General features: G+C 49.4%; 1 protein-coding gene and 5 non-coding genes across 11 annotated transcripts; all 6 read left to right on the top strand.

Annotated features, from left to right (window-relative positions):
• The first annotated feature begins 21,771 nt into the window (after positions 1-21,771).
• Positions 21,772-21,987, top strand: LOC140430678 (small nucleolar RNA SNORA73 family). The gene has a single exon (XR_011949501.1). It is a non-coding gene; the product is annotated as a small nucleolar RNA SNORA73 family (small nucleolar RNA).
• Positions 21,988-22,233: 246 nt separating this feature from the next.
• On the top strand, positions 22,234-22,449 carry LOC140430652 (small nucleolar RNA SNORA73 family). Its single transcript, XR_011949489.1, has one exon. It is a non-coding gene; the product is annotated as a small nucleolar RNA SNORA73 family (small nucleolar RNA).
• Positions 22,450-22,692: 243 nt separating this feature from the next.
• On the top strand, positions 22,693-22,908 carry LOC140430666 (small nucleolar RNA SNORA73 family). Its single transcript, XR_011949496.1, has one exon. It is a non-coding gene; the product is annotated as a small nucleolar RNA SNORA73 family (small nucleolar RNA).
• A 251-nt stretch (positions 22,909-23,159) lies between these two features.
• Positions 23,160-23,375, top strand: LOC140430675 (small nucleolar RNA SNORA73 family). Its single transcript, XR_011949500.1, has one exon. It is a non-coding gene; the product is annotated as a small nucleolar RNA SNORA73 family (small nucleolar RNA).
• A 2,408-nt stretch (positions 23,376-25,783) lies between these two features.
• Positions 25,784-25,999, top strand: LOC140430644 (small nucleolar RNA SNORA73 family). Its single transcript, XR_011949485.1, has one exon. It is a non-coding gene; the product is annotated as a small nucleolar RNA SNORA73 family (small nucleolar RNA).
• Positions 26,000-45,887: 19,888 nt separating this feature from the next.
• On the top strand, positions 45,888-99,244 carry rcc1 (regulator of chromosome condensation 1). Of its 6 annotated transcripts, none has more exons than XM_072501067.1 (10): positions 45,888-46,027; positions 47,549-47,642; positions 61,943-62,133; positions 82,656-82,835; positions 86,354-86,450; positions 93,416-93,538; positions 93,849-94,001; positions 97,198-97,317; positions 98,330-98,482; positions 98,634-99,244. In XM_072501067.1, the coding sequence occupies exons 1-10, from the start codon at positions 46,025-46,027 to the stop codon at positions 98,807-98,809; spliced, it is 1,290 nt and encodes a 429-aa protein (XP_072357168.1). In that variant the 5' UTR covers positions 45,888-46,024; the 3' UTR covers positions 98,810-99,244. The 6 variants fall into 6 exon arrangements, with proteins under 6 accessions (XP_072357168.1, XP_072357170.1, XP_072357169.1 ...); XM_072501069.1 differs by lacking the exon at positions 45,888-46,027 and adding an exon at positions 46,119-46,192; XM_072501068.1 differs by lacking the exon at positions 45,888-46,027 and adding an exon at positions 46,331-46,452.
• Positions 99,245-143,748: the final 44,504 nt, after the last annotated feature.

Genomic DNA, 143,748 nt, shown 5'->3' with positions numbered 1-143,748 from the left:
CAGCTGCATCCTCAAGCAGACAACGCCCAAAAGGACTTCCAATATTGGCTAGCTTGCTTTGAAGCATACATCGGGTCTGCGCCAGACCCAGTCTCAGAAGCACAGAAGCTCCAGATTCTGTACACGCGGCTGAGCTCCAACGTTTTTCCCCTCGTCCAGGGCAGAGGCCATGGCACTACTGAAGGAGAATTACACTCAGCAGACCAACAAGATCTACACCAGGGACCTCCTGTCCATGCGGCACCAACTTCCTGGTGAGTTTGTGGAAGATTCCTGGCGTGCCCTGCTCGCCCTGGTGAGAGACTGTGATTGCCAGGCCATTTTGGCCACTGAACATTCAAACCTGCTAATGAGAGATGCGTTCGTTACGGGCATAGGGTCTGACTACATCCGCCAGCGCCTCTTAGAAGGGGCCACGCTTGACCTCGCAGCGACCAAGAAACTAGTGCTCTCGCTCACGGTTGCCTCACGCAACGTACAGGCATATGCCCCCGACCGCACGGCCCACCCCTCCCCCCGTGCATCGTGGACCCCGCCAGCGGCCATCCCATCGTGGACCCCATCAGCAACCGCCCTCAGCCAACCCCACGCCTGCGGCACATGGCAGCCAACCAACCCCGGGGGAACCAAGTGCTACTTATGCAGACAGACAAAACATCCCCGGCAGCGCTGCCCGGTGCGGAGCGCGCTCTGCAAGGCCTGTGGCAAGAAGGGACATTTCGCTGCAGTGTGCCAGGCACGCTCAATCGCCGCTATTGCCCCGGCACCCCCACTTGCGGCCAGTGGGCGCCGCCATCTTCCTCTCCTCAGACTACGTGCGGCCCGTGGGTGCCGCCATCTTGCTCCATTCACAACACGTGCTGCCCGTGGGCGCCGCCATCTTGCTTGCCTCTGAACGAATGGGCACCGCCATCTTGCCTGCCCCAGGACATGTGCGGCCCAAGGGCGCCGCCATCTTGCCTGCCCCAGGACACGTGTGGCCCGTTTGCACCACCATCTTACCTGCCTCAGGACCCCTGCCCATCGGGCACCTCATCCGGCCGCTCATCGCCTGCAACCGCCGCCAACCAGCCGCGTCTCGCCTCGGTCTTGATCGACCAGTCCCGACCGCACAACCTCGCGACCGCTTCGACAAAGGTGAAGGTCGACAGGCACGAGATATCCTGCCTTCTGGACTCCGGGAGCACTGAGAGCTTCATCCACCCCGATACGGTAAGGCGCTGCTCCCTCGCGGTACACCCCGCTAACCAAAGAATCTCCCTGGCCTCCGGATCCCACTCCGTGGTGATCCGGGGGTACTGCATTGCCACCCTCACCGTCCAGGGCGTAGAGTTCAGTGGCTTCCGGCTCTAAGTCCTCCCCAACCTCTGCGCTGCCTTGCTACTTGGCCTGGACTTCCAGTGCAACCTCCAGAGCCTATCCCTGAAATTTGGCAGGCCCCTACCACCCCTTACTGTTTGCGGCCTCGCAACCCTTAAGGTCGACCCCGCCTTCCCTGTTTGCAAACCTCACCCCGGATTGCAAACCTGTCGCCACCAGGAGCAGACTGTACTGTGGTGAACCATTGTATTATATTGTACATTTACAGAGATGAGGAGAAATTTCTTCAGCCAGAGAGTGGTGGGTCTGTGGAATTCAATGCCGCAGAGGGCGGTGGAGGCCGGGACGTTGAGTGTCTTTAAGACAGAAGTTGATAAATTCTTGATTTCTCGAGGAATTAAGGGCTATGGAGAGAGAGCGGTTAAATGGAGTTGAAATCAGCCATGATTGAATGGTGGAGTGGACTCGATGGGCCGAATGGCCTTACTTCCGCTCCTATGTCTTATGGTCTTATACTGTTCTTAATTATTGTACTTCCTGTTCTTACTGTTTGTTACATGTCTGGGTTTGTCCCCGCTGGCTCTGCCCCCCTGGCTCAAGTATAAAGGTAGCTAACCTCCAGCCCTGCCCTCATTCTGGGACCGGCTGCCAGCACGTACCTTTTAGCTGATTAAAGCCACAGTTTACTCTTCCGACTCTCGTCTGTCGTCATTGATGGTACATCAATTTAATCAGCTAAAATTTTAAGATAGATCCATTGCTCAAGCCTGATCGCCTGGAGCTGGACCCCCCAAGCAGCCGACGCCACTGCCACATTTGAACACTGGCTAAGCTGCTTCGAATCTTACATTGATTCCTCCACCGCCGCCGTCGCTGAGGCCCAAAAGCTGCGAGTCCTCAACTCCCGGGTGAGCCCGCAAGTTTTCCTACTTATCAGAGATGCTACCTCGTACGAGGATGCGATAAAGCTGTTGAAAGGACAGTATGTTAAGGAAGTCAACGAGGTGTACGCAAGGCATCTCCTTGCCACAAGGCGACAGCGCCCCGGAGAATCGCAAGCTGAATTTCTGCGCGCCTTGTGGGTACTCGGCCGGAACTGCAGTTGTAAGGTGGTATCGGCTGTCAAGCACATCGAATTGCTGATTCGGGACGCCTATGTCGCAGGCATAAAATATAATTACATCCGCCAACGCCTACTAGAAGGGGGTACACTCGACCTCCAAGACACTACAACTCTCGGACTCATTGGAGGTGGCCTTGCATAACATGGATGCCTACACCTCCGACCACGCGGCAGCCTCGTGGACGCCGCCTTCACCCGACCCAGGGGCGCTGCAAGTCTGTGCCGCGCAACAACCTGCCAACTCCGGAGGCCCGAAATGTTACTTCTGTGGCCAGGGTAAGCACCCCAGAGAACGCTGCCCAACGAGGAGCGCGATCTGCAACGGGTGCGGAAAGAAGGGCCACTTCTCTAAAGTCTGCCAGGCCCGACCTGTTTCTAAACCCAGCAGAGCTGCGTGTAGCCCGCGGGGATCGCCCCCATCTTCCACATCATCTGCCACGACCCATGGGGGCCCCCATCTTGGCCGCCATCTTTTTTTAAAAAAATATTTTGTTGAAAATTTTTGGTCAACCATCACAGTACATTGTGCATCCTTTACACAATATTATAACAACACAAATAACAATGACCTATTTTATAAACAGAAAATGAATAATTAATAAATAACAAAAATGAAAACTAACCCTAATTGGCAACTGCCTTATCACAAGTAACACTCTCCAAAAATATAATTTAACAGTCCAATATATAATTATCTGTAGCAACGACCTATACATATTATACAGTATATATTAACAACCCTGAGAGTCCTTCTGGTTCCTCCTCCCCCCCCCCGATCCTGGGCTGCTGCTGCCTTCTTTTTTCCATTCCATCTATCTTTCTGCGAGGTATTCGACGAACGGTTGCCACCGCCTGGTGAACCCTTGAGCCGACCCCCTTAGAACAAACTTAATCCGCTCCAGCTTTATAAACCCTGCCATGTCATTTATCCAGGTCTCCACCCCCGGGGGCTTGGCTTCTTTCCACATTAGCAATATCCTGCGCCGGGCTACTAGGGACGCAAAGGCCAAAACATCGGCCTCTCTCGCCTCTTGCACTCCCGGCTCTTGTGCAACCCCAAATATAGCCAACCCCCAGCTTGGTTCGACCCGGACCCCCACTACTTTTGAAAGCACCTTTGTCACCCCCATCCAAAACCCCTGTAGTGCCGGGCATGACCAAACATGTGGGTATGATTCGCTGGGCTTCTGGAGCACCTCGCACACCTATCCTCCACCCCAAAAAATTTACTGAGCCGTGCTCCAGTCATATGCGCCCTGTGTAATACCTTAAACTGAATCAGGCTTAGCCTGGCACACGAGGACGATGAGTTTACTCTGCTTAGGGCATCTGCCCACAGCCCCTCCTCGATCTCCTCCCCCAGCTCTTCTTCCCATTTCCCTTTTAGTTCATCTACCATAGTCTCCCCTTCGTCCCTCATTTCCCTATATATATCTGACACCTTACCATCCCCCACCCATGTCTTTGAGATCACTCTGTCCTGCACCTCTTGTGTCGGGAGCTGCGGGAATTCCCTCACCTGTTGCCTCGCAAAAGCCCTCAGTTGCATATACCTGAATGCATTCCCTTGGGGCAACCCATATTTCTCGGTCAGCGCTCCCAGACTCGCGAACTTCCCATCCACAAACAGATCTTTCAGTTGCGTTATTCCTGCTCTTTGCCACATTCCATATCCCCCATCCATTCCCCCCGGGGCAAACCTATGGTTGTTACTTATCGGGGATCCCCCCAAGGCTCCAGTCTTTCCCCTATGCCGTCTCCACTGTCCCCAAATCTTCAGTGTACCCACCACCACCGGGCTTGTGGTGTAGTTCCTCGGTGAGAACGGCAATGGGGCTGTCACCATAGCCTGTAGGCTAGTCCCCCTACAGGACGCCCTCTCTAACCTCTTCCACACCGCTCCCCCCTCCTCTCCCATCCACTTACTCACCATTGAAATATTAGCGGCCCAATAATACTCACTTAGGCTCGGTAGTGCCAGCCCCCCCCCCTATCCCTGCTACGCTGTAAGAATCCCTTCCTCACTCTCGGGGTCTTCCCGGCCCACACAAAACCCATGATGCTCTTTTCAATCCTTTTTAAAAAAGCCTTCGTGATCACCACCGGGAGGCACTGAAACACAAAGAGGAATCTCGGGAGGACCACCATCTTAACCACCTGCACCCTCCCTGCCAGTGACAGGGATACCATATCCCATCTCTTGAAATCCTCCTCCATTTGTTCCACCAACCGCGTTAAATTTAACCTATGCAATGTGCCCCAATTCTTGGCTATCTGAATCCCCAGGTAACGAAAGTCCCTTGTTACCTTCCTCAACGGTAGGTCCTCTATTTCTCTACTCTGCTCCCCTGGATGCACCACAAACAACTCACTTTTCCCCATATTCAATTTATACCCTGAAAAATCCCCAAACTCCCCAAGTATCCGCATTATTTCTGGCATCCCCTCCGCCGGGTCTGCCACATATAGTAACAAATCGTCCGCATACAAAGATACCCGGTGTTCTTCTCCTCCTCTAAGTACTCCCCTCCACTTCTTGGAACCCCTCAACTCTATCGCCAGGGGCTCAATCGCCAGTGCAAACAATAATGGGGACAGAGGGCATCCCTGCCTTGTCCCTCTATGGAGCCGAAAATATGCAGATCCCCGTCCATTCATGACCACGCTCGCCATCGGGGCCCTATACAACAGCTGCACCCATCTAACATACCCCTCTCCAAAACCAACTCTCCTCAACACCTCCCACAAATAATCCCACTCCACTCTATCAAATGCTTTCTCGGCATCCATCGCCACTACTATCTCCGTTTCCCCCTCTGGTGGGGGCATCATCATTACCCCTAACAGCCTCCGTATATTCGTGTTCAGCTGTCTCCCCTTCACAAACCCAGTTTGGTCCTCGTGGACCACCCCCGAGGCACATTCCTCTATTCTTATTGCCATTACCTTGGCCAGGATCTTGGCTTCTACATTTAGGAGGGAAATAGGTCTATAGGACCCGCATTGTAGCGGGTCCTTTTCCTTCTTTAAGAGAAGCGATATCGTTGCTTCAGACATAGTCGGGGGCAGTTGTCCCCTTTCCTTTGCCTCATTAAAGGTCCTTGTCAATACCGGGGCGAGCAAGTCCACATATTTTCTATAGAAAAGGATTCCCGGGGCCTTTCCCGCCTGCATGCTCCTAATTCCTTTCACCACTTCTTCTACCTCGATCTGTGCTCCCAGTCCCACCCTTTCCTGCTCTTCCACCTTGGGAAATTCCAGCCGATCCAAAAAGCCCATCATTCTCTCCCTCCCATCCGGGGGTTGAGCTTCATATAATTTTTTATAAAATGTCTTGAACACTCCATTCACTCTCTCCGCTCCCCGCTCCATCTCTCCTTCCTCATCCCTCACTCCCCCTATTTCCCTCGCTGCTCCCCTTTTCCTCAATTGGTGTGCCAGCAACCTGCTCGCCTTCTCCCCATATTCGTACTGTACACCCTGTGCCTTCCTCCATTGTGCCTCTGCAGTGCCCGTAGTCAGCAAGTCAAATTCTACATGTAGCCTTTGCCTTTCCCTGTACAGTCCCTCCTCCGGTGCTTCCGCATATTGTCTGTCCACCCTCAAAAGTTCTTGCAGCAACCGCTCCCGTTCCTTACTCTCCTGCTTCCCTTTATGTGCCCTTATTGATATCAGCTCCCCTCTAACCACCGCCTTCAGCGCCTCCCAGACCACTCCCACCTGGACCTCCCCATTATCATTGAGTTCCAAGTACTTTTCAATGCACCCCCTCACCCTTAGACACACCCCCTCATCTGCCATTAGTCCCATGTCCATTCTCCAGGGTGGGCGCCCTCCAGTTTCCTCCCCTATCTCCAAGTCTACCCAGTGTGGAGCGTGATCCGAAATGGCTATAGCCGTATACTCCGTTCCCCTCAGCTTCGGGATCAACGCCCTTCCCAGCACAAAAAAGTCTATTCGCGAGTAGACTTTATGGACATAGGAGAAAAACGAGAACTCCTTACTCCTAGGTCTGCTAAATCTCCACGGGCCTACACCTCCCATCTGCTCCATAAAATCTTTAAGTACCTTGGCTGCTGCCGGCCTCCTTCCAGTCCTGGACTTCGACCTATCCAGCCCTGGTTCCAACACCATATTAAAATCTCCCCCCATTATCAGCTTTCCCATCTCTAGGTCCGGAATGCGTCCTAGCATCCGCCTCATAAAATTGGCATCATCCCAGTTCGGGGCATATACGTTTACCAAAACCACCGTCTCCCCCTGTAGTTTGCCACTCACCATCACGTATCTGCCCTCGTTATCCGCCACTATAGTCTTTGCCTCGAACATTACCCGCTTCCCCACTAATATAGCCACCCCCCTGTTTTTCGCATCTAGCCCCGAATGGAACACCTGCCCCACCCATCCTTTGCGTAGCCTAACCTGGTCTATCAGTTTCAGGTGCGTTTCCTGTAACATAACCACATCTGCCTTAAGTTTCTTAAGGTGTGCGAGTACCCGTGCCCTCTTTATCGGCCCGTTCAGCCCTCTCATGTTCCACGTGATCAGCCGGGTTGGGGGGCTTCCTACCCCCCCCACCTTGTCGATTAGCCATCCCCTTTTTCCAGCTCCTCACCCGGTTCCCACGCAGCTGTATCTCCCCCAGGCGGTGCCCCCCCGCCCATCCCCTCCCATACCAGCTCCCCCCTCTCCCCAGCAGCAGCAACCCAGTAATTTCCCCCTCCACCCTCCCCCGCTAGATCCCCCGCTAGCGTAATTACTCCCCCCATGTTGCGCCCAGAAGTCAGCAAACTCTGGCCGACCTTGGCTTCCTCCCGTGACCTCGGCTCGCACCGTGCGACGCCCCCTCCTTCCTGCTTCTCTATTCCCGCCATGATTATCATAGCGCGGGAACCAAGCCCGCGCTTCTCCCTTGGCCCCGCCCCCAATGGCCAACGCCCCATCTCCTCCACCTCCCCTCCTCCCCCCATCACCACCTGTGGAAGAGAGAAAAGTTACCACATCGCAGGATTAGTGCATAAAACTCCTCTTTCCCCCCTTTTTAACCCCCCTCTTCGCCCCCCACATTCGCCCCACCACTTTGTTCAAACGTTCTTTTTAATAACCCGCTCATTCCAGTTTTTCTTCCACAATAAAAGTCCACGCTTCATCCGCCGTCTCAAAGTAGTGGTGCCTCCCTCGATATGTGACCCACAGTCTTGCCGGTTGCAGCATTCCAAATTTTATCTTCTTTTTATGAAGCACCGCCTTGGCCCGATTAAAGCTCGCCCTCCTTCTCGCCACCTCCGCACTCCAGTCTTGATAAACGCGGATCACCGCGTTCTCCCATTTACTGCTCCGAGTTTTCTTTGCCCATCTAAGGACCATTTCTCTATCCTTAAAACGGAGGAATCTCACCACTATGGCTCTGGGAATTTCTCCTGCTCTCGGTCCTCGCGCCATCACTCGGTATGCTCCCTCCGCCTCCAACGGACCCGCCGGGGCCTCCGCTCCCATTAACGAGTGCAGCATCGTGCTCACATATGCCCCGACGTCCGCTCCCTCCGTACCTTCAGGAAGACCAAGAATCCTCAGGTTGTTCCTCCTTGCGTTGTTCTCCAGTGCCTCCAACCTTTCCACACATCGTTTCTGATGTGCCTCATGCATCTCCATCTTCACCACCAGGCCCTGTATGTCGTCCTCATTCTCGGCTGCCTTTGCCTTCACGACCCGAAGCTCCCGCTCCTGGGTCTTTTGTTCCTCCTTTAGCCCTTCGATCGCCTGTAGTATCGGGGCCAACAGCTCTTTCTTCATTTCCTTTTTGAGCTCTTCCACACAGCATTTCAAGAACTCTTGTTGTTCAGGGCCCCATGTTAAACTGCCACCTTCCGACGCCATCTTGGTTTTTGCTTGCCTTCCTTGCCGCTGTTCTAAAGGATCCACTACAATCCGGCCACTTTCTCCTTTTTTCATCCGTATCCATGGGGGATTCCCTTCTGGTTTACTGCACAGTGTTTTTAGCCGTCAAAATTGCCGTTGGGGCTCCTATCAAGAGCCCAAAAGTCCGTTTCACCGGGAGCTGCCGAAACGTGCGACTCAGCTGGTCATCGCCACACCCGGAAGCCTTGGCCACCATCTTCAACACCACCCGCCACAGGCGATTCGTGGGGGCCGCCATCTTCGACGCCATCGGCCACGTGCGACCCGTGGGGGCCACCATCTTGGAATCACCGCTCCGCCTCCCGGAACCCCTGCTCACCAGATCGCACTCTGGCCTCCGCTACCCTCGATCAGCCCACCCACCTTCCGAAGCCCGCCTCCATCAACCTCGACCAATCTCAACGTCATCACTTCACTAAATCCATGATGGCCGTCCGGATCAATGGCCACGAGATGACCTGCCTCTTCGACTCTGGGAGCACGGAGAGTTTCATTCACCCAGATAAGGTAAGGCGCTGCTCCCTCCCAATTTTACCCGCGACCCAGAAAATCTCCCTGGCTTCCGAATCACATTCCGTGGGTACTGTGTTGCAACCCTTACAGTTCGGGGCGTCGAGTACAAACATTTCAAGCTCTATGTCCTCCCCCAACTCTGCGCTGCCCTACTACTAGGTCTAGATTTCCAATGCCACCTCAAAAGTCTTACCTTGGAGTTCGATGGACCCCTGCCCCCTCTCACCATCTGTAGCCTCTCGATCCTTAAGGTCACCCCACCCCCACTCTTTGCTAACCTCACCCCGGACTGTAAGCCCATTGCCACTAGGAGCAGATGATACAGTGCTCGGGACAAGCCTTTATCAGGTCAGAGGTCCAGCGACTCCTGGAAGGGATCATGGAAGTCAGTACTAGCCCGTGGAGAGCCCAAGTGGTGGTCGTCAAAACTTCGGGCCCTCCACAATGACCTCTGTCACCCGGGGGTCACCCGTTTTTTTCATTTTAACAAGGCTCGCAACCTGCCTTACTCCATCGAGGAGGTCAGGACCATGACCGGGGACTGCCAGGTCTGCGCGGAGTGCAAACTGCACTTCTATCGGCCGGATAGAGCACACCTGGTAAAGGCCTCCCGCCCGTTTGAGTGCCTCAGCATCAAAGGGCCCCTCCCCTCCACTGACCGTAATGTATACTTTCTCAACATCATTGATGAGTACTCAGGTTTCCCTTTCGCCATCCCGTGCCCTGACATGACCTCTGCCACAGTCATCAAGGCCTTGCACGGCCTCTTCACCTTGTTCGGTTTCCCCTCTTACATCCATAGCGATCGGGGTTCCTCCTTTAAGAGTGATGAGCTGCGTCAGTTCCTGCTTAGCAAGGGCATCGCCTCAAGCAGGACTACCAGCTATAACATCTGGGGAAACAGACAGGTGGAGAGGGAGAACGCAACGGTCTGGAAGGCTGTCCTTCTTGCCCTACGGTCTAGAAGTCTCCCAGTCTCCCGCTGGCAGGAGGTCCTTCCCGATTCCCTCCACTCCATCCGGTCGCTCCTGTGTACCGCCACCAATGCGATACCTCAAGAGAGAATGTTTGTCTTCCCCAGGAAGTCCACCTCAGGGGTCTCGCTCCCGTCCTGGCTGACGGTTCCAGGGCCCGTCCTCCTCCGGAAGCATGCGAGGAGTCACAAGTCGGATCCCTTGGTCGAACGTGTCCTTCTCCTCCATGTTAACCCCCAATATGCCTACGTGACACACCATGACGGGCGGGAGGACACAGTCTCCCTTCGGGACTTGGCACCCGCAGGTTCCACAGCGACCATAACCACTACCCCCGACTCTACACTGTCTCCCTCCGTTGCTTCTCACGACTCTACACCGTCTCCCTCCGTTGCTACTTATCCGGAAGACGACACGCTCCAGGATACGCAGGCCTCAACACTTCATTCCACACCAGTGTCCTCACCACAGCCGGGACTGAGGCGATCACAGCGGAAGGTCAAAGCCCCCGACAGACTCGATCTCTAATTCAACCCGTCCACTTCACCCCCGCCGGACTCTTTATTTTTAAACAGGGAGTGAATGTGGTGAACCACTGTATTAAATTGTACATACTGTTCTTACTTATTGTATTTACTGTTCTTACTGTTTGTTACGTGTCTGGGTTTGTCCCTGCTGGCTCCGCCCCTCGAGCTCAAGTATAAAGGTAGCTAACCTCCAGCCCTGCCCTCATTCTGGGACGGCTGCCAGCAGGTGTCTTTTACCTGATTAAAGCCACAGTTTACTCTTCCGACTCTCGTCTGTCGTCACTGATGGTACATCAATGGTACAGCGCCCAGGACAGGACCTTCATCAGGTCTGAGGTCCAGCGGCTGCTGCGGGAAGGTATCATCGAGGCCAGCAACAGCCCCTGGCGAGCCCACGTGGTAGTGGTGAAAACCGGGGAGAAAAACAGGATGGTCGTTGACAACAGCCAGACCATCAATTGGTACACGCAGCTCGATGCATATCGCCTCCCACGCATATCTGATATGGTCAATCAGATTGCACAGTACCGGGTCTTCTCGACAGTGGATCTGAAATCTGCCTACCACCAGCTCCTCATTCGTAAGGCGGACCGCCCATACACTGCGTTCGAGGCGGACGGCCGCCGTTACCATTTCCTTAGGGTTCCCTTCGGCGACACCAACGGGGTCTCGATCTTCCAATGGGAGATGGACCGAACGGTTGACCGGTACGGGCTGCAGGCCACTTTCCCGTACCTGGACAATGTCACCATCTGCAGCCACGACCAGCAGGACCACGATGCTAACCTTTCCAAATTTCTCCACACCGTCACACTCCTTAACCTAACTTACAACAAGGAGAAGTGTGTGTTCAGCATGAACCGATTAGCCATCCTCGGCTATGTGGTTGAGAACGGAGTTCTAGGGCCTGACCCCGACCGCATGCGCCCCCTCATGGAACTCCCCCTCCCCCACTGCCCCAAGGCCCTCAAATGATGCCTGGGGTTCTTTTTGTAATACGCCCAGTGGGTCCCAAACTATGGGACAAGGCCCGCCCACTCATTCAATCCACCGCTTTCCCACTAACGGCCGAGGCTCACCAGGCCTTCAACCGTATCAAGGCCGACATCGCCAAGGCCGCGATGCACGCGGTCGACGAGACGCTCCCCTTCCAAGTCGAGAGCGATGCATCAGACGTCGCTCTGGCCGCCACCCTCAACCAGGCAGACAGGCCTGTGGCATTCTTTTCCCGCACCCTCTATGCCTCCGAAATTCGGCACTCCTCTGTCGATAAGAAGGCCCAAGCGATCGTTGAAACTGCGACATTGGAGGCATTACCTGGCCGACAGGAGATTCACTCTCCTCACTGACCAACGGTCGGTTGCCTTCATGTTTAACAACACACAGCGAGGTAAGATCAAAAAGATACAATCTTGAGGTGGAGGATCGAGCTGTCCACCTACAATTACGAGATTTTGTACCGCCCCGGTAAGCTCAACAAGCCCCCCGATGCCCTGTCCCGAGGTACATGTGCCAGCGCACAAGTGGACCAACTCCGGATACTGCACGACGATCTCTGACACCCGGGAGTCACCCACTTTTACCACTTCATTAAGGCCCGCAATCTGCCCCACTCCATCGAGGAAGTGAGGGCGATCACCAGAGACTGCCAGGTCTGCGCGGAGTGTAAACCGCACTTCTACCGGCCAGACCGTGCGCACCTGGTGAAGGCCTCCTGCCCCTTTGAACGTATCAGCGTGGACTTCAAAGGGCCCCTCCCCTCCACCAACCGCAACACGTACTTTCTTAATGTGGTCAACAAGTATTCCCGATTCCCCTTCGCAGTCCCATGCCCCGATATGACATCTGCCACCGTCATCAAAGCCCTCAACACCATCTTCGCTCTGTTCAATTTCCCCGCCTATGTCCACAGCGACCGTGGATCCTCATTTATGAGCGAGGAGCTGCGCCAGTACCTGCCCAACAGGGGCATTGCCTCGAGCAGGACGACCAGCTACAACCACGGGGAAACGGGCAGGTGGAGTGGGAGAATGGGACCGTCTGGAGGGCCGTCCAGCTGGCCCTACGATCCAGAAATCTCCTGGCCTCCCGCTGGCAGGAGGTCCTCCCCGGCGCACTTCACTCCATTCGGTCGCTCCTGTGCCCCGCGACCAACAAAACCCCCCATGAACGTCTCTTTGCCTTCCCCAGGAAACCCATTGGTTTCGCTCCCAACGTGGCTGGCAGTTCCAGGACCCGCTCTCCTCCAGAAGCACGTGTGGCTCCACAAGGCGGACATGTTGGTTGAGAGAGTACAGCTACTCCATGCGAACCCGCAGTACACCTATGTAGCGTACCCCGACGACTGCCAAGACACAGTCTCCCTCAGGGATCTGGCACCAGCTGGGTCCCACACCCTCACCTCCCCCGGCGCACCCACCGCAGCCCCCGCCCCAGGACAATCCATTTTCCCCTTATTCCCACCTGGGGATGAAGAGGATTTTGACACGCTCCCGGAGTCACTGAAGACCAAGCCGATGCCTGAGTCGCCACCAGCACTGCGGCGCTCTCAGCAACAGATCAAGGCGCCCGATCGTCTAAATTTGTAACCTTCTCTGTAATTTTAAAACCAATCTGTATGTATATAGTTTTCCACCCCCCCCAGCTGGACTCATTTTTAACAGGGGGTGAATGTGGTAGTCACCACTGTTGTATTATATTGTATATATGGGTATTACGGTAAGGCCCCTGTACTACAGGTACAGGGGTAGATTCCTGTCTGCTGGCTCCGCCCAGGAGGCGGAGTATAAATGTGTGTGCTCTCCAAACAGCAGCCATTTCGTAACCTGCTGTCGGAGGCCATACATCTCTGTGTAATAAAGCCTCAATTACATTCTACTCTCGTCATCATAATTGATAGTGCATCACGCAGTATTAAACAAAGTATGACACTGAACCACAACGATCTTGGGTCAGATGACCAAAAACCTGGTTGGAGAGGTTGATTTAATGGAATATCTTAAAAGGAAGACAGCGAGGTAGAGGCAGAGGGGGAATTCCTAAACTTATACTCTTGGCAATTGAAGGCATTGCCGGCGGTAATGGAGCGATTAAAATCAGCGATGCTGAAGAGCCCAGAAATCTGGTTTCCCATTTCTTTCTCCACTCATCCTTTATTTGAAAAAATCTAACTGGGCCATGACCATTCTTGTTCAATCTTCCAATGATTTAGCATTGTAAAGTCCAGCTAGAAATCAGATGAAAGGCATTGATTGATTTTGCTGTATGGTGGTGGAGTCAGTTTCCAGAAGGGAGTAATAATAATAATCTTTATTAGTGTCACAATAGGCTTACATTAACACAATGAAATTACTGTGAAAATTCCCTAGTCGCCACACTCCACCGCTTGTTCGGGTACACGGAGGGAGAATTCAAAATGTCCAATTCGCCTGACAAGCACATTTTTGGGGACTTGTGGAGAGGAAACCGGAGACCTGGAGGAAACCCACACATACATGGGGAGAATGTGTAGACTCCACACAGGCAGTGACCCAACCTGGGAATTGAACCCGGGTCCCTTGCGCAGTGAAGCAACAGTGCTAACCACTGTGCTACCGTGCCGCCAATAATCTAGGCTCAGGTGATTCTAGAACAGGGTTTTTCAAACTCTGTCACGGAGTGATTGGTCAAGCTTTTCCTGATTGCGGGAAGAACGCCCTACAGCTGCGACCGGCTTTTAAAAATGCCGGCTGCGACTAACTTTCAAGACTGCTGCCCATCCTGTGCATGCGTGTCTCCTCAGCCGGAGCTGGCAGTTAACAGGCCCGGAGTCCAGTGGGATGGACCAGCTCCTCCTGCGTCAGCGCACTATCCCAGGACCAGTTTTTCTAAACAAACGAGGGAGCCCTCCCACCGGCAGTAGTAGAGAGCAGGTCACACGCCCTATGGGTAGAACAAACCATTACAAGGTGTTGCTGCTAACTTTTGCCTTCGTTTAATTGCTCTGGTCTATCACCTTTGCTCTTGAGTCACCAGGTATCTTTCTGATACCGCCACGTGGTTCAAGTCCGAGTAATGATCAATAATCCAACACACCGTTTTGTAAGAGTTAAATCAACGCACATTTATTATATACAGTAATCAATACTCATGCATAAATTCTATGTCTAAGCTACTTCCTACAACTAACAGGCCAATACTTAACTTGGAAATGGCCCACCAGGTCAAGGAAACGAATGGCCTTTCATTTGGGTTCTGAGCCTGCGGGATTCGAAGCTGGTACAGATCAATAGATAGGAGCGCCTATCTCATAGTGAGCGTTGAAGTAAGACTTACGATTTGAGCGGCTGTTGCAGTAGGCTAGCAGAAGGGTCGCAGGAGGGTGCAGAAGAGGTAGCAGAAGGATTGATTTGAACTTGGACTCTGTACTTATAGTCCCCAGGAGCTTCCCGCCTTTCGGGGTGGACCCTGTACCTGGTTCCAAGTGATTTGACTTTGTCCCAATCACTTGGTTCGATATTCTCCAATGCTGGAGCAATTCCTTGATCGATGGGCGGTCTTGGGGTGATCGTTCACCTCCATTTGTGTAGGCTCCTGTTGGCGCCGAAAAGTCTGGGTTGGCTTTGTGTCTAAATTGTTGCACATTGTTCCCGGGGATTGCTCATTAGTATTCAGATGGCTGGTGTTTTGTTGTGCTGTTGGCTGCAGGTATCGATCCTGTCTGGCCTTCCCAGAGGTGAATACACAGTTTACCTGCAGCTGCTTGCTTTAGTCCTGTTGGCTGATTTTCCCATCAGCCTTTTCCGTTCGCCATTTTAAATCGGGGTTAGCCATTCTAAATCGGGAGTTAACCATTTTAACTGGCTACATTCCCTCCTTGTGATCCTAACACGATGCGTGAAGGATCACATCATTATGTTGCTTTCCATTCCCTGACTGGGGGGGGGGCACTTCCTTCATGGCCTCTGCACTGACCATAGCTATGACAAAAAATTTTAACTAACAATTCTAAGGGCGCTATGTCAGACAGGGACATGCATTACAAAACAATAAACTGGGAACCTCTAACTTATTCTTAATATGCTACACTCACTTAAACATTCCATTATCCTACCTTCCTGAATCATACAACAAAATCATAGCATTTCATACAGTCTTTCCTGGCTTGGCAGTCAAGCTCAGGATCATACAATTTGCTCATGAAAAAGTTCTTTAGTTCTTTATTTACAATAACAATTAATGCAAGTGAATGTACTTTATTATAGATCGCGGGGGTGGGGGGTCTGGTCGTAACCGAACATAGGGGATCTGATCCTATATACCGGGGTTCGAGCGCGGTAGGCTCTCCTTCTCCATTTCCGTAGACGCATAGTCTGCACGATGCAGCAGAGTATTGCCAATGCTAGTAGTGTTTCAATCACATAGGACAGGGAGTACCAGGTTATGAACCTGGCACACCAAGATGATGTAGTGTCGCTGGTGACTGGGCTGTGGGTACTGCGGGAAAGTGAAACATTAACGGCTGGGGGTCTTGAAGTCATGGGGTTCGCGTTCACGTGCAACAAAAAGTCCATAAACATTATGTTGATCCATATGAAGGAAGTCCTCATGGCTGTTCTGTTCTCTTTCCTTTTCTTTCTTTGTTTTCTCCGGTTCTGGAGTTCTGTAGAAACAAGCATAGTGTCTGTAACTATCTTTGTTTAATATCTGGTATGCTAGTCTGTCCTTTTGTGCCAATTATTCCCTTTATAATTGGTCACTATGTATGACTCCCTCATTTTTTTTCAAAAAAACTAATTTTAGGAGAAGACACACTTCCCAATGATGAACCAGTGCTGATTTAGCATCCAAGGATGTAAATAGCAGGTGGCCGGCAACCTAAAGGTTACCTAAACAAACACAACTTTTTGAACTGAAAAATGCCAAAATGAGGTGCGTATGGGCCGCGACGGGTAAGAGTTGGATGGAGTCCCCGGGTAGGACGGCTACCAATGCCGCATCTCTCCTACCCGAGCGTAGTTGACCAGAGGGGGGGGGGGGGTTCCCAGGCAGGGCGGGTCTCAAGCCGTTTCTCCACTGCCTGAGCAACCGACAAGAAGGGGCAAAAATGTAGTCATCGTGGTGGGGCTGCCGTAGTGGTTCTATCCTTCAAACCAGAAGGGCAGTTACGAGCGGGTGTCTGGTACCCGAACAATTGTCTGCAGACAAGCTAGTTCCTCTGAACTAGTGTCTGGCCACAGTGAGTCTCTGTAGGCAAGCCCTCAGAGGTTTTGGCCGAATAGGCGTGGGGCAGTGAGAAAAAATTCTCCTGTCAGACATACAACATTTAACAAACGTTCACACAACATAAAACATTCTGCAGGTTCCATCAGAAAGGACAACACTTCTCCCAAGCGGTTCCTTTAAAACATCATCTGGACACCTCAGTTCTCGGTTGCGAACAGGGTCGCAAAGGGGTAGGCGGTTTGGGAGTCAGACCCAAGGTCTTCATCTTCTCCCGGGTGCCAAACTCTGGAGTGGATTAGGGCTGAAAGGGCTGCATGGTGTGAGTTGGGGTTGCTCTCTTCGTTGCGGACGAGTCGGTATGAGTTGTCACGGTGCCAATAATTGGTGTCTAGTTGTGTGGGGACAAATCGGGGTCGTCAGTGTGGTTCGGTGGTCGGTGGTGGGGTTTGTTCAGGAAGGGATCACTTGGATCGTAGTCGGAGTCGCTGGGTGTGGGTCTGGTTGCATGGGGATAGTAGGGAGGCGTGCTGTGGCTATCGTCAGAGTCACAGTCGCTGTCTCTGCTGCTGTAGTCTGTGGGCATTCCGGGTCGGAGTGTATATTTCGGGGGTGGAGTCGAGGTCGGGTCCGTGGCTGGACTGGACGTGTTGGGGATGGTAGGGTTACGTTGGCTGTGGGCGGGGTGTGGTGTGCTGCGTCGAGCCTGACGTGGTGTTCGACTGTGTTCCATATGCCTGCAGCTGGTTTATATGAAACCACGCAGTCTTACCATTGGGGTACTTTATTTTGTAAACGGAAGGGCTTACTTTATCCGCAATGGAATACGGACCCGAGTATTTTGGTGAGAGGAATGTGCTGGGGTTATATACAGAAAGCATCACTTGCTGTCCGATACTATACTCAGTCGCATGCACTGTCTTGTCGAAACAAGCCTCGCTCTGTTTCTTTCTGGTGCCCAATTTTACTGCGGCTGCTAGCTGAGCCATTTTAACATTTGCAACTAATTGCTCCACGGCTTTCTCGTGTGTGAGGGCTGTCACTTCGGGGCTGGTCAAGTCCAAACCTAACAAATATTCTGTGCCTTTCATGGGGCGTCCGGTCATGAGGGTGTGTGGGGTGTAACCTGTGGAGGTAGAAATAGTGTTACGCAAAAACATCAGTGCAAAAGGGAGGACTGAGTCCCAAGTGGTGGTGTTCTGCTGGACCATTTTTCTGAGGGTGGATTTTAGGGTCCGATTCATGCGCTCCACGATATCACTCGACTGTGGGTGGTATGCTATGTGGAATTTTTGGGTGATGCCAAATATCGTGAGGACGTTCTGCATGACACGTCCCGTAAAATGGGAACCTTGGTCTGATTCAATGCTGCGGGGGAGTCCCCATCTTGTAAAGATGTGGTGGGTCAGAATCTTGGCTGTGGTTTTTGCAGTGTTTGTGCGGGCTGGGAATGCTTCCACCCATTTGGTAAATGTGTCAATTACCACAAGTACATATTTATAGCCATTCCTGCAATGGGGCAATGGTCCTATAAATTCAATCTGGAGGTTAGTCCAGGGGCCATTAACGAGTCGGCTGTGGCTGAGTTGAGCCTTTTTGGCATATCTGTCCGGATTATTCTGCGCACAGATAAGACAATTCTCAACATGTGACTCCAGATCCACAGCAATGTGTTTAACTCTTAATTGTTCTCTGACGTGACCGAGTAAGCTATTCAGTTCAAGGGTTATTAGAAATGGGCAACAAATGCTAGCCTTGACAGCGCTACCCACATCCCCTGGAAGAATAACCAAAAGTACTTTGGCATGCATAGTCATGGAATTATAGAATTTGTAGTGCAGGAGGCCATACGGCCCATCGAGTCTGCACCGGCCCTTGGAAAGATCACCCCACTTAACTCCACACTGGCAGCGCAGTAACCCCACCTAACCTTTTGGGACACTAAGGGCAATTGAGCATGGCCCTTTGGACTGGGAGGAAACCGGAGTACCGGAGAAAACCCATGCAGACACCGGGAGAACGTGCAGACTCTGCACAGACAGTGCCAAGCCGGGAATCGAACCTGGGACCTTGGAGCTGTGAAGCAATTGTGCTAACCACTGTGCTACCATGATGCTCCTGCTCCATCTGGTCCCCTGCTGGGACCTTTGCGTTCTTATATATATCAAATAAAATTTGACATTCAGCCATGTATGGAAATATTAAGACAGATGAACAAAAAGCTTGGTCAAAATAAGTGTCTTAGGGCGCGACCCGGGGCGCGACCCGCGCGTGGGTCGGGAGGGTCGCGGAGCCATCTGTCGCGGTGCTCCGATTGCGCAAATCCACGCACAACAGCCGGCTTTTAATAATGCCGGCTGCAAGTGGCCTTCAAAATGGCCAGGAACAGATTTTAAAAAATTTTGCGGCACTGCGCATGCATGCCCGATCATCGTTGCGCATGCACCAAACTATGCGCGTGTGCACCGATAATCGGGCACACATGCGCAATGTGGCCGCATTTTTGTTTATATGGTTGCAGCCTTTTTTTTTCAAGTTCGGAGGCCAAAGGGGCCAAAGGGACCCAAAACCATTTCTGTCAGCAACAAACAAGGTAAGAGAAGATGGTGGGTCGGGCAGGTCGGCGGCGAGTCGCGAAGATCGGCCGAGTTGGGTCCGGAATGTTGGCCGGTTGGTAAAAATGGGTCCCCGGAAAAAAGTTTGAAAAACACTGTCTTAGGGTAAAAGACTTGAGTTGTTACTTGCCCTTTCAAACACTTTTTGTGGTTGTGCTACTCCCAGCCTGCGGGTGCCGCTGTGACAGACAGGAGCGGGGATTTGTGCGGGGGAGAGGGTCGCTCTCGCTGGTTGGAAAGCTCGTTGGGCGACCGCCCTCTATAAAAAGGCGAGCAAGGCGGAGCTCTGCCTTTTCGCCCAGTGGAGTTGCAGCGAGCAGGAGGTAAATGTGCTGCAGGGAGAGGTGAGGGTCAGACCTGGGCTGATTTTTTTCGGGATCTCGGTTACGGTTTGTGTGAGTTACCGGATGGAGCAGGAGGCTCGGATGGAGCGGGAGGCCCGGATGGTGGCAGGGGACCCGGTTGGAGCGGGAGGCTCGGATGGGGGGGGGGCAGGGGACCCGGATGGTGGCAGGGGACCCGGTTGGAGCGGGAGGCTCGGATGGGGGGGGGGGGGGGAGCAGGGGACCCGGATGGAGCGGGAGGCTCGGATGGGGGGGGGGGGACAGGGGACCCGGATGGAGCGGGAGGCCCGGATGGGGGGCAGGGGACTCGGATGGAGCGGGAGGCCCGGTTGAAGCGGGAGGCTCGGATGGGGGGGGGGGGGGGGCAGGGGACCCGGATGGAGCGGGAGGCCCGGATGGGGGGCAGGGGACTCGGATGGAGCGGGAGGCTCGGATGGGGGGCAGGGGACCCGGATGGAGCGGGAGGCCCGGATGGGGGGCAGGGGACCCGGATGGAGCGGGAGGTCCGGATGGGGGGCAGGGGACCCGGATGGAGCGGGAGGCCCGGATGGGGGGCAGGGGACCCGGATGGAGCGGGAGGTCCGGATGTGCCCCACGTGGAGAGCGAAGGGGGACCACGTGTTGGGAACGAATGGGATTTCGTTATTGTCGCCACAACCTCTCGGCCCCTTTTGTTTCTTGTTACTTTCACATCTGTCACTTTGTGAGTCAAATTTCTTTGTAAAGCGTCTTAAACCAGAGCTTGCCCCCCATAGTTATGTTTTAAGATTCATTTCTGGGATACTTGCCTGCCATGCTGATGGGTAGTAACCCTGGAGTTACCGTTTCTGTCTGGTCCTTCACAGGTTTTATCAAGCGTGTATTGCAGGTTGTAACAGTAACTTTACGTTCTCTGGCTCATTTATTACTTTCTTGCACTAATTTAGCTGGAATTTATTTAACATGGGAGTCACTTTGTTTTGTCTGTGTAATCCTATTCCATGATATTGTTGAATGTGTCTGTCCTTGCCCAGTGGGGTATTAGAGGTGCAGATGGCCCGTTTTCTGCAGACACCTCTGCAGATTTTATGCTCCGTGAACTGCTGCAGTAGTGGAGTGTTGACTTGTTGGAGGCTGCTGTGTTTTTTTTCCTTTCAACCTACTTAGTTGAGGTGTGTAATCTGGTTACAGGATAGGAAGCTGTGCATGTGGGCCAGATCTATCCAGTTGACCCATTGAGGCGTGTCACTCTTGTGCTGGTAGAAGGCTGAGCTTACTGTTAAGGGTAAGTGGGGTAGGGAGATCACAGTTGTTTGCTCACTCAGCTGAAACCTCCGTTCAGTCTTGCTGTTGACTGTATTGCTGGTCGTTGAGCCTAATTGTGCAAAAAATGATTTGTGGCCTCTGTTAGGACAGTATGGATGATAGCAGACAGTTTGTGCACAGCAGGGGCTAGTAACAAATGAGCTGAATGGCCTTTTTAGGGAAATAACTTTGCTCTGTTGGTGCTGTTCATCTGATGGTTTATTTTCATCTGATGTAGAGGCTCTTTGTTGAAGAATGGCAAGATTCAAATTCGTACTTTGAGACCTTCCCGACTGCTTTACAGCTGTGAAGAAACGTCTGTTGCCACATGTCAGTGAATTTGTGCACAGCGCGCTCGCAAATACTGCATTGCGATGACCAGAATTGAGGTGTAATTGCCCAGGGTACCACTGATACCATCCTTGCTCTAGCCATGATCTTCTGAATGGAGGTGCAAGCTTGAAGGGCCTGCTCCTCAGTCCTGTGTTCCTATGGGGATGGTCACAGGATTGTCATTCAAGGTGAGGTTTCTATTAGCTGAGCAAAATTAGTGCTGTTGGACCTGTGTTGGTTCCAATGTGGACTGATGCTGCTGCTTCCAGGCTGCAAGCACTCAATGCAATGAAGGACCCAATGTACTGATTGATGTATAATAGATCTCTTGGGAATAATTTGTTCATAGAATTTACTTGGGTACATCAACATTTGTACATGTTCTTCATGAATGACTAGTTTTAAAAGCATTCTCAGGTATATTTTCAGGTAGAATCATGTCAGTTTGCAAGACGTTCAGATGTAGATTACTGGGGCCCGGGAGTGACCATCGCATGGTGCTGAATATATTAAGATAGATTATGGTTTGAGAATGGTTGGATACATAAACAAGTTTTCTGATGAACGATTATGCTTTGCAACTATAATGTGGTGGGCTTGTCTTCCCCTGAGATGCTCCCAACGTGGGCATCTGGCAAGGTTGCTCTTGTCTGGCTCTGTCCTTGTGGCATATGGGAGCGTAGGCCTTTGTGTCTATGACGTACAGTTCCGTTCCATGACGTTGGAGAGAAAGTGTGTCCCCGGCTTTAGGCTGGTGAGGACGGCACCCTGTATATTCCTAGACCTTCTCAGTGTGTCTAGTGACTGAGGAGATAAACCATGCAGGGTACAGTTACTTGTGAAAAAGTACATGGTGGAAGATTGTGCGTTTGAGGGGGTGAGGATGGGTTTGGGAACAGGGTGATGTGGCTCTGGAGTAATTGGTGGTTACAGATTTATCTGATTTGTTTTTTCTGCAGTAAAACTGGATTCTACTCTGGAATGTTGGGAGAGGCTGCAAACCAGGAATGCTGGAACCAGATACACTTTGGGAGAGGTGATTTTTAAATTTAAAATAAATCTCATTCAGAAACCAAAAACCCAACGTGGGCATCCGGCAAGGTTGCTCTTGTCTGGCTCTGTCCTTGTGGCGTATGGGAGCGTAGGCCTTTGTGTCTATGACGTACAGTCCCATTCCATGACGTTGGAGAGAAAGTGTGTCCCCGGCTTTAGGCTGGTGAGGACGGCACCCTGTATATTCCTAGACCTTCTCAGTGTGTATCGTGACTGAGGAGATAAACCATGCAGGGTACAGTTACTTGTGAAAAAATACATGGTGGAAGATTGTGCATTTGAGGGGGTGAGGATGGGTTTGGGAACAGGGTGATGTGGCTCTGGAGTAATCGGTGGTTACAGATTTATCTGATTTGTTTTTTCTGCAGTAAAACTGGATTCTACTCTGGAATGTTGGGAGAGGCTGCAAACCAGGAATGCTGGAATCAGATACACTTTGGGAGAGGTGATTTATTTTAAAAAAAATCTCATTCTGAAACCGAAAACCCAACGTAGGCATCCGGCAAGGTTGCTCTTGTCTGGCTCTGTCCTTGTGGCGTATGGGAGCATAGGCCTTTGTGTCTATGACGTACAGTCCCGTTCCATGACGTTGGAGAGAAAGTGTGTCCCCGGCTTTAAGCTGGTGAGGACGGCACCCTGTATATTCCTAGACCTTCTCAGTGTGTATAGTGACTGAGGAGATAAACCATGCAGGGTACAGTTACTTGTGAAAAAGACCGTGATGGAACATTGTGGAGGTGGGTGGGTTTGGGAACAGGGTGATGTAGCTCTGGAGTGATCGGTGGTTATGGTTCAATCTAATTTGTTTTGAATTGTTTTTTCTGCAGTAAAACTGGATTCTACTCCGGAATGTTGGGAGAGGCTGCAAACCAGGAATGCTGGAACCAGATGCACTTTGGGAGAGGTGATTTAAAAAAAAATAATTTTAAAAATCTCATTCAGAAACCAAAAACTCAACGTGGGCATCCGGCAAGGTTGCTCTTGTCTGGCTCTGTCCTTGTGGCATATGGGAGCGTATGCCTTTGTGTCTATGACGTACAGTCCCGTTCCATGACGTTGGAGAGAAAGTGTGTCCCTGGCTTTAAGTTGGTGAGGACAGCACCCTGTATATTCCTAGACCTTCTCAGTGTGCATAGTGACTGAGGAGATAAACCATGCAGGGTACAAGCCTAACTGGAAGACTGTTCTGGAGGTTTGAAGGCTGGAAATGTAGCCAGATAGTAGAGCAGAGAACACGGTTAATGCCAAGCTCGCCACAATGTCACGGCCTTGAAAAGGTTGTGAAGAGTATTTAGTAGAATGGTGCACCGCATGAAGAACGCCTGATACGCGGAGAGAGAAAATAAGCTAGGTTGGTTAACCTTGCAGCAGGGAAGGGGAGATGTAATATTTACAAATTATAATGCAAAAGGAGGAATTGTGAAGTGTAATGGTTCAATATTTTGATGGAGGCAATTGTGGAATTCTGGAGAAAGGCAGAGAAGGTGAGATTAATTGGGTCACTGGTGTACAGAACCGGTATGCTGGGCCGATGCCGAAGGATTGGACTGTTTCCTTTCTCTTTGGCTCAATGTGCCTGATTGACTTGCTGCTTGCTTTCAGTCCTTGCTGGTCTGACTTTGGTGTCTAAATCTTTCAGATCCATCTGGTTTTAGAAGCAACATATTGCAAGTGTTATGTCTTTTCTGTTGAAAGCAATTCAGAATATTTTAAACGTGCAGTGTGATCCCTAAGGTGTTCGAGTCGGTCTGCTGGGTTTAGGAATTGAAAGATGAGTGAAGTTTGTGGATCTGCTTGTGATACAAGTTTTGAAATTGGGCTTTTGGGCTGTATGCTCAGTAAGTGGGCAAGGGGAGATTTTACAGTTGCATGCATAAATAGATGTCTTGGCTCTTTGTGCCTTGAGTCGGTCACTGCAAAATTTTAAGCATAAAGCCTAGTCTGCAGGAGATATCTTTCATGTCACTCCAGTGACGATCAGATGCATAAGTCACTAATTTCAAAGCAGTAATTCATTGATTGTGAGGCACTGAGATTGCTGCGATTCATGCTGTTAACTCCAGTGTGGCTTGGAACATGAACTAATGTGAAACTGGAAGAGAAGACTGGTTAGTTGGGTGATGATTGTAGAATGTAACGAATGTATGTTGTCACTGCCCAATTTTTGCATAGAAACAGGGGTAGGCTACTCTACTTCTGATTTTAAAATTAATTGAGCTGACATCTTTTTGTGGGAACTCCACACCCCTGCCCTCCTCTACCATAAGATTTTGTCCCTAACATCTCCGCATTTGACTTTTTAAAAAATATATATTTTATTGAATTTTTTTTCCAAACAACAATTTTTCCCTCTTACAAAGCAAACGAAACAATAACAAAACAGAAATGTTTAACAATACACAGGTAACAAAACCCCATTGTCTATTGACCTAAACTAAACTAACCCCCCCCCCCCCCCCTCCTGGGTTGCTGCTGCTGATCATCTGTCTTCCCTCTAACGTTCCCCTAGGTAGTCGAGAAATGGCTGCCACCGCCTGGTGAACCCTTGAGCCGATCCTCTCAGGGCAAACTTTAACTGCTCCAGTTTAATGAACCCCGCCATATCATTTACCCAGGCCTCCAGTCCGGGGGGTTTCGCCTCCTTCCACATGAGTCGGATCCTGCGCCGGGCTACTAGGGACGCAAAGGCCACGACATCGGCCTCTTTCGCCTCCTGCACTCCCGGCTCTTCCGCAACTCCAAATAGAGCTAACCCCCAGCCTGGTTTGACCCGGGCCTTCACCACCTGCGAAGTCACTCCCTTCCAATACCCTTCCAGTGCCGGGCACGCCCAAAACATATGTGCGTGGTTTGCCGGGCTCCCGCCACACCTCCCACATTTGTCCTCCACTCCAAAGAACCTGCTCAATCTTGCCCCCGTTATGTGTGCTCTATGTAGCACCTTAAATTGAATCAGGCTAAGCCTGGCGCATTTGACTTTTTTAAGGCTGTGATTTTGTCGACTGCCCCAAAACATCAGCAGCTGAAATTTCTCTCCCTACCTTGTATTCCTTCCAAAATCTTAAAAGCCTCAATCAAATGACCCCATACCTTCCATATTGCAGGGAATAGAAGTTGGTTTGTGATTCCACCTCAGAAAACCACTAATATTGCCCAAAGAGTTCCACAGGCAAATGCTTTCAAACTAATTGATGATGCCTGGGGTCATTTCGCTGGGGATTTTGGTCTTGCAATGCCCGAAGCAAAGGCTCCATCCTTGCAGAGGGCAGGATTGTTAGCGCTTCGGAGGAAATTTGCACATGCCGTGACAGTTGCGTGGACTTGAAGATCTCTCGTTTTAATACCGAGTATTCATCTTTTCTTGCAGGAAAGAAGATTGTTGGATTGTTGAATATGGCTGAGATGGAGAGTTGATTAACTTGGAAGTTTGATTTTGGTGAGAATAATTGGATGTGAACTGATCAAGGTGAGCACTTGGGAGAATGTTATAGTCCAATTGTAATACAAATGAGAGTTGGTTTTCTGACAAATCATTAGGGATTTTTCACAGTGGGCTTGTCTTCTCCTGAGTGATGCTCCAATGTGGGCATCCAGCAAGGTTGCTCTTGTCTGGCTCTGTCCTTGTGGCGTATGGGAGCGTAGGCCTTTGTGTCTATGACGTACAGTCCCGTTCCATGACGTTGGAGAGAAAGTGTGTCCCCGGCTTTAAGCTGGTGAGGACGGCACCCTGTATATTCCTAGACCTTCTCAGTGTGTATCGTGACTGAGGAGATAAACCATGCAGGGTACAAGTCTAACTGGAAGACAGTTTTGAAGGTTTGAGTTACTTGTGAAAAAAGTACATGATGGAAGGGTGTTTTTCCCAGGTTTGATCCCGGCTCTGGGTCACTGTCCGTGTGGAGTTTGCACATTCTCCCAGTGTTTGCGTTGGTCTCAACCCAAAAGATGTGCAGGGTAGGCTAATTGGCCATGCTAAATTGCCCCTTCAATGGAAAAAATGATTATTTTTATAAAAACGGGTTTGGGAACGGTGATGGTTGTGGGTTAGTCTGATTTGTTCTGAACTGTTTGTTTCTGCAGTAAAACTGGATTCTACCCATCCTGAATGTTAGGAGAGGCAGCTAACCAGGAGTGCTGGGACTTTGGAAGAGGTGATTTATTTTTTCTTATTTCGAAACAAAACATCCAATATGGGCATCCAACGAGGTTGCTTCCTGTATATTCCTAGACCTCAGTGGATAGTGACTTAAGGGGATGAACCATGCAGGGTACAATGAGTATAAAGTTCAGAATCTTTATCTAACTTCATCAGTGCAGCAAACTTTCCATATTCTCATTTAATCAACCTCTTGACTTTGAAGAAAAAATAAACCATTCCAGCCTTCACAATGGCCTACACCATAGGTTTTTGTCAATCTCGGCCCTAATAATCTGATCAGTAACCGGAGATCTGCAAAGTAATGGTGGAATGGTTTAACCTGTATGTGGCTCTTAAGAATCCACGATGCTGAAAGGATAGTTACCCGCACTATAAATCTCCTTGTTCCCCTATTCTATAGGAATATGTATATTCTTCAAGTTGTTACTGTTTAGATGGACTCAATTATTTTGACCTTGACTGGTTTGCCAATTTAATGTGATTTCTGATTTCTTTCAGGTGACAGCAGTGCAATTCTGACTGCAGTGCAACAAGACGACCTTAATACAATGAGCTCCCTTTGAATTCAGATGTGTTTGTTCAATGGTGCAGGCTATTGTACCTTTTGAAATGGTATTAAAGTCATATATGCGTCTTGAGTTGCAGTCAGCTTTGAAATTTGTTATTCATACTTGGTTATAAATGTGCCTGTTAATTGTTTTTACATCTTTAAATAAAGTTAAAATGCAAACATTCTACTGCAATGGTGTTTCGGTTTATCTTTTCTACTACCTTTTGCCACCTGCTTGTGTTCAATCTCAATCCTGCCCGTAACATAGAACATACAGCACAGAACAGGCCCTTCGGCCCACGATGTTGTGCCGAACCTTTGTCCTAGATTAATCATAGATTATCATAGAATTTACAGTGCAGGAGGCCATTCGGCCCATCGAGTCTTGGAAAGAGCACCCTACCCAAGGTCAACACCTCCACCCTATCCCAGTAACCCCACTCAACACTAAGGGCAATTTAGCATGGCCAATCCACCTAACCTGCACATCTTTGGACTGGGAGGAAACCGGAGCACCTGGAGGAAACCCACGCACACGTAACTTTCAATACTGACTATGCTTCTGTTTCCAGCTCATCCAATCAGATGCTAGCTTCGTGCATTGGCTGCTGCTAGATGCTATACTCGGCCTCGTCAGTTGCCAATGCAGTGTGGCCACCATCTTTGATTTGACAAGCTGGAAGGAGAACTTATTTTTGTATATGGGGCGGCATGTTGGCACATGGTTAACACTGCTGCCTCACAGCACTGGTTGACTGGAGTTTGTATGTTCTCTGTGTTTGAGTGGGTTTCCTCTCGCAGTCCAAAGATGTGCAGGTTAGGTGGATTGGATATGCTAAATTGCATGTACAAGGTGGGGGATTGGGCCTAGGTTGGGGTGCTCTTTCAGAGGGTCAGTGAATACTTGATGGACCTTCTGCACTGCAGGGATTCTATGATTCTAAAATGGCCAGACCTGCCTCTGAGTTTGGGTGACACTTGGAATAATCTCAAATTTTCAAGGTAATCAAAGCATCAAATGAGGGGCTTGATGGTTGATTAGCTGATGCAGGGACAATGTTGGTTGATTTTTGACGTGAATAAAGTGGCCATAATGAAGATGTGAATGAGGTTGGAAGCTCATCTCTGGGTCAAATATGGGACAAACACAGAAGGCAAAGAAAAATACAGCACAGGAACAGGCCCCCTCCAAGCCTGCGCCAATCATGATGCCCTAGCTTTTAAAAAAAACTTCTGCCCTTTCCTCTGAAGACATGCTGCCTAATTTCTCCTAAAAGACGTTCCTATTTTAGTTGTGCCCATTTGGCCAGTGCTCCTTTGGCCATGGAAAATATCCCATTTTTTTCTACCCTGTCAAGTCTTTTCAAAATCCTAAAAACCTCAATCAAATCACCCTTTTTGTATTCTGTGGAATACAGGCCACAGGCCCAGTAAATACTGTTAGTTTGCGTACTTTGCTGTTTCTTGTAAAGTGCAGTGTGTTTTTGAGAGCCACTTGTGAGCTTCACTGGCCAAATAGTATGCGTTGCCCATCCCTAGGCACAAATACCCAATAATGAATTACCTTGGAGATGTGAGTGTCGCTGGCTGGGCCAGCAATTGTTGTCCATCCTTCATTGAGTACTCAATTCATTTGTTCCAGTTAAGGGGCAATTTATCGTGGCCAATCCACCTACCCTACACATCTTTGGGTTGTGGGGACGAAACCCACGCAGACACAGGGAGAATGCAAACTCTACTCAGTGACCTAGAGCCGGGATCGAACCTGGGACCTCGGTGATGTGAAACTGCAGTGCTGCCCCAATTTGGGGGCAATTTAACGTGGCCAATCCACCTACTCTGCAAATCTTGGGGTTGAGGTGGTAAAACCTGTGCAAGCACGGGGAGAATGTACAAACCACACAGTGATGCAGAGCCGGAATTTAATCTGGGTCCTTGCCGGCTGTAAGGCAGCAATGCTAACCACTGTGCTGTCCCCTGTAAGGGGTTCTTTTTAACAATCTTTGTTTCATGGTCTTGGTGTTCTAATTCCAGATTTTTATCAAATTCTAATTGAAATTGGGTTATGAGGTCACAACAAAACAATGGTAAATCCGGACTGGAAAAATGGCATTTGTTGAATGTGTATCGAACATTATGATTGCAGCTGTTTTGGTTCAATTGGCAAGGCACCCAAATTTATTCTGCTACTCCTTCCTTTGCAGTTTTCATACTTGCCCTGAAGGTATTGAAATTGATTTTTTTTTTTAAATAGTGGTGGCCACTTAAAGTATACACAGTATTTTAATTGATTTGCTAATTTGACTCTGGATGAGCTTGCTTCTGCTTTCATTACTCTAACCAGCAGTTTTCTCACTTCTGAATTTTGATGAACTGGCCATCTGAGATAATTAATGTTGTCATCTCTGCTGGGGTTCATGTCCTGGGGAGTCCATTGACCAGAAACTGATCTGGATTGCCCATTAAATACTGTGGCTACAAGAGCAGGTCAAAGGTTAGGAATCCTGCGGCAAGTAACTGGTACTTCAAACAGGCTGAGAAGATACACACACAACAGAAACTCATGAAACCCTGGCTAGAATCGATACTGGCCCTCTGCAAAAGCACCCAAGTCAAGGCATTAACTTGTTTTTGCTGTATGGATTTTGTGATTACCCACTCCACGTCGATGAATATGTAACAAACTTCCAGACAGGTGATCAACTTTGCAGCGGTATGAATCTGGGTGGCTACTACTGGGCAGCTAACGTGGCGATGATCTCAAGTGGCTGATGGAGGGAGAGGGGGCGGTGTGGAAGAGGTTGGAGATGGCGTCCTGCAAAGGAACGAGCTTGGGGGTGCTGGTGACTGCACCGCTGCTGCTCTCGCCGACAAGGTACACCACGAGCCCGGTGGTGGCGGCAATGCTAAAGATCTGGGGGCACTGGAGATGACATAGGAGCGCGATGGGAGCCTCGGTGTGGTCCCCGATCAGGGATAACCATCGGTTTGTCCCAGGAAAGATGGACGGGAGGTTTCAGAGCTGGCATCGGGCAGGGATTCGAAGAATGGGGGACCTGTTCATCGATGGGACGTTTGTGAGCTTAGGGGCGCTGGAGGAGACATTTGGACTACCCCCGGGAAATGCCTTCAGGTACATGCAAGTGAGGGCGTTTGTGAGGCGGCAGGTGAGGGAATTCCCGCTGCTCCCGGCACAGGGGATTCAAGACAGGGTGATTTTGGGCGTATGGGTCGGAGAGGGCAAGGTGTCGGCGATATACCAGGAGATGAAAGAAGAGGGGGAGGCTTTGGTAGTGGAGCTGAAGGTTAAATGGGAAGAGGAGATTGAGGAGGGGCTATGGGCTGATGCCCTAAGTAGGGTTAATTCCTCTTCCTCGTGTGCCAGGCTTAGCCTGATACAATTTAAGGTGGTTCATAGAGTGCATATGACGGGGGCAAGGCTGAGTAGGTTCTTTGGGGTGGAGGACAGATGTGGGAGGTGCTCAGGAAGCCCGGCGAACCATGTCCATATGTTTTGGTCATGCCCGGCACTGGATGGGTTCTGGAGGGGAGTTGCGAGAGCTGTATCTAAGGTGGTGAAAGTCCAGGTCAAGCCAAGCTGGGGGCCAGCACTATTTGGAGTAGCAGACGAGCCGGGAGTGCAGGAGGCGAAAGAGGCCAGCATTCTGGCCTTTGTGTCCCTGGTAGCCCGGTGAAGGATCTTGTTAGTGTGGAAAGATGCGAAGCCCCCCAGTGTGGAAGCCTGGATAAATGAGATGGCAGGGTTTCTCAGGTTGGAAAGGATAAAGTTTGCCTTGAGAGGGTCTGTGCAGGGGTTCTCCAGGCGGTGGCAACCGTTCCTAGACTATCGCGGAGCGTTAGATAGATGGAGTTTGGTCGACAGCAGCAGCAACCCAGGGGCGGGGGGGGGGACATCTCTTTCTGGGGGGGGGGAGGGGAAGGGGGGGCATCTGAGCAAGAAAAACAAATGATCCGGAAAACTGATATGTACGGGATGAACCCAATATACAAAGTTCTGTATCATATTGATTTGTCGTTTATGTCTTGCTATGCGAGTTTTTTCTTCTTTTTTGTTACGGGGGGGGGGGGGGGGGGGTTTGTTTATATGGTTGAAAATTCTGTTAAAAATTCTTAATAAACATTTTTTTTTTAAAAAACTTTGCAGCGGGACGAAGAACAGACAAAAGAAGCCAATGGGACTCCTTAATGAGCAGATGGCTGGTCAGACAAGGAGTTTCAGAGGATAATGGGTTTTGATTGAACTACCATCGATAAACAGGAGTATCTTGTCTTTCCTATTAACCAATTGGGGTCTGGCTAGGACAATGGCCAGTGGTGGGAGTATACATATGACTCAATCCAAGTTTAGCCGATAAGAAAGCCCAACAGGTTTGTTTCGATGTCACTAGCTTTCGGAGCGCTGCCCCTTCCTCAGGTGAATGAAGAGGTATGTTCCTGAAATATATATATAGACAGATTCAAAGATGCCAGACAATACTTGGAATGCGACCATTAGCAGGTGATTAAACCTTTACAGATCCAGAGATGGGGTAACCCCAGGTTAAAGAGGTGTGAATTGTATCAAGCCAGGACAGTTGGTAGGAATTCGCAGGCCAGATGGTGGGGGATGAATGTAATGCGACATGAATCCCAGGTCCCGGTTGAGGCTGCACTCATGTGTGCTGAACTTGGCTATAAGTTTCTGCTCGGCGATTCTGCGTTGTCGCGCGTCCTGAAGGCCGCCTTGGAGAACGCTTACCCGGAGATCAGAGGCTGAATGCCCTTGACTGCTGAAGTGTTCCCCGACTGGAAGGGAACATTCCTGCCTGGTGATTGTCACGCGATGTCCGTTCATCCGTTGTCGCAGCGTCTGCATGGTCTCGCCAATGTACCACGCTTCGGGACATCCTTTCCTGCAGCGTATGAGGTAGACAACATTGGCCGAGTCGCACGTGTATGTACCGCGTACCTGGTGAGTGGTGTTCTCACGTGTAATAGTGGTATCCATGTCGATGATCTGGCACGTCTTGCAGAGATTGCCATGGCAGGGTTGTGTGGTGTCGTGGTCACTGTTCTGAAGACTGGGTAGTTTGCTGCAAACAATGGTTTGTTTGAGGTTGCGCGGATGTTTGAAGGCAAGTAGTGGGGATGACCTTGGCAAGATGTTCATCGTCATCAATGACGTGTTGAAGGCTGTGAAGAAGATGACGTAGTTTCTCCGCTCCGGGGAAGTACTGGACGACGAAGGGTATTCTGTCAGTTGTGTCCCATGTTTGTCTTCTGAGGAGGTCGGTGCGGTTTTTCGCTGTGGCGCGTTGGAACTGTCGATCGATGAGTGGAGTGCTATGTCCCGTTCGTACGAGGGCATCTTTCAACGTCTGTAGATGTCTGTTACGCTCCTCCTCGTCTGAGCAGATCCTGTGTATACGGGGAGCTTGTCCATAGGGGATGGCTTCTTTAATGTGTTTCGGGTGGAAGCTGGAGAAGTGGAGCATCGTGAGGTTATCCGTGGTTTTGCGGTAAAGCGAAGTGCTGAGGTGACCGTCCTTGATGGAGACGAGTGTGTCCAAGAATGCAACTGATTTTGGAGAGTAGTCCATGGTGAGTCTGATGGATGAATGGAACTTATTAATATCATTGTGTAGTCATTTCAGTGATTCTTCGCCGTGGGTCCAAAGGAAAAAAATGTCATCGATGTATCTGGTCGGTTGAAGGTCCTGTGCGGTGAGTAGGTCCTGTTCAAACTTGTGCATGAAGGTGTTGGCGTATTGGGGTGTGAATTTGGTCCCCGTCCTGAAGGCGGCCTTCAGGACGCGCGACAACGCAGAATCGCCGAGCAGAAGCTTATAGCCAAGTTCCGCACACGTGAGTGCGGCCTCAACCGGGACCTGGGATTCATGTCGCATTACATTCATCCCCCACCATCTGGCCTGCGAAATCCTACCAACTGTCCTGGCTTGGTACAATTCACACCTCTTTAACCTGGGGTTACCCCATCTCTGGATCTGTAAAGATTTAATCACCTGCTAATGCTCACATTCCGAGCATTGTTTGGTAACTTTGAATTTGTCTATATATGTGTTTCTGGAACATACCTCTTCATTCACCTGAGGAAGGAGCAGCGCTCCGAAAGCTAGTGACATCGAAACAAACCTGTTGGACTTTAACCTGGTGTTGTAAGACTTCGTACTGTGCTCACCCCAGTCCAACGCCGGCATCTCCACATCATGTTTAAGAAAGCAGCATCAAACAGATCTTGAGCGATAACCTGGGAGTTGCCCAGGCACCACCATCGCAAGAAGAAAGGGCCCTGGGTTTCAAATCCAGGAAATACATCAAGATCGAGTGATCGTAGCCTGCCAGCCTCCTTTCCTAAGTGTGGGTAAAACCCAAAGCTCAGCTGTGAATCTGAGTCATATTTTCTTGAGTAATACAATTGTGAATAAAATCGCATTAAACTGTGAACCTGTTTTGTCCTTTGTTCATCTCGCAAATGAGGGCACCTGAGTAAAACTGGTTGAAGGCATCAGAGGTTTTAAAGGTACAACATAACTCACCTGACTCCAGTGCCTGTCCACTGTCTACAAGGCATATCAGGAATGCAGTAAGAAGTCTTACAACACCAGGCTAAAGTCCAACAGGTTTGTTTTGAATCACGAGCTTTTGGAGCACTGCTCCTTCAGGTGAATGAAGAGGTGGGTTCCAGAAACATATAGACAAAGTCAAAGATACAATATGATACTTTGAATGTGAGTCTTTGCAGATAATTAAGTCTACAGGTCCAGACGGAACAACTGGAGAGAGGGATAATCACAGGTCTGCTGGACCTGTAGACTTAATTACCTGCAAAGACTCATTCAAAGTATCATAGAAGATACATTGCAGAAGGAGGCCATTAGGCCCATCGAGTCTGCACCGACCCACTTAGCCCTCACTTCCACCCTATACCTGTAACCCAATAACCCCTCCTGCCAATCCACCTAACCTGCACGTCTTTGGACTGTGGGAGGAAACCAGAACACCTGGAGAAAACCCACGCAGACACGGGGAGAACGTGCAGACTCCGCACAGACAGTGACCCAGCGGGCAATCAAACCTGGGATCCTGGCGCTGAGAAGCCACAGTGCTATCTACTGTGCTGCCCACATCATCTTGCATCTTTGACTTTGTCTATATATATGTTTCTGGAACCTACCACTTCATTCACCTGAGGAAGGAGCAGTGCTCCGAAAGCTAGTGATTCGAAACAAACCTGTTGGACTTCAGCCTGGTGTTGTAAGACTTCCTACTGAGCTCACTCCAGTCCAATGCCCACATCATAGGTCAGGAATGTGATGGGATACCCTCCATTTGCCTAGGTGAGTGCACCCCAACAACATTCAAGCTTGACATCGTCCAGGACAAAGCAGCCCGCTTGATTGCTATTCCTTCCACAAACATTCACTCCATCCACCACGAACACACAGTGTTAGCCGTGTGTACCATCTACAAAGTGCACTGCAGGATCTCACCAAGGCTCCTTAGGTAGCACCTTCCAAACCCATGACCACTACCATGTCGAAGGACAAGAGCACCAGATACCTGGGAACCCCACCACCTGGACATTTCAGTCCAAGCCACTCACCATCCTGACGTGGAAATACATTACCATTGCTTCATTGTCACTGAGTCAAAATCCTCAAACTCCCACCCTGATGGCACTCTGGGTGTACCTGCAGCTTAGGAACTGCAGCGGTTCAAGAATACAGCTCATCACCACCTTCTCAACGACAACTTTGAATGCTCAAAGATGCTTTGAGTGTACCCGGTGCAGGAGAGAAAAAAAAGGAAGGGGAGAGCCCGCAGGGCAGCATAGTTAAATTGAAGGCACATAAAAGGTGCAGGGTGAGGGGAGAAAGACAACCGCCTTTGAATCACTGCGACTGAAAATACTCAAGTTAACACTGCTGCCTCAGCGCCAGAGACCCGGGTACAATTCTGATCTTGGGTGGGTGACTGCTAATGGAGTTTGCATGCCTTCCCCATGTCTGCGGGTTTCCTGCGGGTTCTCTGCTTTGTCTCCCCCCCCCCCCCCCCCCCTCTCCAACAGCCCAAAGATGTGTAGGTTAGATGGATTGGACATGCTAAATTGCCCCTCAGTGTCCAAACGGAAAGGTGGGGTTATGGGATTAGGATGGGGGGATTGGCCACGGGAGGATGCTCTTTGGAGGGTCGGTACAGACTTGAGCCAAATGACCGCCTCCTGCACTGTAGTGATTCTATGAACTATGGATGGGCAATAAATGCTGGTCTCGCCAGTGAAACCCACATCCCTTAAATTAATTTTGTAAAATCTTGATCCTGCTCTTCTCCAGTGACCACAGAATATTCAGCAGGTGTCACAGGGATGGGGAATGCTGGTTAGGTTTATCTCCTGTATGTGCTCTTCAGCTACTTCTAGGAAAGGTGACAAAATGCTTCTTTAATGCGTTGGGTTTTAAGGAACATCTTCAAGTGCTGTGACTAGTGGCATTCCTCAGGGACCAGCGCTGGGACCTTTGCTGTTTGTAATATATATAAATGATTTGGAGCAAAATGTAACTGGTCTGATTAGTAAGTTTGTGGACGACACAAAGGGATGATGGAATTGCAGATAGCAATGAGGACCGTCAAAGGATACAGCAGGATTTAGATTGTTTGGAGACTTGGGCGGAGCAATGGCAGATGGAGTTTAATCCGGACAAATGTGAGGTAATGCATTTTGAGAAGTCTAATAGAGATGGGAAATATACAATAAATGGCAGAACACTTAAGATTATTGATAGGCAAGGGGAAATGACTTTAGGTACTTACAGATGCGGGACTTTGTACGCAGACAGGTCCCATCCTTCCCACGCCTCCCGCCAATAGGGATCCAGGTCAGAATAGTCTCTAGAGGAGAAGGAGGAGAGGGTAGAGTCTCAGATATCTCCAAGGTGCTCATGAAGGGGGAAGAGTCGGGACTTCCGGGTGCGGCGATGACCAGCTAGGTCGCACGTTTCGGCATCTCCCGGTGGAACGGACTTTTGGGCTCTTGATAGGAGCCCCAACGGCAATTCTAACGGCAAAAAACACTGTGCTGGAATCCAGAAGGGAATCCCCCCTGGACACGGATGGAAAAAAGAGAGGAAAGTGGCCGGATTGCGGTGGATCCTCTAGAGCAGCGGCCAGGAAGGCAGGCACAAAGCAAGATGGCGTCGGAAGGAGGCAGTTTAATATGGGGCCCTGACCAACAAGAGTTCCTGCGGCGTTGCGTGGAAGAACTCAAAAAGGAGATGAAGAAGGAGCTGTTGGCCCCGATATTACCAGCGATTGAGGGGCTAAAGGAGGAGCAAAAGACCCAGGAACAGGAGCTTCGGGTCGTGAAGGCAAAGGCTGCTGAGAATGAGGACGACATACAAGGCCTGGTGGTGAAAACGGAGATGCACGAGGCACAATACAAAAGGTGTGTGCAAAGGCTGGAGGTGCTGGAGAATAAAGCGAGGAGGAAGAATTTAAGGATTCTTGGTCTTCCCGAAGGTGTAGAAGGGGCGGACTTCGGGGCATATGTGAGCACGATGCTGCACTCGTTAATGGGATCGGAGGCCCCGACGGGTCCGCTGGAGGTGGAGGGAGCCTATCGAGTTATGGCGCGAAGACCGAGGGCTGGAGAAATTCCTCGAGCCATAGTGGTGAGATTTCTCCGATATAAGGACAGAGAGATGGTCCTCAGATGGGCAAAGAAAACTCGGAGCAGTAGGTGGGAGAACGCGGTGATCCGCGTATATCAAGATTGGAGTGCGGAGATGGCGAGAAGGAGGGCAAGTTTTAATCGGGCCAAGGCGGTGCTGCACAAACGGAAGATTAAATTTGGAATGCTGCAACCGGCAAGACTGTGGGTCACACATCAAGGGAAACACCACTACTTCGAAACGGCAGATGAGGCGTGGACATTTATTGTCGAGGAGAAACTGGAGTGAGCGGGCCATAAAAAGAACGTTTGGGACAAAGTGGGGGGGTGAATATGTGGGATGAAGGGGGGGAAAAGAGGGAAGAGATGACTTCCCAAGTTGTTAATCCTGCGACCCTGTAACTTTTCTCTCTTCCCCATGTCGTGGGGGAGGGGGGGAGGGAGGATGAGGAGCTGAGGGTGCCGGCCATTGGGGGCGGGGCCAAAAGGGAAGCGCGGGCTTTGTTCTCGCGCTATGGTAATCACGGCAGGAACGGGGAAGCAGGAAGGAGGGGGCCTCGCACAGTGTGAGCCGAGGTCATGGGGGGAAGCCGAGGTCGGCCAGAGTTTGCTGACTTCTGGGAGCAACATGGGGGGTGCAATTACGCTAGTTTGGGATCTAGCGGGGGGGGGGGGTTAACTGGGTTGCTGCTGCTGGGGAGAAGGGGGAGCTGGTATGGGGGGGGTGGGGGGGGGTCGGGGCGGGGGGGCGCCGCTTGGGGGAGATACGGCTACGTGGGAACCGGGTGAGGAGCTGGATTGAAAAAGGAGATGGCTAGTCGTCAAGGGGGGGGGGTAAAGAGCCCCCCAACCCGGCTGATCACGTGGAATGTGAGAGGGCTGAACGAGCCGATTAAGAGGGCACGGGTACTCGCACACCTAAAGAAACTTAAGGCAGATGTGGTTATGCTTCAGGAGACGCATCTGAAGCTGATAGACCAGGTCAGACTACGCAAAGGATGGGTGGGGCAGGTGTTTCATTCGGGGCTAGACGCAAAAAACAGGGGGGTGGCCATACTAGTGGGGAAGCGGGTAATGTTTGAGCCAAAGACTATAGTGGCGGATAGTGGCGGCAGATACGTGATGGTGAGTGGCAAATTGCAAGGGGAGGCGGTGGTATTAGTGAACGTGTATGCCCCGAACTGGGATGATGCCAACTTTATGAGGCGTATGCTAGGACGAATCCCGGACCTAGAAGTGGGGAAGTTGGTAATGGGTGGAGATTTTAATACGGTGCTGGACCCAGGGCTGGACAGATCGAGGTCCAGGACCGGAAGGAGGCCGGCTGCAGCTAGGGTGCTTAAGGACTTTATGGAGCAGATGGGAGGAGTAGACCCCTGGAGATTTAGTAGACCTAGGAGTAAGGAGTTTTCATTTTTCTCCTATGTCCACAAAGTTTATTCACGGATAGATTTTTTTGTTTTGGGAAGGGCACTGATCCCAAAGGTGACGGGGACGGAGTACACGGCTATAGCCATTTCGGATCATGCTCCACATTGGGTGGACCTGGAGATAGGGGAAGAAAAACAACAGCGTCCACCCTGGAGAATGGACATGGGATTATTGGCAGATGAGGGGGGTGTTTAAGGGTGAGGGGGTGTATTGAAAGGTACTTGGAACTCAATGATAATGGGGAGGTACAGGTGGGAGTGGTCTGGGAGGCGCTGAAGGCAGTGGTTAGATGGGAGCTGATATCTATTAGGGCACATAAAGGAAAGCAGGAGGGTAGGGAAAGGGAGCGGTTGTTGAAAGAACTTCTGAGGGTGGACAGACAATATGCGGAGGCACCGGAGGAGGGACTGTACAGGGAAAGGCAAAGGCTACATGTAGAATTTGACTTGTTGACTACGGGTAATGCAGAGGCACAATGGAGGAAGGCACAGGGTGTACAGTACGAATACGGGGAGAAGGCGAGCAGGTTGCTGGCCCACCAACTGAGGAAAAGGGGAGCAGCGAGGGAGATAGGGGGGGTGAGAGATGAGGAGGGAGAGATGGAGCGGGGAGCGGAGAGAGTGAATGGAGTGTTCAAGGCATTTTACGAAAGATTATATGAAGCTCAGCCCCCGGATGGGAAGGAGAGAATGATGTGCTTTCTGGATCAGCTGGAATTTCCTAAGGTGGAGGAGCAGGAGAGGGTGGGACTGGGAGCACAGATTGAGACGGAGGAAGTGGTGAAAGGGATTGGGAGCATGCAGGCGGGGAAAGCCCCGGGACCAGACGGATTCCCAGTTGAATTCTATAGGAAATATATGGACTTGCTGGCCCCGCTACTGATGAGAACCTTTAATGAGGCGAGGGAAAGGGGGTAGCTGCCCCCGACTATGTCAGAGGCAACGATATCGCTCCTTCTAAAGAAGGAAAAAGACCCGCTGCAATGCGGGTCCTACAGGCCCATTTCCCTCCTGAAAGTGGACGCTAAGATTCTGGCCAAGGTAATGGCAATGAGGATAGAGGATTGTGTCCCGGGGGTGGTTCATGAGGACCAAACTGGGTTTGTGAAGGGGAGACAGCTGAATACAAATATACGGAGGCTGCTAGGGGTAATGATGATGCCCCCACCAGAGGGGGAAGCGGAGATAGTGGTGGCAATGGATGCCGAGAAAGCATTTGATAGAGTGGAGTGGGATTATTTGTGTGCGGATGATTTGTTGCTATATGTGGCGGACCTGGCGGAGGGGATGCCAGAGATAATGCGGATACTTGGGGAGTTTGGGGATTTTTCAGGGTATAAACTGAACATGGGGAAAAGTGAGTTGTTTGTGGTGCATCCAGGGGAGCAGAGCAGAGAGATAGAGGATTTACCGTTGAGGAAGGTAACAAGGGACTTCTGGTACTTGGGGATCCAGATAGCCAAGAATTGGGGTACATTACACAGGCTTAATTTAACGCGGTTGGTGGAACAGATGGAGGAGGACTTTAAGAGATGGGACATGGTGTCCCTGTCATTGGCAGGTAGGGTGCAGGCGGTTAAAATGGTGGTCCTCCCGAGATTCCTTTTTGTGTTTCAGTGCCTCCCGGTGGTGATCACGAAGGCTTTTTTCAAAAGAATCGAGAAGAATATTATGAGTTTTGTGTGGGCTGGGAAGACCCCGAGAGTGAGGAGGGGATTCTTGCAGCGTAGTAGGGACAGGGGGGGGGCTGGCACTACCGAGCCTAAGTGAGTACTACTGGGCCGCCAATGTTTCAATGGTGTGTAAGTGGATGGGAGAAGGGGAGGGAGCGGCGTGGAAGAGATTGGAGAGGGCATCCTGCAGGGGGACTAGCCTACAAGCAATGGTAACGGCACCGTTGCCGTTCTCACCAAAGAAATACACCACAAGCCCGGTGGTGGTGGCTACATTGAAAATTTGGGGGCAGTGGAGACGGCATAGGGGAAGGACGGGAGCTTCGGTGCGGTCCCCGATAAGAAACAATCATAGGTTTGTTCCGGGGAGAATGGATGGGGGATTTGGAGCATGGCAAAGAGCTGGGGTATTACAACTGAGAGATCTGTTTGTAGATGGGACGTTTGCGAGTCTGGGAGCGCTGACGGAAAAATATGGGTTGCCCCAACGGAATGCATTTCGGTACATGCAATTGAGGGCTTTTGCGAGGCAACAGGTGAGGGAATTCCCGCAGCTCCCGACGCAGGAGGTGCAGGATAGAGTGATCTCAGAGACATGGGTGGGGGAGGGTAAGGTGTCGGACATATACAGGGAGATGAGGGACGAGGGGGAGATCATGGTAGATGAGCTGGAAGGGAAATGGGAAGAACTGGGGGAGGAGATTGAGGAGGGGCTGTGGGCTGATGCCCTACGTAGGGTAAACTCATCGTCCTCGTGTGCCAGGCTAAGCCTGATACAATTAAGGTGTTACACAGGGCGCATATGACTGGAGCACGGCTTAGTAAATTTTTGGGGGTAGAGGATAGGTGTGCGAGATGCTCGAGAGGCCCAGCGAATCACACCCACATGTTCTGGTCATGCCCGGCACTACAGGGGTTCTGGGTGGGGGTGGCAAAGGTGCTTTCGAAGGTGGTGGAGGTCCTGGTCGAACCAAGCTGGGGGTTGGCTATATCTGGGATTGCAGAAGAGCCGGGAGTGCAGGAGGCGAGAGAGGCTGATGTTTTGGCCTTTGCGTCCCTAGTAGCCCGGCGCAGGATATTGTTAATGTGGAAGGAAGCCAAACCCCCGGGTGTGGAGACCTGGATAAACGACATGGCAGGGTTTATAAAGTTAGAACGGATTAAGTTCGTGTTAAGGGGTTCGGCTCAGGGGTTCACCAGGCAGTGGCAACCATTCGTCGATTACCTCACAGAAAGATAGAGGGAATGGAAAAGAAGTAGACAACAGCAGCAACCCAGGGGGGAGGGGGGTGGGGGGTGGGGGGGGGGGGGGGCGGGGAAGGGGGAGGAATTCGAACGGACTCTCAGAGATGTTATTGTATATGTATAATATGTATCGGTAGTTGTTATAGGTAATTGTATATTGGATTGTTGGACAGTATTTTTGGAGAGTATTTATTTTGGACAAGGCAGTTGCCATTCAGTTTTGTTTTTGTTTTTGATTATATATTATTTATTTACTTGTTTAAAACTGGCCACTGTTATTTATATTGCTTTATTGTTGTGTAAAAGAAACACTACGTACTGTTATGTTTGGCCAAAAATCTTGAGTAAAATATATATATTTTTTTTAAAATGAAGGAGGAAGAGTCACAGACGGAGGAACTGAAACTCAAATGGGAGGAGGAGCTCGGCGGGGAGATGGAGGACAGGCTGTGGGCGGAAGCTCGGAGTAGGGTAAACTCAACCGCAACATGTGCCAGGCTCGGCCTGATTCAATTTAAGGTCGTTCACCGGGCCCATATGACGGTAGCTCGGATGAGCAAATTCTTTGGGGTAGAGGACAAGTGCGCTAGATGCGCGGGAGGACCAGCGAACCATGTTCACATGTTTTGGGCATGTCCTAAGCTTAGGGGGTACTGGGAGGGATTTGCGGGGGTCATGTCCCGGGTGCTGAAAATAAGGGTGCTGATGAGTCCAGGGGTGGCAGTTTTCGGGGTTTCGGAAGACCCGGGAGTCCAGGGGGAGAAAGAGGCAGATGTTCTGGCCTTTGCTTCCCTAATAGCCCAGCGGCGGATACTGCTGGCATGGAGGGACTCAAAAGCCCCGAAGACCGAACTATGGCTTTCGGACATGTCAAGTTTTCTGGATATGGAAAAAATTAAATTCGCCTTGAGGGGATCTGTACTGGGGTTCGCCCGAAGGTGGCAACCATTCATCGACTTCTTCGCGGGAGAGTGGACGTCAGCAGGGGGGCAGGGGAGAGGAGGAGGGGGGGGGGGGAGGGGGGAGATTAGGGTAGAGTAGGAGTGATAAATAGGCAGGTAGTGTCTAGGGGAGAGGAGCGGGCATGTGCAGTATGGTTTGATTGAAGTAGTGGTTTTATATTGATGGTTTTATATTGATGTTTGCAATTTCTGTTAGCTGTAACTGTTTACAATGCCAAAAAAATACCTCAATAAAATTGTTTGTTAAAAAAAAAAGAGTATTGATAGGCAGAGGGATCTGGGGTGAACAGGTTCACAGGTCACTGAAAGTGGCAACACAGGTGGAGAAGGTAGTCAAGAAGGCATACGTCGGGGCATTGAGTTTAAAAATTGGCAAGTCATGTTGCAGCTGTATAGAACCTTAGTTAGGCAACACTTGGAGTATAGTGTTCAATTCTGGTTGCCAGAGGATGTGGAGGCTTTGGAGAGGGTACAGAAAAGATTTACCAGTATGTTGCCTGATATGGAGGGCATTAGCCATGAGGAGAGGTTGGAGAAATTTGGTTTGTTCTCTCTGGAACGACGGAGGTTCAGGGGTGACCTGATAGAATTCTACAAGATTATGAGGGGCATGGACAGAGTGGATAGTCAGAAGCTTTTTCCCAGGGTGGAAGAGTCAATTACTAGGGGTGATAGGTTTAAGGTGAGGGGCAAGGTTTAAAGGGGATGTACAAGACACGTTTTTTTACACAGAGAGTGGTGGGAGCCTGGAACCTGCTGCCGGGGGAGATAGTGGAAGCAGGTATGATATTGACTTTTAAGGGGCATCTTGACAAATACATGAATAGGATAGGAATAGAGGGATATGGTCCCCGGAGGGGTCAGGGGTTTTAGCTCAGACAGGCAGCATAGTCGGTACAGGCTTGGAAGGCCGAAGGGCCTGTTTCTGTGCTGTACTTTTCTTTGTTCTAAGTGTTCCAAGTCCACAATGAGATTGCAGCCTCTCAGAATATAAATCTCTTTTGGGGAAGTGTTTGGGGAGGGATTTTCACGGTTTAGGACTTGAACCAGGGGCAGCTGGTTATTAGTGTCACAAGTAGGTTTACATTAACACTGCAATATTAAAGTTCATATCAAAGCTCCAAAACCTAGGTCATGACCCCAGATGGGGTTGCGGAAAAAGCAATGGTGATTAGAGAGGAGGGACAGACTGTCTGTGGGAGAGCAATGGGGACACAGGCTGATTACAGTGTATATGTGGGGTACGGGAGCAGAGGGGTTTCATTGAGTCTTCTGTCATGGGTATGTGGAGGGTTTGGCTGAAACCTCAGTGATCAGGAACTATCACACATTGTGTTCTGTAAATTCTGAATTGAAGCTTGTGAATGGAACCCATTTTATTTATTTATGTATTTTTAAAAGTTTTACGGGATGTGGGTGTCACTGGCTAGGCCAGGTTTTAGTCCCTTACCTAATTGCCCTTGAGAATATGGTGGTGAGCTGCCTTCTTGAACCGCTGAAGCCTCTTGGGTGTAGGTACATACACAGTGCAGTTATGGAGGTAGTTCTCTGATTTTTACCCATCGACAGTGAAGGAATAACGATATATTTCTAAGTCAGGATGTTGAGTGGCTTGGACAGGAACTTGTAGGTGGTGGTGTTCAAATGGGCTGCTGGTTCAAACTTCTAGACTGTTGGAGCTGCACTGATCCAGGCAACAGGAGAGTTTTCCATCACACTCCTGACTTGAGCCTTTTTAAATGATGGACAGGCTTCTGGGAGTCAGTAGGTGAGTTACTCACTGCATAATTCCCAACCTCTTGTAGCTACTGTATTTATATGGTTCCTCCAGTTCAGTTTCTGGTTCATTGTAACCCTCAGGATGTTTATAGTGGAGGATTCAAGATAGGGAATACCACTGAAAGTCAAGGGTAGATGGTCATTGCCCAGCACTTGTGTGACATGAATATTACTTGACTCTTCTCAGTCCAAGCCTGAATGTTGTCCAGGTCTTGCTGCATACTAGTGTAGCTGCTTCAGAATGAGGAGTCGCGGGTGAAGGGTGCTGAACATTGTAATGCTGCATTGTGTGTAGCAGAATCCAGTGAAATTGCAGCCTCTCAGACTATTAATCTATTTTGTGTCGTTTAATAATAATACTCTTTATTAGTGTCACAAGTAGGCTTACATTAACACTGCAATATCAAAGCTCATATCAAAGCTCCAAAACTTAGGACTTGGCTCCTCACTCTGCAACTGGATCCTCGACTTTCTGACCCATCGACCACAATCTGTAAGAATAAACAACAACATCTCCTCCACGATAGTCCTCAATACCAGGGCCCTGCAAGGCTGTGTGCTTAGCCCCCTACTACACTCCCTATACACCCAAGACTGTGGCAAAATTTGGCTACAACTCCATCTACAAGTTTGCTGATGACAGGGTTGGATCTCGAACAACGACGAGTCAGAGTACAGGAGGGAGATAGAGAACCGAGTGGAGTGGTGTAATGACAACAATCTATCCCTCAATGTCAGCAAAACTAAAAAGCTGACTTCAGGAAGCAAAGTACTGTACACACCCCTGTCTGCATCAATGGTGCTGAGGTGGAGATGGTTGACAGCTTCAAATTTCTAGGTGTGTACGTCACCAACAATCTGTCCTGGTCCACCCACGTCGACACTATGATCAAGGAAGCATAACAACACCTGTACTTGCTCAGGAAACTAAGGAAATTTGGCATGTCCACATTGACTCTTACCAACTTTTACAGGTGCACCATAGAAAGCATTCTATCTGGCTGCATCACAGCCTGGTATGGCAACTGTTCGGCCCAAGACTGCAAGAAATTTCAGAGTCGTGAACTCAGCCCAGTCCATCACACAAACCTGCCTCACATCCATTGATTCTATCTGCACCTCCCACTGGTTTGGGAATGCAGGCAGCATAATCAAAGACCCCTTCCACCCGGCTTACTCACTCTTCCAACTTCTTCCATCGGGGAGGACATAGATACAAAAGTCTGAGAACTCACACGAATAGATTCAAAAACAGCTTCTTCCCTGCTGTTACCAGACTCCTAAACAACCCTCATATGGACTGATCTGACTAATACTACACTTCTAGGGGCTGGTTTAGCACAATGGGCTAAACAGCTGGCTTGTAATGCAGAACAAGCAGCACGGGTTCAATTCCCGTACCGGCCTCCCCGTACAGGCGCCGGAATGTGGCGATAAGGGGCTTTTCACAGTAACTTCATTGAAGCCTACTTGTGACAATAAGCGATTATTATTATTATTCTGTATGTTTCTCCCGATGTCTGTGCCTATGTATTTACACTTTGTACCTTGTTGCCCTGCTACATTGTATGGATGGCACGGTAGCAGTGGTTAGCAGCTCCTCACAGCGCCAGGGTCCCAGGTTCAATTCCGGCCTCGGGCGACTGTGGAATTTGCACTTTCTACCCGTGTCTGGGTGGATTTCCTTCGCGTGCTCTGGTTTCCTCCCACTATCCAAAGAAGCGCAGGTTAGATGGATTGGCCATGATAAATTGCCCCTTAGTGTTACGGGGATAGGGTGGAGGCATGGGCTTGGGTAGGGTGCTCTTTTCAAGGGCCAATGCAGACTCGATGGCCCGAATGGCCTCTTGCATTGTAAAATTCTATGATTCTCAGATATGTTTGAGCTGCACGCAAAAAAATACTTTTCACTGTACCTCGTTGACAACAAACAAATCCAATCCAATTAATTAAAAGTTCATTTGACTGGCCTCACATTAAAATCAACGATGTCGAGATGACATTTGGGCAACCTTGGTGAATGCGACAACACTAAAACATGAACAAATGACTCGTGCAGCGTTGGGGAATGACAGGCGTGAGCACAAGGCGACGGCGGCAGCTGCTGTTTGACAACGCGGCCCCTTTGTCCAGGGGGCCAGCCAGTCAACCGGCTCCAGTCAATAATCCATTACTCCCCCTGCTTCCGCATCCATTCCAAACTGCGCGGGCTCTGATCTCAGCTGTGGGCATGCGCCTGCGCTTGTCAGTGGCGTTGCAGAGGGGTAGAGGAAAATAATAGTGAGAGTAAGAGAGGTGGCGGCGGCGGGAGGAGGCAGGCCAGTGAGAGGAAATGGTAAATATATTGCTCCGTGTGATGATAGGAAGAGCAAATCAGTTGATTTTTTTTTGGGGGGGGGGGGGGTGTTGTGACGGCACGGCGACCACCTCGCGCTCCGAATGCCTTGTGTCCCAACGTTCCAATTTAGAACGCCGTGTGTCACAACGTTCCAAATGCCTTGTATCGTAACGTTCCGATTTAGAACGCCGCGTGTCCCAACGTGCTGACCCGGTGTCTGTGTGTTCTCTTTCCGAATGTTCGGCAAGCGCGGCGTTCGGAGCGCGAAGCCCACATTCCGGCCCCACCATTTCGGGATCATTTCTTTTGGGTGCAATGGGCCAGACCCACGTTCCCAGTTTTAATTCTCTCCTCCGGGACTGACTGCATACGTTACCCACCCCCACCCACACACACACACCGTGCATTGAATTGCTTCACCCGTACGTTAACGGGTCGGGAGTTTAAAAGTTTAATTTCCTTGTGAATAAAGTTGCTTTTCTTCGGGGTCAGAAAAGTTTGCCCGGGGCGCGGGAGGTCCCGGGCCTGGGGAGTCTCGACTGGTTCCGACCGAAAGCCGGGCTCCCTGTTTTGCTGCCACCGGCTACGTTGGCTGGCTCCTTTGCTCATTGCCTAGGCCTGTGCTGGCGGAGTGTCCAGAATAGTCGCTTGGCTCTCTGAACTTGCTGCATATATTTTTTAATTTATTAATTCGGTCTCACTATACTTTCAGGAAGGAGGTTTTTTTTTCCTCTCCAAATTTTGGGCGTAGCTGGTTTGTTGGCCAGCGAGAGTTACTGAGAGATTGGGAATTAACATTTTAGGCCCAGAGATTTGTTTTTTGTGAGCGGGCAGTTTGAATGACATTGTTTCCTTTTTTGGTTTGTCTTCAGGGCCAACTTGCACAACGGCGTCACTGAGAATAATCAGGATTTCTCGGTTATTTAGTAAATAGAACAATGTTTGATGTTGTGACAAAAGCACTGGGGGGGGGGGGGGCAGATGATTTTTAATACTCTTCTACCCAGCCAGTTAAGATGGTCTGCAGCTTGGAAGGAGAGTGGAGGCAGATTCAGTAGTGGAAGGAACGGGATAGAAACTCAGGAGAAAGTTGCGGGGCTACAGGAAAATCGGCAGTGTTGAGGGACTGCTTCTGAAGTTACAGAGGCACTCGGGGCTCCATGGCCTCTTGCAAAGCTGTAAGTCGATGTCTGCTTTAAGATATCGACTGTTGTATCTGGATTGAGGCTGATATCTTGCGAGTCATAAGACGCTTGTATCCAAGTACTAAACTTGGATTCTGATCACAGATCAGTGAGTTATTAAAATACACCTTAATGGAACAGTCACAAAATAGGGAAGCAATTCTTTTTTGATATTGTTATGGTTATTTTAAAAAGGGAACTTTGAAGAGGGGTGCCTGTGTGTGGGTGTTCTGACAGATAGTTTTTTAACAGGAGATGATCAGGAATGCACCAGAAGCATGGTGTAGCTAAATCTGAATATGTATTTCACTTCAATTCTGTTGTTGCTTGACAGGATTTTCAGAATACAATGCCTGGGAAAAGGTCAGTGAAAAGGTCAAAAGATAATGAGGAAAAAACGCAAGGTGACGAAAGTAAAAAATTGAAGAGTGAGTATTTTCATTAACTTTGAATCACTGGTTTGCCATATGTCTGGATTCTTCTCTTACCACTGGCTAAGTTCTATATATAGCAGTTGAATACTTTTATTATTCATTTATTAACTATTTGGTGTATTTAAACTTTGGTGTAATGCTCTTGTTTTTTCTTTCACTTCAGTAAGATGATCAATGTTTGCTGTTTAGATGTATGTCTGTTGGGAACCCTCCAATGGTATGCTGTGCAGCTCCTGCTGTTGCACTCGCCCAGGGAGGCTTCAAACCCATTCTTCGAGTGGAGGGAAAGGGGTTAAGTTGCGGTTGTAATTGCTGTGGGTTAACGCTTGTCGGGTGCTGGAATTGCAGAGACCAACCCTCAATGCCAGATTCAGTAAGGTGATACTGGAACCGCGACGTCCCGCGATGTCAACAAGCACGCTGGAAAGTCGGGGTCAAGAGACCCGGAGAGATGCCGGATTAGTGGGGTGGTTAAAACCTTGTCTCAAGGGTCTGGGTTTGTTCCCACTTATCGGTGCCCCAGCAGACTGCTGGCTGGGCAAGTAAATTGGAGATTACTGCACTCTGTGCTGGTCAAGCTGGCAGTACACACATACAATCCTGGCACTCGCCTAGCCCTGGTTTGTTGCCCATACACACCGAAGCTCCCTGGGGTTTACAGCAAACAAGTCATCATTCTGAATTGTGTGAATGTGAATCACAAAGTGTGAATTGGAGATTCTTTCTCCCCAACCCCCACCCTGCCGCCAGTGTTCTGGCCAATATATATATATATATATATATATATATAATATAATATGTTGCCAGACTCCTGAATGACTCTTATAAATTCTAATCTGATCTCTTCACACACCTCTACGGAGTAGTCCTGCACTCCTGTATGCTTCACCCGATGCCTGGGTCTATGTATTTACATTGTGTATTTATGTATGCCCTGTTTGTTTTTCATGTATGGAACGATCTGTCTGGACTGTACGCAGAACAGTACTTTTCACTATACCTCGGTACACGTGACAATAAAACAAGTCCAATCCAAGATTTATCAGATTGTTAACACTTTGCAGAAAACGGGGGCTTCCTGTGTACACATTTGGTTGCTGAATTTCCGACTGACTACGTTTCAAAAGTGCTTCATTGACTGTAAATGTGTTGGGGTTTCCTACGGTTAGGAAAGGTGTGATATGAATGATAGTTCTTGTTTAAAAAGCAGTATGGAACTAAGCCTTCGAGAGCAGGGTAGCCTCGCATTGGGCAGTATGTGTGGAACAGCTCTGCTCTCTTGTGCTGGGGGAGATTTTGAGTCGTAGAGGGGCGTGAAATGCTGTGTCCTTGTGGTGGGTGTCCATTTCCAACTCGTGTAAGGTTCTTTATAAAAAGGGATTAGTCCAGGGGACGTGATTAGAAGCTGGAGGAACCTGCAGTGAAGTGGCCTTTTATTGAAGTGTGTTGCTTCAGCCGGCCTTCGAATAGTGGGAAAATTGGAAACCTCAAATCCAAACCCCAATTACACCCAATAATTGCATTGCCTTCATATTCAAAGAAACAAACAAAGAACAAAGAAATGTACAGCACAGGCCCTTCGGCCCTCCAAGCCCGTGCCGACCATGCTGCCCGACTAAACTACAATCTTCTACACTTCCTGGGTCCGTATCCTTCTCTTCCCATCCTATTCATATATTTGTCAAGATGCCCCTTAAATGTCCCTATCGTCCCTGCTTCCACTACCTCCTCCGGTAGCGAGTTCCAGGCACCCACTACCCTCTGCGTAAAAAAAATTCCATTGTATCATGTGTTAGAGACAGGCCTGTAGAGTAAATGATAACTTGCTGACACATTTATAGACTGTATAAATGCAACTTTTTACTGTTGATCTTGACACCCAATGAGAAATGTCACACATTCCAGGTTGTATTAGTTGTGTGTTCATGAACACTGCACAGGCACAGTTTTCAGTTTTTTCTGCCTGTTACATATGGGGCAATTTGGAACCAGTGACGTTTTGACAACAATTGCTGACTTGTGCATTCATGAAATGAAATGAAAATCGCTTATTGTCACAAGTAGGCTTCAATGAAGTTACTGTGAAAAGCCCCTAGTCGCCACATTCCGGCGCCTGTTCGGGGAGGCTGTTACGGGAATTGAACCGTGCTGCTGGCTGCCTTGGTCTGCTTTCAAAGCCAGCAATTTAGCTCAGTGTGCTAAACAGCCCCTTCACTTAGTAATAGAAACTGAGCATTGGGATAGACTATTCAGATGTATCAACAATTAATCATCAATTCAGAAATCTCTAAGTTACATTTGAATGACCAATCCATTGTGTATATGGACGGCCCTGGGTGTCGGTTCCTACAAAACAATGGTCTGAAAAGGCTGACTCTCCAGTAACCAGGCCTGTGCTAAGTGAACAGGAAAAGTTAACGCATTGGAGTCACTGTTTAAACTTCTGCAGTGTCATGGACCTGCTTTATGAAGTCTGTACGCTCTAGTGATGAGGTTTGCTGGTTTGTTTTGTAAATGTTACCGTGACGATCTGTGCATCACACTGCTCCTGCTCGCTTGCGTCACAAGAGTACGACATCTCTGGGGGGCTAGTCCCTTTTCCCTCAGGATGTATCTATGACATTGCAGCTCCCTGCCTCTGTGTGAATCTTGCTGTGTAGTGATACAGTCTCTCAGTTGCTCCCCAAATGCATGTGGAAAGCAACCTTGTGTCTTTGCCAGTGTGGCAGACTTTGTATGTACTTGGTTTGCAAGCTCCTGCTGAAAATTCAATTTTACTGGTACCAATGGCTAGAAAAGCTGAAACTACTGATACTTGCCCCTTGTTTGAAATGTTATCACCATGAGCTGGAAGTTAGTTGTACCTACACAGAAATCGACTCAGAACGGCAGAGTAAGTAACAAAGCAAATTTCGCTTCATAGTAGGGCAAGACCCATTCTAGACCACAAGGTTTGATTCAGTTGGTTGATCTTAGAGATGGTATTCAATCCAAGGAAGAATCGGCCAAGGAAAACAACAGGTCTGAGGATTGGGAGCAGTTCAGCAAATAAGGGCCAAGGGATTGATTAAGAAGAGGAAAATAGAGTACAAGAGTAAGCTTGCAGGGAACATAAGAACTGACTGGAAGTTTCTATAGGTACGTGAAGAGAAAAGGATTGGTGAAGACCCCCCAAAACAGGGGACTGTACAATAGAGGACAAATAAACGGCTGAGCAACTAAACACACACTTTGATTCTGTGTTCACAAATGAGGACACAAATCAGATAACAGAAATGTTGGGTTTGGTGAGAAGGAGGAACTGAAGGAGATTGATATTAGTAGAGAAATGGTGTTGGGGGAATTGATGGGTTTGAAGGCTGATAAATCTCCAGGGCCTGATAATCTATATCCCAGAGTACTTGAGGAAGTGGCTCTAGAAATAATGAATGCATTGGTGGTCAAGTTCTAGGATTCTGTAGATTCTGGAACAGTTCCTGCAGATTAAGGGTAGCTAATGTGACACCACTATTGAAAAAGGGATTTGGGGGAGGTATGTGGCACAGTGGTTAGCACTGCTGTCTACGGCGCTGAAGGTAAGCATGCAGGTACAGCAGGTGGTAAAGAAGGCAAATGGTATGATAGTAATTATTAGTGCAACAAGTAGGCTTACATTAACACTGCACTGAAGTTACTGTGAAAAGCCCCAAGTCGCCACCTTCATAGTGAGAGGATTCAAGTACAGGAGCAGGGATGTCTTGCTGCAATTATACAGGGCCTTGGTGAGACCACTCCTGGAATATTGTGTGCAGTATTGGTCTCCTTTTCTGAGGAAGGATGTTCTTGCTCTAGAGGGAGTGCAGCGAAGGTATACCAGACTGATTCCTGGGATGGTGGGACTGGTGTATGAGAAGAGATTGAATCGGTTAGGACCGTATTTGCTGGCGTTCTGAAGAATGAGGGGGGATTTCATAGAAACCTATAAAACAGGACTAGGGGGAAGCACGGCGGTGCATTGGTTAGCACTGCTGCATCAGGGTGCCGAGGTCCCAGGTCACTGGCCGTGTGGAGTTTGCACATTCTCCCCATGTTTGCATGGGTTTCGCCCCCACAGCCCAAAGATGTGCAGGCTAGGTTGATTGGCCACACTAAATTGCCCCTTAATTAGAAAAAATGAATTGGGTACTCTCAATTTATTTTAAAAATAAATAAAACCGGACTAGACAGGGTAGATACAGGAAGGATGTTCCTGATGGTGGGTGTGTTCTGAACCAGGGGTCGCAGTCTGAGGATACGGGGTAGACAAGTTGGGACAGAGGTGAGAAGAAATTCCTTCACCCTGAGAGTGATCGGCCCGTGGAATTCGTTACCAGCGGATGTACTTGAGGCCAAAACATTGTACGTCTTCAAGAAACAGTTAGCGATAGCACGTGGGGCGAAGAGGACCAATGGAAATGAGGGGAAAGCGGGATTAGGCCATTAAGTTGGATGATCAGCCACGATCATAATGAATGGCCTTCTCCCATTTTCTACGTTTCTATTATCATGTGAGAGTACCTTTAAGAAATGGGTGTTTGAGAAATGTACCTTTAAGAAATGGGTGTTTAAAATTGATGTTAGAGTGTGGGTGGAGCTGGGCTGTCTGTCAGCTTTTTACTTTCATTTTAGGCTGTTTGCAGCAGGGTGCGATTTAGTTTTGTTTTCAGAGCTGGATAGCTGCAGTCATAGCCAGAAGGGGTATTAGTCTCTCTCTCTGTAACCTAAAACTGTAAATCGAGCCTTTGGTGATTTAAAATTAATAACTGCTCTCAGTAGTGACTTTAACCTGATGTGCTTCTGTTAAAAGTTCTTTTTTAAGTTGTATGGATGTTAAAGGGACAGCTTAAGGATTACTTAGTGTTGTGTTCTTTGGGGGTTGTATTTGAATTGATGGTTGCTGAGATGTTCACTATGTTTTAAAAAGGTTAACTTGAGTTCATACAATAAACATGGTTTTGCTTCAAAAAATACGTTTTCCATTTCTGCTGTCCCACACCTGTAGAGTGGGCCGTGTGCTCCCCAGACCACAATCTATTAAAAGTTGTGGGTCAGGTGAACACCATGGTACACTTTGGGGTTCTCTAAACCCTGGCCCATAACATTATCTCTGTCCAATCAGCAGTCTGTGCACTCGCTGGGGTGGAAGCAGGTGGGAAAACAGTTAAACCAGCATACCTGGGCGGCAAGCGGCGCAGTGGTTAGCACTGGGATTATGGCGCTAAGGACCCGGGTTCGAATCCCAGCCTCAGGTCACTATCGGTGTGGAGTTTGCACATTCTCCCCGTGTCTGCGTGGGTTGCACCACCACAACCCAAAGATCATAGAGTTTACAGTGCAGAAAGAGCCCATTCAGCCCATCGAGTCTGCATCGGCCCATGGAAAGAGCATCTACCTAAGCCCATACTTGCTCCCTATCCCCACACCTCCACCCTATCCCCGTAGTCCCAGCTAACCATTTTTTGGACACTAAGGGCAATTTAGCATAGCCAGTTCACCTAACCTGCACATCTTTGGACTGTGGAAGAAAACCGGAGCACCCGGAGGAAATACACGCAGACACGGGGAGAACGTGCAGACTCCGCACGGACAGTGACCCAAGCCGGGAATCGAAGCTGCGACTCTGGAGCTGTGAAGCAACTGTGCTAACCACTGTGCTACCGTACTGCCCTAGACTGGTTAGGTATGCACATGTGCAGATTAGGTGGATTGGCCACGCTACATTAATTGGAAAATAAAATAATTGGGTACTCTAAATTTATATATATTTTAAAAACTGCACACCTGCCCCAGTACCATTGGAAATAACATAAGAACTAGGAGCAAGAGTAGGCCATCTGGCCCTTCGAGCTTGCTCTGCCATTCAATGAGATCATGGCTGATCTTTGGTAGACTCAGCTCCACTTTCCGGCCCGAACACCATAACCCTTTATTCTTCAAAAAACGCTCTATCTTGAAAACATTTAACGAAGGAGCCTCAACTGCTTCACTGGGCAGGAAATTCCATAGATTCACAACCCTTTGGGTGAAGAAGTTCCTCCTAAGCTCAGTCCTAAATCTACTTCCCCTTATTTTAAGGCTATGCCCCCTAGTTCTGCTTTCACCCACCAGTGGAAACAACCTCCCGCATATATCCTATCTATTCCCTTCATAATTTTATATGTTTCTATAAGATCCCCCCACATCCTTCTAAATTCCAACGAATACAGTCCCAGTCTACTCAACCTCGCCTCGTAATCCAACCCCCTCAACTCTGGGATTAACCTAGTGAATCTCCTCTGCACACCCTTCAGCGCCAGTACGTCCTTTCTTGGGTCAGGAGACCAAAATTGAACACAATACTTCAGGTGTGGCCTTACTAACACCTTATACAGTTGCAGCATAACCTCCCTCGTCTTAAACTCCATCCCTCTAGCATGAAGGCCAAAACTCTATTCACCTTTTTAATCACCTGTTGCACCTGTAAACCAACTTTCTGTGACTCATGCACTAGGACACCCAGGTCCCTCTGCATAGCAGCATGTTTTAATTTATCATTTAAATAATAATCCCTTTTGCTGTAATTCCTATCAAAATGGATAACCTCTCAATTGTCAACATTATATTCCATCTGCCAGACCTTAGCCCATTCACTTAGCCTATCCAAATCCCTCTGCAGACTTCCAGTATCCTCTGCACTTTTTGCTTTACCACTTATCTTAGTGTCGTCTGCAAACTTGGACACATTGCCCTTGGCCCCCAACTCCAAATCATCTGTGTAAATTGTGAACAATTGTGGGCCCAACACTGATCCCTGAGGGACACCACTAGCTACTGATTGCCAACCAGAGAAACACCCATTAATCCCCACTCTTTGCTTTCTATTAATTAACCAATCCCCTATCCATGCTACTACTTTACCCTTAACGCTATGCATCATTATCTTTTGTGTGGCACTTTGTCAAAAGCTTTCTGGAAATCCAGATATACCACATCCGTTGGCTCCCCATTGTCTACGCCCTGGTAACGTTCTCAAAAAATTCCACTAACTTAGTTGGGCATGACCTGCCCTTTATGAACCCATGCTGCATCTGTCCAGTGGGACAATTTCCATCCAGATGCCTCGCTATTTCTTCCTTGATGATGGATTCCAGCATCTTCCCTACTACCGAAGTTAAGCTAATTGGCCTATAATTACCCGCTTTCTGCCTACCTCCTTTTTTAAACACTGGTGTCACGTTTGCTAATTTCCAATCCACCGGGACCACTCCAGAGTCTAGTGAATTTTGGTAAATTTTCACGAGTGAATTTGCAATTTCCCTAGCCTTCTCCTTTAGCACTCTGGGATGCAGTCCATCAGGGCCAGGAGACTTGTCTACCTTTAGCCCCATTAGCTTGCCCATCATTACCTCTTTAATGATAATCATCTCAAGGTCCTCGCCTGTCGTAGCCTCATTTCCATCAGTCACTGGCATGTTATTTGTGTCTTCCACTGTGAAGGCCGACCCAAAAAACTTGTTCAGTTCCTCAGCCATTTCCTCATCTCCCATTATTAAATCTCCCTTCTCATCCTCTATAAGGACCAATAAAACAAAACAAATCCTGGAAATAACTGAGCAGGTGTAACAGCATCTCCAGCAAGAGAGACATCTAAGTCACTGAATTGAGAAACAAAACCAGGGCTTGCATTTGTGTAGCACATTTCATGGCCACAGCGTGTGCCTCAACACTGCAGCTGGTGTAGTACCTTTTGAAGAGCCGTCATTGTAATGTAGGAAACATGACAGCCACTTGTAACCCTTCCCCAAACAGCAAAGTGATCAGAGAATTTGTCTTTCTGATGTTGATTGAGGGAGATTCTCAAAAGAGAAGGTGGGCCGATTACTTGAGCACGTGGGTGGACTTGGGTCCTTGCCTCTACTACGATCAGTTTCTGTAAATTATATTTCCCACCTCGAGTACGGAAATCGCCTAGTGGATGGCGTGAAGGTTCTTGCCTTTCCAGATCTTTGTGGTATTTGGAGGGAGCACTTTCTGCTGGGGTTGGAACGTATCACTGTGAGCTCCAGCCCTCCGATCCTGCCAGATCTCTGCACTCCTGAAATCCCAGCATCTTGCATATCTCTGTTTTCATTGCTCCATTATTGGCGGCCGTCCCTGTGTCTTGACTCCAGAATTCACTCACTAATCCTCTGTCTCTCCACCTCTCGCTCCTTAAAATCATCTGCTCTCATATCTCCTTATGTAGCTCACTGTCAAAGTTCTGATTGATAATGTTGCTGTGAAGCTCTTTTTATTATGTTAAAGGTGCTATGTAAATGTAGCTTGCTGTAATTTAGGAGAGGAGTCTTTTTTAAACTTGCTATGTAATGGTACTCATGTATTAAATCATTCGGAAGGTAACGATTATAGTGGAGCACCCACTTTAGTTCATAGCCACACATTTACCTTGCTATAAGGTTTTTATTTAAAATTTAGAAGTACCCAATTATTTTTTTTCCAATTAAGGGGCAATTTAGCGTGGCCAATCCACCTACCCTGCACGTCTTTTGGGTTGTGGGGGTGAAACCCACGCTGTCACGGGGAAAATGTGCAAACTCCACACGGCCAGTGACCCATGGCCAGGATTCGAACCCGGGTCCGCAGCGCCGTAGTCCCAGTGCTAACCACTGTGCCACCGTGCTGCCCCATCTTGTTGTAAGATTCAATCAGCAGACACACGGTCAGGTCTCAGTCCAAGGGAAACAAACCCCTGGTTTTGAAATTTCATGGCCGCTCGCAGCAGAGGGATCTCAGAGGTGAAGATCGTAATTCCTTCAGTTGGCAGGAACCAACAGCTTTGAGGTGAAGTAAATGACACCATTGGTAATCTGAGGATGTGTGACTGAACCCCCTAAAGCTCTGGTATTGATATTAGAGTGGGGGTGACACTTGTCCATGAGGATTAATGCACTCCGAGGCAAACAGGCACTGGACTAGCCTTTCTTTGGCACGCGCCATGGACAGGCAATGCCCCAGCAAGATTGTATTCATTTGTGGAATCTGAGCATTGCTGGCAAATCTGCCATTGCCCATCTCTGCCTGTGAGAGGGTGGCGATGAACCGTTTAAAACGCTACAGTCCATGTGATGTTGCTATACCTATAGTGTCATTAAGAAGGGAGTTCCAGGTATGTTGCTCGGCGATAGTGAAGGAACGGCGATATACCAAGTCCGGATGTTATGGCCCCAGTTTCCATTGTGCTTGATATTCACAATCTCACTCTGCTGATATGCATGGTCACTGAAGACCAGTCATGTAAACTTACACACTGGCAAATCTTCTTTTACGCACATATGAATTAGGAGCAGGAGTAGCCCACTCGGCCCCCGGAGCCTGCTCTGTCATGGCTGATATAATTGTAAACTCCTGCCTGCCCCCGACAACCTTTCATCCCTTGTTTATCAAGAACCTACCTAGCTCTGCCTTAAAAATATTCCCAAACAGGGCAGCACGGTGGCGCAGTGGGTCGCACTGCTGCCTCATGGCATCGAGGTCCCAGGTTCGATCCTGGCTCTGGGTCACTGTCCGTGTGGAGTTTGCACATTCTCTCCATGTTTGCGTGGGTTTCGCACCCACAACCTAATAAAAAGAAATGTGCATGGTAGGTGGATTGGCCACGCTAAATTGCACCTTCATTGGAAAAAATTAATTGGGTACTCTAAATTTAAAAAAAAACGTTCAGAAACTCTGCTTCCACTGCCTTTTGAGGAAGAGAGTTCCAAAGACTGCAGCATGGTCGCATAGTGGTTAGCACAGTTGCTTCACAGCTCCAGGGTCCCAAGTTCGATTCCCGGCTTGGGTCACTGTTTGTGTGGAGTCTGCATGTTCTCTCCGTGTCTGCGTGGGTTTCCTCCGGGTGCTTCGGTTTCCTCCCACAGTCAAAAGATGTGCCGGTTAGGTGGATTGGCCATGATAAATTGCCCTTAGTGTCCAAAAAAGTTGGGTGGCGTTACGGGGATAGAGTGATGTTGTGAGCTTGGGTAGGGTGCTCTTTCCAAGGGCCGGTGCAGACTCAATGGGCTGAATGGCCTCCTTCTGCACTGTAAACTCTATGATTCTTTTCCTCAGCTCTGCCTTAAATTGTTAAACAGTGACTCCTGATTCTAGACTCTCCCACAAGAGGAAATATCCTCTCCACATTCATCTTGTCAATGCCCCATAGAACCTTAAAGGTGTCAGTCAAGTCGCCTCTTTCTCTTCTAAACTCCAGTGGATTCCAACCTAACCTCCAACCTTTCCTCAAATGACAACCTGCCTATTCCTGGTATTAGTCTGAACTGCTGATGTGTTTATACTCTTCTTTAAATAAGTAGATCGATATTATACACAGTACTCCAGATGTGGCTTCAATGGTGTCCTGTACAATGTGGGCAATTCACCTACTCTGCACATCTTTGGGTTGTGGGGGCGAAACCCACGCAAACACGGGGGAATGTGCAAACTCCGCACGGACAGTGACCCAAAGCCAGGATCGAACCTGGGACCTCGGCACTGTGAGGCAGCAGGGCTGCCCTAGCCTCCCTACTTTTATGTTCAATTTCCCTTTCAATAGACCCATAACAGTTTACTAGCTTTCCTAATTACTTGCTCTACCTGCTTCTTAATCTTTTGTGATTCATGCACTAGGAAACTCTGACTTCTCTGAATCTCAGAGCTCTGCGATCTTTCACCATTTCGATAATATGCTTATTTCTATTCTTCCCGCCAAAACGGACAATTTCACATTATTTCCACATTACACTACTTTTGCCAGATCTTGATCCACCCACTCTTAACTTATCTATATCCCATGTAGCCTCCATTTGTCCTCTTCACAACTTACTTTCCTGCCTATCGTTGTGTCCTTTCATCCGAGTCATTTACATAAATTAGAAACCGTTGAGATCTCAGCACTGATCCCTGTGGCACACCACTCATCTTGCCAACCAGAAAATTACTCATTCATACCTACTCTATGTTCCCTGTTAGCCGGTCAATCTTCTGTCCATGCCAATGCGTTAACCCTTACACCATGAGTGTTTATTTTTCGCAATGATGTTTCATGTTGCATCTTATTTTAAAAAAATTTAAATTTAGAGTACCCAATTATTTTTTTCCAAATAAGGCGAGTTTAATGTGGCCAATCCACCTAACCCGCACATCTTTGGGTTGTGGGGGCGAAACCCACGCAGACACGGGGAGAATGTGCAAACTCCACACAGACAGTGACCCAGGGCCGGGATCAAACCCGGGTCCTCAGCCCAATAGGCAGCATTGCTAACCACTGCGCCACCGTGCTGCTCAATGTTGCATTCTATCAAATGCCGCCTGGAAATCTGAGTGCCGTACATCCACGGGTTCCCCTTGACCCACAGCACTATGGCTTCTTCAAAGAACTCCAATAAATCGGGTAAAGGTGATTTCCCTTTCACAAAACCACGTTGTCTCTGCCTGATCACTTTGATTCTTTTTCCAGTGCCCTGATATAACATCTTTAATAACGGCTTCTAACAATTTCCCGATGACGGGTGTTAAAATAACTGGCCTGTAGTTTCCTGCTTTCTGTCTCCCTCCCTTCTTGAATAAAGGAATTACGTTCGCTATTTTCCAATCTAATTGAACCTTCCCCGAATTGAGATAATTTTGGAAATCACTAACCACTTCCTTCAAGACCCTAGGCTGAGGTCCATCAGCACCCGGTGGTTGGTCAGCCCTGGTGATTGTAATTTGCTTGAATCCTTCCCTTCTATTTCCTGATGTACAGCTATTTCTGGGATGTTACTTGTATTGTCTGGAGTGAAGACTGATGCAAAATATCTGTTCAATTCATCTGCCATCTCCTTATTTCCAATAATTAATACCCCAGATTCACTTTCTATTGGACCAACACTCACTTTGTTACCTCTCTCATTTAAATATCAAAATGAACTATCTGGTTTTTATATTCTTTGTGAACTTTCTCCAGTACTATTTCCCCCCCCCCTTATTAATCCTTTAGTCATTCTTTGCTGTCTTTTATATTCTGCCCAATCTTCTTACCTGCCACCTATCTTGTGCTTTTGTCTGGTTTATTTGCCTTTCCTGAAGGTGCTGATATTTTCCTGGGCACAGCTGTACAAATCCCAGATACCCTTTGTCGTTGTTTTCCATGGGCGAACCTCAGCAGTGAGTAATGCAGGGCTGTTTGACTGCAGGGGTCATCACATCCATCGTCCCAAGAGTCTACTTTTCGTCAGGGTTCTGGACAGTGTTTGGGAGTGGGATCCCAGGCTGTCTCTGCTCCTGAGTTCAACAGGTCTTTTCAGCTGCTAAGGTTCTCAAGTAGATCCTCAATGGGAGACAGTGTTGTGAAGATGTGGTGATCTTGATTACAGGGATTAAAAAGCAAGTCACTTTGGGGGCGGTACGGTGGCGCAGTGGTTAGCACTGCTGCCTTACAGTGCTGAGAACCCAGGATCAATCCCTGCCCCGGGTCACTATCCATGTGGAATTTTCACATTCCCCTTGCATTCATTTTGGTAGGAAAAATTTGAATGCGGATTACAGGGTCAACGGTAGGGTTCTGAGGAATGTGGAGGAACAGAGCGATCTTGGGGTTCATGTCCATAGATCTCTGAAGGTTGCCACTCAAGTGGACAGAGCCGTGAAGAAGGCTTATAGTGTGTTAGCGTTTATTAACAAGGGGATTGAGTTTAAGAGCCGTGGGGGTTATGCTGTAACTGTACATGACCCTGGTGGGACCACATTTGGAGTATTGTGTGCAATTCTAGTCACCTCACTATAGGAAGGATGTGGAAGCATTGGAAAGGGTGCAAAGGAGATTTACCAGGATGCTGCCTCGTTTGGCTGATAGGTCTTATGAGGAAAGGTTAAGGGAGCTTGGGCTTTTCTCTTTGGAATGGAGGAGAATGAGAGACGACTTAATAGAGGTTTGTTTATAAGATGATGAGGGAGATAGATAGAGTGGATGTTCAGAGACTATTTCCTCGGGTGGATGTAGCTGTTACAAGGGGGCATAACTATAAGATTCAGGGTGGGAGATATAGGAGGGATGTCCAAGGTAGGTTCTTTACTCAGAGAGTGGTTAGGGTGTGGAATCTATGATAGTGGAGTCGGACACTTCAGGAACTTTCAAGCGGTTACTGGATATGCACATGGAGCACACACCAGAATGATAGGGAGTGGGATAGCTTGATCTTGGTTTCGAACAAGGCTCGGCACGACATCGAGGGCCGAAGGTCCTGTTCTGTGCTGTTATGTTCTATGTATATGCGTGGGTCTCGCCTCCACAACCCAAAAAGATGTGCAGGGTAGGTGGATTGGCCACGCTACAGCATGGTAGCATTGTGGATATCACAATTGCTTCACAGCTCCAGGGTTCCAGGTTCGATTCCGGCTTGGGTCACTGTCTGTGCGGAGTCTGCACATCCTCCCCGTGTGTGCGTGGGTTTCCTCCGAGTGCTCCGGTTTCCTCCCACAGTCCAAAGATGTGCAGTTAGGTGGATTGGCCATGATAAATCGCCCTTCGTGTCCAAAATTGCCCTTAGTGTTGGGTGGGGTTACTGGGTTATGGGGATAGGGTGGAGGTGTTGACCTTGGGTAGGGTGCTCTTTCCAAGAGCCGGTGCAGACTCGATGGGCCGAATGGCCTCCTTCTGCACTGTAAATTCTATGATCTCTGATTACATTGTTCCTTAATTAGATTTTGTTTTTAAAAAAGCAACTCAATTTAGCTAAACTTCTATATACTGATTACCTGAGAAGAAGTGTTTGTAGGAACAGGAGTAGGCCATTCAGCCCTCTTCGTCGTGTTCCACCCAATTGAACTTGATTTTAGCTGATCTCTAGCAGCGCTACATTTGCCTGCCTTGATTTTATAATCTTTTAATATCCTTTTTTAACAAGATATATCCGTCTCTGCTTTGGAATTTTTAATTGATTTCCAGCCTCAACAGGTTGTTTTTTTGGGGGTGGGGGTGGGGGAGGGGAAGGGAAAGTGTTCCAGATTTTCACTGCTTTTTGTGAAGAAATGTGTCCTGCCACCGCCCTTGAAGGGTCGAGCTCTAATTTTTTAAGACCCCTGCCCTTGTCTTCGGAGTCCGCACAAGATAAAATCCTTTTGCACTATACACCCTCTTAATCGTCTTAATCACCTCCAATTGATCACCCCTGTCATCCGCTATGGGCGAGTGAACAGAAACCTAGTCTGTGTGGTTTTGCCTGTCGAGTCTGTGCTTTCTGATGATGTTGGAAACCTAACTCTGTTTTTCTTCCCCGCAGTCTCGCATTCCTCACATAGGACGATCCCTGGGATTGTCCTGACGCTGGGCCAGGGTGACGTTGGCCAACTAGGCCTCGGAGAAAATGTGATGGAGAGGAAGAAACCCGCCTTTGTCAAGCTATTGACGGAGAAAGTGATGCAGGTGGAGGCTGGGGGAATGCACACGATCTGTCTTGGGGTGTCAGGCAGCGTAAGTACCAAAGAACGACTGGCATTGATGTATAATAATCTTTGTCACAGGTAGGCTTACATTAACACTGCAATGATGTTACTGTGAAAAGGCCCAAGTTGCTACATTTCCGTGACTGTTCGGGTACACAGAGGGAGAATTCAGAATGTCCAATTCACCTAACAAGCACGTCTTTCAGGACCACGGTTGCATGGTGGTTAGCACAATTGCTTCACAGCTCCAGCGTCCCAGGTTCGATTCCCGGCTTGGGTCACTGTCTGTGCGGAGTCTGCACGTTCTCCACGTGTGTGCGTGGATTTCCTCTGGGTGCTCCAGTGTCCTCCCACAGTCCAAAAGATGTGCAGGTTAGGTGGATTGGCCATGCTAAATTGCCCTTAGTGTCTAAAATTGCCCTTAGTGTTGGGTGGGGTTACTGGGTTATGGGGATAGGGTGGAGGTGTGGGCTTGGGTAGGGTGCTCTTTCAAAGAGCCGGTGCAGACTCGATGGGCCGAATGGCCTCCTTCTGCACTGTAAATTCTATGATTCTATTACCTGTGGGAGGAAACCGGAGCACCCGGAGGGAACCCACGAAAGTCACGGGGAGAATGTGCGGAATCCACACTGTTGCTCGTTTTAGCCTTGGTTTAATTGCTCTTGTTCTATCACCTTTGCTCTTGAGTCGGCAGGTATCTTTCTGATACCGCCACGTGGTTCAAGTCCGAGTAATGATCAGTAATCCAACACACCGCTTAGTAAGAGTTAAATCAACGCACATTTATTATATACAGCAGTCAATACTTATACATTAATTCTACTTCTGAGCTACTTCCTACAACTAACAGGCCAATACTTAACTTTGGAAATGGCCCACCAGATCAGGGAAACGAATGGCCTTTTGTATGGGTTCTGAGCCTGCGGGATTCAAAGCTGGTACAGGTCGATAGTCAGGAGTGCCTATCTCATAGCGAGCCTTGGAGTAAGACTTACTGTTTCTTGCGGCTGTTGTAGAGGGTCAGCAGAAGGGACTCGAAGGGTGCGGAGAGGCGAAGAAGGGAAGAAGGGTCGATTTGAACTTGACCCCTATTCTTATAGTCCCCAGGGGCTTCCCGCCTCTTGGGGCGTACCTTGTACCTGGTTCCAAGTGATTGGATTTGGCCCCAACCACTTGGTTCGATATTCTCCAATGCTGGAGCGATTCCTTGATCGAGGGGTGGTCATTCACCTCTCTTTGTGTAAGCTCCTGCTGGTGCCGAAAAGTCTGGGTCGGCTTTGTGTTACTAATTTGTAGCATATTGTTCCCGGGATTGCTACTTACTATGCAGATGGCTGGTGTGTTGTTGTGTTGATGGCTGCAGGTATCAATTCTGTCTGGCTTCCCCAGAGGCGAATACACTGTTATACCTGCAACTGTCTGTCTGAGTCCTGTTGGCTGATTTTCCCATTAGCCTCTTCCGTTCGCCATTTTAAATCAGGGTTTGGCCATTCTAATCGGGAGTTAGCCATTTTACATGGCTACACCCCCTCCTTGTGATCCTAACGCGAAGCGTGAAGGATCACATCATGATTGTTACTTTCCATTCTCTGACCGGGGGGGACACCTCCTACATGGCCTCTGCACTGACCATAGCTATGCACAAAAAATTTTAACGTACAATTCCAAGTGCGCTATGTCAGACAGGGACATGCATTACAAAACAACAAACTTAGAACCTCTAACTTATCCTTAGTATACTACACTCGCATAAACATTCCATTATCCTACCTTCCTCAATCATACAACAAAAATCACAGCATTTCATACAGTCAAGCTCAGGATCATACAATTTTTTTTTTTTTTTTAAACATCTCTTTATTTACAACAACAATAAATGCAAGTGAGTGCACTTTATTATTTTATAATAGATCGCGGGGGTCAGGGGTCTGGTCGTATCCGAACATTGGGGATCTGATCCTATATACCGGGGTTCGAGCGCGGTAGGCTCTCCTTCTCCATTTCCGTAGACGCATAGTCTGCACGATGCAGCAGAGTATTGCCAATGCTAGTAGTGTTTCGATCACATAGGACAGGGAGTACCAGGTTATGAACCTGGCACACCAAGAAGATGTAGTGTCGCTGGTGACTAGGCTCTGGGTACTGCGGGGCAGTGAAACATTAACGGCCGGGGGGTTTGAAGTCATGGGGTTCGCGTTCACGCGCAACCAAATGTCCATGAACAGTATGTTGATCACGATGAAGGAAGTCCTCATGGCTGTCCTCTTTCCTTCTCTTTCTTCTCTTCTCTTTATTTTCTCCGGTCCTGGAGCTTCTGGAGTTCTGTAGAAACAAGCATAGTGTCTGTAACTATCTTTGTTTAATATCTGGTACGCTAGTGTGTCTGTCCTGTAGTGCCAATTACTCCCTTTATAATTGGTCACTATGTGTGACTCCCTCATTCTTTTTTCAAAAAACAAATTTTAGGACACGACACACTTCCCAATAATGAACCAGTGCTGATTTAGCATCCAAATGTTCCAGGATGTAAATAGCAGATGGCCGGCAACCTAAGGGTTACCTAAACAAACAAAACTTTTTGAAATGAAAAATGCCAAATGAGGTGCGTATGGGCCGTGACGGGTAAGAGGTGGATGGAGTCCCCGGGTAGGACGGCTACCAATGCTGTGTCTCTCCGACCCGAGCGTAGTTGACCAGCGAGGGGGTTCCCAGGCAGGGCGGGTCTCAAGCCGTTTCTCCACTGCCTGAGCAACCAACAAGAATGGGCAAAAATGTAGTCATCGTGGTGGGGCTACCGTAGTGGTTCTATCCTTCGAACCAGAAGGGCAGTTACGAGCGGGCGTCTGATACTTGAACAAGCATCAGCTGAAAAGCTAGTTCCTCTGAACAGCGTGTGGCAACGGTGGGTCTCTGAAGGCAAGTCCTCAGAGGTTTCGGCCGAATAGGCGTGTGGCAGTGAGAAAAATTCTCCTGTCAGACATACAACATTTAACAAACGTACAAACAACATAAAACATTCTGCAGGTTCCATCAGAAAGGACAACACTTTTCCCAAGCGGTTCCTTTTAAAACATCACCTGGACACCTCAGTTCTCGGCTGCGAACAGGGTCGCAAAGGGGTAGGCGGTTTGGGAGTCAGACCCAAGGTCGTCCTCTTCTCCCGGGTGCCAAACTCTGGAGTGGATTAGGGCTGAAAGGGCTGCATGGTGTGAGTTGGGGTTGCTCTCGTCGTTGCGGACGAGTCGGTATGTGTTGTCACGGTGCCAATAATTGGTGTCTAGTTGTGTGGGGACAAAATCGGGGTCGTCAGTGTGGTTCGGTGGTGGGGTTTGTTCAGGAAAGTGATCAGGAAGGGATCACTTGGATCGTAGTCGGAGTCGCTAGGTGTGGGTCCTGGTGCATGGGGATAGTAGGGAGGCGTGCTGTGGCTATCGTCCGAGTCACAGTCGCTGTCTCTGTTGCTGCAGTCTGTGGGCGTTTTGGGGCGGAGTGTATATTTCGGGGGTGGAGTCGAGGTCGAGTCCGTGGCTGGGCTGGATGTGGTGGGGGTTGGTAGGGTTACGTTGGCTGTGGGCGGGGTGTGGTGTACTGCGCCAAGCATGATGTGGTGTGCGTGGTTCGACTGTGTTCCATAAACCTTCAGCTGGTTTATATGAAACCAGGCAGTCTTACCATTGGGGTACTTTATTTTATAAACGGAAGGGCTTACTTTATCCGCAATGGAATACGGATCTGAGTATTTTGGTGAGAGGAATGTGCTGGGGTTATATACAGAAAGCATCACTTGCTGTCCGATATCGTACTCAGTCGCATGCACTGTCTTGTCGAAACAAGCCTTGCTCTGTTTCTTTCTGGTGCCCAATTTTACTGCGGCTGCTAACTGAGCCGTTTTAATGTTCTCCACTAACTGCTCTACTGCTTTCTCGTGTGTGAGGGCCGTTACTTCGGGGCTGGTCAGGTCTAAACCTAACACGTATTCTGTGCCTTTCATGGGGCGTCCGGTCATGAGAGTGTGTGGGGTGTAACCTGTGGATGTAGAAATAGTGTTACGCAAAAACATCAGCGCAAAGGGGAGGACTGAATCCCAAGTGGTGTTGTTCTGCTGGACCATTTTTTCTGAGGGTGGATTTTAGGGTCCGATACATGCGCTCCACGATACCATTCGACTGTGTGTGGTATGCAATGTGGAATTTTTGGGTGATGCCAAATATCGTGAGGACGTTCTGCATGACACGTCCCATAAAATGGGAACCGTGGTCGGATTCAATGCTGCGGGGAAGTCCCCATCTTGTAAAGATGTGGTGAGTTAGAATCTTGGCTGTGGTTTTTGCAGTGTTTGTGCGGGCTGGGAATGCTTCCACCCATTTTGTAAATGTGTCTATGACCAGAAGTACATATTTATAGCCATTCCTGCAAGGGGGCAATGGACCTATAAAATCAATCTGGAGGTTAGTCCAGGGGCCATTAACGGGTCGGGTGTGGCTGAGTTGGGCCTTTTTGGCATATCTGTCGGGGTTATTCTGCGCACCAATAAGACAATTTTCTATTCTATTCAGAAGGCTTACATCTTCCTTTAAATTTGGCCACCAACAAAGCTGTTTGAGATGGGCTGTAGTGGGATCGATTCCCTGATGTCCATGACCGTCATGGAACAAACAAATCAATTGGTTCCTGTCCTGTTCAGGAACCACATAAAGGGTGTCCTTTAAAACCACACCATCATGTGTGGTCAGTGTATTTCGAAACCTCTCTTAGGAGGCGGAATACTTTCCCTTGACAATCTCCTTGAGATTGGTGTCCTGCTTCTGGGCCTCTACTAGATCCTCGATTCTAGTCTGTGTGACCTGAACTGCACTCACTGGTGCGCTTTCGGGGGTTTTCCAAAAATACCCATGTCTGGAACCTGCCTTAGCCAGTGTGTCGGCTTTTACATTTCCAGGGGGGGAGGAACGATGGTGGCTGCGGACTTTGATGATCCCAAAAGTCCTGTTCTGGGCTTTCTCTAAAATATGGCGGAGCAATGGGGCTGAGGGGAGGGGTTTTCCATCTGCGGAAACAAATCCTCTTGCTTCCCACAGGGGCAGAAATTCCGTGAGGCTGTTGCAGACATAGAGGCTGTCCGAGTATATGTCTGCTGGGCTGGGGAAGGAATCTGGGTGCTCAACTATATATGCAATGGCCGCAAGCTCTGCTGCCTGCGCGCCTACGTGTCCGGGTAGTTTCAACACTATTTCCTCGAGGGCACGTCCCTGCGCGTCCTCGACATAGATCCCGCAACCTGTTATGCGCTTCCCATCCAAGACTGTGGAAGATCCATTCACATAAATCTTAATGGGCTCACAGGTGTCCGTGTGCGGGGGGCTCTGAGTTGAACTATCTATCTTTCTGGGGGGTGTTTTAGCGATAAAGGGGCCTGTGTTGTGGTGTGGAGAGATAATCTCACATTCATGGGGGGTTCCGGGGTACTGTAAATTGTCGGCTAAGTAGGTTTGTGTCTTTGTCCTTTTCACGGTGATGTCCCATCCCTGCAAGAGAAGGGTCCATCTCGCTGCTCTTATTTGGCTTACTGTACCGTCCTCGAGTCGTCCGTCCAGTAAAAGTTGGGTGGGGGCGTGCTCGGTCAGAATTGTGATGGGGTTCTGTCCGGTAATATATGAAAAGTACTGGACTGCCAGAAAACTGCGAGCAGGTGCCTCTCACAGGCTGAAAATCCCTGCTCCACCGCATCTAAAAGTCGGGAGGCGTAAGCTACAGGTCTTAACTGGTCGTGCCGTTCCTGGAGGAGCACGGCTGAAAGGGTGCGGTCTGTGGTCGCTACCTCTATGGTGTAAGGGGAAAGCGGGTCTGGAATGTGTAGTGCGGGGGCTGCTATGAGTGCCTGTTTTAAACAGTCCACAGCATCCGTATGCTGCGGAAGCCATTCCCAGGGGGCTCCTTTCTTTAGGAGGTCTGAGAGGGGCGCTGCCTTGCTGGCGAAACAGTCAATGTGGTTTCGGCAGTAGCCAACCACTCCTAAAAACGACCGGAGGGCCGAAACGTTCTGGGGAAGGGGCAATTTAGCAATCGAGTCAATCCTTTTATGCTCGATCTCGCGTTTACCGTGCGTGATAATTGTTCCCAAATATACCACTTTTTCTTCCAAAATCTGGGCCTTTTTGGGGTTGACTTTACAACCAATTGAATGTAATAGTTCCAGGAGTTCGGACAGAAGCTCAATGTGCTCTTCCTTGGTGTCTGTCTGCAGTAGTAGGTCGTCTACGTACTGTACCAGACATTCGGGGCAAAAATATTTTGCTAATCCATTTGCCAGCTGTCGGTGGAAAATGGAGGGGGAGTTGTGGAATCCTTGTGGTAGGCATGTCCACGTGTACTGCTGTGCTTTAAAAGTGAAGGCAAATTTGTACTGGCATGCCTTTGCCAATGGAATGGACCAGAATCCATTACTGATGTCCAAAACCGTGAAGTAGCGGGAATTGAGTCCCTGCTTGAGCATGGTCTCGGGACTTGTTGCTACGGTGGGGGCTGCTGCGGGGGTGACTTTGTTGAGTTCCCGATAATCAATGGTTAGTCGCCATGATCCATCGGGCTTTCTCACTGGCCAAATCGGGGCATTATTAGTGGAGGCTACTGATCTAAGTACACCCTGCTCTAATAAGCTCTCGATTACTTTTAAGATTTCTCCCTCTGCCTCTTGGGGAAATCCGTAGTGTTTTTGGTGTCTAGGGTCAGGTCCTGTTACTTGTACGGAGCCAGTCATCCGTCCACAGTCGTGCTTGTGGGTCGCAAATGCTGCCCTGTTCTTTTGCAGAACTGCCCTAACCTGCTTGTCTGTGCTAAGTGTGGTCGGGTTGAACCAAAATTCGCCTACGGCGCTAATTTTGTTCATATATTCGCCTATGTTGAGCGTTGCGGGGGCTCTTGTGGATTTCGCCATCTTCCAGACACACTGGTTGACTGGATCGAATGATAGGTTGTGGGAATTCATGAAATCAATTCCCAGAATGTGTTCTGCTGTGTGGGGCAGGTCTACTAAAACCACGGGGTGTTTGGTGGTAATGTTACCAATTTGAATGGGTACAGGGGCTGTGATGTGTCCCTGCTGTGAGTGGCCTGTAAAGCCGCTGAGGGTGATGGTGGCTGTAGTGGGCCACGTGTCTTTTTGAAATAGGGTGGAGGAATTTATGGTGGTGTGGGACCCTCCTGTGTCCCAAAGAAATTCGATAGGCTGTCCCCGAATTTTCGCTGCAACTACGGGTCGTCCTGACCTATCCCAAAGGGTGTCGCAGACCCAACTGGGGGAGCCCGTACACCGTCAGTCCGTTCCGGTCAAGTCCGTCTGATCCGAACGGGCGCTAACGCTATGGATGGGCTCTGTCTTTTTCTTACTGAGTGCCGTCTGCTGGGCTCTCTGTGGCTTTTTAGGGGCATTGCACTCTTTGGCGAAGTGTCCCAACTGTCCGCAGTTGTAACACTCTAGTGACTTGGGTTGGGGGCTGTTCTTTCCCTCATTTACCCATGCGGGGTTGTGGTGTGTTTTTACTGCCTGCATATCTGCGGCGGCCTGCTTTTCCTCGCTATTTTTAACGGTGGGTTTGCTCTGAACAGATTGCTCCCAAACGCGGGACAATCTTTTAACTACCCACTTCTCGCTATGGGCCTCCTCTGAGGGATCATAACTCGGACAGGCTTTCTGTCCTGCATCTGTGGCGTGGGAGATAAGGGTGCGGGTCCATTTGGCCATGTTGTCTGGGGATAAATGGGCACGGTCTACGTCTCCGAAGACTGCTGCGAAGTGAATCCACAGGCGTCCAGCGAACGCTGTGGGGTGCTCAGATTTCTTCTGCCTACATTTATTGAGGCCATCTACAGGGTCACCCTGGTTATACCCGATCGCATCCAGGATCGCGGTATGCATTTCTGCAAGGGTGCCTCCTCCTACATTCTGTGGGTCGGGAAGGGCTGCTGCTACTGACGGATCTAAACTTAAAACAATGAGCTTTACATGCTCTCTCTCGTCCAGGCCGTACATGTTCGCCTGATGTCTAACTGTGGCAAATAAATGGTGGGGGTCTGAGGCGGGGAGGAACGGTGTGATCTTATCGCCCGTGTCCCGTAATTGGGTCACTGTTAAGGGGGTGGAATATAGATATTCCGCTTCGTCTGATGTGGCTGTGCGGTGGGTGGTTACAGGGTTCATTGGAGCCTGAACTATCTGCTGTGTGGGGGGTTGGGGTGCTTTTCTCTTTTGGGGCTTTCCCTGCGCACATGTTCCCTGAACATATCTCTGCGCTGTTTCGTGTAACTCTTCCCAATCAGGGCCGTCTTCCTGGTTCAACTTTTCCCCAAAGGTTTCCTGAAAACCTTTCTGAACAGAAAGCAGCGATTGCAGCTCTGCAATCTGCTTCCGGCACTTTGCGTGATCTAAGGTGCTTTGTCTTTGTTCTGTGGTGGCAGCATGGAGTGCTCTTAATGCTGCCTTGAGGTCACTACACTGTTTCAGTAATGTCTCTTCCTGTTTTCCTGTCTCTTCTCTTACCAGGACTGCACGTTGCGTGTCCTGATAGGCCTTTTCATACTGCGACTGGAAACTGCTTAAATGCGCCACACAAGACTGGTGATCCCGTTTGACGTCAGCCACCTCTCCATCCTTTGCTGCCAATTTCCTCCTTAATTCTAAATTCTCTTTTTCAACTTTGCTTACATCGACTTTACTCATCTGATGTATGCCCTCAACTTCTTTCCAGAGCATCTTGACGACCTCCTCTGTGCCTCGCAATTGTGCCAAACAGGACACGATTGCCATCGGCTTGCGAGCTTTTCCCAAGCTCTTTTTGTGTATCTCGCTCAGGTTCTCCCACCAAGTATGCCCTATACTTCCGGGACCTGATTCCTCATCGCAGAAATCATTCCACAGGGGTCATCCTTTGCCCTTGAGATATTTCCGGATTTCCTCCCAAATGGGACACTGTCCCACTCTACTGCTGCTGGTCGCTGCGACCGCAAATTCCTCGGGGTTCATGAGGCGCTGCATTGCCTGCATGGCGATCTTTCCTATCCGACTGCTTCTAAATTTGGAACAGGGGGCTAAGGCGGTGTTGTAAATGCGGGTACGGCTTTCGCTACTTTCCGAAAATACAGACTTCCGACAGTTTTGACGCAACAAAAATCTATCAGTTTTACCTTATAGCCCTGTTAGTTACGCATGCATACACACACTTCCGAATTATGACTATTCCTCACATAGGACGATCCCTGGGATTGTCCTGACGCTGGGCCAGGGTGACGTTGGCCAACTAGGCCTCGGAAAAAATGTGATGGAGAGGAAGAAACCCGCATTTGTCAAGCTATTGACGGAGAAAGTGATGCAGGTGGAGGCTGGGGGAATGCACAAGATCTGTCTTGGGGTGTCAGGCAGCGTAAGTACCAAAGAACGACTGGCATTGATGTATAATAATCTTTGTCACAGGTAGGCTTACATTAACACTGCAATGATGTTACTGTGAAAAGGCCCTAGTTGCTACATTTCCGTGTGTGTTCGGGTACACCGAGGGAGAATTCAGAATGTCCAATTCACCTAACAAGCACGTCTTTCAGGACCACGGTAGCATGGTGGTTAGCACAATTGCTTCACAGCTCCAGGGTCCCAGGTTCGATTCCCGGCTTGGGGTCACTGTCTGTGCGGAGTCTGCACGTTCTCCACGTGTGTGCGTGGGTTTCCTCTGGGTGCTCCAGTTTCCTCCCACAGTCCAAAAGATGTGCAGGTTAGGTGGATTGGCCATGCTAAATTGCCCTTCGTGTCTAAAATTGCCCTTAGTGTTGGGTGGGGTTACTGGGTTATGGGGATAGGGTGGAGGTGTGGGCTTGGGTAGGGTGCTCTTTCAAAGAGCCGGTGCGGACTCGATGGGCCGAATGGCCTCCTTCAGCACTGTAAATTCTATGATTCCATTACCTGTGGGAGGAAACCGGAGCACCCGGAGGGAACCCACGAAAGTCACGGGGAGAATGTGCGGAATCCACACTGTTGCTCGTTTTAGCCTTGGCTTAATTGCTCTTGTTCTATCACCTTTGCTCTTGAGTCGGCAGGTATCTTTCTGATACCGCCACGTGGTTCAAGTCCGAGTAATGATCAGTAATCCAACACACCGCTTAGTAAGAGTTAAATCAACTCACATTTATTATATACAGCAGTCAATACTTATATTGACTTCTGAGCTACTTCCTACAACTAACAGGCCAATACTTAACTTTGGAAATGGCCCACCAGGTCAGGGAAACAAATGGCCTTTTGTATGGGTTCTGAGCCTGCGGGATTCAAAGCTGGTACAGGTCGATAGTCAGGAGTGCCTATCTCATAGCGAGCGTTGGAGTAAGACTTACTGTTTCTTGCGGCTGTTGTAGAGGGTCAGCAGAAGGGTCTCGAAGGGTGTGGAGAGGAGAAGAAGGGAAGAAGGGTCGATTTGAACTTGACCCCTATTCTTATAGTCCCCAGGGGCTTCCCGCCTCTTGGGGCGGACCTTGTACCTGGTTCCAAGTGATTGGACTTGGCCCCAATCACTTGGTTCGATATTCTCCAATGCTGGAGCGATTCCTTGATCGAGGGGTGGTCATTCACCTCTCTTTGTGTAAGCTCCTGCTGGCGCCGAAAAGTCTGGGTCGGCTTTGTGTTACTAATTTGTAGCATGTTGTTCCCGGGATTTCTACTTGCTATGCAGATGGCTGGTGTGTTGATGGCTGCAGGTATCAATTCTGTCTGGCTTCCCCAGAGGCGAATACACTGTTATACCTGCAACTGTCTGTCTGAGTCCTGTTGGCTGATTTTCCCATCAGCCTCTTCCGTTCGCCATTTTAAATCGGAGTTTGGCCATTCTAATCGGGAGTTAGCCATTTACATGGCTACAACACAGACAGTGACCGAAGCTGGGAATCGAACCGGGGACCCTGGTGCTGTCAAGCAACTGTGCTAACCATCTGTGGAGAGAGGAACAAAGCTTGCACCTGCTAGCCACTGTGCTAACGTGTCGCCCACCAATGCCAAGTCTTTCCCGACCTCTGTGTGCCCAAAAGTGCTTTACAGCCAATGAAGTACTTTCTGATGTGTGGTAATGTAGGAAACGTGGCAGCTGATCGGCACACAGCAAGCCGCACCCAAGCAGCAGTGTAATGAAGCACCCAGAGAAATGTTTTTTTTAAATGATGGTCGAGCAATAAAATGGTGTTCGGGAAGGGGAGAAAATTCCTTCTCTTCTTCGGATTGATGCCATGAACTCTTTCCTAACCAGCTGCTAGAGCAGATGGGAACTCGGTTTAACATCTCATCCACAGGATGGCTCCTCTGACAGCGCAACACTCCTTGGGCTTGCATTGGAGCGTCAGTCGCAAATATCAATTGGCCTAGCATTCGAACATGGGTCCTCAGCGCCGTCGTCCCAGTGCTATCCACTGCACCACCGTGCTGCCCGATCTGAGAGTTAATTAACAAGTCACTCCTGTAGATTTGGATTAATTAAGCAAAGCCAGCATGGGTTTGTAAAAGATTAATTGTGTTTATGTAATTTGGTTGCATCTTTTGCTGAGACAGCAAACAGTTGATGAGGATAAAGCCAGAGAATGCTGGATAAACTCAGCAGAACTGGCAGCAGCATCTGTGGGGAAAGAAACACGGTTAACGTTTCAAGTCCATATTACCAGAGGGTAACGTGGTGCACATGCACTTCCAAAAGACGTCTGCTAAAGTGCTACTTACAAGCTTGTCCACACAGTTGAAGTCTGTGGACTGAAAGGGGCAGTGGCAGCATGAATAGGTAATTGGCTGAGTGACAGGAAGCAGAGTACGGGTGAATGGTTGTTTTATTTTTGGACTGGGGTTAAAGGTGGACAGTGAGGGTCCCCAGGAATCCAAACCAGAACCACTGCTTTTCTTCTTGATATATGTTAACTAGACTTGGGTTGACAGGGGCATAATTTCAAAATTTGCAGATGACACAAAACTTGCAATTATTGTGAAATCTGAGGAGCTATAGTGATAGATTTCAGGAGGATGAATGAGGGTACAATTCTATTGGGGATTCCGGAGCAGAGAGGCCTGGGGGGGTGGAATCCTCGGTGCTGTGAGGCAGTAGTGCTAACCACTCTGCCATCGTGCTGCGCTCTCAAAGTCCATTCTTAACAGTAGATAGAAACAGTTGCCAGAGGTGAAGTGGGGAGATCCACAGGGTGCTGAAATAAGGTACATGCCAAATTATCCATGGCTGCAAGAGAAAAAGCCTTTATGCACTGAGTGGTTAGGATCTGGAATGCCTGCAAGAGTGGACACATTCAATCGTGGCTGAGAACGGAAAAAACTTGCAGAGCACCAGGGAAAGGGCAGGAGATTGGGACGAGCAGCGTTGCTGGTGCAGAGAGCCAGCATGATCGCACCAGGTTCAATGGCTGCCTCCTGTCAATCTATAACTGGGCGTCACGGTGGCGCATTGGTTCACAGCTTTGCAGTTCCAGGGTCCCAGGTTCGATTCCCGGCTTGGGTCACTGTCTTGTGTGGAGTCTGCACGTCACCCCGAGTCTGCACGTGTTTCCTCCGGGTGCTCCGGTTTCTTCCCACTAGTCCCGAAAGATGTACTTGTTAGGTTAATCCTGAATTCTCCCTCCGTGTACCGAACAGGTGCCGGAATGTGGCGACTAGGGGATTTTCACCGATTTTCATTAATGTTAGCCTACTTGTGACAAAGATTATTATTACATAGTTTCTCTCTACCTGACCCTTCCAAAATCAATCTCTTTCCTGATCTGTGGTGCCCAATCTGAGATCAGGATGCTAGATGGCTACAAAGCAGCCACGGCTTGACTTCAAAGTTAACTCATTGGCTGTGAAGTGCTTTTGACCATCTTAAGGACCTGAAAGGTTCTATACAAATCCAAATGTTTCCTGAATGGCTAATGGTTTCTCATTGTTGATGAGTAATTGTATTTTGTGGGAGCTGCTGATAACTCAGAATTGCAAATGGTAACATTTCAATCTGTTTACTCAGTTGCAACATACTGGATGTTGGATTTACCATTGACTGTGATTAGGTGAGACATTTCAGTCAGGGAGTGATCATTAGTGCTGTCGTTCAAATCTGATTCACTGCCCTTTATCAGGTGAAAGGAGCACCATTGTGAACCTATGTGAAGATATTAAAACTTAATGCATTAGTGACAATGCAATACCATTTGAAACTCCCAGTACCCAGAATCTAGAGATTACTTGCATTCTTCCACCGTCAACCCATGACAGACTGTCCATTGCCAAAAGGCAAATTGCTGATTACTAATCGTGTTGGGTCCTTTTTAATTTAGAACCTTTCTGCTGCTAATAATGGGCCATTGCTGCTCTGATCGTTCTTCATGTATGCTTTTAGAGTACAGTGACAGAAGGGGTGTTGTAACTGCACAGCATAGCTACAAGCACCAGATAAATGCTGTGGCTACAAGAGTAGGACAGAGGCTGAGAATTCTGCAGCAAGAAACTCAACCATCTGACTCTCCAAAGCATGTCCACTATCTACAAGGCACAAGTGTGATGGAATACTGACCACTTGCCTGGATGAGTGCAGCTCCAACAACGCTCGGGAAGCTCAACACCTTCCAGAACAAAGTAGCTCACTTGATTTGCATCCCATACACCATTTTAAACATGCAGTCCCTCCATTGTTGGCTCACAGTGGCAGCAGTGTGTGCCATCTACAGGATGCACTGCCGCTCTCGCCAAGGCTCCTTTGATAGCGTCTCCCAAGCTTGCAATCATTGCCATCTAGAAGGACAAGTGCTGCAGGCACATGGGAACACCACCACGTCAGAGTTCCCGACCAAGCCACCCACCATCCTGACTTGGAACGAGATCACCATTTATTTACTGTCGGCGGTTCAAAATCCTGGAACTTCCTCTCTAGAACAGCACTGTGGGTGTATCTACATCACATGGACTGCAGTGGTTCAAGAAGTCGGCTCACTGCCACTTTCTCGAGGGCAGTTCGGGGTAAACAATGAATGTTGGCCTAGCAGCAAACCTGCATCTCAATTAGTACAAAAACATTGTACGTGCCCCTGACATCAACTTGCATGATAAAAGTTCATCCAGTGCCCTCCCATCATACTCTGTTTTTGTGTCAACAATCTGAACAAAGAGTAGCTTCATCTCTATGGGTTATGGGGAAAGGGTGGGGGAGTGGAGCTAACTGGATAGCTCTACCTGAAAACTAGCACAAGCATCATGGGCCAAATGGCCGTCTGTAGTGTTGTATGATTCTGCGATTCTAAAAGCACCAAATAACAGGAAAACCTGAGGTGAATCAATGAAGGAAAAGAGGAGCTAACGTTTAATCAGAACTGATGAAGTGCGAACACCTGCCGCGTTAATCTTCCTTGGGTCCAAGTGTTCCAGCATTTTCTGTTTTTTTTTCAAATGTCTGGGCAAGAATGAAGCGCTATGTTTATATAACGCATTTCACAAAACTTGATGACCCAGAGAGCTTTACAGGCAGTGCAGTACTTTTTGAAGTGTAGTCATGTAGGAAAGGTGGTGACCATTTTGCGCACAGCAAGCTCCCGCAAAACAGCAATGAGCTAAATGACCAGAACACTATTTTTAGTGATGATCACAGTAAGAAGTCTTTTTTTTTTAATAAATATTTTATTGAAAATTTTTGGTCAACCAACACAGTACATTGTGCATCCTTTACACAATATTATAACAACACAAATAACAATGACCTATTTTATAAACAAAAAAATGAATAAATAATAAATAACAAAAATGAAAACTAACCCTAATTGGCAACTGCCTTATCACAAGTAACACTCTCCAAAAATATAATTTAACAGTCCAATATATAATTATCTGTCGCAACGACCTATGCATATTATACAGTATATATTAACAACCCTGAGAGTCCTTCTGGTTCTCCCCCCTTCCCCCCCCCCCCCCCGTCCCCGTCCCCCCCCGATCATGGGCTGCTGCTGCTGCCTTCTTTTTTCCATTCCATCTATCTTTCTGCGAGGCATTCGACGAACGGTTGCCACCGCCTGGTGAACCCTTGAGCCGACCCCCTTAGAACGAACTTAATCCGCTCTAGCTTTATAAACCCCGCCATGTCATTTATCCAGGTCTCCACCCCCGGGGGCTTGGCTTCTTTCCACATTAACAATATCCTGCGCCGGGCTACTAGGGACGCAAAGGCCAAAACATCGGCCTCTCTCGCCTCCTGCACTCCCGGCTCTTGTGCAACCCCAAATATAGCCAACCCCCAGCTTGGTTCGACCCGGACCCCCACTACTTTTGAAAGCACCTTTGTCACCCCCATCCAAAACCCCTGCAGTGCCGGGCATGACCAAAACATATGGGTATTGATTCGCTGGGCTTCTCGAGCACCTCACACACCTATCCTCCACCCCAAAAAATTTACTGAGAAGTGCTCCAGTCATATGCGCCCTGTGTAATACCTTAAACTGAATCAGGCTTAGCCTGGCACACGAGGACGACGAGATTACCCTGCTTAGGGCATCTGCCCACAGCCCCTCCTCGATCTCCTCCCCCAGCTCCTCTTCCCATTTCCCTTTTAGTTCATCTACCATAGTCTCCCCTTCGTCCCTCATTTCCCTATATATATCTGACACCTTACCATCCCCCACCCATGTCTTTGAGATCACTCTGTCCTGCACCTCTTGTGTCGGGAGCTGCGGGAATTCCCTCACCTGTTGCCTCGCAAAAGCCCTCAGTTGCATATACCTGAATGCATTCCCTTGGGGCAACCCATATTTCTCGGTCAGCGCTCCCAGACTCGCGAACTTCCCATCCACAAACAGATCTTTCAGTTGCGTTATTCCTGCTCTTTGCCACATTCCATATCCCCCATCCATTCCCCCCGGGGCAAACCTATGGTTGTTTCTTATCGGGGACCCCCCCAAGGCTCCAGTCTTTCCCCTATGCCGTCTCCACTGTCCCCAAATCTTCAGTGTAGCCACCACCACCGGGCTTGTGGTGTAGTTCCTCGGTGAGAACGGCAATGGGGCTGTCACCATAGCCTGTAGGCTAGTCCCCCTACAGGACGCCCTCTCTAATCTCTTCCACGCCGCTCCCTCCTCCTCTCCCATCCACTTACTCACCATTGTAATATTAGCGGCCCAATAATACTCACTTAGGCTCGGTAGTGCCAGCCCCCCCCCCTATCCCTGCTACGCTGTAAGAATCCCTTCCTCACTCTCGGGGTCTTCCTGGCCCACACAAAACCCATGATGCTCTTTTCGATCCTTTTTAAAAAGCCTTCGTGATCACCACCAGGAGGCACTGAAACACAAAGAGGAATCTCGGGAGGACCACCATCTTAACCGCCTGCACCCTCCCTGCCAGTGACAGAGATACCATATCCCATCTCTTTAAATCCTCCTCCATTTGTTCCACCAACCGCGTTAAATTTAACCTATGCAATGTGCCCCAATTCTTGGCTATCTGGATCCCCAGGTAACGAAAGTCCCTTGTCACCTTCCTCAACGGTAGGTCCTCTATTTCTCTACTCTGCTCCCCTGGATGCACCACAACCAACTCACTTTTCCCCATGTTCAATTTATACCCTGAAAAATCCCCAAACTCCCCAAGTATCCGCATTATTTCTGGCATCCCCTCCGCCGGGTCTGCCACGTATAGTAGCAAATCGTCCGCATACAAAGATACCCGGTGCTCTTCTCCTCCTCTAAGTACTCCCCTCCACTTCTTGGAACCCCTCAACTCTATCGCCAGGGGCTCAATCGCCAGTGCAAACAATAATGGGGACAGAGGGCATCCCTGCCTTGTCCCTCTATGGAGCCGAAAATATGCAGATCCCCGTCCATTCGTGACCACGCTCGCCATCGGGGCCCTATACAACAGCTGCACCCATCTAACATACCCCTCTCCAAAACCAAATCTGCTCAACACCTCCCACAAATAATCCCACTCCACTCTATCAAATGCTTTCTCGGCATCCATCGCCACTACTATCTCCGTTTCCCCCTCTGGTGGGGCCATCATCATTACCCCTAACAGCCTCCGTATATTCGTGTTCAGCTGTCTCCCCTTCACAAACCCAGTTTGGTCTTCGTGGACCACCCCCGGGACACATTCCTCTATTCTCATTGCCATTACCTTGGCCGGGATCTTGGCATCTACATTTAGGAGGGAAATAGGTCTATAGGACCCGCATTGTAGTGGGTCCTTTTCCTTCTTTAAGAGAAGCGATATCGTTGCTTCAGACATAGTCGGGGGCAGTTGTCCCCTTTCCTTTGCCTCATTAAAGGCCCTCGTCAATACCGGGGCGAGCAAGTCCACATATTTTCTATAGAATTCGACTGGGAATCCATCCGGTCCCGGGGCCTTTCCCGCCTGCATGCTCCTAATTCCTTTCACCACTTCTTCTACCTCGATCTGTGCTCCCAGTCCCACCCTTTCCTGCTCTTCCACCTTGGGAAATACCAGCCGATCCAAGAAGCCCATCATTCTCTCCCTCCCATCCGGGGATTGAGCTTCATATAATTTTTTATAAAATGTCTTGAACACTCCATTCACGCTCTCCGCTCCCCGCTCCATCTCTCCTTCCTCATCCCTCACTCCCCCTATTTCCCTCGCTGCTCCCCTTTTCCTCAATTGGTGTGCCAGCAACCTGCTCGCCTTCTCCCCATATTCGTACTGTACACCCTGTGCCTTCCTCCATTGTGCCTCTGCAGTGCCCGTAGTCAGCAAGTCAAATTCTACATGTAGCCTTTGCCTTTCCCTGTACAGTCCCTCCTCCGGTGCTTCCGCATATTGTCTGTCCACCCTCAAAAGTTCTTGCAGCAACCGCTCCCGTTCCTTACTCTCCTGCTTCCCTTTATGTGCCCTTATTGATATCAGCTCCCCTCTAACCACCGCCTTCAACGCCTCCCAGACCACTCCCACCTGGACCTCCCCATTATCATTGAGTTCCAAGTACTTTCAATGCACCCCCTCACCCTTAGACACACCCCCTCATCTGCCATTAGTCCCATGTCCATTCTCCAGCGTGGGCGCCCTCCTGTTTCCTCCCCTATCTCCAAGTCTACCCAGTGTGGAGCGTGATCCGAAATGGCTATAGCCGTATACTCCGTTCCCCTCACCTTCGGGATCAACGCCCTTCCCAGCACAAAAAAGTCTATTCGCGAGTAGACTTTATGGACATAGGAGAAAAACGAGAACTCCTTACTCCTAGGTCTGCTAAATCTCCACGGGTCTACACCTCCCATCTGCTCCATAAAATCTTTAAGTACCTTGGCTGCTGCCGGCCTCCTTCCAGTCCTGGACTTCGACCTATCCAGCCCTGGTTCCAACACCGTATTAAAATCTCCCCTCATTATCATCTTTCCCATCTCTAGGTCCGGAATGCGTCCTAGCATCCGCCTCATAAAATTGGCATCATCCCAGTTCGGGGCATATACGTTTACCAAAACCACCGTCTCCCCCTGTAGTTTGCCACTCACCATCACGTATCTGCCCCCGTTATCCGCCACTATAGTCTTTGCCTCGAACATTACCCGCTTCCCCACTAATATAGCCACCCCCCTGTTTTTCGCATCTAGCCCCGAATGGAACACCTGCCCCACCCATCCTTTGCGTAGCCTAACCTGGTCTATCAGTTTCAGGTGCGTTTCCTGTAACATAACCACATCTGCCTTAAGTTTCTTAAGGTGTGCGAGTACCCGTGCCCTCTTTATCGGCCCGTTCAGCCCTCTCACGTTCCACGTGATCAGCCGGGTTGGGGGGCTTCCTACCCCCCCCCCTTGTCGATTAGCCATCCCCTTTTTCCAGCTCCTCACCCGGTTCCCACGCAGCTGTATCTCCCCCAGGCGGTGCCCCCCCGCCCATCCCCTCCCATACCAGCTCCTCCCTCTCCCCAGCAGCAGCAACCCAGTAATTCCCCCCTCCCACCCACCCCCCCCTGCTAGATCCCCCGCTAGCGTAATTACTCCCCCCATGTTGCTCCCAGAAGTCAGCAAACTCTGGCCGACCTCGGCTTCCCCCCGTGACCCCGGCTCGCACCGTGCGATGCCCCCTCCTTCCTGCTTCTCTATTCCCGCCATGGTTATCATAGCGCGGGACCCAAGCCCGCGCTTCTCCCTTGGCCCCGCCCCCAATGGCCAACGCCCCATCTCCTCCACCTCCCCTCCTCCCCCCATCACCACCTGTGGAAGAGAGAAAAGTTACCACATCGCAGGATTAGTACATAAAACTCCTCTTTCCCCCCTTTTTAACCCCCCTCTTCGCCCCCCACATTCGCCCCACCACTTTGTTCAAACGTTCTTTTTAATAACCCGCTCAGTCCAGTTTTTCTTCCACAATAAAAGTCCACGCTTCATCCGCCGTCTCAAAGTAGTGGTGCCTCCCTCGATATGTGACCCACAGTCTTGCCGGTTGCAGCATTCCAAATTTTATCTTTTTATGAAGCACCGCCTTGGCCCGATTAAAGCTCGTCCTCCTTCTCGCCACCTCCGCACTCCAGTCTTGATAAACGCGGATCACCGCGTTCTCCCATTTACTGCTCCGAGTTTTCTTTGCCCATCTAAGGACCATTTCTCTATCCTTAAAACGGAGGAATCTCACCACTATGGCTCTGGGAATTTCTCCTGCTCTCGGTCCTCGCGCCATCACTCTGTTTGCTCCCTCCACCTCCAACGGACCCGCCGGGGCCTCCGCTCCCATTAACGAGTGCAGCATCGTGCTCACATATGCCCCGACGTCCGCTCCCTCCGCACCTTCAGGAAGACCAAGAATCCTCAGGTTGTTCCTCCTTGCGTTGTTCTCCAGTGCCTCCAACCTTTCCACACATCGTTTCTGATGTGCCTCATGCGTCTCCGTCTTCACCACCAGGCCCTGTATGTCGTCCTCATTCTCGGCTGCCTTTGCCTTCACGACCCGAAGCTCCCGCTCCTGGGTCTTTTGTTCCTCCTTTAGCCCTTCGATCGCCTGTAGCATCGGGGCCAACAGCTCTTTCTTCATTTCCTTTTTGATCTCTTCTACACAGCATTTCAAGAACTCTTGTTGTTCAGGGCCCCATGTTAAACTGCCACCTTCTGATGCCATCTTGGTTTTTGCTTGCCTTCCTTGCCGCTGTTCTAAAGGATCCACTGCAATCCGGCCACTTTCTCCTCCTTTTTTCATCCGTATCCAGGGGGGATTCCCTCCTGGTTTACCGCACAGTGTTTTTAGCTGTCAAAATTGCCGTTGGGGCTCCTATCAAGAGCCCAAAAGTCCGTTTCACCGGGAGCTGCCGAAACGTGCGACTCAGCTGGTCATCGCCGCACCCGGAACCACAGTAAGAAGTCTTGACAACACCAGGTTAAAGTCCCAAAAGTTTTGTCTTGAGTCACTAGCTTTCGGAGCGCAGCTCCTTCCTCGGGTGAATGATGTGATTCAGGTGATGATGGTTGAGGGACTCTGGGAGAACTCCAATGGTCAGGAATGATCCATGTGTTGATTGTTGCACCTAGTGTTGATAGATAATCCTGATTTTGTTTCTCTTGTGCCCTCAGGTTTACACGTTTGGCTGCAACGATGAAGGTGCTCTCGGTCGCGATACATCGCAGGATGGGTCAGATATGACCCCTGGTCGGGTTGTACTCAACGAGCACGTGGTCCAGGTTTCTGCCGGTGACAGTCACAGTGCGGCGCTGACTGACGTCGGTCAGGTCTACATCTGGGGCTCCTTCAGGGTAAGCTACGAGAGGGGATGTTTAACAGAGGTGTTCAAAAGTGAGCAGTGTTGGTGGATCAGATGGGGAGGAATTATTCCCACTGGCAAGAGGGTCGGTAATGTAGGGACTTGAATTTAAGGTAATTTGGCAAAGGAACCAGATGGAGTGAGATGAGAAATTAAAAGCCAGAAAATGCTGGAAAATCTCGGATCTGCTGGCATCTGTGGAGAGAGGATCAGAGTTAGCGTTCTGGGTCCAATATGAGTCCTCTTTCGAACTGGTTCTGAAATGGGACTTTTTTTTCTTAAATGCGGCGAGTTATTGTGATTTGGAGTACCCTGCACGACACGGTGGAGGAAACTGCTCCAACGGTACGATTCAAAAGAGAATTGGATAAATGCTTGAAAAGAACTGGGGAAAGGTAGTGGAGTGGAATGAATTGGATAGTGCCTTCCGAGAATAGGAATGATGGACTGAAGGGCCTCCTCCTGTGCTGCAAATTGGTGCAAAATTCAATGGGAGAGAGGACCAAGACATTCCCTTTTCCTTGCAGGTTGTTCTGATCTGCGATGTACTGTCTGAACGGGAGGCAGAAGCAGGTTCAATAGTAACTTTTGAAAAGGCATTAGATATAACCTTGAAAAGGCGAAATTTGCAGGACTGGGAAAAGTGCAAGGGAATGGAACTAAGTGGGTAGCTATCTCAAAGAGCCAGCATAAACATGATGGGCTGAGTGGTTTCCTGTGCTGTATGATTCCAGTTGGTTTTCTCACTGCCGATCCTTGGGGGAACCGAGCAGTAGAATGGACATTCTTCACGTCAACCTAAGGAGAGTACAATGGAGACATTGGAGCTAACTATTTCATTACTCAGTCTCAAGGGAAGGCAGTGACCATTTAGTTCACACACGGTTGTGAAAATTTCCATCTCCTCCTGAAAAAAATGGATGTTACTGGGGAATGGATTCAAATTTTCAGGATTTTGATCGATTTGGTGAGAAGATCTCTCTTGACAAAATCTGCTCGCCAAAGAATTTTGACCAAAGTAGAGGTTAATAAAGTGAGAAACGGCTCCTTATAGAAGGTTCATAGAATTTACAGTGCAGAAGGTATTGCTCAGTATTCCTGCTGATTGCGTTTGGGGAGAAGATTACAATCCTCGCATGCAGGCCAAATCGATTCCTGAACGAAGTTGTGCCCTTCACTGTCAGAAGCTTTAACATGAGATTTGTGTAGGGATGAGAATGTGCCCTTAGGGTGGCACTCTCTGACTATATTAATGCCTAGGGTAGTGGTATAGTGGTATTGTCACTGGACTAGGTGAATTGGACATTCTGAATTCTCCTTCAGTGCACCCGAACAGGCGCTGTGGTGCGGCGACTAGGGGATTATCACAGTAACTTCACTGCGGTGTTTAAAAGAAATAAAAAAATTTAGAGTACCCAATTCATTTTTTTACAAATTAGGGGCAATTTTAGCATGGCCAATCCACCTACCCTGCACATCTTTGGGTTGTGGGGGCAAAACCCACGCCTGCACGGGGAGAATGTGCAAACTCCACACGGACAGTGACCCAGAGCCAGAATCGAACCTGGGACCTCGGCTGTGTGAGTTAGCAGTGCTAACCACTGTGCCACCATGCTGCCCACCTTCATTGCAGTGTTAATGTAAGCCTACTTGTGACAATAAAGATTATTTAAGAATCCATGGTCCAGGGTTTCAATCCACCATGGTGGAATTTGGATTAAATAAAAATCTGGAGGGGCAGCACGGTGGCGCAGTGGTAGCACTGCAGTGTCACAGCGCCGAGGTCCCAGGTTCGATCCCGGCTCTGGGTCACTGTGCATGTGGAGTTTGCACATTCTCCCCGTGCTTGCGGGGTTTCGCCCCCACAACCCAAAGATGTGCAGGGTAGGTGGATTGAACATGCTAAATTGCCCCTTAATTGGAAAAATGAATTGGGTACTCTTTAAAAAAAATAAAAAAATAAAAAATGAATAAATAAAATAAAAAAAATAAAAATCTGGAATAGATTTTAAGACTTATTAATTAAAATTACATCTTTGTGATAGAGTAGTTGTCTTTCTTTATTATTCAGGGGTGGCATGTGGTGCAGTGGTTAACTGCTGCCTCACGGTGCCGAGGACCGGGTTCGATCCTGGCTTGGATCACTGTCCGTGTGGAGTTTCCACATTTTCCCCGTGACTGCGTGGGTCTCACCCCTACAACTCATCTTTGCAGGTTGGTTGGATTGGCCATCCTAAATTGCCCTTTAATTGGAAATAAAAAATAATAAAATCATCTCATTTTTTTAAGGAATGAGCAATGCACCTGAAATAGATTTGTGTTCGGATAATAAAGTTGAAGTGAATCGATAAAGCATTGTTGGGTAGGGGTAGGGACATAGAATTTGGGTCGGCACGGTAGCACAGTGGTTGTCAATGTTGCTTCACAGCGCCACGGACCCAGGTTCGATTCCCGGCTTGGATCACTGTCTCTGCGGAGTCTGCACGTTCTCCCTGTGTCTGTGTGAGTTTCCTCCGGGTGCTCCGGTTTTCTCCCACAAGTCCAGAAAGACTTGTTAGGTGAATTGGACATTCTGAATTCTCCCTCTGTATACTTGAACAGGCGGAGTGTGGCGACATGGGGATTTTCACAGTAACATCATTGCAGCATTAGTGTAAGTTTACTTGTGACACTAATAAAGATTATTATCAAGATTCAGATCAGCTCTCATTGAATGGCTCCGAGCCTTACTGACCTTTTCCTGTTCTGAAAAACCTGAAGTGATATCCACACTTCCCAGTGAGCAGGGGTGGGAACCCTGTCTGCGTTGTCCCTTACTAGCCAAGGGAAAATGTCACTAGTCCGAACTGCCCAGAGATATCCAGGTGTTTATTATAGAGGAATAAGAAAGACCTGGATTTATGAAGCATCTTTCGTGATCTCTGGGAGTCCCAAAATGTTCGCCAGCCACTGAACTTTCTAAACTCTGGTCAATGTTTAAATGGAGGAAATGCAGCTGCAAATGTCACGCAACAAGCTCTCATAAACATCAATGCTCATTTATCAGAGGGATAAATATTGGCCAGGGTGCTGTGTAATGCTTCCCTGCTTCTCTTTAAAATAGTGCCACGGGATCATTTTACGTCTGCTTTCCAGGCCAGCATTGATCTCGATAAAAAGGTGGCATTTCTAACAGTGCAGCACTCCCTCAGCACTGGCAGTACCAGCCTAGATACTGCACTCAAGCTTGTGAAGTGGGACTTTTCCCCATCACCTTTCAGTCTCGGATGGAGTGTCTTGGCTACTCTGCCACATCTGGCACCTGACTTCTGTATTTTCTCCTTCCGATGCTATCCAGTAATGCATTTCTGTAATTCTTTTAAAATTTAGTTTTCCAGGGCTATCAGCTTGTATTACTACAAAATAATTGTAGAGTTTTTTTTTCCTCACGGGGCGCTGTACATTTTCAAAAGCTGTTGCATAAATCTAATGTCCGTGGTTAACTTGTGTTTAAACGTGGATTTCCCACAGGATAACAATGGAGTTATAGGACTGCTGGAGCCCATGAAGACCTGCTTTTTCCCACAGAAAGTCCCTCTCGATGTCCCCATTGTTAAAATCACCTCAGGTGAGAAGGCTTTGCTCTCAGTGTAGTTTTATCCAGACTTACATGGGGCTTTTGTGTCAGACACAATGGGGTGAATGTTCCTCAGGATGGTGGGACAAAGATGAGGAACGTTGTGAACTAGGATGAATACGGTAAAGAGATCATTTTTAAAAATTTGTTCATGGGACGTGGGCTTCGCTGGCTTTGGCAGCATTTATTGCCCATCCCTAATTGCCCTTGAGGGGGCAGTTAAGAGTCAACCACATTGCTGTCACATGTGGAGCCAGACCAGGTAAGGATGACAGATTTCCTTCCCCAATGGCCATTAGTGAACCAGATGGGTTTTTATGACAATCGACAATGGTTTCATACTCATGGTTGGACATTTAATTCCAGATTTAAAAAAAATTGAATTGAAATTCCATAACCTGCAGTGGTGGGATTTGAACCTGGATCCCCAGAGCATTACTCTGGGTCTCTGGTTTACTAGTCCAGTGACAATACCGCCATGCCACTGCCTCCCCATATAAACATGCAGGTGTTTCATTTTCATTTGGCACATCTTGATATTTGCGGATTCCTACCTTTTTTTAATGTACATTTAGAGTGCCCAATTCATTTTTTCCAATTAAGGGGCAATTTAGCGTGGCCAATCCACCTACCCTGCACATCTTTGGGTTGTGCAGGCGAAACCTATGCAAACATGGGGAAAATGTGCAAACTCCACACGGACAGTGACCCAGAGCCGGGATCGAACCTGGGACCTCGGCACTGTGAGGCCGCAGTGCTAACCCACTGCGTCACCGTGCTGCCCTTGCAGATTTCTACTTGATTTGAACAGTTACTATTGCCATGTGGACAATGATGGCACTGCTGGTTGCCCTGAATACTTTGAAGGTGGGTCTGCTCCGTTGGCTGCTTGAGTCTTTGTATTGCCAGCAGTGGCTTAGTGAGTAGCACACGCACCTCGGAACTTGCAAGGTTGTGAGTTGAGCTCCCACTCCAGAGCCTTGGACAAAATCATGGCTGACACTCGTGTCGTGTTGAGAGGGTGCTGCCCTGTCAGAGTTTTTGTTTTTGTTTTTTGTTAACAAACAATTTTATTGAGGTATTTTTTGGGCATTGGAAACAGTTGCAGAAATGTGCAAACATCAATATAAAACCAATACTTCAATCAAACCATACTGCACATGCCCGCTCCTCTCCCCTAGACACTACCCACCTATTTATCCCTCCTACTCTACTCTAATCTTCCCCCCACCACACACTGCTGACGTCCACTCTCCCGCGAAGAAGTTGATGAATGGTTGCCACCTTCTTGCGAACCCCAGTACAGATCCCCTCAAGGCAAACTTAATTTTTTCCATACCCAGAAAACTTGACATGTCCGAAAGCCATAGTTCGGTCTTCGGGGCTTTTGAGTCCCTCCATGCCAGCAGTATCCGCCGCTGGGCTATTAGGGAAGCAAAGGCCAGAACATCTGCCTCTTTCTCCCCCTGGACTCCTGGGTCTTCCGAAACCCCGAAAATTGCCACCCCTGGACTCATCACCACCCTTGATTTCAGCACCCGGGACATGACCCCCGCAAATCACTCCCAGTACCCCCTAAGCTTAGGACATGCCCAAAACATGTGAACATGGTTCGCTGGTCCTCCCGCGCATCTAGCGCACTTGTCCTCTACCCCAAAGAATTTGCTCATCCGAGCTACCGTCATGTGGGTCCGGTGAACGACCTTAAATTGAATCAGGCCGAGCCTGGCACATGTTGCGGTTGAGTTTACCCTACTCAGAGCTTCCGCCCACAGCCTGTCCTCCATCTCCCCGCCGAGCTCCTCCTCCCATTTGAGTTTCAGTTCCTCCGTCTCTTCCCCCTTCATGAGCACCTTGGAGATATACGAGACTCTACCCTCTCCTCCTTCTCCTCTAGAGACTATTCTGTCCTGGATCCCTATTGGCGGGAGGCGTGGGAAGGATCGGACATGTCCACGTACAAAGTCCCTCCCCACCCCCGCCCGCCGCCATGTTCAAAACCCTCCATCCATGTTCCTGGGGGCGAATCGATGGTTGTCACATATTGGAGCCCAGACAGATCCCCCCCCCCCCCCACATGCCTCCTCCACTGGCCCAATATCCGCAGGGCCGCCCCCACTACCGGGCTGGTGGAGTACCTGGCCGGCGACAGCGGTAAGGGAGCTGTGACCACGGCTGCCAAACTGGTGCCCCTGCACGAAGCCGCCTCCACTCGCTCCCAGATAGACCCCGTACCCACCATCCACTTCCTTATCATGGCTATGTTAGCCGCCCAGTAGTAGTTGATCAGGCTCGGCAATGCCAGTCCCCCCTCGCTGCAGCTCCTTTCAAGCATCGCCTTTTTCACCCGCGGGGATTTTCCCGCCCAGACAAAGCTCATGATGATTTTGCCAGTCCTTTTGAAGAAGGACCGTGGGATAAAGATCGGCAGGCACTGGAAGATGAACAGAAATCTAGGGAGGATTGTCATCTTTACAGTCTGCACCCTCCCCGCCAGTGACAGCGGGAGTGCATCCCATCTCCGAAACTCCCTCTTCATTTGTTCCACCACTCTAGTCAAATTTAACTTATGCAACCTGCCCCAGTCTCGTGCCACCTGTAACCCCAAGTACCGGAAACCTTCCTGCACCAGCCTAAATGGCAGCTCCTTCAGCCTATTCTCCTGGCCCCTTGCCTGCATCACAAACATCTCACTCTAGGCCATATTTAATTTGTACCCTGAAAAGCGGCCGAACTTCCTCAATGTTTCCAGTATATTTTCCATCCCGGCCAGTGGGTCCGACACGTACAGGAGCAGGTCGTCCGCATAGAGAGAGACCCTATGTTCCAACCCCCCCCCCCCTAGTCATTCCCTTCCACCCCTTTGCAGCTCTCAACGCCATCGCCAACGGCTCTATGGCCAGCGCGAACAGCAACGGGGAGAGTGGGCACCCCTGTCTGGTCCCGCGGTGTAGTCTGAAATAATCTGACATCCTGTTCGTCCTAACGCTAGCTTTTGGGGCCTGGTACAATAGTCTGACCCAATTAACCAGTCCCTCCCCGAACCCAAACCGTCCAAGCACCTCCCACAAATAGCCCCACTCCACCCGGTCAAAGGCCTTCTCAGCGTCCATTGCCACCACTACCTCCACCTCCTTGCCCGTCGGGGGCATCATGATCACATTAAGCAATGTTCTCAAGTTAGCTGTCAGCTGCCTGCCTTTCACAAACCATGTCTGATCGTCCCCAATCACCTCTGGTACGCAGTCCTCAATTCTAATCGCCAGGATCATGGCCAGGAGCTTGGCATCCACATTGATCAGGGAGATTAGCCTGTATGACCCGCAGGATTCCGGGTCCTTGTCCCGCTTCAGTATCAGCGAGATGGTGGCTTGCGACATTGTCGGTGGCAGGGTCCCTCTGTCTCTTGCCTCATTAAAAACCCTTGTCAGGACCGGTCCCATTATCTCCGAGAACTTCTTGTAAAACTCTACTGGGTATCTATCTGGTCCCGGGGCTTTCCCCGACTGCATGGCCTTTAGGCCCCCCAATACCACCTCCGCTCTAATCGGGGCCCCCAGCCCGTCCACTAGTCCCCTGCCTACTTTTGGGAAGGTTAGTCCACCCAGGAACCTTTTCATCTCCTCCGGCTCTTCCGGGGGTTCTGAATTGTACAGATTACTATAGAAGTCCCGAAATAACTTATTCAGTCCTGCCGGGTCCTCCACTCTGCTCCCCTCCACATCAACCACTCTACTTATTTCCCTGGCCGCCTCCCTCTTCCTGAGTTGCTGAGCTAGCAATCTACTGGCTTTCTCCCCATGCTCATACACCACTCCCCTCGCCTTCCTAAGTTGTTTCACGGCCCTACTCGTGGATAGCACCCCCAGTTCCGCCTGCAATCTCCGTCTCTCCCTGAGAAGGTCCTCCCCCGGGGAGCCCGCATGCTCCTCGCCTATCCGGTGAATTTTCCTAACCAATCTGTCCATTTCTGCTCTGTCCGCCCTGACCCTGTGAGCCCGAATTGAGATCAGCTCCCCCCTCACTACTGCCTTCAGCGCCTCCCACAGGGTCGCTGCTGAAACCTCCCCCGTATCGTTCACCTGCAAGTAATTTTGCATACACTTCCGAAGTCTCTCACATATCCCCTCCTCCGACAACATTCCATCGTCTAACCTCCATTGCGGGCGTTGGTAATTCCCCCCCCCCCCCCCCGACCTGCAGGTCCACCCAGTGCGGGGCATGGTCCGAGATAGTGATTGCCGAGTATTCCGTATTCTTTACCTAGGTCCGGGATCTTCCCCAGCACTCTTTTGATAAAGTCAACGTCGTCCCAGTTCGGCGCATATGTGTTCACCAGCACCACTCTTCTCCCCTCCAGCTTGCCCCTTACCATAAGGAATCTGCCCCCGCCGTCTGCGACTACGCCCTCCGCCTCAAATTGAACCCGCTTATTGATCATAATTGTTACCCCCCTGGACTTAGAATCCAAGTCCAAGTGGAAGACCTGGCTGATCCAGCCCTTCCTTAACCCAGTCTGGTCAGACACTTTCAGATGTGTCTCCTGCAACATAATTACGTCCGCCTTTAGAGCCCGCAAATGCGCGAACACACGTGCCCTTTTAACTGGCCCATTTAGTCCCCTGACATTCCAGGTGACCAGCCTGGTTGGGGGGCACCCCCCCCCCCCCCCCCCCCCCCCCTTGTCGGTCAGCCATAACCTTTCTTGGGCCCGCCCCCGGCCCATGCGCCATGCCATTCCTGGCTCGCCTCTTGGCTGCCTCCACCCCCTACCTCCTTTCCATTACCTACTTCAGACCCCTCCCACGTCAGCAAAATTACCCCCCCCCCCCCCCCAGCAACATCCCCCGATAACCCCACCCCAGCCATTCACTGGCTGTATTCTCCCCCCCCCCCCCCCCCCCCCACCTGATTCCCTTGACTAGCCAATCTGCTAGCCCGGTGACTCATGGCTCCGGCACCCCCTTGTCTCACTTCCATTGTTTCCCCGACCTCATCTCCCCACTCTCCAGCACACCATCCCCCACTCCGACCCACTGGAACAGTCTCACTAAGATGGGAAAGATCAAACGAGATGGACACATCAAACAGCACCGCGAGGCTGCTCCAGGTACAATACAGTGCCAGCTGTGTACACAGAAAAGTGTTAACACACGTCCCTTTCTGAGCACCCAAAAAAAAATATATATAACATCGCAATAACCCAGTACCCGTACATCCCCCATCCGAAACAAACATAAAAACCATAGACATAAATGAAATAAAAGCCCCCAACCAACATCTTTAATCCCCATTGCTGACCGGCCACCCATTTGTTACAATACAGGCTCCAGCGCACTCCAACAAAAGGTACCCACCACAACAGAAGAAAAAAAAGGAGAGAAAAAAAAAAACAACCGAAAAAAGGAAAAAGACCATTCGAGGGGGGGGGGGGGGGGGGGGGGGGAGAGATCTCCCCCCCCCCCCCCCCCCCCCCCCCCCAAATACACCACAAGGCACCTTTAAAGCAGTAAACCTTCGACCTACAGTCCAGGCACAGTAGGCGTCCCTTCAACCAGTAATACTCGGACCCTAGCTTGCATCCGTGGGTCCTATTTTCGAGACCAGCCCCATATCCATCGCTTCTTCGGGCTTGGAGAAGTAGTGGTGTTGGCCCTGATGCATAACCCAAAGACGGGCCGGGAAGAGCAGACCAAACTTCACGTGCTTTTTGAACAACACCTCCTTAACTTGTTTAAAGGCTGCTCGCCACCTGGCCACCTCCTGGCTTAGGTCCTGGTAAATGCGAAGGACACTGTTATCCCACGTGCTGCTCTTAGCGCTCTTTGCCCACTGCAGCACCCGCTCCTTCTCCACAAACCTGTGGAGCCTAATCACCATCGGACGGGGGGGGCCCCCGGACGCACCTGTCTTGCCTGTACTCTGTGTGCCCCCTGCAGCTCCAGCGGTCGCGGACAGGCTTCAGCCCCCATCAGCTGCATCAACAGGTCAGCCATGAACGCTGTGGCATCAGCTCCCTCCGCACCCTCCGGGAGGCCGATGATCCTCAGATTTTGTCTACGGGTTCTATTTTCCAGCTCCTCTACTCTATCCAGCAGTCTTCTCTGTCTCTCCTTCAACCCGTCGACTTCTAGCGCAGCAATCGTCTGTGCGTCCGCTGCTCCTCCACCGCCTCCCCCAGCTCCTTAACTTTTTCGTCCTGGGCATCCAGTCTCTGGTTCAGCTGATCCACTGCCTTCTGAAGTGGGTCCACGTTATCCCGCTTCAACAACTCAAAACTGCTCTTTATCACCTGCAGCATGTTTTCCAGCGCCTGCTGGATCGCCGGGTCCGAGGTCTGCCATCTTTGCTCCCGGGTCAGCTTCCCCTGCACCTTGCCGTTGTCCCTTCCTCTCCCATTTGCACTGCTTTCTGCTCTCACGCAGTTCCATGCAGCTCTGCTCGCTCCTTAGCCCCCCGTGGCCGTCATTTCAGCGTTCCACAGCCCCGCAAAACCAGGGAACCAGGTCTTCAAATCCCGCCGGAGTGAGAGCCCCCGAATGTGCGGTTCACTCACTCATTGCCGCCACCGAAGTGCCCTGTCAGAGGTGCCCATCTTTCGGATGAGGTATGGACTATCCACCGCAAGAGCGTTTTTGTTTGAAAAGAAGTTGCTTGGTCATTAGTACACTGCCATTTGTGGGAGCTTGCTATGCACAAAACGCTGTCACACTCCCTGCATCATTATACTCCATTGTCTTAAAATGTGCTTTGGGATGTCCTGAGGTTGTGGAAAGGGCTACATGAAGGGCGTGTCTTTTCCATTTCTCGTTACTGATGCGACCACACAGACTTTGGGAATTCCAGATATTTGGCCTGGGCTGATCTCCGTGACTTGGCAAACTGTTTGAACATTAATGTACTCCTATTTTGAATACAGTTGACCAAAATGTTTCCTTTCTGTTCTTTATTTCTAGGCAATGACCACTTGGTGTTGCTGTCTCTCGATGGTGACATTTACACCTCTGGCTGTGGCGAACAGGGGCAGCTCGGCCGAATTGCGGAATGCTTTACAAACAGGGGAGGAAGGCGAGGTCTAGGTAAATGTGGCATGAATTCCCACACCACCTGACTATCAGGAGCAGGCTATTCAGCCCCTCTGGCCTGTTTCGCCTTTCAGTTAGAGTGCAGCTGAACTGCACCAGGCCTCTTCACTGTGTATCCCGTGCTGTGGATCCCACTTTACCCAGTAAAATGACCACGTTTATGTCGCAATCACAGATCTCTTAACTTGAGTCATTAATTGGTCAGGAGCAGCGGCCATTTACTGTGGGGCGTCCCTTACTGTCGAGATTATTGATAATATTTTATTGTGTTTAATCACCAGTGACTTCTGTTCAATTTGTTCAGAGCGACTCCTGATTCCCAAGAGCCTCCACCTCAAAGCCAAGGGGAGCGGGAAAGTGAGATTTTGTGATGTTTTCTGCGGGGCATATTGTACGTTTGCGATTTCGAAGGAGGGTCATGTCTACGGTTTTGGACTGTCCAACTATCATCAGCTGGGTAAGCACAATTAGAAATGTTGCCTATAACTTGAAGTGTGCACGCAGAGTTCTACCCCAAATAACAACAACAACAACACCCATTTATGTGACACCTTTTAATGCAGTGAACCAACCCAAGGCGCTTCACAGGAACATTATCAAGCAAGGTTTGAAATCCGGCTGCATGTGACATTAGGACAGGTGACCAAAAAGGGTTTGGTCTAAGAGGTGGATTTAAGGAAGTTTTTCAAAGGAGGAAATAGTGTTGGAAAGTTTTAGGGAGGAAATTCCAGAGCTCATGCCTCAGGCTGCTGAAGGCAAGGCTGTCAGCGTTGTGGTAATGAAAATCAGGTGTGGCCAAGCGGCCACAGTAGAGGAACCAAAGTGATCTTGGAGGAGGCCATTGAGGAAGTGGAAAACAAGGTTTTGAGAAATTTAAAATCGAGCTATTGCTGGAGCAGGAGCCAGCTCAGGTCAGCGAGCAGAGGGGTTGATGGGTTGGATTGGATTTGTTTATTGTCACGTGTACCAAGGTTCAGTGCAAAATATTTTTCTGCGAGCAGCGCAACCAGATCATTAAGTACATGAAAATAAAATAGCATAAAAAGAAAATACATAATAGGGCAACACAAGGTGCACAATGTAAATTCATAGACATCGGCATTGAGTGAAGCATACAGGAGTGTAATATTAATCAGGTCAGTTGGGCAGCATGTGACGCAATGGTTAGCACTAGGACTGCAACGCTGAGGACCCGGGTTCGAATCCCGGCCCTGGGTCACGGTCTGTGTGGAGTTTGCACATTCTCCCCATGTCTGCGTGGGTTTCACCCCCACAACCCAAAGATGTGCTGGTTAGGTGGATTGGCCACACTAAATTGCCCCTTAATTGGGAAAAGAAAAATAATTGGCTACTCTAAATTTATTAAAAAAACAATTAATCAGGTCAGTCCATAGAGCTCGCTTAGGAGTCTGGTAACTGCTGGGAAGAAGCTGTTTTTGAATCTGCTTGTGCGTGTTTTCAGACTTTTGTATCTCCTGCCCAATGGCAGAAGTTGGAAGAGTGAATAAGCCGGGTGGGAGGAGTCTTTGATTATGCTGCCCGCTTTCCCCAGGCAGCAGGAGGTGTAGATGGAGTCAGTGGATGTGAGCCACATATGTGTGATGGACTGGGCTGTGTTCACGACTCTCTGAAGTTTCTTGCGGTCCTGGGCCAAGCAGTTGCCATACCAGGCTGTGATGCAGCCTGATAGGACGCTTTCTGTGGTGCATCTGTAAAAGTTGGTAAGAGTTAATGTGGACATCCCGAATTTCCTTAGTTTCCTGAGGAAGTATAAGCGCTGTTGTGCTTTCTTGGTGGTAGCGTCGACGTGGGTGGACCAGGACAGATTTTCGGAGATGTGCACCCCTAGGAATTTGAAACTGCTAACCATCTCCACCTCGGCCCCGTTGATGCTGACAGGGGTGTGTACAGTACTTTGCTTCCTGAAGAAGTCAATGACCAGCTCTTTAGTTTTGCTAGCATTGAAGGAGAGATTGTTGTTGCTGCACCACTCCACTAGGTTCTCTGTCTCTCTCCTGTACTCTGATTCGTCGGCAAACTTGGAGATGGAGTCGGAACCAAATTTTGCCACGCAGTCGTGTGTGTACAGGGAACGGTGAATGTTGTCCTGGTGCTAGTTCAGCTACATGTGTTCATGCTTCATTTCATGCATTCTTTTTAAGTGGACGGCGACTGGCGAGCGGACGAGGATTTTTTGTCAACTTGGACATTAGTTGGAGGAGGCGCCGTCGAAGTGGGGGGCAGTACAGCCATGATTTTTTTTTTTAAATTTAGAGTACCCAATTATTTTTTTCTTCCAATTAAGAGGCAATTTAGCGTGGCCAATCCACCTACCCAGCACATCTTTTGGGTTTTGGGGGTGAAACCCACGCAGACATGGGGAGAATGTGCAAACTCCACACGGACAGTGAACCAGGGCTGGGATTCGAACCCGGGTCCTCAGCGCCGCAGTCCCAGTGCTAACCACTGCGGCACATGCTGCCCTTGTACAGCCATGATTGACGTGGGAGGCTGGGTCGATTTGTCGCGTGGGGAATGGAAAGTGGGCGGCGACTGGAGGTGGATGGGGCATATTTGTAAACTAGGGCGATGATTGAAGCAAAGGTTGAGTGGGTGCAGCCACGGCGATAATTGATGTGCGAGCAGGGTCGATGCGAGTGGATGGAGCAGGAGATTGAAAAAGTGGCCGGGCTGATTGGAGGAGGGTTCCTGTCACTCACCATCAATAGTGAGGTTCCTCAACTGTAAAGGGGTGAGCGCGCAGCACATGCGCTTCACAACCCGAGCAGCTAACGGTTCTCCTTCCTCCGTGGGTGCCATCTCGGGAGGAGGAAAAAGAAGCTTCGGTGATGGAACAAACGGTCTTGGCCATGAACTCGACTTCGAGCAGCGCCATACTGCTGCTCCACAGCCAGTTCTACTGCTCGCAGGGCAGCCGGGGCCCCTGTGGCGGCAGCGGAATTCCTCTGCCTCCTTCCTGCGACTGGCAACGGCTTGTTGCCCCAGGTGCCCAAGGGTAGCGGCAGCCTGGCTGTGGCCGACGGGCCGGAACCCCTCTTTCATTCCTCTCCCTTCTCCTCCGAACCGGGCGACCTTTTGTACCGCAGGACGTAGCGCAGATTGGTTCGACTGTTCTGCCGTTGGGTGGCGGGGACGCTGCATATTGGCGACCGCCTTATTGAGAATCAGGCCATGGACTTCACTGGTGAGTGAGGGAGGGAGGGGGCACCACAGGTGATTGGAGAATTAGATGCCATATTCCAGCTGAGACCTAACCAGTGATTATAACGGTTTAGTGAGAAAGGAAAGCATGCTGTTACGTCCCCAGTTCCACACTGGGCTCACCAGGCGTAAGGAGGTGAGGAATAGCAGCTTAACTTTATTTTTATTGTGCTGTAGAATGCACATCTGTGGATACCAGGCCGAGGGCTTGAACAGACGTACCTCTGCTGCCTCACCAGTTGAATAGTCTGTCGATGATTGTGGGTTAGACTTGCGTATCAAGGGAAGAAGTTCCAGGGATAGGGGCTGGCATTGTTTTCCAATAGGACCCCCCGCTACTTTCAGGAGCGATGTGGCAGTGAGAAGTAATAGAAAAGCCACAAAGAGATGAGGATGCGAGTGTGAGATGTGGTGTATTGTTTCTGCTGCAGGAACATCAGGCACGGCTCCCTGTTACTCGGCGCACAAATTAACTGCATTCAAGAACTCAACAAAGTCTTGGGTCAAGTTCGCCGGTGGACAACACCACACGCTGTGCTTGGACTCTGAAGGTGGGTGTCACTGTGTAGGGCGCTTTATACGGTAGGAAGTTGCATCTGTTACTTGCTCTGATTTTTCCAAAAGGCGGTGAAGGATCATCTTTTCTTGGGTAATAATCCTGAGATTATAATGCTTCGAGTTCTGTTTGTTGATGCTGGGTCTTGATGCTGTGCGACAAAGCTTCTTGGCTACTCTTCCTTATGCTGTTGGTCCCAAGGTAGACCACCAGTGATTAGATCCTCTCCCTTTCCCTCTCCAATATCTTTTTTTAGTTGATTTGAGATGTACCGTGTCCTGATAGTAGACAGGATGTAGAGATCTTGATTGTGCATACAAAAGTTGCTATCTATCCCTCTTAATTATTGAATCCCTACTTTCCACAGTGCACTCCTCACCGTGCCCAGAACCCCCCTCGATTTGGGCAACTTCCTGCTCCCCAAGTTCCATGGTCTGGTCTGCATTCTGGATGTTCTTCTCATGGTTTTGGTCCATAGCCTCACAACTAGCCAGTAGGTCTAAGCCTACCCTGTGCCTCCAGTGTCAGACCAAAATGATTTGACTCTCCACTCCATTGTGTCAAATCAGCTACTACAGGTACAAGAAGGCGGCTCACCTCCGCTTTCCTGAGGGTAACCTGGGCTGGAGAATGGGTGGCGGCGTGGTCAGTGCCACCCCGTACCCATAATGGATAGCCCATTGTTGACCCATTGCTGGGGGCACTGAAGTACCCATCATAATGGCCAGGGATGAAGCTAGGCAAACTGTATACAAAGGCAGTGATGCTCACCAAGCTATCACTGCCACCTTCCTATCACTTGGTACCTGTTTTGCAGAGCACTGTGCACTGACTTTCATCTAGACGTGTACTATGGGAGACAATCCTGAGCAAACAATTAAATTTGTTCTGAAATGGTGAGTTTTCATGGCAAAATAGCCCTTTCCCAGGCAAGCTTACTCTTTTTTTTTTTTTTTTTTGTCGTCCTCATAACTTCTGATCTTGTGTTTGTTTTTTTAAAAAAAAAGGTAAAGTGTACAGCTTGGGTCGAGCAGAGTATGGCCGCTTGGGGCTGGGAGAGGAAGGGACGGAGAAGAACGCACCCACCATCATTCAGGGACTCCCAGTTATCACTGGGGTGGCTTGTGGGGCTTCTGTGAGTTATGCCGTCAGCAAGGATGGTAAGATTTTGATTACCCACCACCCCTTCATCAATCTCCATATTCTCCCCTCAAAGTTATTGATTTCTTGCTGAGTGAGCTGCCTGGGCTCTGACGTGTGTTTTGTTCTGTCTCGTCTCCCCACCCATGCCCGCCACGATTGTTCTGCTAGGCCGAGCCTTCGCCTGGGGAATGGGAACGAATTTCCAGCTGAGCACGGGCAGTGAGGAAGACGTGTGGAACCCAGTCCAGATGTCAGGCCAGCAGCTGGAAAATAGAGAAGTGCTGTCCATCTCCAGCGGGGGGCAGCACACCGCGTTACTCGTTACAGAGCGTGGGCAGAGTTGATGAAAGCGGCTCCCCCTGCAAAAATAAAAACTACTGCCGATAAAACCTCGATTGTAAAGACTGAGTGAGCCCTGCAGTTTCCCCACAATCCTGGAATGCAATGCTTGGATACTACAGGAATAAATCCTTTTTTTATTTTTTTTTGTTTGTTTGTATGTTTTCTGATAACCCGTTGGAATTCACATCCGATCGTGTACACTTGTGTACTCTACAGTGCCATTTATCATTGTGTTAACGATGTATGAACCTGGTCTACCCTCACTTTGACGTGTCGACCGTGTGGTAGATTTTACAGTGAAAGCCTTTTTAAAATTTAGATTTTGGTTCTGTTTCGGGGAGAATGTCTGGGCAGGCAAGTAGATTGTAGAGGGGGGAGGGGAAAGGAATTATTCTTTTAAAATCAAATAAATCTTTTTGTGATAGTTTTCTATAAGATATTTGCGTTGCTCATCCTTGTGTTACTTAAGTGATTTTGGCACATTTTCTCGGTTTGAGTGTTAAAATATGTTTCATTTCTTTTGTGTGCCACAGTTAGTTACCCCCATTATTGTGTTGTCCTATATGCTTTGGAAATGTAATGGAGGTTTTCAAAGTCGCGAGAGAAACTGTTTCCAACGGCAAGAGACTGGGTAACCAGTGGATGCAGATTGAAGACGATTGGCGAAGAACTGGAGGCAACGTGGAGATAAAATTACGCAGCAAGCTGTCATTTGTCACGTGCGGCCTGAAGGGACGGTTGAAGCGGATTCAGTCGTAACTTTCAAAAGAGACTCTGGAAGGGGAAGATTATTTGCAGGGCTGTAGGGAAAGAGCAGGGGACTGCCATTACCAAGTTGCTTCAGAGAGCTGGCACTGTGGCAGTGCTGTATCATTCTATGATTTTTTGTTTTTGCCCCCACCACCTGACTTAAGAAAAATGATGTAGAAAACAGCAGACAGAAATTTGTTCAAATACAGACATTTCCATGCCAAAGACTGAATCCCTCTATTACGATCCCGGACTAGACCCCAACAGTGATGAGGATACTGGGCAGAAACCCTAATACTTTATTCTAATTTTGTAAGGTGAAAGAATACCTCGCTCCAGGAGTGATTTCACACAGTAAGGATATGGTATATTCAACCAAACTTTTTTACAAACACAGTATTAAAATATATTTAACATCACACAAGAAATTAGCTTACAATTACTCCTTAAGCAATGCTAATCAATACAGTAACACAATAACACTTAACTGCTATCCTTACTCAAATAACAGAACCAACACTGATCCTAATCCACTTTTAAATACAGTTAGCATTCAGGAATACTTGCTCTGCAGAGGTGTCTTGAAACTTTACTTTGAAACAGAGAGATCTTTTGAGACTGCTTTAAAGGAAGAGACCTGACCCTGTCAGAACCACGCAGGTTATCTAGCTGAAGTCTTCAGAAACTGCCTTCATAACTTGACTTCCAGCTCCCAACTAACTAAACTGTTGGTCTGTCTACCGACAGATCTTCAAGTGAACTGTATTGAGAGCAGATACTTGAGTTCTGTCGACGTCCCAATCTAAAACAACTGCCTTTCTGCAAAATACCTGGTACTCTAATTCCTCCCATTAGTCACATCATCTTACCAAGTTGAAACACAATGTCTCCAGCTGTCTACTCCCCAGAGAACCCTTGTGATCCAAACAAAAATCCATTGGCCCAAGCTTTTGCAATGCTTTAATTGCACCTTTGGCTCTCAAAAAACCTATCTGTTTTAGAAAGCAGGATTTTAAAAAACATTACTGCAGCAGTCAAACATACGTCAACCTAGGTTAGAATCCTTACTGCACCAAACATAACACATCGGAAATCCGTACGTTCGTCACACTCTCTTAAGGGTTCAAACTATGTGGTATCATCTGGCTTGCTCTGTTTCGCCTACTACTTCAGAAAAACTGCTTTGGGTACCTGATCCCGCCCACCCTGCTTCCTCCTCTTACCCGACACTGATCAAGTGGATTAACTGTGAGTTCAATTGTCAGTAACCCTGAGTTAATGCATGGAGTTGGCCTGGGCTTCTGTTTTGGGGCATTAGCCAGTGATCCCACACTGGAACTAATAATAATCTTTATTAGTGTCACAAGTAGGCTTACATCAACATTGCAATGAGGTTACTGTGAAAATCCACTAGTCGCCACATTCCAGCGCCTGTTCAGGTACACTGAGGGAGAATCCAGAATGTCCAATTCACCTAACAAGCACGTCTTTCGGGATTGTGGGAGGAAATCAGAGCACCCGGACGAAACCCACAAAGACACAGGGAAAATGTGCAGACTCAGCACAGACAGTGACCTGAGTTGGGAATTGAACCTGGGTCCCTGGCGCTGTGAAGCAACAGCCTGGCTGAGTTTTTCAAGCACTTGCTGTTTTTATTTTAGATCACATCAGTGTTCCCTATATCAATCCAAACTTCTCCCAAAATGTTCTCTTGAACTTGTTAGACATGTCTTGCCACTGACCAGTTTCAGCAGGCAGTTCTCAATTCAGCCATTGCCTCTCTAAATGCTCGCTTAATTTATTTTTCGGATAATGCACAGGTAGGTTGGAAAGTTGACTCTTGAGGTTTCATGCACCTCTCCCATAATGTCACGGGTTTGACCTTTATGTTAGCATCCACTTTGCAGCCGAAACAAAAGCAGACGGCGGGGGGGGGGGAGAGAAAGAGGGTCAAATTTCCTGTAATGTTGAAAATTCAGTAAAGGGATTGGTTGGACAGCCCACAATCTCAACAGCACAGATGGAAGCAGCGCCCATAATTACATTGAAAAGACAAGTGACTAAATATTAGCAAATGGAAAATTTTCAATACGCTCAGATTTAAGGTTTTGGAAAATAGATATTTGGGGGAGGGAGGTGAGTATGGCCTTTTTTTACACTGCGTGCTACTGATTTGGAACTCTGCTTATGGGGGTTATGGAAACGGAGATGAATGATTTCAAAAGGAAATTGGATAGGCACTTGAAGGAAATAAGATTGTTAGAGTAGAGGAAATGAGACTGGTTGTATTGCTCTACAGAGCGCCAGCATGTTCTGGATGGGCTGAATGGCTGCATCTGTCTAAATGACTCCATGAACCACCCAAGAACTTGGTATTTTCTGATGAGGGAAGGGCCGCAGTTTCATATTCCAAACAGTGATGGCGTGAGAGACCAGCGCTCTGCAGAATATGAACGAGGACCTAAGCAACAAGGTGAACTGCATTGCTTTTTTCATGTTCTGTTTTGGAATTTTGCATCCCAGTTCCTCCAAGTTTCTCCCTCTTCTGAAGATGCAGATAGTTGCTGGGATGTCAGCTGCTTTCTCCATTGTTCATGCTGTCATCTAGGCCAAGGTCAGGAGCCTCCATGGCCACAGGCTGTAGCCACATGCTGGAGCCTGGACTAAGGTCAGGAGCTTTCGCGACCACAGAGTAGAGCCACACGCTGGAGCCTAGACCAGGGTCAGCAGGATCTGGAGTCTAGACCAAGGTCAGGAGCCTCCATGGCCACAGGCTGTAGCCACATGCTGGATCCAGGCCCAAGGTCAGGAGCTTCCGCGGCCACAGGCTAGAGCCACATACTGGAGCCTAGACCAGGGTCAGCAGGATCTGGAGTCTAGACCAAGGTCAGGAGCCTCCATGGCCACAGGCTGTAGCCACATGCTGGATCCAGGCCCAAGGTCAGGAGCTTCCGCGGCCACAGGCTAGAGCCACATACTGGAGCCTAGACCAAGGTCAGCAGCATCTGGAGCCACAGTTGGCCCTTTAACATCCCAGTTGTGGTTTCCAACTTTTCCTAGTTGGGGTGCTATTATCGTGAAAAAAGCATAAAACAAATAAGCTCTGGAAAATTGCAAATCAACTGGATGGCAACACAATTTTCCTTATTTGAGGTAGTTATTTGCTTAACCAAAGTTTAATTTCTCTGCCATTTGAATTCAAAACATCATTTTGGGGATTATTTTGGAATATGACACGATGAGAAGAAAACCGGCAAGTTCAAGGGGAGCAAAGCAACAGAAGCATTAGTGGAGTACAGAAAGTACAGGATGAAGTTTAAGAAAGCAATTAGGAGATCAAAGAGTGGATATGAGAAAGTTTTGGCTGGTAAAAGTATGGAAAGTTCCAAGATATTCTATAAATATATCACTGGGAAGAGGGTAACCAAGGTAGGGGTAGGGCCCATTAGGAACCAATAGGGAAATCTGTGGGTGGAGCCAGAGGACATTGGTAGGGTATTGAACGAATACTTCATATATGCCTTCACCAAGAGAATGAGAAGGTAGATATGGAACTCGGAGAAAGCGACTGTGAGGTTCTTGAGCAAATTGTCATAGGGAGTGACAAGGTGTTGCAGGCTTAAAAGAGGACAAATATCCAGGTCTGGATGAATTGTGTCCCAGGATGCTGTAAGGTGAGGGGGGGAGATAGCAGGTGCTCTGCCCCAAATTTTTAATTCCTCTGTCCTCGGGGGAGGTGCCAGAGGACTGGCGAACAGCGAAGGTGGTCCCACTATTTAAGAAAGGTAGAGATAAGCAAGGACCTACGGACCAGTGAGTCTCATGTCAGTAGTAGGGGAACTACTGGAGAAAAATTCTCTCCTTCAGAATTATCTCCATTGGGAGAGGCAAGGTTTGATCAGGAATAGCCAGCATAGTTTTGTCAGAGGGAGGTTATGCCTAATAATTTGAAATTTTTGAGCATATGACCAGGTGTGCAGATGAAGGTAGCGCAGTTGGTGGGTGGCACAATAGCACAGTGGTTAGCACTGCTGCTTCACAGTGCTAGGGACCCGGGTTCGATTCCCGCCTTGGGTCACTGTGCGGAGTCTGCACGTTCTCCCCGTGTCTGCATGGATTTCGTCCGGGTGCTCTGGTTTCCTCCCGAAAGACGTGCTTGTTAGGTGAATTGGATATTCTGAATTCTCCCTCGGTGTACCCGAACTGGCACTGGAATGTGGCTTTTCACAGTAACTTCATTGCAGTGTTAATGTAAGCCTACTTGTGACAATAATAAAGATTATTATTACTATGCATTTCAGCAAAGCCTTTGACAAGGTCCCACATGGGAGACTTATAAAGAAGGCAATTGCACATGGGATACAGGGTAACTTAATAAGGTAGATTCAAAATTGACTTAGCTGGAGGAGACAGGGTGATGACAAATGCCTGCTTTAGTGAGGTTGAGTTCCTTGGGTTACAAGAAGATCTATACGGGATGGTCAAATGGGCAGAAAAGTGGCAGATGGAATTTACCTCTGAAAAGTGTGAGGTGATACACTTTGGAAGGAGTAATGTGACAAGGAAGTATTCAATAAATGGCTTACATTAACACTGCAATGGGCAGCGGGCGGAACAGGGTGGGACTGCGCCACATCTCGCTGCGACTGCCACCACCTCTGGGTCTGCCACATCAGCCAGTGATTGAGCCATCTCCCTCTGAGACTGAGCCACCTCCCTCTGTGTCTGTGCCATGTTGGCCAGTGCCCGGGCAATGCTGCCAACGCTTTCAGTCATGCCTTGCTATGACTGGGCCATGTTCAGGAGTGCCGCTTGGCTCTGGCACATGATTGGCAATGAGAGGGCAGCCCTGTACTGAGCCTCGGCCACCGCCCGCACAGAGTGTCCCACGCCTTACACACGTTGATCCATGGCCAAAGCCTTCGGACCCAAGGCCTCCACTGCCGACGCCACCCTTGCAGTGTTGGCCTGGGTGGCAGGCATGGTCGGCACCACTTCCTGCTCCTGCACGCGATTGGACTCCTCATGTAGTCCCTGGCTCTGCGAGCTGGATGCTCGCCACCTGTGACACCCGAGCAGTAGCCGGGCCCGGTCAGTCCAGAAGACGGCTGCCACAGAGGATCCAGGTCGCAGGGCGGGAATCACAGCAGGCTGCCTGCACTGCCAATGTATCATCTGGGGATCCACCTAGATATAGCATTAGGGCCCATAAGGCCAAAATATTAGACGCCAGTTAAGTTAACACGGGTGCAGGGCACGGTTTAGCGAGAGGGTCTTGGGCACAAATCTGTATATATGTTTTCACTCACAGCGCCGAGGTCCCAGGTTTGATCCCGGCTTGACAGGCACTGCCAGTATACATGAGGCCTCATGTGCCGCCTCGTTTGCACCTCCTCCTCCTCGGCCTGTTGGGCGGCCGGCTCCTCATCCTCACCGGCTGCTGCTTCTTCTGGGCAGGCTCCGCTGCTGCAGCTTCCTCTTTTAAAAAAATATATTTATTAAAGTTTTTTAACACAATTTTTCTCCCTTACAAACAATAACCCTCCCCCCCCCCCCCCCCCGTAACAAAAAAAAACGAGAAATCGCACAGAGCAAGATATATACATGGCAAAATGATATATTTACACAGCTTTGTACACTGGCCCTCACCCGTACGTGCCAGTTTCCCCAACCCTTCATGTTATCTCTTGCTCATCCACCCTCCCAGGCAGTCCCCCCCCCACCAAGGACGTCCCCTCCACCCCCCCGCCCCCTCCGCCCCAAGGTTGCTGCTGACCGACCTTCCCCTAACGCTCCGCGAGATAGTCTAGGAACGGTTGCCACCGCTTGTAGAACCCCTGCGCAGACCCTCTCAAGGCAAACTTAATCCTCTCCAACTTTATGAACCCAGCCATATCATTTATCCAGGCCTCCACGCTGGAGGGCTTCGCCTCCTTCCACATTAGCAAGATCCTTCGCCGGGCTTCTAGGGACGCAAAGGCCAGAATGCCGGCCTCTTTCGCCTCCTGCACTCCTGGTTCGTCTACTACTCCAAATATTGCTAGCCCCCAGCTTGGCTTGAAGCTTCCTCCTCCTCAAGCAGCTCCAGCTCGTACAGCCACAGGAAATCCCCCAGGGCTGCAGCGGCTGGCAGGAAGGCCATCATTGCTGGTTAAATTCAAATACCTATTGTCTGCAGGGGGTGAAAGGCTGACATGTTAACATGGTGCGTACTCCCGTACCCAACAAGGTCCACCAGACTACAGGCTGGCTCCGGATGGCACTGCGGGCCACGTGATGCCCCGCTGGCTGGAGGCGGCTGGTTGTGGAGGTGGTATGGCGGAGGGAGGTGGTGGGGTGGGAGCACCCATACGGCCGGTGTCACTCTGCAGGGGCCAAAGTGGGTGGTCAGTGGAGTGCGCAGCAAGATGGATGTCTTGCTGGCCACGGCAATGGCGTCCGTGGCTGGACACAGCCCCAGTCCTGAGGGGGGTCACCCATGACCTGTCCTCCCGTCAACCAGCCCCGCCCCCCCCCCCCCCAACCCCACCCTCCGGTGGCCCTGGCAGGCCCCCCCATTCCAGTCAGCCTGGCCAGTGTGTGGCCTGGCAGCTCACGGTCGCACGCCTCTCCGTGTCCTACCTCCTCTCCTTCATCAGTCAGCGCCTGTTTCACAATTTTAAAAAGCACAAGTGAACTTCGCCGCCGGGAATTCTCCCCAGTTGAGGCAGAGCATCGCGGAAGCCCCTAACGACATGCAAATAGTGTATCCTGTACGTGCAGAGTGGAACGCATTGACGCCTCTGTCGAGACACTGGAGAATTACGATTCGGCCACAATTTTGGCGGCAAAACTGATTCTCCACCCAATCATCTTTCCCAATTTGGGCCAATGAGAATCCCGCCTATGACTAGCATTTTTTATCTATCTAAAATTTCCTGGTTAACTACCCAGGTAAATATTGCGAACTGTCCAAAGTTTCCGACTTTAATTCGGAGTCGGAGATATTTGTGGGGGCGTGCTGAGGAGCACAGGAATTACCCAGTGGAAAGACAAACGTTCCCAGGCAATTCCCATGTCGGTCAGCCCCTAGAACTTCCACAGGGCCTGATGCGCATCTTAGTCATGCATCCGGTCTCCAATGATCTGGACAGGAAGATTTGGCCTAATATATCTTCTCACCTAATTGTTGATTCTGTACGACCACTCTTTAAAAAAAATTAATTTAGAGTATCCAATTCATTTTTTCCAATTAAGGGGCAATTTAGCGTGGCCAATCCACCTACCCTGCACATCTTTGGACTGTGGGGGTGAAACCCACGCAAACACAGGGAGAATGTGCAAACTGCACACGGACAGTGATCCAGACCCGGGAACACGGCAATGCTAACAACTGTGCCACCGTGCTGCCCCACTACCACTTTCCACCAGCAGATGGTGGTACTGCATCAGTTAAAAATTAAAAAATTTATTAACAGAGCAGTGGCAGAAAAATGTAGGCCAGGAGCACTTTAAAAGTAAAGTGTCTAATGTGAACCTGTATTAATTAGTGATAAAAACAAAATGCTACAACCACTGGAGAAAGAAACTGAGTTAATGCTTCAGGCTGAGGATCTATCGTCAGAATTGGAAGCAGTTGGAGATGTAAAAGTAATCAGGGAAAGGGTTGGGGGCAGGCATGAGGGCTGAAGGCAGAAAACATTAAATGACCAAAAGACTTATAATAATCTTTATTGTCACAAGCAGACTTACATTAACACTGCAATGAAGTTACTGTGAAAAGCTCCTAGTCGCCACATTCCGGTGCCTGTTCGGGTACACAGAGGGAGAATTCAGAATGTCCAATTCAGCTCGCAGCACGTCTTTCGGAACTTGCGGGAGGAAACCGGAGCACCCGGAGGAAACGCACGCAGACAGGGGGAGAACATGCAGACTCCACACAGTGTCCCAAGCCGGGAATCGAACCTGGGACTTACGACGCAAGGCAAGAGGGAAGGTAATGGGACAAATGAAGATTCAAAAGGTAGGCCTGGAGTAGGTAAAAAGGGCAACAGCAGAACACATACTGTCTGAAGAAAATGGGTGCAGTGATGGTTATGATCTGAAATTGTTGAGCTCACTACTGAAGCTGGAAATTCCTATTTGGGGAAAAAACGAACTGTCCCTGGAGCTTCTGTTGAGCTTCATTGGAGCAGCGTAGGAGGCTGAGGTTAGACTGGCATGTAGACTCAAATGAGCAACAGCTTATTGTCACCCTTGCCGACTGAAAGCAGTAATTCAGCACAGCAATCACCCGTGGTATTTTAAAAGAGAAGCTTGCAGACCACGAAGGTACAAATCAAAACAAAATTGAGGAGCTATTTCACACAGGCTGCTAGAATAGACTGACTGTTGGCCTGCCCAAACTGCTGATGAGGTCATCAGTATGTCACGTGATCGGACTCTTGAAGTGACCTTGTTGCAACTCGGAACAAAAATGAAGACACGGGGGGCAGCACGGTGGCACAGTGGTTAACACTGCTGTCTCACTGCGCCGAGATCCCAGGTTCGGAGCCCGGCCCTGGGTCACTGTCCTTGTGGAGTTTGCACATTCTCCCCGTGTTTGTGTGGGTTTCGCCCACACACCCAAAGATGTGCAGGGTTGGTGGATTGGCCATACTAATTGCCCCTTAATTGGAAAAAATGAATTGGGTACTTTAAATTTATTTTTAAAAATATGAATACACAACAGTTTCTTCCCCCTTTACATTGAGGTTCCTTCAATGAAACAGAATATATTGTTAACAATCCAACTTTGCAACATGTACCATTAACAAACACAGCAGTCAAGAAGTTGGAGGTTTTGGAGGACATTGATTAATGTGTGGTTGTCGGCAAACCTTGGGTGTCTGCTTTTTTTGTGTTGATGTAACCTCTGGTGTTTTGGGTTGTGTTTGTCCATCACCCATTGTTTGCCTCACCCTCAGTCAACGTGTTTGCAGGCTGACTCAGTGTTGAAGTGTCCTGAACTGGGGCACTGTCTTCCACAGCTGTTTCTGGTGCTGTCAGCTTCTCAGCAATATCTAGGTTTTCACCAGCACAGTTTGTTGCGGACACTTGGCTGACTGTCTTTGGAAAACTAGAACACACAGTGCAGAAGGAGGCCATTCGGCCCATCGAGTCTGCACTGACCCACTTAAGCCCTCACTTCCACCCATAACCCAATAACCCCTCCTAACCTTTTTGGACACTAAGGGCAATTTATCATGGCCAATCCACCTAACCTGCTCGTCTTTGGACTGTGGGAGGAAACCGGAGCACCCGGAGGAAACCCACGCAGACACGGTGAGAACATGCAGACTCCGCACAGACAGTGACCCAGCGGGGAATCGAACCTGGGACCTGTGGTGTTGGGTGTTCTGACACACAGATGAGCCAACACGGTTGCATATGGTACAACGCTACTTTATTTAAACTTACTATTTACAGTTTGGTCTTTGCACTCTGCACGTGGGGGTTCCCTGCTTGTGATGTTTTAACAGCTCTTTCTTGTTCCCTTCTCCCCAGACCTACTGACCACCAGGTGTCGTGCTCGTGCTTTTTATGTGGTTGGTGTTCTTGTCTGTGATTGGTTGTGGTGTTGTGTACTCTGATTTGCCTGTTAGTGTGTCCATCATGATGTGTGTGTTTGAATATCATGACATCCCCCCTTTTTACAAAGATATGTGCCTACGTGGTAATAAATATGATCGTGTCGTGAGTGCATCTAAGAGTGTGTGTGTGTCGTGTGCAGCATGTGCATATGACGGAACTATGTACATGGGGCGATGTCGGGTGCGTCACATGAACCAAGTTGTACCATGACATAACATAAATGCGAACGAGAGAAGAAGAAAAAAAAACTTGAACAGTTGTCCAGTCAGACGACATCTGGAACGATAAACAACAACAGGTTATCATGTAAAATTGTGCAACTTGTTAAACATATGAACGGTATTATAAGTCCAGTCTGATTGGCTTGCGACGAGTTCGGGTTGACCGCCTTAAGGGTGGATCAAGAACCACCGGCTGCTGTGCAGGCATGGCCATGGGTGGCGATGGAAAGGGCGTGATGTGCGGCAGCTCCACAAAGTCATCCTCGGAAGCCTGTTGAGGATCTGGCGTGTGCGTGCTGTGTGGCTGTGAGCGTGGAAGTCGGCGAAGGGCGCGCCGATTGCGGCGACGCACGGAACCATCCGGCATGCGAACCAGGAACGAGCGGGGAGCCACTTGTCGGAGGACTTCGGCCGGTGCTGACCAGCCACCATACGGTTGATGGACGCGTACTTTGTCTCCGGAGGACAGGGGGGGCAGGTCCGTCGCTCGTATGTCGTACCGACTTTTCTGGCGATCACGCTGCAGTTGCATGTTCCGAAGAACCGCCTCATGGTCTGTTGTTGGTGCCAGGATGGAAGGTACCGTCGTCCTGAGGGAGCGACCCATTAGTAGCTGCGCTGGCGAGAGACCCGTGAATAGCGGGGCCGATCGATAGGCCAGCAAGGCAAGGTTAAAGTCCGATCCGGCAGCAGCCGCCTTGCACAGGAGCCGCTTGGCGATGTGGACACCCTTTTCAGCCTTCCCGTTCGATTGTGGATGCAGAGGGCTGGATGTCACATGAGTGAAACCATATGCTGCGGCAAAGGACGACCATTCACGGCTGGCGAAACAAGGTCCATTGTCTGACATGACAGTCCTTGGAATGCCATAGCGAGCAAATGTTTCCTTGCAGGCCCCAATGACTGCGGACGACGTCAGATCATGGAGAGGCATGACTTCCGGGTAGTTTGAGAAGTAGTCTATAATAACAATGTAATCTCTGCCGAGCGCGTGAAATAGGTCAACACCCACCTTCGCCCAGGGGGACGTCACCATCTCGTGTGGTAGAAGTGTTTCCAGAGGTTGCGCCGGCTGAAACCTCTGACAGGTTGTGCAGTTGAGCACCATGTTGGCTATGTCTTCATTAATACCCGGCCAATATACCGCCTCCCGGGCCCTTCGTCTGCATTTTTCGACGCCCAAGTGGCCTTCGTGTAGTTGATGAAGAATCATCTGGCGCACGCTGTGCGGAATAACGATCCTGTGTGATTTCATAAGGACCCCGTCTATGTTGGTGAGATCATCTCGCACATTATAAAACTGGGGGCACTGCCCTTTTAGCCACCCTTCCGTCATGTGGCGCATCACTCGCTGCAGAAGGGGGTCAGTCGCCGTCTCTGCGCGTATGTGGGCCAGACTAGGATCATCAGCTGGCAGATTTGCTGCTGTCAGAGTTACGTGTGCCTCAATTTGACGCACGAACCCCTCCGCATCTGGTGGTGTGCTCACTGCTCGGGAAAGAGTGTCCGCCACGATGAGCTCCTTCCCCGGAGTGTAGATCAGTTCAAAATCGTACCTCCTGAGTTTAAGTAAGATGCGCTGGAGGCGAGGAGTCATGTCGTTCAGGTCTTTGTTAATGATGTTGACCAGGGGGCGGTGGTCAGTTTCGACCGTAAATCGTGGCAGGCCATACACATAGTCGTGGAACTTGTCCAGTCCAGTTAACAAGCCCAGGCATTCTTTTTCGATTTGCGCGTAGCGCTGTTCGGTAGGGGTCATGGCTCGTGAGGCATATGCAACCGGGGCCCATGACGACGTGCTGTCTTTTTGCAGGAGTACCGCTCCAATACCAGATTGGCTGGCGTCTGTTGAGATCTTTGTAGGGCGAGTCGTGTCAAAGAAGGCCAGCACTGGTGCCGTGACCAGTTTGTGCTTGAGCTCCTCCCATTCCCGCTGATGCGATTGGTGCCAGTTGAATTCTGTCGATTTTTTTACGAGATGGCGCATATTTGTTGTATGAGAAGCCAGGTTGGGAATGAACTTCCCAAGGAAGTTGACCATGCCCAGGAATCTTAAGACAGCCTTCTTGTCAGCCGGTCGTGGCATGGCTGTGATGGCGCTAACCTTGTCTGCATCGGGACGGACCCCTGACCTTGAGATGTGGTCCCCGAGGAATTTCAGCTCCGTCTGCCGAAGGCACACTTCGCACGGTTGAGACGCAGGCCATTTTGTCGTATGCGGGTAAAGACACGTCGTAGACGATGCATGTGTTCCTGCGGAGTGGTGGACCAAATGATGATATCGTCCACATATACACGTACCCCTTCGATGCCTTCCATCATCTGCTCCATAATGCGGTGGAAAACTTCAGATGCCGAAATGATGCCGAATGGCATCCGGTTGTAGCAGAATCTGCCAAAAGGGGTGTTGAATGTGCATAGTCTTCGGCTGGCCGGGTCCAGTTGGATCTGCCAGAATCCTTTGGACGCATCCAATTTAGTGAATATTTTGGCTCGCGCCATCTCGCTGGTGAGGTCTTCTCGTTTCGGGATGGGATAGTGTTCCCGCATGATGTTGGTATTCAGATCTTTAGGATCTATACATATACGGAGCTCGCCAGAGGGCTTCTTTACACAGACCATGGAGCTGACCCATGGCGTGGGCTCCGTGACCCTGGATAGGACCCCTTGGTCCTGAAGAATCTGCAGTTGTGCCTTGAGGCGGTCTTTGAGTGGCGCAGGAACCCTGCGAGGTGCGTGAACGACAGGGATGGCGTCCGGTCTGAGTCGAATCTTGTACGTGTATGGCAATGTCCCCATGCCTTCAAAAACCTCCTGGTTGTGAGCAAGGAGGGAATGGAGATTTGCGTGGAACTCAGCATTCGGGAAGTCGGATATCTCATCTGGAGAGAGAGACATAATGCGCTGTACCAGGTGAAGGACCTTACACGCCTGTGCGCCCAGTAACGAGTCCTTTGATGAGCCGACAACTTCGAAGGGGAGTGTGGCCGTGTACATCTTGTGAGTCACCTGTAGCTGGCAAGATCCTATGGACGGGATGACGTTCCCGTTATAGTCAACCATCTTGAGCCGGGATGGCGTGATGGGTGGTTTGACCTTCATGGCCTGGACTGCAGAGTAAGCAATCAGGTTGGCGGATGCGCCGGTGTCCAGACGGAAGTCGACGCGCGATCGGTTGACCGTCAGGGTGGCACACCACTCATCGGCTGGATTGATGGCATTGACGTTGTTGACATCAATGACGGAAACGCGGAAGGCATCCTGGTCAGCTGCATCACTTAACTGGAAGTCTTGATGCGTGGGCTGGACGGTCCTGACTTGTCTGCGAGATTGTCGAGGATGCGCCGGATCCATGGGTTGAGCCGAACGACAGTGGGCTGCGTAGTGGCCCATCTTGCCACATCTGTGGCACTGTCGGTTTTTTGCAGGACATTGCCCTTTTAAATGTAGAGCTCCACAACGGCCGCACGTCATGACGTCACGGCGTTCGTTGCGCCACTGCGCATGCGCAGTGCGATCTTGCGGTGGGCGCGCCTGCGCAGTGCGTCCCTCGTTGTGGCCGTTATTTTTGGCGCGCACCTGCGCGGGAGACCGCGAAAAGCGCGGGAAGCGGCCGCTGTCGTCCGGGCCGTGGGTCGGGAAGTAACCGACGGCCTGGATGCGTTCGACGTCGTGGGCGGCCTGGCTTGCCGATTCGACGGCTGGGGACCCCCTCCGTGCCAACTCGGACGCCTGAAATCGGGCAAAACGGCAGGTAGCATTTTCGTGGAGGACACAGGCTTCCACAGCAGACGCTAAGGTGAGGCTTTTCATTTTAAGAAGCTGCTGGCGTAGGCCACTAGAGGCAACGCCAAAAACAATCTGGTCCCTGATCATGGACTCTGTGATGGTGCCGTAACCGCAGGCCTGCGCTAGAATCCGGAGGTGCGTCAAAAAGGGTTGAAAAAGCTCCTCCTTACCTTGCAGGCGTTGCTGAAAGAGGTATCTTTCAAAACTTTCATTTACTTCAACTTGAAAGTGCTGGTCCAGTTTGAGGATGACCGTGTCATATTTGGCTTGGTTTTCGCCTTCTTCGAACACTAGTGAGTTGAAGACGTCGGTGGCGTGCGGACCTGCGTAGAAGAGGAGCATTGCAATCTTCGTGTCATCCGAGACATTCTGTTTTTCGGTGGCACGGATGTACAGGTCAAACCGCTGCCTGTAGAGCTTCCAATTGGTGCCTAGGTTCCCCGCGACTTGCATCGGCTGCGGTCCGTCGGTGTGGTCCATGTCCAGAATGGCAGGTTAGTAGGCAGGTATCGATCCACTCCTGTACCATGTGGTGTTGGGTGTTCTGACACACAGATGAGCCAACACGGTTGCATATGGTACAACGCTACTTTATTTAAACTTACTATTTACAGTTTGGTCTTTGCACTCTGCACGTGGGGGTTCCCTGCTTGTGATGTTTTAACAGCTCTTTCTTGTTCCCTTCTCCCCAGACCTACTGACCACCAGGTGTCGTGCTCGTGCTTTTTATGTGGTTGGTGTTCTTGTCTGTGATTGGTTGTGGTGTTGTGTACTCTGATTTGCCTGTTAGTGTGTCCATCATGATGTGTGTGTTTGAATATCATGACAGGACCCTGGCGCTGTGAAGCCACAGTGCTATCCACTTGTGCTACCGTGCTGCCCTAGTTCTACTAGTTCTACTTGTTAAAAGTTCATCAGTGTATCTTCTCCACACTACATCGTCCCGCGTTTGATCAGTGTAGGAGACCGGTGTCCTGTCTGTGCTAATACAATGGCAGCTATCCACTTCTCACTGGTGGTGTAGTTCCTTGTTAATACTTCCTGACCTTTCTGAAAACCACAGCGTTTAGCCCTGTTCTCACGTCGCAAAACCTGAGTCGGCTGCTTTTTCAGAGCTTTCACTTCAAAGTCTAGTTCTTCAGTTCCTGTGCCAGACTGTCGATCTGATTTTTAGTTGACCACCGCTGCCCTGCCAGGCTGCATAGAGGGCCTCCTTTACCTGAATGTGATGGCAGGGCCTCTGCAGTGCCTTATCCAGATTGTGGTGTGCCTCCGTCAGACCCTGCGTCTCTCCACTCGAGGGTTCGTACTTGCTGCACTCACCTTTGCGTTTTAGGTCTTGTTTCTGGAATGCAACTTCCAAACCATCTAGTTGAAACGGTTGCCCCTGCGGATTTCCAAACGGGTTCTCACCCTTTAAGGACATATCAAATTTAGCCTTTAGGGTTGATTTGTTAAGCAAAGTCAGGTTAGGGAAATTCTTCATGCTCTTGGTTGATTGGTCTTCAGATGCGGCTGTACGGAGTGAAATAGGAAAGGGATATTAGTGTTGCAGGCTGCACTCTGAGCAGCTCCAACTCTTTTCATTTGGCCACCTGTGTGACATTATACAAATGTACAGCATGTGAAGAGCTAATGTTATGTTAAAATTAGCCACTAGAGGGAGCTAAGGGACAGTGCTACAAATTGCACTGACTCTTCGATTTCTGGGAGAGTGAGCTGGAGAGGGTAGATTCGAGTTAAAGGAGACTGGAGTAGAGTGCATTGTAGAGCTAGAGAAGATAGAATATAATTGTAGTTAGAATATAGAGATAGTGTTAGTTTAATAATACATTTGTTTACCATAGGAATGTATCAAACTCTAAATCAAGTAGTGTAAATTAAATTAGTTTAGTTCATGAAAAGAACTTCAAGTGTCTTTGTGATCACTTTGCTTCCCATCCTGAAGTCAACCTCACAAAGATCACCACAATCTGGAGCAACTCCCATTAAAGCAACCTTCAAGAGTTTCTGTGCTGCCTCTTTTTGCTCCTGTTGTTGCCATTGTCGATGATCAGCAAGCTTGGTGACCCTTGATGCATGAAGACAGTCAGCAGCACTTTTCCCAAACTGAATGTTCTTTCCAATGAATTTAAGAGTTTCCTTATGGTCAGGCGATATGAGATGCGCCTCAATTTCCCGTTCTTCTGTGATTCAGAATTTACCAAGGGAGCAGATGAATGCATTCCAGACATCCTTGCTGAATTTTTCAGAATACGTTTGACCTTTGTTTTTCTCAAAGCATTCATGTGCTTCTTCTGTAAGCTCTTCACCCTTTGTTTCTCAAACCTGAACCACATTTGTTACAGTATGCTGAGCCTTTGTCATACTGATTCCAGCCTTACCACAGCTGCTGTTACAGCTTTTTTAGCAGCTGATACGAGGAACAAACACGAATACACAACATTAACCCCATCTGCGTTTGGTCTCCCCAGTGTAGAGGAGGCCACATTATTTAATGCAGTAACAATTATGTCTGGTAACACTATCTTGAAACTTCTTGAGAGCTCTCGCTATGTTGAAGTTGCTTCAGAAATGCAAGTCATTAATTTTTTTTTGATTGTATTGTTATTCCAAATTTTCAACTTTTTACTTTTTACAACAAAAATAAACCCACCCACCCAAGTCCTTCCTCCCTCCCTTGCCACCTCCCATCCCTTCCCTCCCATCCCCAGCAGTCAACGGTAACCAACTCTCCAAAATGCAGAACGAACAATCCCCAACGTTTGTAGACCCATCATTTGCCCCCCTTACAGCACATTTCACCTTCTCCAGGGCTAAGAACGCCACTAGGCCCCCCCGCCGAGGCACAGGGTGGAGAAGCTGACCTTCACCCCAACAAGACCTGCCTATGAGCAATCAGTAATGCATAGCTCAGTGGGCAAGACAGCTGGTTTGTGATGCAGAACAAGGCCAGCAGCACAGATTCAATTCCCGTACCATTCCCTTATCCAAACAGGCGCCGGAATGTGGCGACTAGGGGCTTTTCACAGTAACTTCATACTTGTGACAATAAAAGGTTATTATGATATTAAAGGCTAAGACACCTGCCCCTGCACCTGTCTGCAAGTCTGGTCGGTCTGAAACCCTGAATACGGCTTCACCGGGCTCCACATCAACATGCAAAACCCCTGAAATGGTGCCGAAAACTGCCTTCCAAAACCTTTCCAGCTTCGGGCAGGACCAGAATACATGCACATGGTTTGCAGGGCCCCTCCCACATCACTCAGACACATCCTCCACCCCCTGAAACAGTCGGCGCATCCTTGACTTTGTCAGGTGCACCCTGTACACTACCTTCAGCTGTATCAGACCCAACCTCACACACAAAGTCGAGGCATTCACCCTCCACAGCACCTCACACCACAATCCCTCCTCCAGCGTCGCACCCAACTCCTCCTCCCACTTAGCCTTAACCCCCTTCATGGACACCTTATCTTCCTCCAAAATCCTCCCATAAATCGCCGAGACGAACCCCCTCTCCAAACCCCCCCCCGCCCCCAATCTTAAATGCTGCTGAAACTGCCTCCAAATCTTCAGCGTGGCCACTACCACTGGACTCACTGACTACTTCCCTGGAGCCAACGGGAGTGGCACTGTTGCTGGTGCCCGCAGCCCTGATCCCCCCACCGTCCTTATCCTGGCCACCTTCCCTGCCCAGAGAGATCAACCTGTCCACACCCTTGGAAAACATCTCAGGCAAAAAGACCGACAGGCACTGAAACAAAAACAAAAACCACGGTAAAATATTCATCTTCACTGCCTCTACCCATCCCGCCTATGACAGAGGAAGATTATCCCACCTCAACAAATCCACCTTCACCCTCCCCACCAAGCTAGAGAAATTGAACTTCCAAAGACCTGCCCAATCCCGGGTCACCTGCACCCCCAGATAATAATAATAATAACCTTTTATTGTCACAAGTATGAAGTTACTGTGAAAAGCCCCTAGTCACCACATTCCGGCGCCTGTTCGGGTAAGGCAGTACGGGAATTGAACCCACGCTGCTGGCCTTGTTCTGCATCACAAACCAGCTGTCTAACCCACTGAACTAGATACCTGAAGTGAGACACTGCCACATGTAATGGCAACAACCCCCCCCCCCCTCCCAAACCCACCCTGACCTCTGCCCCCGGAGAAGGGACCACAAATTACTCGCTTTTCTCCAAGTTCAGCTTCTACCAGAGAATGTCCCAAATCTTTGAAGCAAACCCATTACGTCGCCCACTGAGGAGCCCGGCTCCGAAACTAATCATCTGTGTAAAACAAGGACATCCTATGTTCCACCTCCCCCCTCCTCTTCACTATCCTCTTCCACAACTCTGAGCTCCTCAGCGTAATGGCCAAAGGCTCTATCGTCAATGCGAACAGAAGGAGGGGCATGGAGGACCCCTGCCTCATTCCCCGGTGCAATGCGAAATACCCTGAATTCATATAATTTGTGCGCACGCTCGCCATCGGTTCCTTATACAGCAACTGCACCCATGCCACAAACTTCGGCCCAATCCCAAACTATTCCCACACTGCCATCAAATAACTCCACTCCACCTGATCTAATGCCTTCTCCGCACCTAAAGCCACCACCACCTCCAACTCCCTTCCCTCTGCCAGAGAAAGCACCACAATCAGAGCCGCCTCACATTCGATGACACCTGTTTGCCCTTAACGAACCCCGCCTGATCCTCCTCCATCACCTTTGGAAGGCACCCCTCCAGCCTTAACGGCAGCACCTTTGCCAATATCCTGGAGTCCACATTCAGTAGAGATATGGGCCTGTACGACCCACACTCCACTGGGTCCTTTGTCCCATTGTTTTCAGCAAGACTGCCCTGACCATCGCATCCTCGAACATTTCCACCAACAATGGCGCCAGTTTGTCCTTTGATTGCTTCTAAAACTCCACCCGGAACCCATTCGGCCTCGCTGCCTTCACTTCAATTCCTCAATTCCTCCTCCCCCACTGGCTCCATCAGACCCGCCTTCTCGGCTTCACCCAGCCTCGGGCACTTCAACTCCCCCCAAAAATTCCCTCATCTCCCGCTCATCCTCTGGTGGCTCTGACTTGTACAAGTCCTTGTAAAACTCCTCAAACACCTTGTTAATCAGCTCCAGGGCCACCACCAATAACCCCGTCCTATCCTATCTCCCCCGCCACGGGCTTGCCTGCGAAGCTGACCTGCCAACATATGACCCATTTTCTCCTTTCCTCATAAACAGCCCCCCTTGCCCTTCACAGATGATGCAACACTTTCCCCATGGACACCAGGTCGAACCTCGCCTGTAACTCTTTCCTCTTTGCCAAGAGCTCCGCGTACTTCCCATCCACCTCCAAAATCTCTTCTATCAACCAGTGATTGTGAGTCACTCGCAGCTTCACAAGGTGTACAACTCCAAACATCACCAGCTGCTGTACAATGCCGCCTTCACCTGCCTGCCTTCTCGCCAACTCCTCCGTCAGATCTTGGTATATACGTATACCAAAGCCTTCCCACTTTACATCCCACTTCTGCCTCGCCCAGCCCAAAACCTTCTCCTTCACATGGTAGCTGTGGAAGCAGACTATAACCACCCTTGGTGGCTCATTTGTTCTAGGCTTTGGCCGGAGCAACCGAAGGGCCCTGTACAGCTTGTAGAAGGAGTTCTTTCTCCTCCCCCATCAACTTGGCAAACATGAGGGGACGTCTGGTGATGGCGGATGGGTGGCAGCCGCACACTGGAGGGCTCCCGGTCGGTAATCGGAATTTTGGAGTTTTACCTCCCGGTCCCGGGGGCAACGGAGGCTAAAAAAGGCTGTACGAAGGCACAGGGAGAAGAAATGTCCAAGTTTGGGAGAAAAACGGCCATGAAAAAGGCGGTTAACAGAAGTCCGCCGGGGAGTGAAAAAGTCAGCGCAGGAACTGTAAGGAAAGCGAAGGCTGGAGCACCAGGGGAGGGCGCATCGTTCACAGCAGAAGAAATGACCAAGGTGATGACTGTGGAACTTGAAAAACAGTTCACAAAGCACATGGAAGCGATAAAGGAGATGGGGGCGGTATTGAAAGTGCTGGTGGAGGAGGTGATTGCCCCGGTGAGGGTGGCGGCATCAAGCGCAGCGGTGGAGGTACAGGAGCACGATGAGACACTGAAGGAAGTGGAAGAGGTATTATCGCAGAACAGTGATCAACTCACCTCGATGGGGAAGGAGTTGCGCAGGGTGATAGAGACCAACAAGGGTCTGCGAGCCAAACTGGGAGACCTATGTAGCCAGTTAAAATGGCTAACTCCCGATTTAGAATGGCTAACCCCGGTTTAAAATGGCGAACGGCAAAGGCTGATGGGAAAATCAGCCAACAGGACTAAAACAAGCAGCTACATGTAGACTGTGTATTCACCTCTGGGAAGACCAGACAAGATCGATACCAGTAACCATCAGCACAACAAAACACCAGCCATCTGCATACTAATGAGCAATCCCCGGGAACAATGTGCAACATTTTAGACACACAAAGCCAACCCAGACTCGTTGGCGCCAGCAGAAGCCTACACAAAGGAAGGTGAACAACCACCTCAAAACCGCCCATCGATCAAGGAATCGCTCCAGCATTGGAGAATATCGAACCAAGTGATTGGGACAAAGTCCAATCACTTGGAACCAGGTACAGGGTCCACCCCGAAAGGCAGGAAGCCCCTAGGGACTATAAGAATAGAGTCCAAGTTCAAATCGACCCTTCTGCACACCTTCAGCATCCTCCTGCACCCTTCTGCTTCTTCTTCTGAACAGGTCACTCAGCAACGCAGACCAGCCCTTGACAGTGACCGGTCCAGCCATTGCGAAACGTCCCGTAAGTCTTACTTCAACGCTCACAACGAGATAGGCGCTCCTAGCTATCAATCTGTACCAGCTTCGAATCCCGCAGGCTTAGAACCCGAACGAAAGGCCATTCGTTTCTCTGACCTGGTGGGCAAGTTCCAAGTTAAGTATTGGCCTGTTAGTTGTAGGAAGTAGCTTAGACGTAGAATTTATGCACGAGTATTGATTACTGTATATAATAAATGTGCTTTGATTTAAACCTTACTAATCGGTGTATTGGATTATTGATCATTACTCGGACTTGAACCACGTGGCGGTATCAGAAAGATACCTGGTGACTCAAGAGCAAAGGTGATAGAACAGAGCAATTAAACTAAGGCTAAAGTTAGCAACACCTGGAAAACAGATCCAGGCGACAGAATCTGAGGATTGTGGGTCTGCCCGAAGGAGTGGAAGGCCCGAGGCCGATGGAGTATTTTGTCACGATGTTGGCGAAGCTATCGGGGGAGGGGAACAATCCCTCCCGATATGAACTAGATCAGGCTCATCGGTCGTGGAGGCGAGTGAGCCGCCAAGAGTAGTAACTCTGTGTTTCCATAGGTATAGCGTGAAGGAGAAAGTCCTGTGCTGGGCAAAGCAGAAGTGGGTGGTGCAGTGGGCTAGAGCTGGTATACGCATATACCAGGACTTTACGGTGGTGCTGGTGAGGAGGCGGCCTTCAACCGGGTGAAGAGGGCACTGTACATCAGCAAGGTGCAGTGCGGCAGAGTATATCCAGCTAAATTGAAGGTGACCTACAAATCCAAGTACTTTTATTTTGGGACGGCGGAAGCAGCGGAGGAGTTTGTGAAGGCAGGACTGTGGCAGAATTGAGAAATGGTCGTGTACCGATGTAGCCTCATGTAACTTTATTGTTTCACTGCGTGTTGGTGTATGTACTAAATGAGTCGACGCTGTATATATTTGGACAAGGGGAGAGATGGGACTTTCATTTGCAATGATGGTTCTTTCGGGCTTGGGTGTGTATGCTGGTGTGTGCTAAAGGAGTTTTCTTGGTTTTCCTGGGACCGGGCTAGGGGGAAGGAGACCCAGGCGGGGGGCCTCCACGCTGGCCGGTTTAAGCCGGCCAGTGAACTGGAGTGAGGTGGGAGGAGGGGCTGCGGCCATCGGAGCCTGGTAGAACATGTTTTGGTGAATCTAGCCTGGGTCAAAAGTTGGGGGAAGGAACCGAGGTTGGGGAGAGGAGTTTACAAGAGGAAGTGGAGGGGAGGAGTCTGGGAGGGGAGCGGGGGGGGGGGGGGGTGAGTACAATTCATGGGTGTCATTCACGGTACTCTTTCGGGGATTGGATGGCAGTGAATATTAGCGGGGTGGGGGGGGGAAGGTTGGGGGGGGGGGGGGACTGTATATGTCAATGGTGACCATAGGCGATTCCTGATTCCTTTTTATTTTTTCCTTTTTTTTCCACCTTGGGAGGGTTTGTTTTATTTGATGCTTATATTGTCAGGTGGGCCGTTATTTGGGGGTTGGTGGGAGGATGGGATTGTTGTTGTTAATAAGGGGATTGACATTGTATTTGTTACCGTTTACTGTTTGTTGGTGGGGTGTAAATTCTGAAGAAAATGTGAAAATGGAGAATGAAAATATTTATTAAAAAAAACTTGGCCAACATGTTCGCAAAATCCATGGTCGGCTTCGGGCCCTCCACCCCCTTGGGCAGACCCACAATTTTGTCTCCTCGATCTGTTCTCCAGGTCCTACACTTTGGCTCTCAGCGCCTTATTGACCTCCGCCGACCTCCGCCACCCTCCGCAGCTCCTCACCCATTGAGGTGAACTGGTCGCTGTACTGCGACAGTGCCTTCTCCACCCCCTTCATCTTCTCTCCTTGCTCTCGCACCTCGACCGACGTCTTCGTCAATGCATCCTTTATCGGGGCAAACGCTTCCTCCACCCACTCTTTGAGCGAAGTGTCATCTCCCTCTGAAGCACCTCTAAATATTTGGTGAACAACCTTTCAAACTCCCCCGATACCACCTTGGTCAGACGCTCAACCGTAATGGGAGCAGCCTCACCCAACGAACCAGCACCGCCATCTTTCCTTCTGTTGGAATCACAGCAAGACTCGCCGACGGACTTTCGCTCGCCCCCTTCCTTTCTTGGTACTTTGACATTCCAGTGGCTCCTTAGGATTTCCCACACCAGCTCATCCAAAAAGTACCCCATAAATCGGGTACTTTTAAAATAAATGGCAGAACCATCAGGGCGTGCAGGTCCACAGATCCTTAAAAGTGGCAGCACAGGTGGAAATGGTGGAAAGGAAAGCATATGGCATGCTTGCCTTCCTAGGACGTATAGGGGCATCGAATGTAAATGCTCGAAAAGTATGTTGTAGTTATGTAGAACGTTGGTTAGGCCACGTTTGGAATACTGTGTCCAATTCTGGTCACCACAATACCAGAAGGACGTGGAGGCTTTGGAGAGAGTACAGAAAAGGTTTACCAGGATGTTGCCTGGTATGGAGGATATTAGCTATGAGGAGAGATTGAATAAACTGGGATTGTTCTCCCGAGAGAGACAGAGGCTGAGGGGTGACCTGATAGAAGTTTATAAAATTATTAGGGGTGTAGATAGGGTGAACAGTTGGAGGCTTTTTCCCAGGGCGGAAATGACAATTACAAGGGGGCACAAGTTCAAGGTGAGGGGGGAAATGTTCAGTGGAGATGTGCTGGGAGGTTTTTTACACAGAGGGTGGTGGTGGCCTGGAATGCTCTGCCAAGTGAGGTGGTTGAGGCAGATACGTTAGCGACCTTTAAGACTTACCTGGATAGGCACATGAACAGACGGGGTAAAGATGGATACAGGCGGTTGGTCTAGATAGGACACGTGATCGGCACAGGCTTGGAAGGCCGAAGGGCCTGTTCCTGTGCTGTATTGTTCTTTGTTCTGTTCTTTGTCCTTTGAGACACCCAACATGCAAACTCCACCTACGTGTTGCCATCAGAGGTCTTGCAAGTCATTGATTTAAAGATAACAGGCAATAGTTTAGCAGTTGGGATTATTTCTCATTGTTGACAATAATTCTGATGTTTTAACTTAGTTTGTCGTGGTCCGCTGCAGCTACTGAGAAAATGGCAGGGCGGGGGGTCCCGGCGTGATGTCCGAGGTGCTGAGGGTGAAGGTGGCCCTGAGTCCAGAATTGGCGATTTTTGGAGCTTCTGAAGACCCGGGAGTCCAGGGGGTGAGAGAGGTCGACGTTTTGGCCTTTGCCTCTCTGGTAGCCCGGAGACGGATTCTGTTGGGCTAGAGGGGCTTAACCGGGGGTGTGGGTGAGTGACCTGGCGCAATTCCTTCGGCTGGAAAAAAAACAAGTTCACCTTGAGAGGGTCTGTGGAGGGGTTTGCCTGGAGATGGAAGCCATTTATTGACTTCTTCAAGGATAGGTAAGTCAGCAGGGGAAGGGGGAGGAGGCAGAGAGATTGGGGGAGGTGGGGGGGGGGGAGAGGGGGCAGAGCCGGGAGGGTGGGGCGCGGGTGTTGATTATTTATTTGTTATGTGATTTCCTGTTTGTTCTCTTTTTGGTATTGGTTGTTTTGATGTGTATATATAAATGCCTTAATAAAAACATTAAAAAAAATAATGACAACGAACTGGATCTGTGGTGTGACTTGCAGTGAATAGAGGTGTCGTGGAAATAAAAGCCAGGCACTTCGAGATTTGCTAAAGGTCTTTTATTAAGCACACAAAATCGTGGAGGGGCTGAGGTGGTCAAAAGCCTTTCCAGAATTCCCTGTATTACAGTGTTAAAAGCACATATTTATACCATGCAGTAAACAACCGCGAGGACAAAGGCACAGTTTAGATAAGAGACAGAAAACAAACTGCCGCAGCCATGTTTCCAAAATAAAACCTTGGGATGTGGGCTGTCTCCTGCCGAAGCAAAACATAAAAAGCATACTGTCAGCAAAAAGCTGCGCAGCTGCACATTGTTTACATTATATGATCTTCCAAAAGCTCATACAGAACTTTAAGTCAAATATGGCTAAATATCCATCATGCTTTGTCAAATGCCTGTTCTTATAAAATATAGTCAAGCAGCAAGATAAATGAATACCCTTAAGCGGGCAACTAATCCGCGCACCAATGTCCCTTTTACAGAGGATATGTTGGTAGTTTGAAAATCACTAGTTTTAGTGTGACTATTGTCGTGTTGGGCGTTTCGATACACAAACGAACCAACACGGTTGTAGATGGTACAACTCTGTTTTATTAATCTGTACAATAATAACTATTAACTTCTGGCTGAGGTTCGTACTTCACCAGCTAACCTGTGAACCCAGCCCTAGCACCATCTTAGTGAGGCACTCAGCACATGCTGTATGTCTGAGTGGCACGCTGTGAGCTCTGTGCTCTGAGCTATCTCCTGGTGGAATGAGCGGGAACTGTGGTGTTCCCTGTTTTATAGTGCGTGTGCTCTCACTGGTGATTGGCTGTGATGTTGTGTGTGTGTTGATTGATCCGGCTACCTGTCCATCAGTGTGTGTGTGTGTGATTGCACCATGATATGTTAATATGGATCTCATGACAACTATCGTTTTGTAGTTTGAATTAATATGTTCTTAAGCATTTTCTGCTAAAATTAATCAAAGCCACTTTAATAAAACTAAACCTGTATTATTGGAAACCACCCAGGTTAGTTAAATAAAGAGCCTTAATTGTGAGACTGTTAAAGACTAAGTAATTCATTAATAGGGATATTAGAAAGGCTGGAAATGTAATTTGGAACACATGTTTATAACTTTTATAATTAGAAACATATTATTAATACTTGATTATTAATAGAGACTTTTAAAGTGCTGTGAGAACAAGATTATTTTTGTGCTTCTCAGGCCTCAGAATAAGAGATAATATGAATTTTAACCTGAGGAGAACGGATTAGGCCCTTGTCTTAAGGGACCTCAACTCCAAATGGCAGGCAGCTAAGACCCAAGCTTGCCTCAAGATAAGAGATACAGGCCAGGATTCTCCGCTATGAGTCAGCCCTGCTACCAGTGCTAGCGAGGACGGAGAATTTGGCACGCCATTTTCAGTCGGAGGGATTCTCTACTCCCGTCGCTTGTCAATGTGATTTCCCATTGAAGCCTCCCCACGCTGCCGGGAAACCCACGGGGGTGTGTGTGTGGGGGTGTGGGGGCGTGGAGGGGTGTGTGGTTGGAAGGGGGGGGGGGGGTGCCCCAGAGCTGTTTTATCGGAGTTGTCGCTTCAGAACTTGGTCTGTGAAGGCTGACGAGAAGTCTGTTTAATTGTTAAAGTTAAGCTTTTTTGTTACCTTTTTAATGGCTAATAAGCTTTCTGAATTCATCATTTAAAGTGTTATTTTCTTGCCACATGGTTCAGTCTCTAGGATCTGGTGTGATTTGTGACTGGGGGGAGAGGGGTTATTGCAAACAAATGAACGTCATAAATCTTAAATCAAATAAATAAAACAACTTATAGACAGTCACATAACACAGAAAGTCGTCACTTAATGTAGTTAATTGGTTCCCTGAAAACTTGACATCAAAAACAGCCCATCTAAGGCTCATAACCCCCTCCCAAGGTTGCTTGTTCCCCACCTCACCTGAGACCCAGGTCTCATGAGAGTTACACGACAATGCCCAGGCCTGCAGCAACATTAACACAAAACAGCAGCAAAGCAGTAATACAGGATTCTGACTGGAGAGTGATGTTAACATAAAAAGCAACATTGTGCCGGACAACATTAAATGAGGACTTCCTGTACAATTTAGGTGCATAAAATTGATCACAGAAGAGAGCACCATTGTCAGACTCCAGGTGTGATTGATAGGTGAGTTCGCCAATTACTACCACCCTCCCCCCGGCAAGAATGTGTTTTTACTATACACGGCCTATAATATATTCGATATAGGCCAGGATTCACTGTTTTGGAGCCTAAGCACTCCCGCTAGCGAAGAATCGCCACTGTTCTCTGCCAGCTCCAGGAGGGGGCTTGGTATGCTAATTTATGAATGGGGGAGAGCTCCAGATTCTGTCGGAATCCCGGTATTGGGCCACCATTTTGAGCAGACAGCCTGACACTGAGGTCCGGCGGTGGGCCTCCCTCCCCCACAATACAATTTCTGCCCCCCTCCCCGCTGACAAGTAGGAGCATCCTTTTCTTCCCCCCCCCCCCACCATGGGAATAGCAGGCCTCCCCATCACAGCATGTACACAAGAGGGTGACCCATCTCAACCCACCCACGACCCCTCACCAGAACCCCCGACAGAACCCCAACTGGAGACCGCACCAGAGACCCCCACCAGAGACCCCCACCAGAGACCCCCACCAGAGACCCCCACCAGAGACCCCCATCAGAGACCCCCATCAGAGACCCCCATCAGAGACCCCCATCAGAGGCCCCCATCAATGACCTCCATCAGTAACCCCCCCCCCGTTAGAACCCGCATCAGAGACCCTCAACAGAGACCCCCCCATCAGAGACCCCTATCAGAGATCCCTATCAGAGACCCCCATCAGGAACCCCCAACAGAGACACCCATCAGTCACCCCTGCCTGAAAGCTGGAGCACTCCTTGTAGTAGTGTGAGAAATCACTGCATTTTCACTTACCCTTTCCTAACATCTGCTACTTCAGACAAAAATGTCTGAAGCAGCAGCTGTAACAAGTATCAGAGGCTCCCTTGAAAGCCAAGTACACTTCAAAGGGCTTCCAATCACTTTGACAGCCTTTGAAATGCAAATCTTCCATCCATTTCACACAGCAATACATTGCATTAGCCAGTGATTGACACTTTTATTGGTCCAGACACAGCTGCGTAGGGAGTTTGTTTATTTATCTTTCCTTTCACGCTTGAATGCATCTCAAGTACCCTCCATTGATGCTGAGGGACAGCACAGTGGCACAGTGGTTAGCACAGCTGCATCACAGCATCAGGGGCCCTGGTTCAATTCTGGCCTTGGACGACTGTGTGGAGTTTGCTTATTCTCCCCATGTCAGCATGTGCTTTCTCTGGGTGCTCTGGTTTCCTCCCACTGTCAAAAGGTGCGCAGGTTAGGTGGACTGGCCATGCTAAATTGCCTGTTAAGGTTCAAAGAAGTGCAGGTTAAATGGGTTTACATGGATAGAGCGGAGAGTGGACCTAGGTAGGGTATTCTTTCAGAGGGTCAATGCAGACTTGATGGGCTAAATAGCCTCCTTCTGCTCTGTATGGATTCTATGGAATGTTTCTAAACATTCTTACTATGAGTCACAACTCCTCACCACAACAAAAGGAGCTAAGTGCTTTCACTTTCACGTTTTCTCAGCAGAAAGCACTGTGATGTGGTGAGGAACTATGATTCATAGCAAAAGTATTTATACATATTGTGGTTAGCATCAAAGCAGAGTAATTGAGATGGACTCTAGCGTGAAGAGAAAGATAAGTAAACAAACTCCCTAAGCAGCTGTGCAAGGACCAATAAAACTGTCAATCACTGGCTCTACAATGTATTAGCTTTGTGAAATTGAATGGAAGACTTGTGTTTCAAAGGCTGTCAAAGTGATTTGAAGCCCTTTGAAGTGTACTCCTATTATGGGCCAGGGTTTAGAGAACACCAAAGTATATCATGGAGTTCACCTGACCTACAACTTTTAATAGATTTTGGTTACGAGGAGCACAAGGGCCCACTTTCCAGGTGTGATGCAACAGAGATCTTAAGTATTTTTAAACAAAACAATGTTTATTCTATAAATCCAGTTAACATTTTATAAACACACAGCAAACATCTTATCAACTACCAACACAGATACCCCTCCAAAGATACAGTACTCCATAGGTAACCCTTAATAACTTTCCGAACAACATCCATAAGCCAAACACCCTTTTTTTCTACAAAATAGTAGGTTTGAATTCCTTACAGAAACAGGTACTACTTTGAAGTTCTCAAGTGGTCTGGAGACATTTTTTAGCATGCAGAGAGGGAGACCAAAACGAATCCAAAAACTCAGAGCCACAAAGCAACTTCCAGCTCAAAACGAAAGTAAAAGACAGAATCACAGCCCAGCTCCACCCACACAGTGACATCACTGCAGCCATTTGATAAAACACATTTTTCTTAAAGGGACGCTCACATGACACTTGGCTTTCAAGGAAGCCTCTGAAACTTGTTTTTAAATTTATTTTAGAGTGCCCCATTTTTGTTTTCCTAATTTAGGGGCAATTTAGCGTGGCCAATCCACCTAACCTGCACATATTTTGGATTGTGGGGGTGACACCCACGCAGACACGGGAAGAATGTGCAAACTCCACACAAACAGTGAACCGGGCCAGAATGTAAGCCGGGTCCTCAGTGCCGTAGACAGCAGTGCTAACCACTGCACCACCGTGCCACCCCTCCTCTGACACTTGTAACAGCTACTGCTTTGGACAGATTTGTCTGAGGCAGTAGATGCTGGGGAAAGGTCAGTGAAAATGCAGTGATTTTCCATTCTACTGCCTGGACTGCTCTTCAGCTTTCAGGCAGGTGTGACTGACGGGGTCTCTTATGGGGGTCTCTGATAGGATACTCTGATGGTGGTCTCTGTTCAGGGAGGTTCTGATGGGGGGATTTCTGATTGGGGGGTCTAGTGAGGAGGTCTGGTGGGGGACCTGGTGAGAGATAGTGAGGGGCATCGTGGGGGGTTTGGGTCACACTTATGCGTGCATGCTGAGGGTGGGTGAACATAGAACATAGAACATACAGTGCAGAAGGAGGCCATTCGGCCCATCGAGTCCTCACCGACCCATTTAAGCCCTCACATCCACCCTATCCCTGCAACCCAATAACCCCCCCTAACCTTTTTTGGTCACTAAGGGCAATTTATCATGGCCAATCCATCTAACCTGCACGGCTTTGGACTGTGGGAGGAAACCGGAGCACCCGGAGGAAACCCATGCAGACACGGGGAAAAGGTGCAGACTCCGCACAGACAGTGACCTAGCGGGAAATCGAACCTGGGACCCTGGCGCGGTGAAGCCACAGTGCTATCCACTTGTGCTACTGTGCTGCCAACACAGGATTTGTGTTGTGGGGGCCTTCCAATGGGGGGCACCTCAGTTATACACTGACCTGCCTTGACCCACCTCCGGTTCCACCGCGTCACGGCCATGCTTGGCAAACTTGCACCAAAGCCCGTTTCAAGGATTTTGCGCATAGTGGGGGGGGGGGATTGGGCTTGCAGCCTACTAATCAAATTGAAATGGATGCAAATAGGTGATTTACATCCTCCTAAGGCATGGGGCATGTGATGCGCTGAGGCCGCCGATAGCTATTGGAGCATTACAAGGCAGCATACCTATTTTTCCTTTGACGCTCCACTCTCCTGATCGGAGTGGTGTTGAATGGAGAATCCGGACACTCGCTACAAAGTGAATGGAATATTTTAACTTAAGAATTAAAATATAAATCAGGGACATGAAGGAGAAAAATGAGATATATCTATTTAATAGGTATGATTTACAGGGATGGCATGGTGGCCCAGTGGTTAGCACTGCTGTCTCATAGCTCTGAGGACTCGGGTTCAATCCCAGCCTCGGATCACTGTCCGTGTGAAGTTTGCACATTCTCCCCCCCACAACCCAAAGATGGGCAGGTTAGATGGATTGGCCATGCTAAATTGCCCCTTAATTGGAAAAATGAATTGGGTCAAAAGCATTGTCCACATCAAAGAGATGAGAGTGCTCTGTGCATTCCAGCCACTCAAGCATGTGATTTCATTGCACTGACCTCTCTTTGATGTGGTCAATGTTTTTTTTAAAATAAATATTTTATTGAGAATTTTTGGTCAACCAACACAGTACATTGTGCATCCTTTACACAACATTATAACAATACAGATAACAATGACCTATTTTATATAAACAAAAAACAAAAAATAAATAAATATTAAATAACAAAAATAAAAACTAGACCTAATTGGCAACTGCCTTGTCACAAGCTACACCCCCCCCGCCCACCCCACCCCCATCCCTCCCCCCCCCTCCCCCCCCCCCCCAAATCCTGGGCTGCTGCTGCTGCCTTCTTTTTTCCCCCATCTATCTGTCCGCAAGATATTCGACGAACGGTTGCCACCGCCTGGTGAACCCTTGAGCCGACCCCCTTAGGACGAACTTAATCCGCTCTAGCTTTATAAACCCCGCCATGTCATTTATCCAGGTCTCCACCCCCGGGGGCTTGGCTTCTTTCCACATTAACAATATCCTGCGCCGGGCTACTAGGGATGCAAAGGCCAAAACATCGGCCTCTCTCGCCTCCTGCACTCCCGGCTCTTGTGCAACCCCAAATATAGCTAACCCCCAGCTTGGTTCGACCCGGACTCCTACTACTTTTGAAAGCGCCTTTGTCACCCCCATCCAAAACCCCTGTAGTGCCGGGCATGACCAAAACATATGGGTATGATTCGCTGGGCTTCTCGAGCACTTCGCACACCTATCCTCCACCCCAAAAAATTTACTGAGCCGTGTTCCAGTCATATGCGCCCTGTGTATTACCTTAAACTGAATCAGGCTTAGCCTGGCACATGAGGACGACGAGTTTACTCTGCTTAGGGCATCTGCCCACAGCCCCTCCTCGATCTCCTCCCCTAGCTCTTCTTCCCATTTCCCTTTTAGTTCATCCACCATAGTCTCCCCTTCGTCCCTCATTTCCCTATATATATCTGACACCTTACCATCCCCCACCCATTTCTTCGAGATCACTCTGTCCTGCACCTCTTGTGTCGGGAGCTGTGGAAATTCCCTCACCTGTTGCCTCGCAAAAGCCCTCAATTGCATATACCTGAATGCATTCCCTTGGGGCAACCCATATTTCTCGGTCAGCGCTCCCAGACTTGCGAACTTCCCATCCACAAATAGATCTTTCAGTTGCGTTATTCCCGCTCTTTGCCACATTCCATATCCCCCATCCATTCCCCCCGGGGCAAACCTATGGTTGTTTCTTATCGGGGACCCCCCCAATGCTCCAGTCTTTCCCCTATGTCGTCTCCACTGTCCCCAAATCTTCAGTGTAGCTACCACCACCGGGCTTGTGGTGTAGTTCCTCGGTGAGAACGGCAATGGGGCTGTCACCATAGCCTGCAGGCTAGTCCCCCTACAAGACGCCCTCTCTAATCTCTTCCACGCCGCTCCCTCCTCCTCTCCCATCCACTTACTCACCATTGAAATATTAGCGGCCCAATAGTACTCACTTAGGCTCGGTAGTGCCAGCCCCCCCCTATCCCTACTACGCTGTAAGAATCCCTTCCTCACTCTCGGAGTCTTCCCGGCCCAAACAAAACCCATGATGCTCTTTTCTATCCTTTTAAAAAAAGCCTTCGTGACCACCACCGGGAGGCACTGAAACACAAAGAGGAATCTCGGGAGGACCACCATCTTAACCGCCTGCACCCTCCCTGCCATTGACAGGGCTACCATATCCCATCTCTTGAAATCTTCCTCCATCTGTTCCACCAACCGTGTTAAATTTAGCCTGTGCAATGTGCCCCAGTTCTTAGCTATCTGGATCCCCAGGTAACGAAAGTCTCTTGTTACCTTCCTCAACGGTAGGTCCTCTATTTCTCTACTCTGCTCCCCTGGATGCACCACAAACAGCTCACTCTTCCCCATGTTCAATTTATACCCTGAAAAATCCCCAAACTCCCCAAGTATCCGCATTATTTCTGGCATCCCCTCCGCCGGATCCGCCACATATAGTAGCAAATCATCCGCATACAAAGATACCCGGTGTTCTTCTCCTCCCCTAAGTACTCCCCTCCATCTCTTGGAACCCCTCAGCGCTATCGCCAGTGGCTCAATCGCCAGTGCAAACAGTAATGGGGACAGAGGACATCCCTGCCTTGTCCCTCTATGGAGCCGAAAATATGCCGATCCCCGTCCATTCGTGACCACACTCGCCACTGGGGCCCTATACAATAGCTGCACCCATCTAACATACCCCTCTCCAAAACCAAATCTCCTCAACACCTCCCACAAATAATCCCATTCCACTCTATCAAATGCTTTCTCGGCGTCCATCGCCACTACTATCTCCGTTTCACCCTCTGGTGGGGCCATCATCATTACCCCTAACAGCCTCCGTATATTCGTGTTCAGCTGTCTCCCCTTCACAAACCCAGTTTGGTCCTCGTGAACCACCCCCGGAACACATTCCTCTATTCTCATTGCCATTACCTTGGCCAGGACCTTGGCATCCACATTTAGGAGGGAAATTGGTCTGTAGGACCCGCATTGTAGCGGGTCCTTTTCCTTCTTTAAGAGAAGCGATATCGTTGCTTCAGACATAGTCGGGGGCAGTTGTCCCCTTTCCTTTGCCTCGTTAAAGGTCCTCGTCAGTACCGGGGCGAGCAAGTCCAAATATTTTCTGTAGAATTCAACTGGGAATCCGTCCGGTCCCGGGGCCTTTCCCGTCTGCATGTTCCTAATTCCTTTCACCACTTCTTCTACCTCGATCTGTGCTCCCAGTCCCACCCTTTCCTGCTCTTTCACCTTGGGAATTTCCAGCCGATCCAAAAAGTCCATCATTCTCTCCCTCCCATCCGGGGGTTGAGCTTCATATAGTTTTTTATAAAATGTCCTGAACGCTTCATTCACTCTCTCCGCTCCCCGCTCCATCTCTCCATCCTCGTCCCTCACTCCCCCTATTTCCCTCGCTGCTCCCCTTTTCCTCAATTGGTGTGCCAGCAATCTGCTCGCCTTCTCCCCATATTCATACTGTACACCCTGCGCCTTCCTCCATTGTGCCTCTGCAGTGCCTGTAGTCAGCAAGTCAAATTCCACATGCAGCCTTTGCCTTTCCCTGTACAATCCCTCCTCCGGTGCTTCCGCATATTGTCTGTCCACCCTCAAAAGTTCTTGCAGCAACCGCTCCCGTTCCTTACTCTCCTGCTTCCCTTTATGTGCCCTTATTGATATCAGCTCCCCCCTAACCACCGCCTTCAACGCCTCCCAGACCACTCCCACCTGGACCTCCCCATTGTCATTGAGTTCCAAGTACTTTTCAATACATCCCCTCACCCTTAGACACCCCCCCTCATCCGCCATTAGTCCCATGTCCATTCTCCAGGGTGGGCGCCCTCCTGTTTCCTCCCCTATCTCCAAGTCCACCCAATGTGGGGCATGATCCGAAATGGCTATAGCCGTATATTCCGTTCCCCTCACCTTCGGGATCAATGCCCTACCCAGCACAAAAAAGTCTATGCGCGAATAGACTTTATGGACATAGGAGAAAAACGAGAACTCCTCACTCCTAGGTCTACTGAATCTCCACGGGTCCACACCTCCCATCTGCTCCATAAAATCTTTAAGCACCTTGGCTGCTGCCGGCCTCCTACCAGTCCTGGACTTCGACCTATCCAGCCCTGGTTCCAACACCGTGTTAAAGTCTCCCCCCATTATCAGCTTTCCCGTCTCTAGGTCCGGAATGCGTCCTAGCATTCGCCTCATAAAATTGGCATCATCCCAGTTCGGGGCATACACGTTTACCAAAACCACCATCTCTCCCTGTAGTTTGCCACTCACCATCACATATCTGCCCCCGTTATCCGCCACTATAGTCTTTGCCTCGAACATTACCCGCTTCCCCACTAATATAGCCACCCCCCTGTTTTTCGCATCCAGCCCCGAATGGAACACCTGCCCCACCCATCCTTTGCGCAGCCTAACCTGGTCTATCAGTTTCAGGTGCGTTTCCTGTAACCTAACCACATCTGCTTTAAGTTTCTTAAGGTGTGCGAGTACCCGTGCCCTCTTTATCGGCCCGTTGAGCCCTCTCACGTTCCACGTGATCAGCCGAGTTGGGGGGCTTCCCACCCCCCCCCCTTGCCGATTAGCCATCATCTTTTTCCAGCTTCTCACCCAGTTCCCACGCAGCTGTATCTCCCCCAGGCGGTGCCCCCCCGCCCATCCTCTCCCGTACCCACTCCCCCCTTTCCCCAGCAGCAGCAACCCAGTAATTCCCCCCTCCCACCCCCCCCGCTAGACCCCCCGCTAGCGTAATTACTCCCCCCATGTTGCTCCCAGAAGTCAGCAAACTCTGGCTGACCTCGGCTTCCCCCCGTGACCACGGCTCGCACCGTGCGACGCCCCCTCCTTCCTGCTTCTCTATTCCCGCCATAATTATCATAGCGCGGGAACCAAGCCCGCGCTTCTCCCTTGGCCCCGCCCCCCATGGCCAACGCCCCATCTCCTCTCCCTCCCCACCTCCCCCCATCACCACCTGTGGGAGAGAGAAAAGTTACCATACCGCAGGATTAGAACATAAAACCCCTCTTCGCCCCCCACATTCGCCCCACCACTTTGTCCAAACGTTCTTTTTAATAGTCCACTCATTCCAGTTTTTCTTCTGCAATAAAAGTCCACGCTTCATCCGACGTCTCAAAGTAGTGGTGCCTCCCTTGATATGTGACCCACAGTCTTGCCGGTTGCAGCATTCCAAATTTTATCTTCCTTTTATGAAGCACCGCCTTGGCCCGATTAAAGCTCGCCCTCCTTCTCGCCACCTCCGCACTCCAGTCTTGATAAACGCGGATCACCGCGTTCTCCCATTTACTGCACCGAGTTCTCTTCGCCCATCTAAGGACCATTTCTCTATCCTTAAAACGGAGGAATCTCACCACTATGGCTCTGGGAGTTTCTCCTGCTCTCGATCCTCGCACCATAACTCGGTACGCTCCCTCCACCTCCAACGGACCCGTCGGGGCCTCCGCTCCCATTAACAAGTGCAGCATCGTGCTCACATATGCCCCGACGTCCGCCCCCTCCACACCTTCAGGAAGACCAAGAATCCTCAGGTTGTTCCTCCTTGCGTTGTTTTCCAGTGCCTCCAACCTCTCCACACATCGTTTCTGATGTGCCTCCTGTATCTCCGTCTTCACCACCAGGCCCTGTATATCGTCCTCATTCTCGGCTGCCTTCGCCTTCACGACCCGAAGCTCCTGCTCCTGGGTCTTTTGTTCCTCCTTTAGCCCTTCGATCGCCTGTAGTATCGGGGCCAACAGCTCTTTCTTCATTTCCTTTTTTATCTCCTCCACGCAGCATTTCAAGAACTCTTGTTGTTCAGGGCCCCATATGAAACTGCCACCTTCCGACGCCATCTTGGTTTTTGCTTGCCTTCCTTGCCGCTGTTCCAAAGGATCCGCTGCAATCCGGCCACTTTCCTCTCCTTTTTCCATCCGTGTCCGGGGGAATTCCCTTCTGGTTTACCGCACGGTGTTTTTAGCCGTTAAAATTGCCGTTGGGGCTCCTATCAAGAGCCCAAAAGTCCGTTCCACCGGGAGCTGCCGAAACGTGCGACTTAGCTGGTCATCGCCGCACCCGGAAGTCGATGTGGTCAATGTTTACAATCATTGGGAATTCACCACTGAAGCGTGAAGGGATATGAATGGATCAAAGCAGCAGATGGTTTTTACGAGCTGTCAATCACAAATCACTACTGGAAAGCCATGAATGGATTACAGATAGTGGATCTGTGGGAATCAGACACAGGCTCAGCTGCTCTCCTCCCAGGAATAGACAGGTGGCGCTGCAAGGTAAGTATTACAATGCTTCCCACTGCCCCTGTCTAGACTGCTCTTTGGCTTCCAGACTGGCGTCTATTTTCTATGGAGAGTCTCTGTGGGGGGGGAGGGGGGAGAGTCTGTGTGTGGGTGGGGTCTGTGGAGGAGGTTTCTTTAGGCAGGTGGTCAATGTGGGGGGTTGCCCTATTACATAGATCCCTGTGAATGGCCCCCTATTAAGGAGGCCCCTGTGGGGTCTCCGTTTACAGGGTTCCTTTGGGGGTTCCCATATTACAGGGGTCCCTGAGGGGGTCCCCCTATTGCTGAGGCCCCTGGGGGTATCCCCTATTACAGGGGTCCCTGGGGATGTCCCCTAATACAGAGGTCCTTGTGGGGGATCTCCCTATTATAGGGGTCCCTGGGGTGGGTCCCCCTATTACAGGGGTCCCTGTGGGGTGGTCTGCCTATCACAGGGGTCCCTGGGTTGGGCCAGCCTATTACAGTGGTCCCTGGGGGGAGGGTCGGGTTAGGTCACCCCCATACTTGGGGATTGGGGTGGGGGGGGGGGGGGTTCACACAGGCAATCCTGGGGTTGAGGGTGCTGTGCGGTGTGAGGTGGGTTGGGGCTGATTTGCAGTGTGGGGGGGAGCGATGGGCTCCGATGGTCTCTACCATCATACGGGCAACACGGTGGTGCAATGGTTAGCACTGCTGCCTCATGGCGCCAAGATCCCAGGTTCGATCCCGGCTCTGGGTCACTGTCCGTGTGGAGTTTGCACATTCTCCCCGTGTTTGCGTGGGTTTCACCCCCACGACCCAAAGATGTGCAGGGTTAAGTGGATTGGCCACGCTAAATTGCCCCTTAATTGGAAAAAATGAATTGGATATTCTAAATTTCTCCAAAAAAAAGATTCTACCATCATGGCCCTGGTGTGTTGGACCTCATGGTGGGCCAAGGGGGTACCATGTCAGGTTCATGATTGTCGAGACCACGAGCGGGATTCTCCATTTGCCGAAGCTGAAATCGTGAAACGCGATTGAGCGCAGAATAGCTTCAAACGGCAAAATTGCGGTAGGCGCCAGTTTGACTCCAATTCGGGATGCTGCAGCACCTCTTGTAGTCCCTGGGTCTCTGGCACCTGCACTGTGGCTGGGACCGGATGTTCCAGAAACTCGGGACCCATCTGGACGGCAGCTGGTTCCTGGGGCTGGCCTCCGACCATCCGGCCCCTCGGCTGCTCCTACCTCCACCTGCTGTACCGGACCAACTGTGTGGTGCGCACCAGGATACTGTCCCAGGAGCCTCTTCACTAAAGTGCCCAACCGAGGTGATAGTCGCTGGGATGCTGGAGGGTGTTGGAGACAACTGTGATGGAAAGTCAGTGTCCTCCGACCCGAGCACCGGGGTGTCCTGATTCGGGTAGAGGGCTGGTGTTCGGGTTGCTCTTCCCGTCAGTGCTCGACTGTCTGGGGGGGGCACCGGCTCTGGCACTGGCTGGGGTGCGGGACTTTGGATGGACCGGGCCCATCACCGGCAGGTCCTGTAAGACACAAGACGACATGTATGATTAGACAGGGTCGTTGGGGTATGTGGGGGCAGGGTTGGGGGGCTGCGGGGGCTGGGGGGTTGTGGAGTGAGGAGGTGTGGGGAGAGGGGGATGTGGGGGGGGGCACACATGTGTCATGGTGATGCGCAACTAAGCTGGGTGACCTCCCTTTCCTCCGGGCCGCCGACCACATCCAGTGTCCTCTGCTCGGGCACGGTGAGGGGCCGCAGGTCTGGTGGTCCCCCTCCGGTCTTCTCCCACTCCCGGCGATTGTGCGCGGCCTTCTTCTGGGGCGGGGGGCGGGGGGGGGGAACACAAACAGCACAATTGTTAGACGTGCGGATGCAAGCAGCCCATGTGTTGGGGAGATTGGTCACCAGGCCATTGCGGCTGGCATGGCTGCTGATATGTGGGGCAGAGTGGGGGTTCGGCCGTCCCCTGCGGGGGGAGGTTACGTATGTGTGGGGGGGGCGGGTTTAGTGCCAGGGGCACAGCGCTGCCGACTCACCTGGCAGTCCTGTGGCGGTCGTGGAAGTTTCTTCCGGCACTGCATGTCAGTCTGGGCGACGTTGCCCACGCCGCTGACCACCTCTGCCATCTGCGCCCAGGCACAGCGAACGGCGGCGGCGCCTAGTGGCCTTCCTCCCGGACCGGGGTACAGGTTCATCCGCCTCTCCTCCATGGCGTCCAAGAGGGTGGCCAGCTCAGCGTCCCTGAACCGTGGCACTGCTCTTCTTCCAGCCATCTTGTTGGCTGGGACGGTGGGTGTGGGGGGATGGATTGTTTAAGTGCAGCTGCGGCGTGTAAGCCTCATGTACGTCAATCACGGACCCGGCGAATCCGGCACTGTTTTGCATGGAATTGGTTGTGTTCCATGTGGTGATGGTGCTGGTCCATTTAGAGTTGCTGAATCGGTGCGGCTGTAAAATACCAGTGTTTCTACGCCGGCGTCGGCAAAATCGGAGAATCCAGCCCCACAAGAGAACCCCGCCCATGTGATTCCTGGCCACGGGGAACAGAAAATCACCGGAGGATGCACAGTGTGGGCAGCACGGTAGCACAAGTGGCTAGCATTGTAGCTTCACAGCGCCGACTCGATGGGCCAAATGGCCTCCTTCTGCACTGTATGAACAAAGAAAATTACAGCACAGGAACAGGCCCTTCGGCCCTCCCAGCCTGCGCCGATCCAGATCCTTTATCCAAACCTGTCTTCTATTTTCCAAGGATCTACTTCCCTCTGTTCCCCGCCCGTTCATATATCTGTCTAGATGCATCTTAAATGATGCTATCGTGCCCGCCTCTACCACCTCCACTGGCAAGGCGTTCCAGGCACCCACCACCCTCTGTGTAAAAAAACATTCAACGCACATCTCCCTTAAACTTTCCCCCTCTCACCTTGAAATGGTGACCCCATGTAATTGACACCCCCACTCTTGGAAAAAGCTTGTTGCTATCCACCCTGTCCATACCTCTCATAATTTTGTAGACCTCAATCAGGTCCCCCCTCAACCTCTGTCTTTCCAATGAAAACAATCCTAATCTACTCAGTCTTTCTTCATTACTAGCACCCTCCATACCAGGCAACATCCTGGTGAACTTCCTCTGCACCCCCTCTAAAGCATCCACATCCTTCTGGTAATGTGGCGACCAGAACTGCACGCAGTATTCGAAATGTGGCCTAACCAAAGTCCAATACAACTGTAACATGACCTGCCGACTTTTGTACTGAAAGGCAAGCATGCTCTATGCCATCTTGACCACTCTATCGACCTGCATTGCCACCTTCATGATACAATGGACCTGAACTCCCAGATCTCTCTGTACATCAATTTTCCCCAGGACTCTTCCATTGACCGTATAGTCTGCACTTGAATTAGATCTTCCAAAATGCATCACCTTGCATTTGCCTGGTATGTTCTATGTTCTATGACGGAGCATAGGATGCCAGGCCTGCTAAATATTTACATATTTCCACTGGTATGTGGAGTGGAACCCGTTCAAGCCACCAGCAAGGGGGCAGAGCATAGCGTCTGGGTCAGTACCTGGCGCCGATCCCAATTTTGCTCCGATGGCCAATTCTCTGTCTCATCGGGCTATGCATTCTGGGAGTCCCGGGGACAGAGAATCCCGCCCAATGTATCTCGTTAGTAATTGGGCTCTTGTCATGTTTGAGATTTCCTAGAATCATAGAATGATTACGGCACAGAAGGAGGCCATTCATGTCATCGTATTGGACCTGGCTCTCTGTAAGAGCTAAATGAGCTTGTCCCAGCCTGCTCCCCCACCACTCTCCCCCCAACCTTCCTCCGTATTCCTGCAAACCTTTTCTATTCCAACAGTTTTCCAATTCCCTTGTGAGAACCGCAATTGAATCTGTCTCCAGCACACTGAAGAGTACATTTCAGATCCAGTTCACAGTGGAAAACAATTTGTTCTCATTTCTCCTTTGGTTCTTTTGCCAATTATTTCAAATCAGTGAATTCTGATTCTCGAGCATTCTGCCAATGTCCAGACTCTTCTTCATTATTTGTTTATATTTGTATGCAGCTTAGATCACTGAGTTAAATGAAGGGGCTGATTTAGCACAGTGGGCTAAATAGCTGGCTTGTAATGCAGAACAAGGCCAGCAGCGCGGATTCAATTCCTGTACCGGCCTCCCCGAACACGCGCCGAAATGTGGCGACTAGGGGCTCTTCACAGTAACTACATTGAAGCCTACTTTTGACAGTAAGTGATTATTATTATATTATTATTATTAAATGGGGTCCTTTGGTCACCAGTTAATAAATCAAATGGTCAGCTGTCACCCTGGTTTAATTTGAAGTGCCAAAATCCCAGCCCGTGCCCCCACCCCAAACCCCCACTATTTGCCCGGTGAAAGATTCTCCTATTTGAATTAGAAATGACCACTGATACAAACCAGAGAACAGCAAGCATTTAATTAGCTCCTTTAACATAATAAAACATCCCAGGAATACCAAATCGGCCCAAGGATGAGCAGGTTGGAGTGGATTGGACATGCTAAATTGCCCTTGGTGTCCAAAGAAGGTTAGGAGGGATTATTGGGTTACGGGGATAGGGTGGAAGTGAGGGCTTAAGTGGATCGATGCAGACACGATGGGCCGAATGGCCTCCTTCTGCCATTCTATGCACGCAGATACAGCAGGCAGTAAAGAACGCAAATGGTATGTTGGTCTTCATAGCGAGATGATTTGAGTATAGGAATAGGGATGTTTTACTGCATAGAGCACTGATGAGATCTGGAGCATTGTGTGCAGTTTTGGTGTCCTTATCTGAGGAAGGTTGTTCTTGCTATGGGTGACTCACGCAAGGTTTCGCGCAGCCCAATTTGTGATTCTCCTGCGGTTCACCTGTCACGCCCGTCACGGAGTTGGACGCGACGTGGTAGGAAAATCAGGCCGGTTAACTCTGTTTCTCTCTCCAGAGATGCTGCCACATCTGTTGAGTTTTTCCAGCACTTCCTGTTTACATTTCAGATCACCAGAATCTGCAGTATTTTGCTTTTAGCTTTAAAATGTATCTTGGAAAACCAATGAATAGTGAATCATTTTAGATTTTGTACTAATAGATTTAATATCTCACTCTAATCCTACAAAGTGGTCATATCAATATCAGGTTAGTGACATCAGGGAATGGGCAGACTGAATAGTCAACCAAATTTCAGTGAGTGAATAGGAATTAGAGAGAGAATATTGGATTCAATAAAACCAACAACGCTGGCAACAGTTCACAAGCGTTAATGTCAGTTTGGTCTAGTATCTGGAAACCAGGCAGGATAACTGAGAGAAAAAAGCCCGTTCCATGGGTCTTGATGAAACGGTATTCACTCCAGCTTGACGTTCCATGACTGTTCATTCTAAGTGGTGTCTTCAACTCTCTGAGAGAAGTGTTTAAGACTTGGTGTAAGCCATAGCTCAGTTGTTACTAATGTTCCGATTTGTCTTCCTTTTTCTTCAGCTGAGGAGTAAGGGATTTCATTCCTCAACCCTCCACCATGGTTGACAGGGCCCTCTGCCAAGTCCAATTCATTTCACACGCTTCTGCTCTCACTCATTCTCCTTCCTCCCAGAACCAATATAGGGTTCCCCCTTGACCTCACCTTCCACTCCACCAACCTCCATATTCAATGGATCATCCACTGACATTTTTGCCACATTCAGCAGCGTGACCCTCAAACACATCTTTCCTTGTCCCCCACTTGGAGCATTCTGAAGGGACTGTTTCCCCTGTGATATGGTGCTCCACTCCTCACTCCCTCCCTTCACCCTTCCCTTTCCATTGGCACCTCTCCTGCGGGAGATGCACCATCTGACCTTTGGTTTCCTCCCTTCTCGCCATCTAAGGCCTTAAAACACTCTCTCGGAGTGAAACACTGATTAATGTGTACTTCTTTCAATTTCGCTTACTGCATTCACTGCTCACAATGTGGTCTCCTCTACATTAGGAGACCAAACGCAGACTGAGTAACGGCTTTGTAACGTTCAGACGTCAAATATGACCTTGAGCTTCCGGTCTCTGTAATTTTAATTCTCTACCTTGACCCCTGTCTGACCTTTCTATCATTGACCTGCTTCAGTGTTCCAATGAAGGTCAGCAGGCTCAAGAAACAGCATCTTATTTTTCAACCCAGCACTCTACCGCCTTTTGGACTCAACACTGGGTTCAACAATTTCAGTTCATAACCTCTTCGCTATTTTGTTTTGTGCATTTTTTGCTGGTTTGGGCTCTCTCTTTCTCTCTCTATTTCTTTATCTTGCTCTCAGATGGCTGCTATCCTCACGTTCACACCTCATCCAGACAATGTTTGCTTCTTTATTTGTCCCATTTACACTCTCTCTGACTTGTGTAGCTTCATCATTTAATTTGTCTGTCCTCCACCCTATGACGGAGTTTCCATTTTGATTTTCACCTCTCTCCATTTTCACGGTTACATTTCTACCTTTCCTCAGTCACAAAGTCACAGACTGAAATGTTGGCCAGAATTTTCCAGTCTCCGCATGGCACGTTTTCTCATGGTGGAGGTAGTTTGCCATTGGCCGCCAGCAGGATCTTCCAGTCTCACTGAAGTCTGCGGCATTTTGCATGATTCGCCTGGTCGCACGTTGACTTTGGTGGAACTGGAAGATCCTGCTGACAGGAAGGGCCTGGAAATCCCATCCACTAACTCTGTTTCTCTCCGCAGATGCTGCCTGACCTGGCGTATATTTTCAGCATTTTCTCAATTAGGAGCACGATCAGCAGGTTGTCTGTTCAAGTCTTAACCCAGGACTTGAACACAAAAATCAAAAGCTGACACTCCATTGGTGTACTGAGGAGTCCTGTACTGTTGGAGGTTCTGTCTGTTGAGATGTTAAACCTAGGCCCTCTCTGTTCTCGTAAGTGGATATGAAAGATCCCATGGCACTGTTTTGAGGAAAAGTAGGGGAGTTATCCCTGATGTCCTGGCTGGGGATTTATCTTGCAATCGACATTAAAAAAAAACAAATTATCTGGTCACTATCACAATGCAAGGTGGGTGCTTGCTGATTGGCTGGCACACTTCCTAAATTATAGCCATGACTTCACTTCAAAAGCACTTCATTGGCTCTGAAGTCCTTTGCAATAAGCACAATGTAAAAGTCTTTCTTGTTGCTTTTCCCCACATCAAAGCAGTGATGCAGAGAATTGAAATGTCCACCATTAGGTAACAAAAACCTGGTTAGTGCTATTTCTTGTATTGAAATTATGGCTTCTATGTGTAGTGCAGGACACCACCAAGGTTGTCCAAGACTGTTGCAAGTTGACCTGTGACGAGAGCTGAACCAGTTGGCCTTGGGCACCAAGAAGAGCCCTGAGTGACAATGCAATAGAAAACATGAACCCCATCACCAGAACATGCATGCCTGCTAAAGATGAGAGCAGAGGACCTTAGTCACTGGGGAAGGATGGAGGCAACAATTTCCTTGAGGCTTCTCATGATTTATTGTCATACCTTTGGCTGGAGATCAGCGGAGTGCCATCCACTCGTCTAGCCTGGAGTTGTGTTGGAAAACCCCATACATTTATCTAGTCTGGAGTTGTGTTGGAAAACCCCATACATTTATCTAGTCTGGAGTTGTGTTGGAAAACCCCATACATTTATCTAGTCTGGAGTTGTGTTGGAAAACCCCATACATTTATCTAGTCTGGAGTTGTGTTGGAAAACCCCATACATTTATCTAGTCTGGAGTTGTGTTGGAAAACCCCATACATTTATCTAGTCTGGAGTTGTGTTGGAAAACCCCATACATTTATCTAGTCTGGAGTTGTGTTGGAAAACCCCATACATTTATCTAGCCTGGAGTTGTGTTGGAAAACCCCATACATTTATCTAGTCTGGAGTTGTGTTGGAAAACCCCATACGTTTATCTAGCCTGGAGTTGTGTTGGAAAACCCCATACATTTATCTAGTCTGGAGCTGTGTTGGAAAACCCCATACATTTATCTAGTCTGGAGTTGTATTGGAAAACCCCATACATTTATCTAGTCTGGAGTTGTGTTGGAAAACCCCATACATTTATCTAGTCTGGAGTTGTGTTGGAAAACCCCATACATTTATCTAGTCTGGAGTTGTGTTGGAAAACCCCATACATTTATCTAGCCTGGAGTTGTGTTGGAAAACCCC

Source organism: Scyliorhinus torazame, chromosome 1 (genome assembly GCF_047496885.1).
Source record: "Scyliorhinus torazame isolate Kashiwa2021f chromosome 1, sScyTor2.1, whole genome shotgun sequence".
In the NCBI taxonomy this organism is placed as follows: domain Eukaryota; kingdom Metazoa; phylum Chordata; class Chondrichthyes; order Carcharhiniformes; family Scyliorhinidae; genus Scyliorhinus; species Scyliorhinus torazame.
Note: the sequence above shows the minus strand (reverse complement) of the source record. Positions and strands in the feature narration are given on the sequence as shown.

What these genes read in the sequence shown, in the direction of transcription:
- rcc1 (XM_072501065.1), top strand. Translation starts at nt 50,340, where the DNA reads ATGTGGAAAGCAACCTTGTGTCTTTGCCAGTGTGGCAGACTTTGTATG. An exon ending in AATCGACTCAGAACGGCAGA is followed by an intron (nt 50,542 to 61,942) that starts GTAAGTAACAAA and finishes TCTTCCCCGCAG; the next exon opens with TCTCGCATTCCTCACATAGG. An exon ending in GTCCAACTATCATCAGCTGG is followed by an intron (nt 94,002 to 97,197) that starts GTAAGCACAATT and finishes TTTCTGCTGCAG; the next exon opens with GAACATCAGGCACGGCTCCC.